At 32.2% G+C, this 141,907-nt stretch overlaps 7 protein-coding genes across 10 annotated transcripts; 5 read left to right on the top strand and 2 right to left on the bottom strand.

Annotated features, from left to right (window-relative positions):
* Positions 1-5,324: 5,324 nt before the first annotated feature.
* Positions 5,325-11,912, top strand: LOC134710557 (uncharacterized). Its single transcript, XM_063570928.1, has 4 exons — positions 5,325-5,340; positions 6,453-6,581; positions 7,955-8,068; positions 11,796-11,912. The coding sequence occupies exons 1-4, from the start codon at positions 5,325-5,327 to the stop codon at positions 11,846-11,848; spliced, it is 312 nt and encodes a 103-aa protein (XP_063426998.1). The 3' UTR covers positions 11,849-11,912.
* A 35,709-nt stretch (positions 11,913-47,621) lies between these two features.
* On the top strand, positions 47,622-50,472 carry LOC134710556 (E3 ubiquitin/ISG15 ligase TRIM25-like). Its single transcript, XM_063570927.1, has 2 exons — positions 47,622-47,679; positions 49,154-50,472. Exon 2 carries the CDS (start codon positions 49,189-49,191, stop codon positions 50,470-50,472), a length of 1,284 nt encoding a protein of 427 aa, XP_063426997.1. The 5' UTR covers positions 47,622-47,679; positions 49,154-49,188.
* Positions 50,473-55,486: 5,014 nt separating this feature from the next.
* Positions 55,487-57,160, top strand: LOC134710555 (uncharacterized). Its single transcript, XM_063570926.1, has one exon. It carries the CDS (start codon positions 55,487-55,489, stop codon positions 57,158-57,160), a length of 1,674 nt encoding a protein of 557 aa, XP_063426996.1.
* A 6,258-nt stretch (positions 57,161-63,418) lies between these two features.
* Positions 63,419-69,375, bottom strand: LOC134709303 (proton-coupled folate transporter-like). The gene is made up of 3 exons (XM_063569467.1): positions 68,220-69,375; positions 65,483-65,566; positions 63,419-63,594 (listed from the first exon to the last, which is right to left on the bottom strand). Exons 1-3 carry the CDS (start codon positions 69,340-69,342, stop codon positions 63,434-63,436), a joined length of 1,368 nt encoding a protein of 455 aa, XP_063425537.1. The 5' UTR covers positions 69,343-69,375; the 3' UTR covers positions 63,419-63,433.
* Positions 69,376-85,375: 16,000 nt separating this feature from the next.
* On the bottom strand, positions 85,376-92,254 carry LOC134710747 (proton-coupled folate transporter-like). The gene is made up of 5 exons (XM_063571143.1): positions 92,141-92,254; positions 89,827-90,950; positions 87,961-88,044; positions 87,321-87,477; positions 85,376-85,497 (listed from the first exon to the last, which is right to left on the bottom strand). The coding sequence occupies exons 2-5, from the start codon at positions 90,947-90,949 to the stop codon at positions 85,431-85,433; spliced, it is 1,431 nt and encodes a 476-aa protein (XP_063427213.1). The 5' UTR covers position 90,950; positions 92,141-92,254; the 3' UTR covers positions 85,376-85,430.
* A 3,644-nt stretch (positions 92,255-95,898) lies between these two features.
* Positions 95,899-100,669, top strand: LOC134710745 (proton-coupled folate transporter-like). Of its 4 annotated transcripts, none has more exons than XM_063571140.1 (5): positions 95,899-96,020; positions 96,383-97,506; positions 98,431-98,514; positions 98,938-99,094; positions 100,182-100,669. In XM_063571140.1, the coding sequence occupies exons 2-5, from the start codon at positions 96,384-96,386 to the stop codon at positions 100,237-100,239; spliced, it is 1,422 nt and encodes a 473-aa protein (XP_063427210.1). In that variant the 5' UTR covers positions 95,899-96,020; position 96,383; the 3' UTR covers positions 100,240-100,669. The 4 variants fall into 4 exon arrangements, with proteins under 4 accessions (XP_063427210.1, XP_063427211.1, XP_063427209.1 ...); XM_063571141.1 differs by having other exon boundaries at positions 95,917-96,020; positions 96,371-97,506; XM_063571139.1 differs by having other exon boundaries at positions 95,934-96,028.
* A 19,359-nt stretch (positions 100,670-120,028) lies between these two features.
* Positions 120,029-122,075, top strand: LOC134709302 (paired box protein Pax-1-like). The gene is made up of 2 exons (XM_063569466.1): positions 120,029-120,327; positions 121,202-122,075. The coding sequence occupies exons 1-2, from the start codon at positions 120,294-120,296 to the stop codon at positions 122,023-122,025; spliced, it is 858 nt and encodes a 285-aa protein (XP_063425536.1). The 5' UTR covers positions 120,029-120,293; the 3' UTR covers positions 122,026-122,075.
* Positions 122,076-141,907: the final 19,832 nt, after the last annotated feature.

Raw genomic sequence — 141,907 nt, 5'->3', positions numbered from 1 at the left:
GAGTGCGTCTAAGATCAGGGCATTCTGATTGAATATTAATCCAGGCCGACCTGGTGGTGAAAGGTAAGCGAAATTCGTCATTGAGAACGTCTTGAATGCTTACGGCTCGAACGACAGAATCTTCGGTACGCGATATAAAGCAACAAACCTGACAATTAGGCTCTGTACAAACGGGTGCGTTTCTGCTTGCAAAGTCGGATGGAATATTTGCACGACCGGATAAATGGTTGACGCTGACCTGATATCGGCTAACAACAGAAAGAAACGATGTGACACGCGGACTGGCCGAAAATTCACCGCGACATAGTTTTTCAAATCCCTGTACGCATGGTTTACTATCTGTCAACACATTAGCTTGAAGTTTTGACTGAATAATAAAGGGACTGAAATGTTTGACACTAGCGGCAATGGAAAGCGCTTCTATTTCACATGGTAGCCACAACACTTGATGTTTACGCAACTTAGCACTGAAAAATCCTGCTAAGGACACTTTACCGTCACGATTTATGTATAGGGTCGCTCCGATACCGCGTTTAGTGACGGAACCGTCTGTGACTATCCACAGTTGATCACTGCATTTAGGTAGCGTGATGGCTTTACGGGAGCTCAGAGACTTTTGGGCAAACTCGAAATGTTCTCTTAGCGTGTCGGACCAAATAATTTTGTCAGCTGATTTCATACCACTTATTTTCTCTTCTAATGGTGCAATTAAGTTGGAACAATTCGGAATGACGCGGCTTAGCATCTTGTACGCACCGATAAATGATCGAAGACCCCGCACAGTGTCTGGTACGGGACACGAGGCTAGTGTTGCTACTCTGTGTGTGCTAGCGGAAATCGAACCCTGTGACCAAATCCAACCTAGGATTGTTATCGATTTTGGGCAAATAACAGTTTTGCTAGGCGATAGGCAAATTCCTGATTTTTGTAGTGACTGAAGAACGCACTCCCAATTGTATAAAAGCTCCTCCGGGGTATTACCGCCACAAAATAAGTCATCTGCCAACTTAGCTACGCAACCTTTTTGTAAGAAATCCCCCACTATACGACACATTAGTTCTTCAAGAGCCGTTTCAGAACCAGGCATTCCCATCGCACAACGTGTATATACGCGAACTCCACGGTAAGGGGTCGCGACTCCGCAATACTTCATCGAATCTTTTGCCAATGGGATTTGGTAAAATGCGCTCGTAAGATCAGACTTGATTATATATTTCCACTGTGCGATCGTACGGAGTGTGGAATCCACGTCAGGCATAAGAGAGGGTTGCGGCTTACTATATCTGCCAACATCGGCAAATGCTGTTACAAGTCGGAAACCACCAGAAGCTTTTTTGACAAGAAATGAAGGATTAATATACTCGACTGAAATTCCGACGTCTTCGGGTTTACGGAACACTCCTTTACATTCCAATTCGTCAAATTTGTTTTGGAGTTCTACCAAATTATTTTTTGAATACTGTGGCATTCTACCTTTACGTTGGGGAGGCTGGACAGGACCCATATTAACAGATGCTTCAAAAGGACCTATTTCCCCATTATAACCTTCAAAGTTGGGACTAAAAACTTCACTGAACTTTCGAAGAAGTTCATTGAACTGGGTTTGGAGATCTGGACTAAGTAAATTATCTGGGTCTACAGAGACTTGTTTGAAAAATTGGGAAGTATGTTTGGAGTCTATGTAGTTTGCTGTTTTTATGTCACGGATATTGTCCGGAGCCTCTGGTGCGTTGTCTATGGTAGTCGTAAGTCGTACTCGACAGAAATGTTCATTTCGTTGTATGAACTGCGGTACCGACGTGTTATTCACGATGCGTATTTTGCCTGCGACGGACTGAGCAATTTGGGGACTGGGCCAATCTTTCGTACGAGAAGCGTCAGTGTGAGGCTCGACCGCGAGAATGCAATCCGATTCTATTTCCGATGGGATGTCGTATTCGCCGTAACATCCTGGCCAAACTACTGAACTTGCTGATGGAGCCCGGATAAGAAAGGCCTGTGTTCTACGTACACGAGTATTACTAGAGTTAAGTTCCTCGTTTGGGCTACCATACATAACAGTTACCTTGTCGCGTATTACGATTTTATGTTTGCTAGGGAAAATCGCGATATCGTTCGATGACATGAAAGGAATACCGGCGAGTATATCAACGTCCAAGTCGTTCACTACTAGGGCCTCTAACTGTAACTCGATTCCGTCTCTCGAAAGTGTGAAATGACATTCACCAACTATATTTAACGGGGTAACACCGTCAGCTTGTAAAGCGGAATGGTTGCTCTTCTTGATTGTTACGCCGATGTAATCCGCGGAAGAAGCTTTTATCATACTCACCTCAGCGCCCGTATCTAGTGTTAGCTCAAGCGGGAAATGTTTATAAAATGCCTTAAAGTAAGGGGACTGTTTAGTGCTCACCCGTCTTAAAGCAGATACAACTCTAAGCTTACTAGGACCTACATTATCATTTAAAAATGAGACTTGTTCATTATCAACATTGTCCTCAGACTCACTATCACCTACTTCTGTACAATAAGATTGCCTTACTCTGGACATATATTGTTTGTCTTCATCAGGTAAATATTTACAAGTACTTAAAAAATGTTGGGATGGACGACCTGCTTGCTTACATAAAATACAACACTTTATTTGACGACCAGTTCTTATACTACCTGTCTTTTTTGCACTTCTGTCAAAATGTTTGTCTTTTATTGACGCCCGTAAAACCTTGGCATCAGTGGCTGAATGAATTTCGTCAAGTAAACTATCAAGTGCCTGTGAAATTTCAGGTTTCAAAGAAGCTAATGTTTTTGACCGTAACTCAGTTCCATATCGCTGCTTCACTAGGTTGGGCAAGTCACGATTAATAAGTCTTAACCAAGTTAGTACAATCAGGTTTTCCAAAGAAGGCGATAGTTCTTCGTCGGCTTCAGGTACTTCTCCGTGGTGATGAATATTGCCACCGGCACGAAGCATATTGTCTTCAATAAAACTAGCCAATCGCTGAAATAAGTCCTCAGGACGCTCGTCTGGTTCCAAAAAGATGCTATTAAAGTCAAGAAAGTGTCCACCAGTAGACTGAAATCCGTAGTGTAGACGAATTGACTGCCAAATAGAATTAATGGCTGTCGAATTTTTAATTATAGTGTTTCTTGAAATAATCGGACAGTAATTTGCTATTTGCCCAAGCATAAGGTCCAAATGTGTGCACTTTTGGGCTGCTGTTCGTCGGTTAGCTTCGGCAACCGCCTCGCCATCGTCAACAATGCCACGTAAAGGATTGGCGTTGGTTTTCTTCAGCCATGTAAATCCATCTACAAGGAACGCTGCGAAGTTTTGATCAAGGGACAAGGTATACTGTAAGTTTTGTCTCCATGCTTCAAACGATGTTATTGTTTCAAGTTTTGAGAGTGACCATTGTTTTGGAGCACGTGTGCCGGCCATTTTGTAAAGATCAGTTAAGTCCAACAATAGAAAATGTTGTCGTGTTAGTCAGAATAAATGACAAATTTTCCTGCTCACCTTTTACTTTTAGAGTGGAATAATGTTCAAATTGTTGAGTTATTTGAGATGTGGGTTTCTTAAACCGCTGCCGCCACGCCAGTAAGCAGAGAAAACATAACACATGTGATCGTTATAAAGGCACATTTAATAATGAACATGAGGCGGTAAACAGCAAAGGGAAATAACCCATCAATCATACATGTATAATCATGACACATGGAGTAAGGGAGATAATACAGATTAATACATGTGACAATGAATACAATACATTGGCGCAGCAGACAAACACGTGGTAGATTGTTTATGTTTGACAGTTTGTTTACCTAAATTGCACGTTGATGTTACTTTATACTTACCAATAACCTTTATTGTGTTATACGTTCAAGAGTGATATAATACATCTTACCCAAGAAATACTTCTAGGTAGGTGCAGGGCCTTCCTTTACTTGGTTCTTAACTAATGAGGGTGTAATGATACATTACACCATTTTTTGCATTTGATATATTTCATGTACATGTAAATTTTATGTACACAAAGAACAATAAAGTAAAAGAATGTACATGTGTTTAATTCTCACCCTAGGTATACATTTTGACTCTCATAACAGGTTGGAACAAATAGAGCAGATAGCAATTGACAATAATGTAACGCTAAAATGCTGATTGATGGGGTCAAATCATCAACATCATTTTTTCTAGTATACAGCAGTTCCTCTAAAGATTAGTAAGGGCATACTTTACTAAAATTCCAGTCGCTAAGTCCTGTCTTTTTTGCCTCTGATATATACTTATATACATTATGATTTCTAATATTCTCTTGTGCATGTAGTTAGGCAAAAGCTATTGTTACTCTTATGTTCCTCATTTGCCTTAAAACAATGGAATGTATTGATTGTTGATGTATGTAAAGTGACTTGTAATTTAACTGTCACTGATAACAGAGACTTGGACTCTGGTGATAAGTTTCTAGACTGTTATCTCATCATTGACAACTATACCATAAATGTCAGTATCCCCTTTATAAGTTTTTAAGAAAAGAATTTAATGATAATATAATAAGTTGGCAAAATTTGAAAAGTTAAGCACAAGTGCCAAACCTAACTGGCTTTTCATTCAAGAAAACCTAGAGGCATTTAACAGTGTTGCAATTTAAAATAAATGTTTTGAATTCAGAAAACTATCAATATATAGAGTACAGATATTGTTTTAATTTGGCCTTTGGGAATATTTGCCTGTTAATTGAAGATATAATTGTTATATGCCTTTTCAAATATATGTGTTGCTCTGGTCTGGCTATGGTTTTAAATCTAAGAATGAAGTTGGTTATCTCCATAGCTATATGATTTATATCAACATCATTGTTCCATCAGATATACATATATATAAATCATTGTAATACATGTACATTACTTTGCTCTTCATATGCTCTTTAATTGGAATAAAATATCTTGTCTCATACCACATTTCTTTATTTTAGTACTGACAGGTTAACTTTTAAAAGCATTTAAAGTAAGTGAGTTGATGACAAGCTTTGTCAATGATTGTAAATCAAGATAATATTATGAGGTTTTTTTTATTAGGTAAATAATTTTATTAAACTGGTTATCTCAATTAAAAGAACTGACATTCTGCTGTGATACTATGAGATTATGTCTGATATCAGAAAATAAATTTCTTTTTGTTGTCCTTTTTCAAAAAAAAAAATTTGAACATACTGTATTTAAGTAATTTTTGTTTTTGTCTGAGACTACTATAGCATGGGAGGTGACCACAATCTCTATATTATACATTGAAGTAGTCTCAGGTTTTTGTAGTCCAATTGACTATGCATTTTAGAGCAGGTAAATGTGAATTTGGATTAAATTTGAAGTTGATTCAGTATATTTAATGACATATTACCACTATTTTATTTCATCAAAGCATTTTCAAGTTTTATTTACTGGTCAGCTTAGGTTATTATCCAATCAATAATTTAATTGAAAGGACTTAACAGTTGGTTGCAGGACATTTGAATTTAAATTTAAGAAAGAAGAAAAAAATATAAAGCAAAACTTGAATATCATATATATTAGGATTTATGATAACTGTAGGATATCAGATTGCAATACAGCTTTTGTTCAGTTATCTTTGTGTTGATTATTATGTTTTAAATCCCTTTCTGGTTCTTTGGATTTTCAGATGTTTTTCTCTTGATTAAGGCAAGTAACAGAACACAACTTATGCAGTTTCTTATCTCAGGGTGAATCCCGACAATTTTAAACATAAGTGGTGGTTTTCTCAACCAAGGATAAAAAGGAGGATTCCAACTATATGATCCCATTCAAATGCATTAATCTTCCATAAAAAGAGGAGGTTCCAATCACCAGACTCCCTTAGATCTGCAACTGTACATGTATCTTAAAGCAGCTATAATAATACAAAAATTGTACATGTACTTCTGGCCACTGCAGATTGATTTTATTTTCAATCTATGGTAATGCTCACAATTTTGAAGACTATTTCCTTTTTTTCTCCATATTTTTGTTTACATGCAACCTTCTGCTACTGCTTCTATTGTAACACAGGTTCTTCTGACAAATGACTGATAAACCCATCTTGTATCCTTTAAACTTGCTAGTTGATGTAAGAAATTTTACTTGTGTTTCTTAGTATTTAAATACAAATGATTCTAATTTTTATAAAATTAAAAAAAAAACTATCTTGAGTATTAAAAACTTATGTTTTATAACGTTCAAATGAGGTTCAAAATACTATTTTCAAGTGAATTAAGAAATCCAACTTAAGTTATCAATTATGTTCTCGTACAATTTCAGCACATTCCTGAACATCAATTATCAATTAATGAAGTTTCTCATAATGCAACATAAAAATCTCTAAAAATTTATTGTCATTATCTGAGGCAGAAGAAATCATTTTTATCTGAAGTATAAAGTCATGCTTATGTTTTATATAGCACAATCTACGACACAACCAAATCCGTTGACCCAGTGTATTGATTCTACATATATCAAATGCAGTGACAGCCATGTCTGTAAAGATACTTACTTACGAAGATTATGTCCAGTTACATGTAAACTATGTGGTAAGTGTTTTGGGACCGGAATGCCCTCAAAGAAAACCACACAGACAGGTACACGCGTCGGGAGTTATAACTAGTGGCTCACCATCATATATATAGATATAAGACAATGTGGAATGAGTGCCAATGAGACGACTCTCCATCAAGGGTCGCAATTTGTAAAAGTAAACCTTAATGGTCACAATAGAGTCTTTAACACGAACGAACAAAAGTAATAAAGGGTTTTAAAAATACTAGTTTAAAACCATTCTAACGGGAAATCCAACGGTCAAGTCTATAGAACAGAGAGAAAAAACCATGAACATCAGGTTTCTTACTTAGGACAGGTTCAACCAAATGCAACGGGTTAAAACGATCCAATAGGAATCAACTTTACCCTTACCTGAAATAATATTGTAACATCACAACAAAAAAAGACACACTTTTGAATATTGATTAAAATTGCTCAACTAAATAAAAAAAAATTAACACAAACAAGTGAATATACACTGACCACACTCATTTGATCTATGACAAATGTAAATACAAAATCAATTAAATAATAATATTATTCAGTTCAGTAGTTGTCGTTTATTTATGTGGTTCATAAGTGTTTCTCGTTTCTTACCGGTTTTTTTTTCTCATATAGATGTCACCGTTGTTTTTTCCCCGTTTGATTGAATTTACACTTGTAATTTTTGTAGCCCTTTATAGCTTGCTGTTTGGGTAATGGTTAATCTTATGACATGTGACCTGGATGAAGAGTTGACTCATTGGCACTCATACCACATATTTATATGTCTATTTAGGGAATAACTTTCTTCTTATATTGAGCGAGCAGTTTAAAAAATATGATTTATTTCACGACTTAAATTTTATTATTGATTACCAGCACTGCTGCCTTTAGGATATTATGATTAAGTACCTACGGAACATTCAGTATTTCTAGATTTTAACCTGCATAATGACGATCACAAAGACACTTGATGAACTTTAATAGTGCAAGGACATATATTTAAAGTGGTCTATTCCCGTCAAAGTCATTCGATGTTTCAAGAAAATAATGAGTTTTTATCTCATTAAACTCCGTCAAAGTTGTCTTTGACTACTGTTCATCGACTTTAAATGATCATTCCAAATTGTTTACCTAGTTTTCTTGAACAAAAAATTCTCGTGAAAGTGTCCACGGTCCTTTATTCAATTGTAACCATAACGGTGTTGTAGTTCATAGACAATATTTGATTTCAACAATTAATCGGTCAATTAATCGTTAATTTTTTTGCGTTTCGTGTACAGAAAGATGTTTGGACATTGCACATTGTACTAAACGATGGTCATAGCAATGATATTTCAAATATGAACATGCATGTATGTATTTTACTTAAAACTTTTTGCAGTTCAAACTACGACTCCGCCGTGTGTCGATGTTACTTACATAGATTGCGATGACAGTCATGTTTGTAGCAATGCATATCTTCGACAAAAATGTCCAATGACATGTGGCATATGTGGTAAGTATGTTGCCTTTTTGCTTCTAGGATAAGCAATAGTGGTGTCAAAACTTATGAGACTAATTTAACTTTGATATTATGCTAAGGACGTAGTTCCTAACAAACTTCATATGAATTCACAATTTAGGAGGTACGGACAAAAGTAGAAAACCACTTAGCACAAGTACTAAAGGTATGCTGATATATAAACAGCAAAAGCGTCTGAAGTTCATTAGTTTTAGAATTTAATTCTGCAGATAAGAAATACAGTATTGATTTTCATTCAGTAGATTAGATGTGAATTTTCTTCAAGCGGCTACGTCTATAATTTATGTAATAGTATGGAAATTTAAACCGACTACCACTAACAATAATTTATTTGCTAATATTACACTCATGCCATAGTATATATATTTTAACATTTTGTAATTACTGTAAAATCTCTTAAATATAAGTTCATTCCTAATAAGCTTGTTATCTATAACGAGATTTGACAAATTCAAAAACGCTTTTCTGTGTCATTTTGATCTCTTGTTGAGAGATGTTTCATTGGCAATCGTACCACAACAACTTTTTTTTGTTATTTATCAAAATTTGAAAAATTATTCCATTGGATTTTTCGATATCATGAACTAGTCAAAACATTTACAAAATTTTATCATCGGCACACGGACATCATTCGTAAATATAAATCAACATACGAATATCTTTTAAGTTCAGGTATTCACATCCAGTATTTTAAGGTAATCGTCTATACAAAGCCAAAATGTCGTCATTTACTTAAAAATCCAACTCAAACTTTACACAGACTTATTCAAAGTCGTTATATAGTTATGATACTGTTGTCATCAAGACACAAGTATCCGGCCATGTCCACTCTGTGTAATATTTGTATTTGTATCCATCTGACGAATTAAGCCTTTTACCAATGCTTTTTATGCCCCACCTACGATAGTAAAGGGCATTATGTTTTCTGGTCTGTGCGTCCGTTCGTTCGTCTGTTGGTTCGTCTGTCCGTCCGTTCGTCCCACTCCGGTTTAAAGTGTTTGATCAAGGTAGTTTAGACTTTTGACCCCAATTTCACGGTCCATTGAACATAGAAAATGAAAGTGCGAGTTTCAGGTTTAAGTTTTTGGTCAAGGTAGTTTTTGATGAGGTTAAAGTCCAATCAACTTGAAACTTAGTACACATGTTCCCTACTTTTGATGCCAAATTAGAATTTTTACTCAATTTCACGGTCCATTGAACATGGAAAATGATAATGCGAGCGGGGCATTCGTGTTCTTTGGACACATTCTTGTTATAATTCGTTCTTATGCTGTACAGTTACACCACTGTTCCAATCGCGTTAACATTTTTAACCCCTCAATAATCTGTATGTATGTGCCTGTCCAAAATCATGAGCATGTAATTCAGTGGTTGTCGTTTATTTACGTGTTAAATGACGTATTTGTTTTCGTTCATTTTATATTTCTTGTACATAAATTAGGCCGTTAGTTTTCAAATTTTATAGTCCCTAGTGTTGACAGTGGAATACTTGCCATTAATTTTTATACCCCTTTTAAATTTATTTCTCCATGTTCAATGCCTCAAATTGCAAGTAGGGGGATGAAATTACACTGTAAAAAAATTGTGGGTCCAGAATTTTAAAGGAAAGTAGTGATTTGGTCCAGCTGAAAAAGGTTGAAAATGAGCACTTCGGAAGCTGTCAAAAGATTTCAAGACGCCCTAAAGATAAAATTGTCCATATTTTGAGTTAGAGACGATGAAGTTTTCTATAATTTTGATATAATTTGTCCCAAAAGTAGTACAACACACTGTAAAAGTTTCATTGAGAAAGCGCAGGTGGGATTTTTTTAATTTTCATTTATGTTCTAAAAGAAATGCACTACGAATTAATTGTGTTCTCGGACCATTTCGGCCCTTTTATAGCTGACTATGCGGTATGGGCTTTGTTCATCGTTGTTAATTTCTGTGTTATTTGGTCTCTTGTGGAGAGTTGTCTCATTAGAAATCATACCACATCTTCTTTATATATATATATATATTTGATTAACTCACAGAGTATTTGCATCAGAATTTAACACATTTATTCTAAAATCAGATTTTGGTATGCTACGGTTTATGTTCTTTTCATATTAATGGATGGTATGATACTGCATCCCTAACGGGAGGGATTGTGCTTCATTTACATATGATGAAGACATAATCTTTTAATCAGTTTAATTGAGGTCTGGAGCTGGCATGTCAGTAACTGCTAGTAGTAGTTTTTTTTCAATTATTTATCATTGTCATTTTGCTTTGCTTCTTGTATTCTGATATCGAACTCGGTGAGGTTTACAATAAGTTTTACTGTGCAAGCTTTTCCCAAGTGAGGAAACTTTGTCTTTGTTAGTCTTATATGTCTTTTTAAATTTTATTTGATTCATATATTTTGGAGTCTAGTGTGTCGTCCACTTTTACTAACATTTTTGGTTTGGGGCAAGCTGAAGCCCGCCTCCGGTTACGAGATTTTCTTGCTGTGTTGAAGACTCATAGGTGGCTTTGGGCACATTTCCCTTTACCATTCTAAATTTTATTAAATTTCAAATTTTCAAATGAAAAAAAACGATAATTTATATTAATCATATACATATAAACAAAGACCGTTTTTGTTGATAGAAACATACTCAACTGGTGCTCGACTAAAATACTGTTGCATTACTACTACCTATCAACAGCAATTGTAGTGCCATTAAAAAAAATGTTAAAAATTATAGAAATAGTGCCATATAAATTATTTCAATTTGGAATCTAGATATGTGTTCAATCGTCACAACTCGGCCGATTCCGTACCTCATTTAAGGGCATACGATACAGTTACAGGGAAGGTAATGACGTTGCTAACGTAATTTGCTATTTTCGCGACGTCAAACTGTGACTTATCGGGAAAAGATGCATTTTTCGACTGATTTTTATCATTCAAACTGATTTAATTTGAAAACGTGGACCCCTATTTTTCAAAACGGCATTTTGTTTCATTTTGCAGGGAGATTATGTCACCCAAATTTTATAAAACTGTAAATAGAGGATTTTTTTTAATTTTGATAAACATGCAGTAAAAAAAACGTTTTTTCCTCAATTCATGAACATTTGATAAATATGAGTTATTTTTTAATAAAAAATTGCATATTTTTTTAAGATATTTATAAAATACAGAAATTACCGATTATTTAACAACAAAAAAATTGTGTTTATCTTTTATAACAAAAAAAGTTATGTCTTTCTTTCGAAAAAGAAATTACGGCCACAAATCTGAATTTAGAGCAATTATACAAAATTTCGACCTCATTTTACTCAAAAAGTAGCACATGAAGGTATATTTTTTTTATTACATATTTGATTTGACCAGGTGAAAAATAGCCTATATGCAAATTTTCATGAATTTGTAAATACAGGATCAGAACTGTATCGTATGCCCTTAAGGATAGAAGGAGAGAAGCGGAGTCACCCGAGGGTTGCCGATTATATATGTGTTTTATACCAGGTCCCAGTTACAATAAAACCTTTTATAATTCCAAAGACAATGTTTGACCGTTCATAAAATGTGGTTATTGATGAATAACACAACTTAAACGCATTAAAGCTTTGTATTTTTGACCTTCGAACACACAACGCTATATGTTGATTATGTTCATAATAACTGTTATGTCTTTCAATTTCTGATTATTATTTTTACACTTAAACACATGTTTATTTTCTGTTACAGCCGGATCATTGAAAATTACAACTCCTAGATGGATCCACATCATTGGAAAATGAAATATAGGTTCCTTGCAAATCTTATTGCATTGACTGGATATTTTTCGAAAAGAGGAAAGAGGGGGTTCTTGATTTTGATACGATCTTTTTCTATGTTTTTGGAAGCTTAGCTTGAAATTCCATGCAGATAAATAGCAAAAGTTTTAGTTTTTGTTATTCTTTTTTTTTCAATAGTGAACATTTGGTAAGAAAACTTGATTGTTTTTTTTTAATGTACACTATCAAACTATTACATGCACATTAAGTTCGACAAGTATTTGAATACGATATGAGTTTAGATAGTTTTGTAATAGCTGACACACTGAGTTGGATTAGTTTTTTTGAGGGGTGGGGGAATAAAGTGTTAAAGTCAGTAATTACTTGAAATAAAAAGAAAATCGACATTTAATATGATTTTCGGTATTGAAATACAGCCGCAATGTAAAAACACTTGTAATGCAATAACATATATTGAGAATGGAAATGGGGAATGTGTCAAAGAGACAACAACCCGACAATAGAACAGACAACACCAGAAGGTCAACAATAGGTCTTTAATGCAGCGAGAAACTCCCGCGTACTGTATGTTTGTTTAAAAAAAAAAAAAAAAAAAAAAAAATCATCAAAATGAAACTTAAAATCTGTAAAAGCAACCACCGTTAAATAGGCTATTTAACAATTCCTTTCTCAATCTTATTTAACAAACATTGGTAATTTAATGAACCAATTGTTTTACTGTAACACTGTCTTTCAGTTTTAAAAGAGAATTCGTGCGTGTGGGAAAAAAAGTCATATGTCTGACGATATTAAATGCATCCCGGTTATTATAAGGGTTCTTGTTGGTCAGTCTTTAGTTTTCTATTTTGTGTTTTGTATAATTTTGTTTAGTTCTTGTTTGGATCAATTTTCGTTTTTACCAGTGCCTTATTAGTTACTTTTCTACTTTACATCACTTTGACCATCCCTTTCGGATCTTCCGCCTCTCTTTTGTAAACATCTTTACTCTATGCGATACTTATGTTTAACACGTGGTACATTTGATCTCTCTCAATCCTAATTATATATAACTGTTTTGCACATTTTGTCCGTGAATGCCAATGGAAACTACGCCTCTGACTTATGAGAAGTCAATGAAATTATTAGAACCAAATAAGTACATGCTTTTTATTAAATTTTTAAGGTCCTTTATATAAAACTTTGAGTAAATCCAGTAATTAGGATAGAAATTAGAAGCACTGAGATCTTAATCACAAATGAACTCCACACAATTTTAGTGGTCCTGTCACAACTCGGGCCCTTTTTTGTGGATGCCTGTTGTCATAAATCAATGTATGCTTGTCATTGATGGAATGTGGGCTTTATTTCGGGGCTTTTTACAGCTGCCTATGCGGTATGGGCTTTGCTCATTGTGGAATGCCGTGCGGTGAACTATAGTTGTTATTCTTGTGTTACGTGTGAAGAGTTATGTCACTGGCAATCATAACACATCTTCTTTTTAGCTCACCTGGCCCGAAGGTCCAAGTGAGCTTTTCCCATCTCTTTGCGTCCGTCGTCCGTCGTCCGTCGTCGTCGTCGTCGTCGTCGTTAGCTTTTACAAAAATCTTCTCCTCTGAAACTACTAAGTCTGGGCCAAATTTAACCAAACTTGGCCACAATCATCATTGGGGTATCTAGTTTAGAAAATGTGTGGCGTGACCCGGCCAACCAACCAAGATGACCGCTATGGCTAAAAATAGAACATAGGGGTAAAATGCAGTTTTTGGCTTATTACTCGAAAACATAGCATTTAGAGCAAATCTGACAGGTTAAAATTGTTTATCAGGTCAAAATCTATCTGTCCTAAAATTTTCAGATGAATCGGACAACCTGTTGTTGGGTTGCTGCCCCTAAAGTGGTAATTTTAAGGAAATTTTACTGTTTTTGGTTATTATCTTGAATATTATTATAGATAGAGATAAACTGTAAACAACAATAATGTTCAGCAAAGTAAGATTTACAAATTAGTCAACATGACCGAAATGGTCAGTTGACCCCTTTCGGAGTTATTGCATTTTATAGTCAATTTTTAACAATTTTTCGTAAATCTTAGTATTCTTTAAAAAAAATCTTCTCCTCTGAAACTACTGGGCCAAATTTAACCAAACTTGGCCACAATCATCATTTGGGTATCTAGTTTAAAAAATGTGTGGCGTGACCCTGTCAACCAACCAAGATGGCCGCCATGGCTAAAAATAGTACATAGGGCCGAAATGTAGATTTTGGCTTATATCTCTGAAACCAAAGCATTTAGAGCAAATCTGACAGGGGATAAATTGTTTATCAGGTGCCCTGAAATTTTCAGACAAAACAGACAACCTGTTGTTGGGTTGCTGCCCCAGAATTAGTAATTTTAAGAAAATTTTGCAGTTTTTGGTTATTATCTTGAATATTATTATAATAGATAGAGATGAACTGTAAACAGCAATAATGTTCAGCAAAGTAAGATCTACAAATAAGTCAAATGACCAAAATTGTCAGTTTACCCCTGAAGGAGTTATTGCCCTTTATAGTCATTTTTTTTTTTACAATTTTCATAAATTTTTGTAAATTTCGGTAAATTTTTAGAATATATTTTCCACTGTAATTACTGGGCCAAGTTCATTATAGATAGAGATAATTGTAGCAACAAGAATGTACAGTAAAGTAAGATCTACAAACACATCACGATCACCAAAACACAATTTCGTCATGAATTTATCTGTGTCCATTGTTTAATATGCATCTGATGTACAGTAGTTGTCGTTTGTTTATGTAATATATACGTGTTTCTCGTTTCTCGTTTTGTTTATATAGATTAGACCGTTGGTTTTCCCGTTTGAATGGTTTTACACTAGTAATTTTGGGGCCCTTCATAGCTTGTTGTTCGGTGTGAGCCAAGGCTCCGTGTTGAAGGCCGTACTTTAACCTATAATGGTTTAATTTTTAAATTGTTATTTGGATGGAGAGTTGTCTCATTGGCACTCACACCACATCTTCCTATATCTACCAAGGTGAGCGACACAGGCTCTAGAGAGCCTCTAGTTTATATTGAATGTCAGATACTTGTTCGTTTCTATTTAACTAACTATATGTTTAAATGAATTATTCACCCTGTCCCACAACGGCACATTCAATATGGTAAATTTCACGCTTACATGTTTAACCCCGCCACATTATTTATGTATGTGCCTGTCCCAAGTCAGAAGCCTGTAATTCAGTGGTTGTCGTTTGTTTATGTGTTACATATTTGTTTTTCGTTCATTTTGTCATATAAATAAGGCCGTTAGTTTTCATGTTTGAATTGTTTTACATTGTTATATTGGGGCCTTTTATAGCTGACTATGCGGTATGGGATTTGCTCATTGTTGAAGGCCGTACGTTGACCTATAGTTGTTAATGTCTGAGTCATTTTGGTCTCTTGTGGATAGTAGTCTCATTGGCAATCATACAACATCTCCATTTTAATATTTATTTAGTTTTATATATATATATTAATTACTTACTGCAGATTTTTTCTACCAATGTACAAAGAACCTTTTAATTCAAACAAATAAAGGTTATAGGTTCACAACAACGACGTTATTATAGGATTTAACGCCTTTTTGAAGGTATTTATTATAGGATTAAACGCCTTTTTTAAAGGAATTTATTGGTGTATAAACTCGACCAATTCACTCACAAACAAATAAAAGTCTGAAAATGTTTGTGGGTGACTTGGTCCAGTTTATACACCAATAAATTCCTTTAAAAAGTCGTGTAATCCTTATAATTCTTTAAATTGGAGACTAGGGAAATATTTTCCCACACTCGTTATATATCGCACGTAAATTGTATATTTGTGTCATTGAATAGGCCTGGCGCATGAATTTATATGTTGGCTTACGCAAAAATATTTACTCCATGAAATTTCCAATCTGATAAAAAATAAACTACAAAAACTCTTATCATTAAAACGAATGTTTTTGTTTTTGTTATTATATTTAAAGATTAACGATTAACGTGCAGTAACGTCGGTGTTATTATCGCCGCCATCTTGTTTACATTGGTAACGAAAAGAAGTTCGGTCAACGTCTTATTTTATTTTTAACGATTAACGTGCAGTAAAAATAAACTTGGTAACGTCGGTGTTATTATCGCCGTCATCTTGATTACATTGGTAACGAAAAGAAGTTCGGTCAACGTCGTCTATCGAAAAATAGCCAACGTCAATATCAACTACCGAAAGTTCTCTCGACCAATCATATCAACATATTCCCTTATATGCAAATCATATGAGAATAATTATTTCAAATAATCTTTTCACAAAAATCTGACAGATACTACGCATAGCGCTACGTACATTTTAGAATGTACCGGGTTGAAAAATGTGGAGAAGATACCAAACAGCACCCTAAAACCATAAGATAAAAAAAGATAGAATTAGTAAATGAAAGATATGATTAGATAAAGAGCAGGAAACAATGAAAATAACAAGATTTTAAACGAAAAATTGGTGGGTTTAATTTGTTATTAAAGTTTGTTGGATATTTATCAGGTAATGTTAGAGTAACGAATAGTTTTTAAATGGATGCGCTCAAACTATTTTTAAACTTAAAAATAACTTTCAATGATTTAACGGGAGAATTTGACAAATAACGTAATTTGAGTATGAATAAGCGGTTTTATTCTAAAACGCAGATCTTAATTATATTTCCTTTTCTATTTTTAATTCGAGAGATGTACATTATCAACCAATCTTTAGACTGACTATAAAGGGTCACATCATTTGAAAAAAGCAAGATTATATAATGGTTTAATTTTTAAATTGTTATTTGGAAGAAGAGTTGTCTCATTGGCACTCACACCACATCTTCCTATATATATAAACAATATATAAAAAAATCAGATGGAACATTCATATTCAGTTTCACCTATTGTTAGTACGGAATACTATTTCCTACATTGTTCTGAAATCATTTTGGTTGTCTGCGTCAGTAATGAGAAAATTAATGAATTTTTAGTTATTACCAAGTTGGTTATTGACAAATTTAATTTAAAAAAAAGAAGGTAGAGACTGCCATAGTTCCCCATGGTTCAAAACTCTCAGAGCCATTTGTATTCTAGAAATAAAGATTATATATTTTTAAAACAAGGAAGAACACAGAAAAAGATACTTTTGATACATCAGTAACGTGCTTTAGATAAAGGCAACAGTAGAATACAGCTGTTCAAAAGTCATCAATCGATTTAGAAAAAAATCACATCCGGGTTACAAACTAAAGCCGAGGGAAGCACAACAAATATAAGACGAAAACAACAGAATAACAGAAACACTGTACTGCAACAAAAACAAAAAACAAAAACGCAAACATACATAGAAACGGACTATTTGATAACAACTGCCATATTCCTGAGCACATACAGGCATTTCAAGAGAAATGGTGGGGTGAACATGGCTTATGGCTAGCTTAACGTTCTGCTTATACGACAATGTTGAAAAAAATATCGCTAAAATTAAAATACTACGTGACAGGAAAACAGTCCAAACAAACGCAAGAGTCATCAATGAGAAATTTATCAATAAATAGTGCAGATGCATTCAGTGAGATGAGATCCAAAAGAAATCTTGAAGTCATACTATTCTAACCGTTGCGCGCAATTATATTTGTTTGATCACCAAAAACCTGTATAAGTTGTAAAGTTATAATGATGACCAACAAGTAACACAAGAGGCGCTGTGCATCGTTTGATTGTTTGTCTATTGAAGTATTTACGAAATATATGTCATATAATAGTAAACTCCTGTAAAACACTCTTGCTTTTCTCTCTAATGTTTAAATTACTAGTCAAACCAGGGAATACATGAAATAAAAGGTCTTATACCTTTTGTATGCGTAACATGAAGCTGCATTCTACTAAATAGAAAAAAAGAAACCGATATATGCTTCTTTTGCTACCACAAAACACTTAAAGCAAATTTGAAATCAGGATATTTTTCAGGGTTTACTACATTTTCGTGCTTTTGAAGGGTGTCATTCGAAGAAAGAGGCAAACAATGGTAGCGTCAATTGAAACATGACCTTTTTTAAGGTGGGCATCCTTCTGAGGGTCAATCTACACCATATTTAGATAAAATAAAAGTGCATTTCCGAACAATTTTAAAATGAGCTCGGTACAACACGAATGGTTATCTTAAAAAATAGTTTATATAATAAAAACAGGAGCTAGCTCCCTCCATCCCAAGTCCCATGCTATACTTCAACCCTTTAACCTTCCCCAAAATTATATTCAAACCATATTTTCATCTTCGTACGTACAAGATAATGGGATGCAACTATCTTTTATTAATATAAATATATTTTTCACATTTTTTTTTACCTATTATGTATAAAAATAAAACTGAGAAAGGAAATGGGGAATGTGTCAAAGCGACAACAACCCGACCATAGAGCAGTCAACAGCCGAAGGCCACCCAATGGGTCTTAAATGTAGCGAGAAACTCCCGTTTTGTTCACACATCGTTGTCAATATAATGGAACTTTATGCAACTGTTGTGTGAAAATCTTAATCACTATACAAACAAATATATCAACAAAGAAGCACAAAAAGGCAAATAGGCAAGAACACTAATAATAATAAAACACAAAAATACACAACTCTACCATAGCGTAATAAAGAATACGAATACGAATTTGTGTTTATTGTGACATTGTGTATATTTACAATATAATAATAATATTTGTCAATGTAATATTTGTACATCTGGCCCATGGGACCCAGAAGACACGTAACATATAAATCTTAAAACATAATAACACAATGATGGGATGCATAAGTACGGACCAACGTCCAATGGATATTACCACAAAACGATTACACAGTAAAAGTAATATTCACAAAACCAACATAGCTTCTTTTATTGTCTAAAAGGGTAGAATTTCACAGCTTGTCAAGTTTGGAAATTACTAGATGAGTCTTGTTGCATAAAAAAAATCATACTAGGTTCTTATAATCAAGAATCAATGATAAGAACAAAAGTTTTAAAAAGTAAAATGTATTTGAATTAGTTAAACAGTTTAAGTATACAATGCATTGGTACTTTATTTAATTGAATATTTGAAAGACACAACTGATTGTCAGAAATATGTGTTTTCGTTTGCAGACATGTTGAAAAGAAGGTTGCAACCAACTCTTAAGATGTTCTATTTTTGTAATTGTTTTTTATTAACCACACAGATCAATGTCATGCTTAAAATTTATTGCGCAAGGATATTTAGAAAAGTCATGATAAACCTTTGCATACAAGACTCAAACATGTACAAAGCATATTTGATGTATGCATCTTACTTATAAGACAGACATGGGGTATCTTGTTTTACTTTTTATTCTACACCAAGAAGACAAACTGATCGTGCATGGCATCGGTAAGTGATTTATGAAATATTATATTATTCCTGATGATCGACATGGCTACTTCTAATGATTTACGACCATTCTGGCATTGTTAGCTCCATTTTATTTTGGCTTTATTTCGAAATTGATATCTTTTTAACCTTTCTACCAAACGAACTAAACAAACATTTTTTTCTGATTTTCATTAAAAGATTTTCGGAATTGTTTTCATACACTTTCTTCATTATATAAATTTTTCGCCATACCAATTTTTGGGAAAATTCCAGAAACATTATAATAAAATAAACGGTACCACTGTTCTTGCACCAGATGCGCATTTCGACAATACATGTCTCTTCAGTGATGCGGCTGGCCAAAATTTTTGAAATCCAAAGCTTATAAAAAAGATTAAACTGCACGTTTTGATTACTGTGTGCATTTTAACTCATGTAATTGTGAAAAAAAGGCTAAAGTGATCTATCTTCTCTTCTCTTCTCCTTTTTTTTTTTTTTTTTTTTTTTTTTATTAATGACGATACTATTCTAACAAATAACGTGCTTTGGAATATTTCTATTTATAAACTCATTTTGATAACAGTTGATTATTTTTATTCCGCAAAACACAAGTCACCTTTTACGAATTAGAATGCATAGAAACATAGAAACATGTGTATCCCAGTCTTCAAATGATTGTGATGCACAGTTATCCTCATTTGTATAGGCATCTTTATTTTTATATAAAAAATACTAATAACGGGTAACATGTACAAAGTACTGAATAGTAAAAAGGAGCACATCAAATACAAAGACTGTTTTCTCTAAACAAAATACACAAACAGACATACACGAACGCACAGCGTATGGTCTAGATTACCTGACTTGGTACAGACAACGTGTTCTTGTTAATTTTGAACGCATAACCCCTTCACAGATTTGCTATTAATCACAGAATCCATTTTTAGGCAAAAACATAACAAACAAATAACTAATGTGGAAATAACGGCCACAGTTCACTTAGAATGACGAGGTCTGACATGATTACAGAATGCCGACATGCTAGTTTTAACTGACAAATCTGTGCACCATTGGTAGCAATGGATGCTCAAGTTCCTCCAGGTTAAATTCTAAAGAGAACGAGGGTTATGATCCCCAAATACGTCGGGTCTTATTCGCATCACCCCCTGGTTTCAGGGGAGTAAAGATTAACATTTTTTATATTATAAAACACTGAGAGCCGTGGTGTAGTGGTTAGTGCATCGGACTACTATCACAAAGGTTCCTGGTTCGATTCCCATTTGGGATGAAAATTTCAGGAACTAAATTTTCGGCTCTCCCTTGACACCATTTGCGAGTATGGTCTTGAGGAAACGATGACAGTCCGTCGGACGGGGACGATAAATGGCTGACCCGTGTTAAGAGAGAGCCATATCTCTTGCACGTTAAAGACACCCTTGTAGATTTCGAAAAAGAGTAGGCTAATGCCGCTACAAGGCAGCACTCGCACCCGCAAAGTGGAAAGGGATTAATATAAGTTGCAAAACTTGTTTCCCAATCCACTATAAATAAATATGTTTAAACTAACTGAATACATAGGCCATACTATGTATCATTAACAGTCAAGCTCGAACTGGTACCAATTCAGAACCGGCCACTCAGGGTAGACATGAGATGGTCTCAACAGAACTTCCTGCGGTACCGCAGGAAAGTAAAAACCTAATATGATCCGACGTACAATTACGGGAAACGATCATAACCCCTTAATCTTGCCAGATCCCGACATCCTTTTTGACTGTGACGAATGATTTTATTACAAAACAATGAACAATTAGAATCGAGTAATTAAAATAAATGCTGCATGATTTTTATCCAAATAAAGTCAAAAGTTAAATGCATCTAGGCGAAGAACTAATACCAGGTATTGGTAATTCCATTTTCACACTGAATGTGTCTAAATATTTAGATAAAGGTGGTAGCCATTCATGAAAATTAGCATTGACATAATAATTATAGGTCTCGAACGTATGATTCAGCTAGCAAATCCATCGGCTTGATTGTCTCCTCTTTTTTGTCCAAAAAGTTATGGATCCGGCATGTTCTGGTCATTCTGAAAAGATAAATAAAACAGCAGCAGACACAAGAATTGTTATTAGATGGCAGATTGCAAGGGGAGGTGGGTGGGTTTTTGAAACTTTTACATATCTACAAGATTGGCTAGTGCAATGTAATGCTGACGAGTCATGTGACGTTGATTGGCGGGAAACAAGAACCGGATCCGAATGAGGCAATGATCATTTCTCTTTAATTAAATTGGTTTATCTTATAAAAGCGATAAACCGTATTAATCACAGAATCCATTTTTAGGCAAAAACATAACAAACAAATAACTAATGTGGAAATAACGGCCACAGTTCACTTAGAATGACGAGGTCTGACATGATTACAGAATGCCGACATGCTAGTTTTAACTGACAAATCTGTGCACCATTGGTAGCAATGGATGCTCAAGTTCCTCCAGGTTAAATTCTAAAGAGAACGAGGGTTATGATCCCCAAATACGTCGGGTCTTATTCGCATCACCCCCTGGTTTCAGGGGAGTAAAGATTAACATTTTTTATATAATAAAACACTGAATACATAGGCCATACTATGTATCATTAACAGTCAAGCTCGAACTGGTACCAATTCAGAACCGGCCACTCAGGGTAGACATGAGATGGTCTCAACAGAACTTCCTGCGGTACCGCAGGAAAGTAAAAACCTAATATGATCCGACGTACAATTACGGGAAACGATCATAACCCCTTAATCTTGCCACTTGAGTGTGTCTATACACACTCACCAGATCCCCCCCCCCCCCCCCCCCTCCTTTTCCTACAACCTAAAGGTCCATTTAGGTGAACTAGCTAAGAAGGCATTATTCTTTGTTAATATGTTTGAATCTTAGACAATCATATTTTTCCTTTTGTAATAGCTTTGTTATAAAGGTGCTGTTTTTGAAGATATCACTTCTTTCGTTGTATTATCCATGTTATATATATATATATATATATATATATATTTATCATCATAAAACGCATTATTTTAGCAGTAATACATCCACTGATAAACCGATCATGAATCGTCAATGGGTTTACTAAAAGAGTTATCTCGCCTTAACCGGCTTAGTTGAACAAAATGTATTCTAAAGCACATATGTTTGGAACTTCTTAAATATTTCTAAGAGATATAATGCGATAAATCAGGAAGTTTCTTCATAAAAATAAACAGTATAATCAATAAAACTGAACATCTGTGTACACATTCGGAGATTTGGGTAATAACTAGACTGATTGGTCACTGCAAAAGTACAATGCAAGATGGTGGTATGCCATGAATCTACTCAATTGCTTTGTTAATCTGTAATATGCACTAATATTAGTTTTCCATTTTCAATTTTATTATCCTCTACAAAGTTTACGAAAATACATTACCTGTATATATAATAAGTGCTATCCTAGGCACTCCTTCAAAGTCGTGTACATTTGTATAGGCTAATCTATATATTAATTTTAAACAAGTAACTTGACCAATATTTTAGAAACCAAGGGAGTAGAACGTACACACAAAAAAAAATAAAAAAAAATCATATCAATCAATACATAGAAAGTACCACATATCCTGTACTAACATAACTAAATAGGCAATCACATGCATTCAGGCCTAGTAGTACTTAAAATTCGGATACAGCTAAGAAGTATGTGCCGCTTTTTTGGAAAGTTCAAACTTGAATAGTTATTTGGTGACCTAAAAGAACTAGGCGTTTCCTGTACTAAATTGGCTACCCCATGCATTCCTAGTTGTACTTAAAAATTCGAATACATGTATTTGGAAAGTTCTATCTTGAAAAGTTTTGCGTCGAATATATTTGTGACCTAAAAGAACGAGGTGCTAGAGTAAAATTCCATGGTATTACTTTAAGTAATGGATAGTTGATTTATTCCGACTAGAATTAAAAAGATTGTGTCCTTCAGCTTTGTAAATAGATAAGAATGCTATATGTTCCTTTTGATAGAAGGAAATAGATCAAGAGTATTTGAAATAAATTTAAAAATTCAGGAGTTTCCCATCTGGATAATATGCGTGTTCGTTTGTAAAAGTCCTTAACAGTAACTTATATACCGCATATATTTGTTTTGTTTCTAAAAATAGATGTGGGGAAGCCCATAGTTCGTGCCGACATGTAAAATAAATATGATAGTAAAATACAAACGTATTAAAACATCAATGTTCACATATCTGAGTTAGATAAGACAATCAAAAATAATCTAAACATTGAATACATGTACATGTATCATGTGTATATATACAATAACATTATCGCACTTCAAAGTATAGAGAATGACCATGTTGTGTACCATGCTCTGTCTGCTGCTTCGTGAGTTATAAAGTAATTTGATAATTGTGTGAATAGTGCACATAATTCTCTTATTTGCTCTAAGTTGACTTTTTGGTAAACTAATTGTCCTTTCCATGAGCATAAGTAAGCTATTTGAAACCTATACAGACTATTGCTTGTATAACTATATTTACTTGTATCACTATATGAACTATTTTTACGCAAGTCAGAAAATTTAGGGTCGGGCTTGGTATGTAGGATCCAACAACGTAAACATGAGCTCTGCAAATCTCTCACAAGTTCAACTGACGTGATATTTCATATCAAAATCAAATATCAAATTTAATATAAGCATATTTTACAACAGGAACACATGCATAATGTAAATAGCTAGGCAAACATGCAACAATTAAAACAAGCAAGCTAACAAGAAAATAAACGCAAATTGAAAAGAATAAATATATACATGTAACTGAGAAGCTCACTCGTGTAAATAGAATTGGTATGATTCTATTAGACAACTCTTCACAGTAGAACAAACGGCAAATAAAAAAAAATAACAAAAAGTCGTTTTACTGTCTTCAACAATGAGCAGAGCCCATGCCACATAACTATAATTATTAGTAGTAACTTTTCTGCCTTCATTTATGAGCAGAGCCCATGCCACATTAACTATAATTAGTACTTTTCTGCCTTCATTTTTTAGCAGGGCCCATACTGCATTAATATCAATAAGTCAGTGTACTGCCGTCAACAATGAGCAGAGCCCAAGTCGCATTAATAACATTTAGTCAGTTTTCTGCCTACAACAATGAGCAGTGCCCATACTGCATTTAACGAAGTCATTGTACTGCATTCGACAATGAGCAGAGCCCATGATACTGCATTAAAGAGTAATAAAAAACCAAACAGAAAAATGTTAAACAAGTCAAACGAGAAAACAGTAGGCATAATTTATGTACATTTTTTTTTTTTATATAGTAAAGCCGATTTAAGTGTATCAAACAGTTTAGGAAATATTTAAGACTGTACATGTTCAAAGGATTTCCACTTGTAAATATTTTGATCTAAGCCATCGACTGTACATGTTCAAAGGATTTCCACTTGTAAATATTTTAATCTAAGCCATCGACTCTGATGGATTTAATCTAAAGCTATCGCGTCATCCGCCACAAAATTTGTCTTCTAACTCTCATATGTATAGTGTATTTCATCTATTACACGTCAGCTGAGCCATCTAACACATAGTGTAAAATTGTGTATAATAGTGGTAGAATCTATAACGTAAATAAAGATGAGGAATTTGCACTTATTGCCCTCGTGTGTATCTTGTGTGTAATATAGCGCTAGGTGCGTCTTCAAAACCACTGCATGGTTATATAATTTATGTACATTAAAGCAGACATGTTAAAAAGGCCACGAATTACATATATATAATCAAATTATAATAATAAATAATCCAATCAGTAATCTTATCTTATCACCATCAGATTATCTTATTCCTAATGAGATAAATATCAATTAGAATAATTATACACCACAAAACATCCACTTTAAACTTTTTTCTTATATATATAAATCCAACATACCGAGGTTAAAGCTTGACGAAATCTGCAAACCGCTGGAAACAGGTAGTGAATTCTTTGGATCAGTAGTTTTCCTTCTTTTAAATCGTGTTTTCCTTACAAGTGCATCTTGTGCTGTGTGGAATTCTAAACGGGGGCTCCTGGTGTGAAGATTTTGTTCTGCCATTAAATTGATCACCGGTCAATGAGCCACTGACAAATTGGAAGCTGTCCCTGTCATTCGAGCATTGTATAACTTTTATGGCTAAGATACATTATTAAATTGTTCTAATTATCTCACAAACATAAACATGTCGAAAGAAGCTGGATGTGTTCCTCGTGTTGATGGCATCGGATCGTGTGGTGACAGTTCGGTTTACCTTTTAATATCGTCGTTTGCTGACCCTTGCAAATGAAAATCCTTTCTTGGAGAATTGTCTTTTCTCTACGATAGTTTCATTTCAAAATATTAGAATATGATATGCGGATGTCAAAGATTTTTTACGATTGCATTTTTTGAAACTTTTACATATCTACAAGATTGGCTAGTGCAATGTAATGCTGACGAGTCATGTGACGTTGATTGGCGGGAAACAAGAACCGGATCCGAATGAGGCAATGATCATTTCTCTTTAATTAAATTGGTTTATCTTATAAAAGCGATAAACCGTATTATCGAAACGCACATTTAAAATAAGTAAACATTGCAGGTACCAACAGCATAGCCGTGGTGTAGTGGTTAGTGCATCGGACTACTAACACAAAGGTTCCTGGTTCGATTCCCGTTTGGGATGAAAATTTCAGGAACTCAATTTTCGGTTCTCCCTTGACACCATCTGCGAGTATGGTCTTGAGGAAACGATGATAGTCCGTCGGAAAGGGACGATAAATGGGTGACCCGTGTTAAGAGAGAGCCACATATCTTGCACGTTAAAGACACCCTTGTAGATTTCGAAAAAGAGTAGGCTAATGCCGCTACAAGGCAGCACTCGCACCCGCAAAGTGGAAAGGGATTAATATAAGTTGCAAAACTTGTTTCCCAATCCACTATAAATAAATATGTTTAAACTAATGCGTTGAACAAGAAAAGAAAGTGAAAATGCACATGCAGACATGTTAGCATCAGCAGTGTTTGATGGATATCACTGCTTAAGAAAACGAGAAAATTCATAGAAACAACATATTTTAAATTTTATCATAAAATTTAATGGAAATTTGCACGTACTGGCGACAGAAAAGTATAAAAAAAATGGTCAAATCATTTGGAGAGGAAAATCATTTTGACCCTTTAGCTGCAATAAATTCTATATTAAAAACTCATCATAGATACCAGGACTACGTTTTATAAAATTCAAATTTGAAATGAGGAATATTTCAAAGAAACAATGACCTGACCAAAGCGCAGAAACCAGCTGAAGACCGCTAATGGGTCTTAAATGCAGCGAGAAAATCCCACGCCAGGAGCTGATTCTCGACTGTCCACTATTAAGAATTAATATGTACTAGTTCAGTGAAAATGGTCGTCACACAAAACTAAAAAAAATGATGAACTGAAATGAAAAAGAATATACAAAACTAACAAAGGCTTATTACTTGGGAGAGGCGTAAAAACTGGAGTTAACATATTTTGTGAGATTTTAACTCTCCCCTATACATCTAGTCAATGTAGAAAAAAGAAACACATAGCAAAGTGCACAGTAAAACAGTTCAAAAGAAGTCCGAGTCCGATGTCAGGTTAAGAAACACACGCCCAACAATGACCTCAATCGATAAATGACGACACGTTCTAATAAATTATTTTTTAACATCGAGGACCACGTTTCCATCTTTGGTATGTTATTTTAAAGGGACACAACAATTAAACTTATTGACATATGCGTCCCTGTGGCTGAAACATGCTTTGATAACATAGTTTATGATTATTTTGCACATGATACCCTTGTTAATATTGAATATCAATTTGTTGTCATTTTTATAAATTGCTGTTGTTGTTGTTTACAAAACTTTGTATTTATCGAGAAAAACTAAGGATTTTCTTATCGCAGGCATCGATAACATTAGCCGGTACATACCATATTTGGTACAATATTTTGGAATTTTTGGATCCTCAATACTTTTCAAGTTTGTACTTGTTTGGCTTTCTAAATATTTTGATATGAGCGTCACTGATGAGTCTTGTGTAGACGAAACGCGCGTCTGGCGTACTAAATTATAATCCTGGTACCTTTGATAACTATTGTAAAAAGATGTAAGACATTTTTCGAGATTTTAAGTGTTTTTGGTTGTATAAAAGGCATATCATTTTTACGAAAAACTTACAATTACTATAACCATGAATAAGATGCATAGATGATGGATTAAAACGATGATAAAAGTGTGTTATACTCTAACCAAAGTATTAAGTTCCACATGGCTTAATCATTATTTTAATGATAATAATTTGTCTTAAAAAAGAGACAATTCGTGGTTTGAATAGCATGATATATAAAACTTTGTGTGAAACTCATTACAAACACTTAAGTTCGAAGGTTTTTCATTCGTTTGATGTGTTTTAGCTTTCAATATTTCCGTTTGAGTTAGGTATTTTTGTTATTTTACTTTTTTCTTTAGTGCGGCACACAAAGTGTTAAAATATAATTAAGCTTTGGACGTAACATGTCTTCTGATTGGCTGACGTCGGGTTCTTTCACAAGTTTTGTTTCTCAGCTCATTGACATAATTTTGTCATGTGAAATCAAATGATTAAAAATGACTGTAACCTTTTTCGGCCTATTCGAAAAAATATAAATTGAACAAAAACTTTCAGTATCATTTACCAAAAAAAAACACAAAAATATTTAACAGCAATCGACACAAATAATGCTTCACATAACCAAACCTACTGATAAGCCACACGAACATGAATAACTTTTCCGACTGGCAATGTTGCTAATGCACGTAGCAATCTGTATATTAGTGTCATTCGACAATACCAAAATCAAATAAATTGGAATAAATTTTAATTATGATAAAGATATATGTTGTCATTTCAGATATTCCATAAAGGCGTCCGTAAGAAGTACTAAGAGATGATTTTATCTCTATCATTTGAAAATCTGGTTTCAATAACATGACAGGATACACCTGCTCTGTATTGTGTTTACAATTAAATTATTCTGTTTTGATTTGTACGAATTTTTCAAAATTCGCAGATTTAATATTGAATCAAAAGGGCTTAGTACAGTGTCAAATGAAATAGTTTCGCACGCGAAAAATAGTCAAGACATATTTTTTTGTCAGAAATTATTTCTGTCATCCAAAATATAGGATATCGTAACAAACTATTCAATACCACATGCAAGTCCGACCGTTATGAAGTTTAAGAGAAAGCTCGATTCATAGAAACCAGTCGATATAGATAAATTAAGTCATACAGGTAGAAAAAATAATTTATGTTATTGCATCTCAACTTTAGTTAAATCAAAGTTGAAATTTGAGTTGTATTGCATGTTTCATTCCTGCTTTGTTTTGATTAATTTCATCGTATTCATATATGTAATTGTAAGATGTATGGTAAGTTATAATTGTTAATATGTCCTAGCTATAAACCAAGAATCTGAGATAGATGGAAGACAAACTGCGTTAAAAAAAAAGAAATAAGTTAAGAAACATGCCCGAATATTGTTATTTATAATAAAGTATAAATTTACCAGTATCCGGAACAAGTATTTGTTCAGTTGATTTAAATGGGATATATATATAAAACGATGCCGGGTTCTTTCACAAATTATCAATAATGAAAACTGAAGTGGTTAACAACTTAGCAGGCTACGTATTGTTATGAATCTTCAAATTAAAATGAGTAGTTCCATCTATCTAAATGAATATTTACATAAACATTTAAGAAAACAGATTTATATATAAACAAGTGTTTTTCTTTGGAAACACGGTTAGATGTAATAAGTTTGCACTAAATGTTCACCCACTTACACTTATTAGTTCTACATATTTGTTTATTACACCAACAATTAAATGTATTGTGGTTGCATATTCTACTGTTCATATTACCCATGCAAAGATTCGTATACGAGCCTTGTTTGAAAGAGTATATATATATTATATTTATACTAAATAATTTAATAGAATAAAACCGTTATATTTTGTATTTAAGTGACAATCTGCCTACGAATCAGGCAGTACTGATAACATGATAAGAAAACATTAATTTAATTTCCGAATGTATAGCTGGTACACTTATAAATCATTCGTTTCTTTTTCCTGTAATGGTATTTTAAGATATATTGCACTATAAGTAAACCATTCAGTGGAAATAAGTTATCCAAAAATTTCTTGAACTACCAGATATGCACAAAACAAAGACCTGCTATTTCTAACTAATGATACGGGTTCTTCAAACTATGATGGTTAGATTGGCGTTTTTTTTGGGGGCAAATTATTGAAACTTCTTCTAAATGGCATGATTCTTACACAGACTGTCACTTAATTGGTTAATCCAAACAAAAAAATCTCAACCGAGCAATACAGATTCCATCACTTCAACACCATGTGTTATGATATTTCTAAACTCTAAAATAATAATGTTTAAAGCGAGAGTTTGCCGAGTTTTTAAATAATTAGAATTTAACTGTTGTGGAGAAATATTGTAATACGCGTGTTAAAGTAAAGGAGGGGATCTATTTCTCTTCAGTTATGATTTTTATTATTCCGTTTCAAAGATTTTCAGAAAGATGTGTTCTTTTTATGAGACGTTATCAGTCATGGTCGCCTTTTTTCATGACGTCACAATAGGAAATTCATAAGAAATCGAGAAAATTTTACTTTGTTATCAAATTTTGACCAATCATTTGCTGAGAACTGATATTTCAGTAGTGAGGAGAAAAGTTTTTCTCACACCGCTCATGGAATGTGAAAGTAACACAAAATTTACAGAAGCCAATATTTCAATGCGTGGTTTTTAGTCAATTTGCTTTACTTCATGTCATTGAGACTATTCCGAAATTTTCAGAAAATCAATATCAGGTGGCATATCATTATCATTATCTGTGTTATAGATATTTGTCAATATAAGATATTTTTAACTATTATGTCTGTTTGTTTTGTTCACGCATCGTTGACAATATAATGGAATTTGATGCGACTGTCATACAAGTGTGCGGTTTACCTAGCTAAAAACCAGGTTCAACCCACCATTTTCTTCACACAAATGCTGTTACCAAGTTAGGAATATGAAAGTTGTTACCAATTCGTCTTTTATATTTGAGCTTTTGATTTTGTCATTGGATTATGGACTTTCCGTTTTGAATTTTCCTCCGAATTCAGTACTTTTGTGATTTTACCTTTTTCTTATAATAAAGAAGATATGGTATGATTGCCATGAGACAACTATCCACAAGCGACCAAAATGACACAGACATTAAAAATTATAGGTCACCGTACGACCTTCAACAATGAGCAAAGCCCATACCGCATAGTCAGCTTTAAAAGGCCCCGATATGACAATGTAAAACAGTTCAAACGAGAAAACTAACGGCCTTATTTGTATAAAAAAAGAAGAAGGAAAACAAATATGTAACACATATGAAAATAAAATTGAGAATGGAAATGGGGAATGTGTCAAAGAGACAACAACCCGACCATAGAAGAACAGACAACAGCTGAAAGTCACCAACAGGTCATCAATGCAGCGAAAAATTCCCGCAACCGGATGCGTCCTTCAGCTGGCCCCTAAACAATATATATACTAGTTTAGTAATAATAAACGCCATACTAAACTCCAAATTGTACACAAGAAACTAAAATTAAAAATAATGAGACTAACAAATGTCAGAGGCTCTTGACTTGGGACAGGCGCAATAATGCGGCGGGGTTAAACATGTTTATGAGATCTTAACCCTCCCCCTATTCCTCTAGCCAATGTAGAAAAGTAAACACATAACAATACACACATTAAAATTCAGTTCAAGAGAAGTCCGACTGATTGAAATATTATGTCTTCATCATATGAATTTCAGATACAATCCTTCCCGTTAGGCGTTTAGTATCATACCATCATAACATATCTGAGAAGAACATAACCCCTTTTTTCAATTCCTTACACATTCATTCATATGGAGCAAGTTGTTTGTTGTTTTATAAGAACTAAATGCTCTTTAGATCCTATATAGAACCCCTTGATTTTTGTTATATTATTATTTTAACTAACAGCCTGGATTTCTTTATTTTGGGCAACTGCAAATTATTTCATCGAAGGCTTTTCCCCAGAATAATATACATAAGTTGCATACTAAATAAAGTTGAATTTTGAAATTACATAAAAAAACACCATACATTTAATTGATTTTTTAGCAAAGAGATATCGATCCTCTAAGATTTTTTAGTAGGACTTGATTTGCAGTTTCGAGAAATATCGCACAACTGCTAGTAACCTCTTATTTTTTTTTTGATTTGGAATGACTGTATTATGTTCTTAAAGGCTCATATAATCTTTGTGGGGAAATTTCATCGTGAAAGAAATAGAAAATGACAATACTTATTCTTTACCTTTGATTTTGATGAAACTAGAGTTGCACTAACGATTCGTTTACGACCGGACAAAAAAAAAGAACACAAAATAAGCCTTTGATGGTATATCATAACGCTATGTGTTAGGTTGGTGCATTTATTTCCTTACCTAAGAGGCGTTTTGAAAAACGTCACTCGCCTTATTGTGACAATTTAATTGAGGATGGATATTTCTGCATAGCTTGAGGCGCTTACTGTGCGGACACCTGTTTTTGCTCCTTTTTGGAGCTGATACAATTTCCTCCTTTATGTTCGTTTCCATATTATATCAATTCTTTATCGATTTACTTTATTTGTACGACGTAAAAATTAAGAGTGAATGACGAATGTGACAAAGAGACAACTACTCGACCAAAGGGTAAAAATCAACCGAAGGCCACCAATTGGTTTTCATCACAGCGAGAAAATACCGTACCCGGATTGTCTCCTGAACATAAATTTGTACCAGTTCAGTGATAATGGATTTTAGTTTACTATTGCTATAATACTTGCAGGAAAACAGTACATAGGATGTTATCTTGACCAACCGACAAGAACATTGCCGTACGGAAAACTTGTTGACAACACTATGACCAATGATAAGTGTGTGTCACATTGCTGTTCATACTTGGATGACGCTACTTACATGGGAACTCAGGTACATATTGAAAAATAGACAATGAGTGTAAATACTCATGAATTTGCATGATGACTATTTCTAGTTTGTCATTTATCAGTTTGAATTGACCTATTCATAAAATTGTCCCGAGATATATATACCTAATTGTATTTTTGGTGTTAAAAAACAATTTTCATCATCTGAAAGTCAGCAACAGGTCTTCAATGTAGCGAGAAATTCCCGCACCCGGAGGCGTCCTTCAGGATCAAAATTGTAAGCAAATCCTGTTTTGCACTTGACACCAGTGTGTAACTCATGGTAAATTCAAAATGCCACAATAAACAAAATAAAATGTTGACAAGCAAAGCAAAGCAAGTTTTGAAGTTTTGTGATAAAATACTGCATGTGTTAGATTTATTTCCAGAAATGTCTGAATGTTTATAAATTATCATTTTTATTTCATACCGTTGTATATGTATTTTTTTTTATTTGTATGACATTGAAATTTTACATTCGGTATAAGGGAAAGTAAAAGCACAAAAATACAAGTTCAACATTAAATTATACAAATGTCTAATCTTTCAGAGTGTTTAATCGACACAACGGCAGCTACTTATTCGCCAACTACAAGCTACATACCCTCAGTGACAACATACATTACTACGGAATCAAATACCGGCGTGGTAAAATCAACTCGAACACCAACAGTTACTGTAACAGATAGATGTTCCGAGTGCCCATGTGTCAGCTGTTTGCAGATAAATAGCACTATCTGGACAACGGAAGAATTATCTGAAAAACTTGAGTTGTTGAAGAATGCAATTTCTATAAACAAGAAGGAAACAAATTCGTACAAAGCCACTAAAAAATCTGCATATGATCCTCGAAAGTCTTCGAGAAATATTGGCATAGTCGGCGTCATCGTACTGGTTGTTCCTGTTATATTTATGGTAGTTATGGATATTCAAAGGATCTTTAAATGAGGATGTTGATTTTGAACGATATTCAAAAACCAATTAGTTGGGAAAAGAGTTTTTGTTTGTTTAGTAACAGCATCTATATTTTTAAGACTTGAAGGATATTCTAGAATAAATGAAATAAGAACCTTTATATTCCATGTGTATATATTTCTTGTAGAATTAAATTGTAAATGAAAGTGATGCCTTTAATAGGCTATTTGCCAATTCCCGTAATTGATCCTGTAATTAAAGATCCCTTCTTAAGTTGTCTCCTTTATGAGGGAAACTATTTAAGTTATCCCGTTAAAATAGGGGATAGTTCTCCCTTTCATTAGAATCTATGGAAAGATACTAGAGTACGGGTTCATAAGCTAACGTCTCACCATAGGCTAGATACCTCCTTCGCTTCCATTATTATCAAATTGAAGAATCGTGACAATAGTTTCGTAAAGTATGGACAGGGCTGTATACCTAAATATAAAGCCCGGAAATTAATATGTTTGGTGATTTGTTATTCTCTCCTTCATACCACCCTGCTCAGTCGCTCTTTTAATGTTCGTAGTCCAGGACTTTGAGATGTAAGCAAATCTTCAGCGACGTCACAATGCCTGTTAGAGGAATATTTATTATCGACGCCACAATATCTGAAGAGACGTAATCAAAATGAATAAAAAGGGATGGAGTTTTTGCCATTGAGACAACTATCCATTGAAGGTACAATGAATAAAAAAAGTTAGCAAGTATTGAAAGAACGGTCTCCAACACGTAGTCTAGGCTCACACCGAACAATAAGGTATTACAGGCCACACAATGACAACTGTTAAAAAAAATCAAACAGGAAATTCAACGTTCTAATCTATATTAAACACAAAAACGAACCACACCATCAAACATCAATTACTGATTAACTGGCTCCTGACTCAGGACGAGTTTATAAGAATACAGCGGGTTCAAACCTTTAACAGACACCGACTTTCATCCTAACCCGAGATAGAGGTTTAACTTTCTAACATAAAAAGACTATAAAATATCAATTGAAAAGACTTAACTCAATCAGAAAGACATTCAATAAAAATAGGTTTGATCTATCACACACTATAGATACAATATAAGAAATAAGGAGCCTTTATACTATAGATGTTACAGACAGTAATACAAAAAAATGTAGGAAGAATGTCAAAAAGACAACTCTTTCATTGAACAAACCGGCTTTGAATAAAACAACTTACCCTGGTAAATTTAAATATAATAAGACTACGGAAATAAAAATTTTTCACAACATTGATAAGTTTGTTGTTCAGAGAAATTTCGTCAATGGTATTACTGTCTAAGGAAGTGGAATGTAGTTACAAGAAATAGCACGTCAACGATTAGAAATAAGATATGTAGGTGTCCAATGCATGTTATGAATAAGAAAATAGATAGTCAGAAAAACTTTTTGATATTTAATTAATATGTGTCATTTAATTTCAGATAGAATGTACGAAAAGAAGTTAATACGGCACAGCCTTTTAGAATCTATCCAAGTCGTCTTATAAATTCTCTTTTCAGCATGTTCAATTTTTCGATAAAAAAAATTGGCTTTTGATTCGTTTAGATTTTGTCGTTAATTCATTACACATGCTATAAAATCAAATAAAACAGACCGAAAAGATAATTCAGTACAGATATTCTTTCAACAAAGTATTGTTCTCATATTAAAGATTAAAAACATTACAGCCCCTTTATTTGTCATCAAAAACCTCAAACCAATCCACATTAAACTATATCGTATTCAACTTTTTAATAATAGAAATTACAGAAAGCGATAACTTTATTGATTTATCACTGCATACGTTAGTGCCCATTGCATTTGAAAACAAATATAAAATCATTATCTTTTTTGCAATTGTTTCAAATAACTTGATAAATATTTCCTACTCAATGCAAACAGGAAAGAGGCATTTGATAGGTGAAGTAAGTATAATTAAACTACTATAAACGAAAACATGATATACAGTTAACAATTTGCTTTTTTTAGTTAAGATAGAAATTATAATGTCTATGCTTTATATTATTCTTTTTTACCTCTTTGACCGCGATAATAATAACGTAAGCAAGCAAGTCATGCATATTATGAATAAGAAAGCACGGTAAAAAGAGAATATTTCCCAGCCTTTTGGAAACAATCCAAGTTGAAAAAAAGTATCTTAAATAATAAATTAACACCGTCCAATAACTATAAATTCTCTTTTCAACATATTCTTTTTGTTGTTAGAAAAAAATATGGCTTTTGCTTCGTTTAAGTTTTGTTATCAATCATACCACATTTTTTTTATTTCTATAACTTAAATTCATTCACATATTTCATTTTACTTATCTTCAAACGCACTTTCTTATAACCAGGTTATATAAGATCAAATACAAATGACAAGAGACAAAAAATATCAAATTACAGTATTAGGCGAAGATATACTTCCAACAGAGCAATTGTCTGATACTAAAAACAATAAAAAAAAAATCCTCCTCCTTACACCCCCTTTTTTTCAACATAAACCCCAAATAAATCCACATGAAAAAGTATCATATTCTACTTTCTAATAATAGATATTACAGATAGCGATAACTTCATTTATTTGTCACTGCATACCATAGTGTCCTATTGCATCTAATATAAAAGCAAATATAAAGTTGTTATCTTTGCATTTGTTTCAAATAACTTGATAAGTAAAGCATGTATAGGGCATACGTACTGCAAACAGGAAACATAAGATTTGATAGGCAAAGTAAGTATGATAAAACTGCTATAAACAAGAACATAGTATACATTAAACGCTTTTGCTTTATTTTAATTAAGATAGAAATGTCTATCATTTATATAGTTATATCTTCATTTGACCGCGATAAAAACACCGTCAGGCAAGCAAGGTTTTCAAAAAGTATAAAAAAATAAATACAAATTAGTATTTTGGACTAAAGTTTTATAACTAATATTCGAGGACTATTTCAATTCAACGAATAAACGTTAAAGTTTCTCATCAACCAATGTAATATGTCTAACGTTAATAATATGCAGTTAACTATGCTTTGTTTTTTGTACAATAATCTGATAGACACCGCAGATGACGCATCGCTTATATAGAAACCTGCTAAATGCCACAGGAAAAATTATTTCCCTAACATAAAATACAACATTTTTCACCATTGTCCTGCATTTTATGGACAGAAAATTAATTTGAATCCTGCCTATTATGACAAAGATATTTATTTTCAGTTTTAACTTAAATTCACAATGACATACCTAAATCAAACAAATGCTCCTTTTGTTAATAAGAAAAACGCATCCATAATATATACTGTCGGATCAATTTATTTATACCAAAGTAAAAAAACAAAAAGAGACGTTGGATGCAACTATTAGGACACGAATGTTTGATATTCATTGAGGGAAGAAGCAGGAAGATTTTGCGAATGGACATTTTATCTTTTTTGAAGCTTTGCCTGCTTATTTTTTTCGTTTTTTGTTCACAAATAATTTTAATGCAGTTTGTTGTGACGAATTTAGATAATTGTATACTGTTTTCAGGCAAAGTTATATTCATTTTCAGCTCTTTCTATCTCAGGAAATTCATTTTCAAAATCCTCTTGTCCTTCTAATAACTGAATATCAAATGGACGTCCCCTTAAATACTCTTGAATCAAAAAGACTCAATGAGTGAGTTTTAATTTTCCATACGTTATAATACCAACCTAACCCATTGCAATAACATTTTCCAAAATTGTATATTTTCCTCCGATTTACAAGCATAAATGACGCTAGTGTGCCTTCCTTTTTGTCGAAATTCAAAACGGGAAGTAATTCAAAAACAGGAAGTTAAGTACTAGTAGATCAAACCCACATTGCTCGGTATTTTGAAAGGTTAAGTAAATTTAATTTGTCATTGATAAGAGTGAAATATGAGGAAGAATTTCAATAACAATTGTTGATGACTAAACACTGATAAAGAACATTAGATACGTCCGAAATCTTTAATATTGGTCGCTTTATCCGGGTCGGTCGAAGCAAAATCTTGTATGTATTAGTACGGAAAATGTTTGATATACAAAAAAAAATGGTAGGATTGGCAATGAGACAGCTTTTCGCAAGAGACCAATTGACACAGAAATTGAAGTAATTCAATAAAAAAGGAAAAAAATACAATAAAAGGCAAATTTATTTTTGCCTGAGGGAGTTGAAACCTTAGTTTCGTAGACTTTTAAAAATTAAGGTAATAAATCATCAGTAGCAAGAAAAAATTATGGCCGAGTTACACTACACAATTATCTATCAGTACAGATAAACATCTGCACCTGGGAAAAAACTAGAAAAGTTAAAGGACATGAAAGGGCCTAACTATGTAACAATGATATGCACTGTGTGTTTCAGAAGAAAGTAACTTTCTTTGAATTACTAGTATAAAATTCCTGTTTTAATCAGAGGAAGATGGTAAGGTTAAAAAAAGGAGCCTGTAATTCAGTGGTTGTCGTTTGTTGTTGTATTACATTTTTGTTTTTCGTTAATTTTTTTGTACATAAATTAGGCCGTTTGATTTCTCTAATTTAATTATTTTACATTGTTCATTTTGGGAACTATCGTATCGTATAGGAGGTTATTTTCGCAGGATGTCAATTTTCGCGGATAGAGATCAAAATCACCAAAATAAATTCTGCCAATTTAAACATGTACATGCAAAGGTGTTAGTAAAATTTTTGAATCTGCCAAAATATTTCATATACCTTATTCAATAAATTTTTAAAAAAAAACCCCGCTTTACGGTATGTGGTATGGGCTTTGCTTATTGTTCCATGACGTACGGTCACCAATAGTTTATAATTTCTGTGTCATTGTATCTCTTATTGAGAGTTATCTCATAGGCAAACATGCCTCATCTAATTTTTTTTTATATTAAACATGTATTTAATTTGATACGATCCATTCTGTAAATTTCTAATGTTTGTATTTATACGAAAAGACGATTTGTCTTTTGTACCAGATATTGTCAAACACATTAATAGGAGAGGACTCTGTACAAATGAAAATAAAGAACAATGCTAGACACTACGGACATTCACATACGACTTATCAACAACAACTAGGTCAGATAATGTTGGTGCTAACTTAAATCAAATTATCACATGTAAAGGGAATAATTATGTACCGAAAACATTTATAAAACCATACACATGTACTATGTTTAATATCTTTAAACAAACTTCCATCTCGATGACCTACCAGGGTTATTCAAATGTTTTAATTGTTTGTAAGAAAATATGAAAGCAGGATGGATTGTGATTCTGTTTTTATTTATGTATCCTTTATTAATCTTTAATTCTTTGTATAAACTTTCTCTTCACCTCGGGTGACAGTAAACATTTTAAGTAAGAGGAAAAATAACTTTATAGTACAACACCCAAATAAAACATAAACTGTGGGAAAAGTATGAAGTTCAAATATAACGATATCGATGCCATCGCTAGGATGAATGTCTCCTGTTACCTCACTAAAACTCTCGACCGAAGTACAAACTTAATAGTATATGCATAAGCCAATAAACTAAATTTACTTTTCTCACTTTTAGAAGAAATGTTTGTAGATTGATACACCTCCAACCAAAATGTCAGAACCTTCAATCACAGTTTGTCCAGGACTGTACAGACTCAATCTGAACTTGATGCATATTGGAGACGCACGTGAAATCAAAAACAGAAGAGAAATTTTAGAAGATGCCAAAGTTAAGGAAAATGAGATTGTACAACAAGCCATCACTCTCATGGAAATTCTAATTGACAATCGTTTGTCACGTCGCAGTTGTTTGAAAAAAAATATACAAAAGCTAAAACACAGTTTAGCAATTAATCCAAAGCACCTGAATTCTCTGGCAGACCTTGAAGAAATGCATAGGAAAATCCGTTTAGATGAAGAAGCGAACAAGTACGATGATGATATCAAAACAATTCTAACAAGCAATACCTTTGATGACAATAAGGAAATTGCTTATTGTTTATTAGAGCAAGGCTATGCATACATGTTTGAATATTTTGATAACTACGAAAAGGAAGCGCGGTTTAGTTTAAACGACGCTTCTAAACAGTTAATTGTAGAATTAAGCAATGCCAGAGGCGAAAGAAAAAAACGTCTTCAAAATGTAGCGCAGCATACATTTAATGCCCAGTGTCTACTCAATCCAAATTATGAACAGCTTTTAAATGAGAATTTGCTCGAAAAGCGTCAAAAAGGCGTTGCTTTTCTAAAAGAAGGAATCGAGAGGCTAACACACTTGTCTGTAGCTAAATCGGAGATAACTGTTTGGAAATTTTATCACGCTATGGCTTGTAACAGACTCTACAGTTCCTATCGACAATGTACAGACGCAGATACGACAAATGAATTAACTAGACTGACTAATGATGCCTGTTGTCTATTCCTAGAAGTTTTTATAGATTTACCAGAAGATATAAAAGGGTATGCCTTTTACAGAGCTCGATCGTCCGTCTATATTGGACATATCTTGATATCAAGAATGGAAAACTCACATGATGGTATGAAGATTGACATAAGAGGCATTGAAAATGGAAGAAGTGAATTTGAAGCGATGCAGAAGGATCCGAAACAAGGGTTCATAAATGCTGTAAGTATCTACCCAAACGACGAAATTGTTTTACATCGATATGGCGATGCATTATGGATGTTGTCAAAACGTACACACAATATACAAGATAAATTGTGCATGTTAGAAAAGGCAAAAACTGTGCTCACAACTGCTATTGACTTACAACAAACAACACATTTGGCTGTGTATAAAACAAGGAACAATGTTTACATTTCAATGTTTGATTCACTTGAAATCTCGGAAGATGAGGAAAAATGTAAGACATTACTACTAAACGCCAGGAAAGATGGCCTTTTACTTATGAAAGAGCACTTCATCACATCAGATTATTGCGATATAGCCACGGTTTGCCAGTACCTTGCAAAATTTCCTGAGTGTAAAAATTTTGGGGAACAATTTGTTAAAGATGTGGAATACGCCAACGAAGCTTTAGATCATGTCAATACATCTCTTCATCTTAAAGGACAAACATTCGCCATCGCTAATAGATTTGGGAGCGTTTTGTTTGATTTAGGAGAATACGAAACGGCAGCTGCTTGGGCAACGAGGGCTCTTTTATTGACAAAGAAAGAAAATGCAAAAAATATCACAAATATTTGTTGGTATATGTTGCAAGGAAAGCCAGAATATAGAGACATATTTCCTATTTTTGCATACGCAGTCAAGAAGTATAAAAATATAGGGTTGATAAGGAAAGCTTTAACATCTGGTCTAGTGAAGTATAACTTGACAAAACTTTGTTCTTTCATAACTTATCTGCAGAACACTCCTCTCAACGAACATCAGAGATGGGTTGCTCAAGCCCTGCTAGAAAGTATCGATAGGAGGAAACCATCGAATACACTACTTGATCCGAGAATCCAGAGATATAAGTTTGAACGAACAGAAGATGTTCCTTTGTTATATACCCAAGCAGATATTGACAACGCCTTAAAAGAGAGAGAACAATATGCCAATGAAAACGTAGTACGATTTCAAGCACCAACTTCCTTTGAGTACGACTTTTCATCCATTACAGGAAAAGATGATGTTGGATGGGTCAAAAGTGTTATACTTAATCAGCTGTCTTTAAAGTTGTTTGATGACGATATTGCTTTAAGGGGTAAATATTTAGTAACACATGATTGTATTGTCATCTTGTTTAATATATAACGTAAAAGTCTTAGAGATTACAACAGTTATAAAGTCATTGCAACATATAACACCAAAGTACACTAAAACACATGAAAGTTGGTAGGCAGGAAATAACTTATAATCTTATAGAATGTTGTTTTACTTTCCATATTCATTTGGTTAAAGTTTCTTATTTTTGTTAGAAAAAATAACCATTCAGAATTTTGAGTTTTTGAACGTCTATTTAATTTGTTCATTTCTGGCTAAAGTATACAAGTTTAGATTTTTGGTGTAAAAGTTCAATATCTAATTGAATTTTTAGTTTGAGATCAAAATAGAGTCCTAGTTTACGCTGATCTCTAATTTTGTTCGATTGAAAGGTAGGATGCATAATTTCTTTTTCATTTGTTTATAAATTTGTAAAAAGTTAGTTAACATAAAAAAATACCGAACTCCAGGAAAATTCAACACAAAAAGTCACTTTACAAATGGCAAAATGAAAAGCTCAAACACTTCAAACGATTAAATAACAACTGACACACCTTTTTAGAATTTTGGGTCCTCAACGCTATTCAAATTTGTACTTGTTTGGCTTTATAACTAATTTGATATGAGCGTCACTGATGAGTCTTATGCAGACGAAACGCGCGTGTGGCGTTTTAATTTATAATCCTGGTACCTTTGATAACTATTAACACCACTGGGTCGATGCCACTGTTGGTGAACGTTTCGTCCCCCATGGTATCACCAGCCCAGAAGTCAGCACTTCTGTGTTGATATGAAAATCAATTATATAGTATTTTTTATAAATTTCCTGTTACAAACCTTTTAATTTTCAAAAAAACTATGGATTTTCTTATCCCAGGAATAGATTACCTCAGCTATATTTGGCACACCTTTTTAGAATTTTGGGTCTTCAATGCTCTTTAACTTTGTACTTGTTTTGCTTTACAACTAATTTGATCTGAGCGTCACTGATGAGTCTTATGTACACGAAACGCACGTCTGGGGTATTAAACTATAATCCTGATACCTTTAATAAATATATATAGTCTACTACTTTTGATTGTATTAACGTTTGATAATATATATTTTCACAGGAAGGCCTTTGTGTGTGGATCATGACTTGTACCGCTCCATCATTCTGGATGCACTTGATGCCGTTCATACTAGTCGCAGTACACTGATGTTTCTAAGTGATTCCTTCTTGGAGCGTGAATGGCCATTGTTGAAGACATCTATGTTGGATATTTTGCAGAAAAGACCAGACTTTCTGACTTTATGTGTTCTTGATAGCTGCGAAATTCCAACTGAACTGGAACAATTGTCTACCCTTAATCTAGCAAATGACAGGCGAATTCCATTTGAGATTGACAATTTGAAATTGAAACTGTTTACCTCACAGTTGTTTTTAAAAGAAGTGGAATAACCTTGTAGGTATGATAAGACAATGAAGTTAACTATATAAGGAAGACAAGCTGTAGCTGTCCCTTAAAAAACAAATCATAAAAAAATTGTGAATTCCTTCTGCCTACTCCTGCATAATCGACCCTTCTACATTTTTTTGTATTCCAAAGATGCTTCTCCACTTGTCGTACCAGGTTTTTTTTAACGAAGAAGGGTCATGTTTTGAATAATACTTTTTGCTAGTTATGCATCAATTTATAATTCTCCTATCAAGATTCGGGCTAAACTACCCTAGGAAAATACGTTTTCAATAGAATCTTATACACTGTACGGGGACGAACAATGACGAGACAGAGAAATGGTTCGATTTATATTTTTTATTTTTGTTCTTATGATATTGAAGTATTGATATTGAACTATTTTGAATTTGACATGTAATATTTTCTACAACTGTTCTAGATTAATGGAGAAAAAGGTAATAGAAAAGTTTGCCCCCTGTGGATTTTTTAAACATGAAAGCTAGTGAGCAATAAAGATATTTTTATGAATTAAAATAGCCTTTATAATGGGTTTATAGGAATATCAAAATTGTTGAATGTAAGTTTTAATAGCTGTTTTCTGTATGACAGTCCATATATTCATAGAATTTGTTTAATAGAATGCACTGCATAATAAAAAAATGGAACTTTATTTTTAATGAAGCCAAAATCCCAGGTAAAAACTTCCCTTTATATTCCAAAGTATGAACAAATTGTTTGGTTGATGTCATGTGAGTCTGAAAATGTTTATACGTCAGGGATTTATAAGTACTTGTTTTGAAATAAGAGAAAATTTGCATTCCAGAAACAAAATATACATGTAGTAGCAACGAATTTTTTGCGTTTTTTTTTTATGTATTATGATATATTAGAGAGGGTTAATATTCTACTTTATTTATTTTCAAATACCGTATAGAATGGAGTATAGTTATTTAATCGAATATTTTAAATGTAATATATTATTAGAATTGCTTTGTAATCAATTTTACTATTCTAGTATGTATATTTATGTATATGCTCGGAACGGGCTATGTATATTTATGTATATGCTCGGAACGGGCTATTTAATTGGTTTCAATAAATATTCACTTGTAAATATTCTTATCCTTTCTACTCTTTATCCATACCAGACATTGGCATGGAATTGTTGTATTTTTTGTGATTGAATTTTACGAAAAACTGAGAAAAAGAAAGACACCCAATTTTCATTTGCTCGTTTTGGTAGATTAGTGTCAGTAGATTTAGAAAAAATATCACTCTAGGAAATTACAATTCTAGTCTAAATAATTTATCAAGAGAAGATATGTCATTTTCACTCCATTTTTTCGATAATTTCTGGTATAAATGGAGAATGTAGCCATGTTTATATATATATATAAAACATATTTCACCATTTACTGACGATACTGATTACATATTAGTACATATGAATATGTGTGACACAAACAGTTGACTTAATGTATTAGAAAGCCAGGAACAGACCATGATTAAACATTATGTTGATTAATTTTAATTTATTTTCAAAATGTTGTTAGCATTTTTTAAGAACAAAATGCATAAATGTGTAAATTCAAATCTGGGGTACAACTTGAGCTTTATACGTGTGACTTTTTTGTGTTTCTTTGTTCATATGACGTGGCCTGTACTTTTAAACATCCCGCCATAATGTTAGTGTCCTATTATAATGACATAGTGTTATTGTTCTGTTATAATGCCATTATGTTATTGTTCTATTTTAATGTCATTTTGTTATTGTTCTATTATAATGCCATTATGTTATTGTTCTATTATAATGCCATTATGTTATTGTTCTATTATAATGACATAATGTTATTGTTCTATTATAATGACATAATGTTATTGTTCTATTATAATGTCATTTTGGTATTGTTCGATTATAATGCCATTATGTTATTGCTCTATTATAATGCCATTATGTTATTGTTCTGTTATAATGCCATTATGTTATTGTTCTATTATAATGACATAATGTTATTGTTCTATTATAATGACATAATATTATTGTTCTGTTATAATGCCATTATGTCATTGTTCTATTATAATGTCATTTTGTTATTGTTCTATTATAATGCCATTATGTTATTGTTCTGTTATAATGCCATTATGTTATTGTTCTATTATAATGCCATAATGTTATTGTTCTATTATAATGTCATTATGTTATTGTTCTATTATAATGACATAATTTTATTATTCTATTATAATGTCATTATGTTATTGCTCTATTATAATGCCATAATGCCATTATGTTATGGTTCTATTATAATGACATAATGTTATTGTTCTATTATAATGACATAATGTTATTGTTCTGTTATAATGCCATTATGTTATTGTTCTATTATAATGTCATTATGTTATTGTTCTATTATAATGCCATTATGTTATTGTTCTGTTATAATGCCATTATGTTATTGTTCTATTATAATGACATAATGTTATTGTTATATTATATTGTCATTATGGTATTGTTCTATTATAATGACATAATGTTATTGTTCTGTTATTATGCCATTATGTTATTGTTCTATTAAAATGTCATTATGTTGTTGTTCTATTATAATGTCATTATGTTATAGTTCTATTACAATGCCATTATGTTATTGTTCTAATATTATTTCAAAATACTTTGAACAAAATCATTTTATATCTCTACCTGTGTTACGTTTACAATTTGACGTCAGCAATAAACGATTCTACATCAGAGTTGATATGAACATAGCCATTTAGTGACAGGACATCAAATATTTTAATCCTTTATGTGTTGATTTAAAATACAAAAATGAGTAAGCAATTAATATGGTTGTTAAATAGAAATATGTATGCGTTTTTGAGTGTCTTTAAATATTTTTTTGTTTTTTGTTCTGAATGAAATTGTGACACGGTGATGACTGTTGTACCAGGATTATAATTAAGTACGCCAGACGCGCGTTTCGTCTACACAAGACTCATCAGTGACGCCCAGATCAAAATCGTGATAAAGCCAAACAAGTAGAAAGTTGAAGAGCATTGAGGACCAAAAATTTATAAAAAAAAAAGTTAAGAGAATAAAACAAAAATTAAAATGCGCTAAAATCTCTTACATCTCTTTGTAACTATTATACTAAGTATAGATAAGTATGATAGTGTCATCCATCTAGAAATAGAAATTTTGATTATTTTGTTAAATTTTTTACAAGAAAAAGGCTTTTTCATCCCTCAATTCTGTATGGTTATAGTATATTGACAAATGTTCTACCTTTTATGACTGTCAATTTGCAAAGGCGAATTGTAGATTTTTAAGAGGACCATAATTTCATAAAATAGAATTTATACCATCGAACCTTTCGAGGGGAATTTCTTTTTTAAACGAAAGTGAGTTGAAAGTATTCATACATAGATCATGACAAACATGATATAAAAGATATTTCTTGCCATCTTAAAAAGGGGTGTTATTCTATCTAAACTCATTTTATCCGAAACTGCTATGATAAATAGTATATAGCATCATAAAATTTAATAAGAAACGAGTAAACAGAGACAACCGTAAACTTTGAGTGTAACTTGCTCAAGTATTATACAGCTTGCAGGCTCTTTCGCCCTTTTCAACTGATTTTTAAAGTTTGATCTTTTGTGCTGTTCTACAAAATGTTTTTGGAGGAACACTAACACGTTGACACAATACTTCTGTATGTACCTGTCCAGAATCCAGGAGCCTGTAATTCATTGTGTGTATTGTCGCCATTTACAACTCAGAAAAATAGACATAAAATAAACGAAACAATCAGTTGTAAACACGTTTTGATCTTTAAATTGATATTTCGATCTAAACAGTTCTTAAAAGACTGAACGACGAATTATCAAGTCACTATTATAAGTCTTTCAATACATTTTGAGACTAATCTACTGTGGTTTATTCATACTGAAAATGACTAAGTATGATTTTTTTGTTGAGTGTTTAAAGAAATGATAAAATCAAAATTACCGTTTAACAAAAATTCATTTACTCGAACACTAAATGCTCAGACAAACTGTAAACACTGACAACAGTCAACAAACAAATTAATGGGTTACGAAAACAGCAGGCATTACAATGACAAAAAAATTAAGACAAACACATATATATTATTTTGACACATCTGTTTTCATAATTGTGAAGAAAAAGACTAGATAGAAAGTAACCGATGCAACTTGCGGTTTAAGAAAGTTATTACAATTTTAAAAACTTTAAACACAGAGTAAATATCTGTGGACGACGCCGACCCCGACAACGACGACAAGGTTGACGAAACCGAAGGCATGTAGGATCGCTATGTCTCGCTTTTTCGACTACAGTCGAAGGTTTAACAATAAATCATCGGAAAACAGGTAATACTTTCAATTTCATTAGTAATAATTTCACTAAAGCAAGTTTACAAATATACAGATAATGGTTAAAATCTAGACAAAGTGATGCTCACGCCCTACAATCAGAAATTACAGTATTATAGCAGAGTCAATGTAGGACTTTCTTATTGTGTCAGGGAGTTTCAAATGATGACCCTGTAGATGCAGTGTTATTTCACCATACACAAAGTTGGGCATGGGAGCACAAAAGTATATGGTTCACTGTACGGGGAGTTATTCGGAAACGTCCTCATCTCTTATGCAGGTATATACTACAAAAGTAACAAAGTTCAACTATCACCCAAAAGAGCAAATATCAATAAAAGTCGAAACCCTGACCATACCCACAGCTTCAATATATGTACAAAATTATTTTCTTTCTCCTTAAATACTGTTCCGGCACTTTTACATGAAGAACACGAAGTCTTATCGAGCACTAATTGTATAGTTTTATTGTTGATTTTAATCCCACATGTACCAAGATTTAGATTAGTTTTATTGACTTACAAGAAATTTCTTGGTATTCCCAAACGGAAGATTATATAGACAGAAGAAGTAGTATACTTAACAACTTAATAATTTTCATTGAATATGACGTATTTTTTTTCATAGTTGATGTTTTTCTAAAATTGTTTAACATTTCACAGCGGTTTTATTTTGCATGTTTCTATTATTCTGAGTGCATACTTTGAAGTGAAATCAGTCAGTTAAAATATTTTCAAATTTCCCCGCAACATAACATTTGTATGACTCTAAAAAGGTAAATACGTCGTGGCTTGCATTATGCAAGGCCGACAACTTTTGATAGCAACGATTACTGACAGACCAGATAGGTATGAATTTATTTTCGGAACTTTTTCAATGTAACAATAAATAATGAAAACTTTACAAATATTAAAATAGTTTATACATGAAACTGTAAAATATCAATAAAAAGACTGTGATACAAAGTACGTTAATCTGTAATAAGCTTCCTTGTTATAATAAATTATTTGTTTATCATAGTTACTCGGTCATATTGATCGATGATTTTTAAATATTTTTATGAGGGTCCAGATGAGGTCTAAATAATAGAGGATATTGGGGAAATTGTACAGAAAGAATGGCAAGAAAAATAAAGAATACAAAAAAAATAGGTTAAAAATTTAGATAAGAGAATAATGGAAAGTGTGCAAAATGAATTACCACAAAATAAAAAAGGGGAAAATAGGGTAAAAACTAGAGAAAAACGGAAAAAAATGTTCGAAAATAAAAGAATAAAGAAATGAATGGCCCCAAATCCAGCCCCTTATATACATAAACATCGTATTTCTGACAAACATTATACAACGTTCAGCCAGGTAATATAACCAACAAATAAGGCCGAGAAATATTTGTTTGTAATATAATGATAATCATGAAATCATAAAAATATCCACAGACTCTCAGACCATAATATTTTAGGACAAAGTAGAAACTGACAACAAAGTAACATGCCCGTGTGACAATATTAAAAACAATTAGAAACGTTTGAAATAAATTGTACAAGGCAAACATGAGTTAATTGTTGAGTTTTTCAAAAGTTATTTTAAATCTACCTAACTCTAGCAATACAAAAGTGAAAATCGTTAAAATAAACAGATCTCAAATATGACAATCATTATAAAAAGTAAAATCACAAAATACTGAACTTAAAGGAAAATCAAATTGGAAAGTCCCTTATCACATGGCAAAATCAAATGACAAAACACATCAAAAACGAATTGACAAGAACTGTCGTATTCCTGACTTGGTACAGGCATTTTCAAATGTAGAAAATGGTGGATTAAACCTGGTTTTATAGCGCTAAACCTCTCTTTTTGTTGCCAGTCTCATCAAATTCCGTTATAATCACAATGATGCGTAAACTAAACAGACATAATAGATAAAATAGTCAAAATATGGGTACAGCAGTCATCATCGTGTAACAATTTTAAAGTAAATTTAACAAAACGGAAACACATCCATCTACAAACAGATTTATTTCTTCGCGTGCCTGACGTCAGAAAATTTTATTTTTTTGTCGTTCAATGTTTATAAAAACTTAAATTTAAAATTTCACTTGGGCAATGTTAGCATACAGTGTTACAAAATCAAAAGTATGTAAGAATTAATTACGTTACAGAAATAGACCAAGATGTATGCAGCCTATACTCAGACTATGATTCTAATAACAAGATTTTTTTTAATGTAATCAGTCAAGGCGTAATTAAATTACCAAGTTTGCAAAAGACGGACGGAAAACGGTATTTTTCTTCATTGACTGACATATATTTTTTTCAATTTCAGAAAGAACAAAAAATCTTCCGTTTTTATTGACTGTCATGGAATCAAATAAAGTAATGCATTGTGGTCCATGTGGATATGAAGGCATTACAAAGGATGCAAAGAAGTGGTGCACCAACTGTGATGAGGGGTGTTGTGGAGACTGTGAGAAAAGCCATAGATCTTCAAGACAAACCAAAGATCATAAAATCATTGCCATTGATGATTTCTTGAAAATTGATGATTTTTCTATTAGCCTTACCTGCCCGACTCATGGAAAAAAACTTGATCTTTATTGCAAATATCATAGTGGTGCATTATGTGCGGTCTGTGTTAAATCTGCGCATAAAACTTGCCGAGCGGATGATATCATTTCAATAGACAATGTATCTAAAAATGCAAAAGGTTCGACAGCACTTTTAGATTTAAAAGAGAAAATTACTAAAACGTTAGAAAACGTGAAGCAGTGTATAAGCGATCAGATGTCAGCCTCTGCAAAAATCGATATTGATGAACAAACGATTAAAAACATGGTTTTAGAAACCAAACTTCAGCTAAACAGACGTTTAGATGAACTTGAAGAACATCTTCTAAACGATCTCAAAATGAAACATAAAAAGTTTAAGACAATATACAGCACATTATTACAAAAGTTAGAACACAGAGAAAAGGAGTTCAAAAACTTTAGGGAACAAACACAACGAATGAAACTGCATGCATCTGACCTTGAACTGTTCCTAGGGACATGTCAAATGAACAAAACCACTATGGACAAAATTGAATTACTCAAAGTTGAAATAGGTAAGGAAAAGAATTATGCCATGGATATGAAATTACATCGTGTGATCAATTCACTAATGAAGAACGTCAAGCAGTTTGGCGAAATACACATCACTGAAACATGTGCCGATTTTCAATTACAAGACGCAAATGTTGACCAAGCTCAAATGCAAGTGCGAGGGTCAAAGCAAGATGATACCCATTATGTTGAGCTTCAATTAAAACGGAAATTTAATATAAAACTGCAGCACCAAAGCCCAGGATGCGTCTTATTGTCTGATGGAAGAACTCTGATTGCAGATTTCTGGGGTTCAGGAAAATTGCTTGAGTACAACGAGAAAGGAAAATATATCCGTGACGTCAATGTGTCAGATAAGCCATATGATCTAACAGAAATAGATACAGACCGCATCGCTGTAACATATCCAGATGTGAAACGTTTAGAGATAATGAGTATCAAAAAAGGCACTGATGATAGGAAGACATTATGTGAAAAAAAGTGCTTCGGAATATCTCACTGTAATGGAAAAATAGTCACTGTAGTACAAGAATACTGTTACTAATCATATCCGGAAAAATCTTAAATAAAATTAAGATCAACACTTCTGATGTGTTTCATGTAGCAGCTACCGAGGACAAGATATACTACACTGACTGTAACTTGAATACAGTAAACTGTTGTAATCACAAAGGACAAACAATTTGGAAATTCAAAAATAAATCTGTAATGTGCCCGTCAGGTATAACTGTAGATATTTCTCAAAATGTTTATGTTTCAGGTAGTCTTTCAAATAATCTGACACTTATACTTCAAAACGGAACAGACAGTAATGAGATTTTAAATGCTAGCGACAACGTCAGTGTACCGTTAACTGTATGCTACAACATGAATAAGAACGAACTTCTCTTTGGCCACAAGATAGGAAGTATGGCATTGTATAATATGTTGTAAGAACAAACACGAGTTCATGCAACTCTTATAAATGTTGTTGATTACTTATTTGAATTTCATCGATGATTTGTTATTTATTGTATTCATTTCAAAAAATGTTACAAAAATTGAAATGATTAAGATTATGTAACATTTTATTCTCAACAAAGTATATTGTAAAAATATCAAGGAAAATATTTTTTTTAAGTAAAATGTTACATCTTTCATAACAGCTGGTTTTGAAAACTAGTTTCTTCTCAAATCTATGAAATGTATCGTAGAGTAAATAAATTATTCTTTCAACTATAGTTTGAATTTAGTTTTTCTCGTTAGTCTTCATGGTTTGTGAAACTAAAGTGTGCATCTAAAGTAGTTGAGTGCATGTTTTCCTTATATCAATAATATACGTTAATAAAATATAGTAAGAAGATCTTTACTGCGCTTTATATCTTTTTCTTTGGGTATATTTATAATCTAGAATGCCACTCAATCTAAAATTAACCGTTGATGCATGCATAGCAGGAGATTTTTACCCTGTCGACGGCAATGGGTTTGCTCCTTTTTTGGTTTCTTACGATATCTTCCGTTTTTGTCTGTTACGTTGATTGCCTTTTTCTTATCGATTTACCAGATTTAAAAAAAGGAAAATCCAAAAATACTGAACTCCAAGGAAAATTCAAAACGGAGAGTCCTTGAATAAATGGCAAAATTAAATGACAAAACACATAAAACGAATGGACAACAACTGTCATATTTCTGACTTGGTACAGGCATTTTCAAATGAAGAAAATGGTGAATAAAACATTGTTTTATATCGCTAAACCTCTCACTTGTATGACAATTGAATCAAATTCCAGTATTAAGAGTAGTAAACTACTGTCGCCTTTCTTTTGTTCCAGTAATTTAAGTCCAAGTAAAAAAAAAGTCATTTATAATGTTGCTGAAATCAAGTCAGTTTGTCTTTATTTGCAATTTGTCTCATGATTGGAATTCATGTCGCATCTCCTTATTTAATATTTATCGTATTAAAAGAAATTTATTTCAAATAAACAATCTTATCTGCATAGAGTAATGCCTGTACCAAGTCAAGAATGAGACAGTTGTTCGTTTGAGATGTTTGAAACTTTTGATTTTTCGATTTGATTACGGATTTTTTGTTTTGAATTTTCAGCGGAGATCAGTATTTTTGTGACCCGTCGACCTGGAACTTATCAAATTCAATTATTGGTAATATTAATTATTTGGAAAACAAAAAGTCCTGGAATGGAGTATTTTTTAATCAACATCATTGTCCTATATTAGTTATAAATAAAGTTGAAATCTTTGATTCGCTGTTCTGCGTCATGCCCGCTAACAAATTGAAAACTGTACCTTTACGCCTTATTTCAAGTCCAAATTTTTAGTATTCTTAGTGTTATCTTAGAAAATCTTGCTGATTAAAATACTACACAATAGGGAACAATTTGACCCCGTGATTATGACCCGTGTATATAGCAAAATCCTATAAAATACACCGTTTGGTGGTGCACATTGAAATCTGTACCTATACGCCTTATTATAAGTCCAGATTTTTAGTATTCGTAATATTGTTATCTTAGAAAGTCTTACTGATTAAAATACTACACAATAGGAAACAATCTGACCCTGTGATTATGACCCGTGTATATAGCAAAATCCTATAAAATACACCGTTTGGTGGTGCGCCTGTCAGATGCGGAACGTACAGATAAGGTAACACACCCCAGCGTGATATCGCGGGTCCGTGACTGAATTAAAGTATATAACTATGCCAAGCCTTATTTTAGTATTAGTATTGTCATCTGATAAAGTCATGCCGATTATAAGATACACAGTTTTTTCTGCTTTCAAATCTTTCTGTTTGAACCCGTTGAACTGGAACTTATGAATTATTGGTAATATTAATTATTTGGAAAACAAAAGGTCCTGGAATGGAGTATTTTTTTAATCAACAGCATTGTCCTATATTAGTTATAAATAAAGTTGAATTCTTTGATTCGCTGTTTTACGTCATGCCCGCTAACAAATTGAAAACTGTACCTATATGCCTTATTTTTGTCCAGATTTTTAGTATTCCTATGTTATCTTAGAAAGTCTTACTGATTAAAATACTACAATAGTGTCAACCCTGTGATTATGACCCGTGAATATAGCATATTAATCCTGAATACACCGTTTGTTGGTGCGCCTGTCAGATGCGGAACGTACAGAATAGGTAACAGGTGAATATACTATTGGTATCGGTATCGGACTCAACCCGGAACTTCTGAATTATTGGCAATATTAATAACGTGGAAAACAAAAGGGCCTGGAGTGGTGTAATTTTTAATCTACACCTTTGTTCTTTATTAGTTATATATAAAGTTGAATTCTTTGATTCGTCGTTTTTACGTGATGACGGCTGACAAATTGGACCTCGTAATTTTAGTATTATAGACGCTTGCATAAAGTCATTTGCAACGAGTTCCTTGAAATTATAAATTGGGAGAAAATATTGAACAAATGCATGTATATATACTATTAAAGTGTAGTCCTATAAGAAGGATTGTTTTATGTGTAATGGGTTATAATCATGAAAACTGTGCCAGCTGATTAACATTTGGGTTTAATTACTAAAGTGTACCGATTGAGACCTTGACAAAACACCAACGAACCGTGGGGCACGGAAAATCAAGCGAGACATGCAAGAGAGCAATTTTATGATTGTGCACATATATCAAATCAATTGTTTAATTATACAATAACAGATATCGACTTACATTCGAAATTATTGTTCTATCAAAATCGAAATTAAATAATTTGTAAAGCTAGTATACAATCTTATCTGATTATAAACGACTGACCTGTGTAAAGAATAAGAGATTTGTACACTGCACATGTAATACAAGTTTCTATCCGTTTCGCTGCATGCTCATCAGATATAAAATGGTTTTAAAAAATGATATATTTCGTAAGAATTGAAGCATTTACTGTTTATTTTAACCTTGGTCCTTACTATTGATTTGCAGTGTATCTTTTAAGGGTAAGTAGTCATCTTATCTTTGAAAAAATCTTTAATTCGTGCAAAATTCTAGAATGAGTTGAATTATTTTTCCTGCATAATTATTAAAACAGGAAAGTTTTGTTTAAAATTTAGACTAATGAATATTTTACAGCTGAATAAAGAAGTGAATGGAGGATATTTATTCATTTTCTTTGCACAACAATTTTGATGAAATATTTCTTTTGACCTTATTTTTTCAATATATGACATGGCATATGACTACAATTTTAGAACTGTTAACATTTGTGCACATTTTTATTTTTAATTTGGTAAAGTTGATTAATAGCACAACTGATAATCACACAATTATTTTAGCTGTAATGTACCATGTGTACATATCACCTCCAAAACAAAATTAACCATCAGTTGAAAATCATGTAAGTAGGAATTTGCGATATGTGTCTCGTGTGTTTTCAGTGGACTTAGCTTATAAAAAAAATACAGGGCAAATGTATTCAATCACTATAGTTTTCTAGTTTTGTTATCATTACTTTGATTAGATATAGTACATAAACTATCTAACATTTTCAGTTTTAAAAAAGTAAACCCTCTCCACCTCTTCAAAAGAAGAACAACATTATGATCGAATGATATACGAGATTAAAGTTGTCTTTTTCTGTTTTATGTGTATTTTTGTTCTTTAAATAATCATAACTAATGACATTTGTTAAGGTTTAAGGACCGACACAAACTATATTTACATCGTTGGAAGAAGCAGATACATGATTTATCACTGTAAGGAGTAATGCTAGGTATATATTATAAAGCTTTGCATGAAACATGCATACAACAAACAAACCATTACTTTGATTCATAATGAGCCCATTGAATGGCACTTTGTTCCTCTCAGTTGTAAATTATCAATTATTTTACGTTAAAGGCAGTAAACAAGGTAACCAAAATAACTATTTTACTTATTCACCCAAGTCTGGCCACAGTAAGGAATATTCGTAGGGTTGTTTGTTGGCTATCCTGAAATTGTTAATGAAACCGTCCTACTTCCAAGATAGCCTTAAATAAAGGAAACAGTATAATATCTCTGTTCAAAATTCATAAATCCATTAAGAGAAAACAAATTCGGGTTTCATACTAAAATTGAGGGATCAGGTTTCCCTTTAAGAGTAAAACAATAGCATTGACCTGCATCAAAACCAAACGCCAACATACATAAAATGGACTGCCCTATGCCTGACTTGGTACCGAACATTTAAAGTTTTGTAACCCGGTGTCATGGTATCAGCAAAAAGAAATATATAAATGAATAATATAATAGTGTATAACAACATTTGAACCGTATAATTAAGTTGCTACCGAATGGTTTACATACTGTCTAAAATAGTTCCATGAACGGCACACTTAACAGAATAGTATTACACCTTTTAAAGTGCAGACTTCCAAAATTATGAATAAAACTAATAGTAAAATAACAACATTACCATATTAAAAGCAAAACTCCAAACGAAAAGTTTCTTATCGAATATTAAATTATTATTTGACGTTTTAATGATTGAATTAAAGATATGAAAAACCGTCTATGCTTTTGAAAAATATCAATTTCATATATTGTATGTTTTAGTTCTATATAATGACATCTACTCCACCAGTATGTTGCGGTCCGTGTAAATTTGAAGGCATTACAAAAGGTGGTGAGAAATGGTGCACCATCTGCGATGAGGGATTCTGTGCAGACTGTGAAAAAAACCATAGATCTTTAAAACTAACAAGAAATCACAAAATGATCGCCATCGAAGACTTCCTGAAAATAAAAGATTTTTCTGTTAATTTGACATGCGAGACTCATGACGAAAAGCTTGATCTTTATTGTAAATGTCATCATGTAGCAGTATGTGCAATGTGCATTCACTCAGCGCACAATAATTGTCCAGAGGATGATATTATTTCAATACACGATGCAGCTATAAATGCAAAGAGTTCAACTGCACTTTCTGATTTAGAGGAAACGATTTCTAGATCTCTTGAAAGCGTAAGACAGTGTATTCGAGACCGAGCTTCGGACGCGGCGAATATCGATACTGAAAAACAAACAATTCAGAAAAAGATTCTAGAAACAAGGCAGAGGCTGAGCAAACACTTAGATGAGCTTGAACAACAACTTCTCCAGGAACTCCAAATCAAACATGAAAACTGCAGGTTAAGATACAGTAAAATGCTGAAACAATTACAACAGTCAGAAAACGAGCTTGAGAAACTTAAAGAACAGACAGACCAAATGAAATTGCTCGCATCCGACCTTCAAGTCTTCCTTGGAACATCTAAAATGAACATTACTATCAGTGAAAAACTTAGATCCCTTAAAGTCGAAATAGGCAAAGAAAAGAGCTTTACGATTGACTTGAAAATACACCCTGTGGTCATTTCGTTCATAAATAACGTCAAAAAGTTTGGCGAAATATATATCACTGAAAAAAATCTCGATCTGCAGTTGAAGGACGCAAAGATCGACCAGGCTCAAACACAAATACGTGGGTCAAACCAAAATGTCCTTGACATTGACCTTCAATTTTCATTAAAATTTCCTGTTAAACCGCAGCTTCAAATATCTGGATGCCTTATATTATGTGATGGTAGAATTTTAATTGCCGATTTTTATACTACAGGAAAACTAATGGAATATGATTTCACTGGAAATTATGTGAGTGACATAGATGTAGAAGGTAGACCATTCGATCTAACAGAAATAGATAATGACCGCTTTGCTGTGACATACCCAGACATCAAATGTTTAAAAATTATAAGCAGTAAGATAAGTTTTGTTGAAAAGAAAATAGATTTCAAAAACAGCTGCTTTGGAATATCTTGCCATGATGAGAACATCTTTACGTTAGTACAAAAACATGGAATAATGAAAATTGACATTACTGGAACTATCTTGCTCATAATAAAGTTTAATACTAGTTCCATGGTATATATTGCAGCTTCTGAAGATAAGATTTACTATACAGACGAGAATAATGACACAGTGAACTGTTGTGATTTTAAAGGAAAGAAAATATGGACATTCAAAAATGAATCTACTAGGTGTCCACGAGGTATAACCGTGAATAATGATCAGAATGTATATGTTGTCAGTAGCAATTCTAACAATCTAACTCTTATACAGCATGACGGGAAAAGGAGTATAGAGGTTCTTACTTCTAGTGACGATTTGTTTTCGCCGGTCGCTGTATGTTGTAACAAGAATTCGTTACTGTTAGGATATAAGAAAGGGAACATGGCATTGTATCATGTATCGGAATGATATATACATTAAACCCTTGCAAAATGTATAGTATTCTTGTTATAATTATAATAGACATGGACTTTTTTTTCATTCCAACTACAAAAGATGTATAAAACAAAAATTCGAAATCCGATGAATAATGAACCTCCGAGAAATAACGTTAGACATTTAGTTCTTCGTACCATGCAATCTTGAACATCATGATCAATTGGCGTACCTTCTTCTGATTGGTTAACTTAATAGTAAACCAAATACTTTTTTCTCTGTTTTCGATTTTTAATCATGATAATTCAGTACAGATTCTTCAGATAATGAGTAATGTACAAACAAATACTCTAATAATATAAAAGAACAAACAAACAAAAAGAAAAACACAAAGAAATTGAAACAAACAATATAACACTTTTAACCACTAAAATGCACTTCTAAAATACTACCATTATCTTTCTGTATTTTTTATAATTTAAATGTTTTAATGCAGGTTTTTCACAAAATAATTGCACGTATAAACAAATACTCAATTGATATTAAGAAAAAACAAAAACAAAAACGAACAAATTTGAAAAAAAACAATATAAAAAAACTAATAACCACTTATATCCCTTTCTGCATTATTTATGCTAACTATTGAACTCTTCACATTTTTTCTGAGTTTCTCGGATACTGTGGTGCCTTATCTTATTAGTAAAGTTATTAAATAAAACATTTTATTACATGCTAAAAAACAAAATACATTGACATAACATAATTTAAAAAAATCGTTTTATTATTGCATTCATTCTTTAGCTCAAGCAGAAAAAAAATATTACTTGAATAATACTATGATAAAATGCCAATTTTAGATGTGGTCTCCGATCATTTTATAAAATAAAAATACTATATCAGTTGTTAACTTTAAATGTGATAAAGTATTTGGGGAAAATCATGAAGTGAGTCAGACCATTCTATAACAGACATTGGCTTTATAACAATGCAGCTGCAGACTACACCTACACTGCAAATTAAGGGACTAATACAATTGAGCTAAGGGTAAAAAAATCATAATCGTGCATTTATCATTACAAATGGAGAGTTTTAGAATGGGTATATAAAATGAAAACTTCAATTGAGAAAGTCTCACTGGTATCAAAACATATTAACTGCATCTAGTAGAGGTAGGCACTGATTCTATCTTATATTGTTTTATAAATATTGTTTCATTTAAAAAGTTTTGTATTAAGATTTTCAAATATTCATCAATAATAATTTGGTTTATATTTTCGATGTAAATTAAAAACAAAAATTTTGGTATAAGTAAACAATTATATTGTTCTCAAACATTTTATCATTTAGAATCCAATATCAGACCATTTTCAAAACTTTTGAATATCTTTGCAACCGACTGTTCATTTGCATGGTAACATTTTGAATACTTTTTTATCTTTATATCTTTTTTTTTTAAATTCCACAGCAATAACGTTTATAAAAAAAAAAGTAAGAGTTAACAATGAATTGATGTATGGTAATTGTATCTGGTGTTGGACTCCTATATTTGTATTGTTTTTATAAAAAAAAACTGGTAATCGAAGTCAGTATTTTGTCATTTGAATAAATATGTTTAATATCATAGTAACTTTCAAAGGAACATGAAAATATGTAACCTTTTATATAATCAGCAGTATTTATAATAAACATAAGACTCCTTGTATGTTAAAATATCAAAGACATTGTACAACAAAAAAAAACAGATCTAAAAACAACAGTGAACATATAAGTTACAGTTAAAACAGAAATCATACAACAAGCACTCTATATAATTATAAATTAACATGAATAAAGAAAACCAACAAAGTGAATATAATTGCACAATTGATAAAAAAAAATACATATATAACTTATAAATAATAATATTTTGACAGTGTTAATTAAACGCATGAACAAGATAATTATCTTTGAAAAACTTCAAATTTGGGCAAGATTGACCATTTTCTAGTAACCCTGACTTTGGTGATTTTTTTTTCTGGCAGTGTCGACTCTACGCAACAAACATTGTAAACATTTTAAGAGCAAGTTCCAAGGGATATTGAAGATATTCGTACAACTCACATACTCTGTAAAAATCCAGGGCAATATCTTTGGTATACATGAAGTAAACGTTAACAATGATAAATATATGGTAAGTTTATCTCATGCTTGAACCCTTTTCTATTTTCTGTATTTTCTTTTTAAATTTTCTCTTGGTAATCAAAGTCAGTATTTTGTAATTGGACGAAATATGTGTTATATCATAGAAACTATTCAAAGTAACATCATTATAATAAGAAACATTGTATATCAACAGCAGCATTTCCCATAAATATAATACAAAAAATACATTGTACAATAAACAAGCACAGATCTATAAAATTGAGTATGGAAATGGGGAATGTGTCAAAGAGACAACAACCCGACCATAGATCTATGAACACTTCAGAAATTATTTTTTTGTGATATTTAAAAAAATATATAAAAGCACCCTATTTAATAATAATAATAGATTAAAACGTACATACACATCATCAATGAAACTAAACAGACGCAAATAAAAGACATATAAATAATGTCAAGTGTTGATTTAATGCAGGACAAAATTAGTTTTCTAAAAAAAAAAAAAATTGGGCAAGATTTACCATTTTTGTCTTTCTCACCTTCATGGCAGTGTCTTCTCTATACATCAAAGATTCGCAAGAACAACTTTCAAATAATAAGTGCAAATCGTGCAATCTAAAGAACCAAAATTTTTCATCAGATTGCAGCTATTTATTTTCGAGATTGTTCCAAGCTAAACAAAAATAATGAATTTTTAATATAAAGGAAACTAGATTGATTGAGAAAAAAATACTTTGGAAAAACCAACAACAATCTCAACATGGCAGTATATCATTTCAGTTTTCAGTTTTCACAAATTAAAAGAGTGGACAGTCACCGGATATTCAATCTCATCAGCAGAAAAAAAATTATGAGAAAAAACTAACAATGCCATGGCAAAAAATGAAAAAAAAATACCACAACACAAAAAGTTTACAAAACCATTTTTTGAAAACACAACACGGATACAACAGACTTATCCCACCAATATATATAAGGGTGATATAAGATGCCCCAGAAAGGTAAGTATTAGCCTGCTCCACATGTGTCACCATTCGTGTTACACATGTTCACAAGGGTATTGTGATGTTGGTTCGAAAAATTTGATGGACACAATGAGTTATAATGTATGAACATTTAGGTCTAAGTAATTCCAACTGCTTTTTTTTTTAAAGAATATAGTAGTTTATAACTCCTTATTTAAAGTTACAAACATTTCAAAAAACAAATTTCATGAATGGAATTTTTCGTCATAAAAAATAGATTTTCAAAAATGCCATTTTGGACTCATCAACCAATTTCGTCATACTTTAGCTGGGAAAATATATAAATGTTTTATATACGGATCTTTTAGCACTGAGCAGTATATTTAAAAGCACTGAATTGTAAACATACCCTGACGGTAACAGAGTTGTGATAAAAACAAATCTCCCTGTGACTAGGATAAACAAATATTTTAATATTTCTGCTTAAAAACGTTTAAATTCACAGTCTCATAGTAGATATAACAAAATAGACAACTGGGAATCGACAACAAAACAAAAATTCTACTTGTATCTGAATATTTGTAAAAAAAAAATTGAAATAGCCCACAACTATTAATACGTAAAACTCAAAAAGCCATGCCCTTTTTGTAACCACAATCTAGTTACAATCTAAATATACAGACAATGGTTTCTTGTTGTAGCAAAAGTACGAATATTAACTCGGATTTGTTTATGTAACCTCGTGAGGTAAAGCTGACTCCTCCTTTTTCATTAGTTTATAACTTGCCACGTCTGTATATCCAAGTTTTCTTTTCTCATCCACCTTAACAGTATTCTACAAAAAATCATATAAACATTGCATATGAATATAGGTGGTTATAAATAGCTATTCAAGTGCAGCATAGTAAACTAGAGTTAATGGGCAAAGTGTGTCGAGAATAGAATTTTAAACTTTAGTTTCGAGTACTCGTGGGTCTTTGTTAGTTGGTGGGGGTTTTTTTTGTTGTTTTTTTGTTATTGTTGTGTACCGGTCTGACGAGTTAAGCTTTCCAACTAATTTCTATAGTTATATATTAGTTATATATAGTTATAGAAATATTTTGTCACTGTTACATTGCTGTTCAAGATATTGGGCGGGGTCGGCGCAAATGTAAGCAACCCCGCCTCATCCTGTGCGAGCCTGTCCTAAATCAGGGAAGGCTTTAATTCATAAAGAGTAACTGAAATATTCAGGATTTGCGAGAAAGTGCTCGTAATACTTATTTGCGGAAAGAGCCGCTTGATCACTACAATAACCAGATGCTTCGCAGGGCGTAGCTTTATACGACCGCAGAGGTTGAACCCTGAACGGTTGGGGCAAGTATGGACACAACATTCAAGCTGGATTCAGCTCTAAATTTGAATTGTGATTAAATAGTTGACACAGCATAGGTTTCTGACACAGAATGAATGTGTTCTAATGAACTTAAAATTTTTGTTTTCTCTTAGAGCAATTCACTATGCTGTTCAATATTAATCCTCTCAAAATAATGTTTGAAGAAATTTTCATTTTATTTATGAAATTTCAAATGAGAAAAATTGAACCCAATTTTTTAATCACATCCCCCTTTCCCTTATTCCAAAACTAATCTCAATTAAAATATTCTAATGGAGTTTGCAACAATAACTACTCATTTAAATACATCAAAAAATAAACTGTAAATAAAATGTAAAAAAACTGCTTGTTATCACTGAATGGTAAAGATTATTTAAATTTATCAGTTGGTAGTAAAAAGTGAATATACATTGTATATTGTATATAACAAAGATTTAAGTTGATTCTGGACAAAGGAAGATAACTCCAATTAAAAAAAATTCTTGCAATAAGATATTTCTTGCTTACTATTTTGGACAAAGAAAGATAACTCTAATTAAAAAAAAATTTGCTATTTCACAATATTGTGAAATTAGATATTTCTTGCCATTGCACAATACTGTGCAATTAAAAAGACTTGCTATTCCACAATACTTAATATAATAATTTTAGATCCTGATTTGGACCAACTTGAAAACTGGGCCCATAATCAAAAATCTAAGTACATGTTTAGATTTAGCATATCAAAGAGGCCCAAGAATTTAATTTTTGTTAAAATCAAACTTAGTTTAATTTTGGACTCTTTGGACCTTAATGTAGGCCAATTTGAAAACGGGACCAAAAATGAAGAATCTACATACACAGTTAGATTTGGCATATCAAAGAACCCCATTTATTCAATTTTTGATGAAATCAAAAAAGTTTCATTTTGGACCCCGATTTGGGCCAACTTGAAAACTGGGCCAAAAAAAAAATCTAAGTTCATTTTTAGATTCAGCATATCAAAGAACCCCAAGGATTCATTTTTTGTTAAAATCAAACTAAGTTTAATTTTGGACCCTTTGGACCTTAATGTAGACCAATTTGAAAACGGGACCAAAAGTTAAGAATCTACATACACAGTTAGATTCGGCATATCAAAGAACCCCAATTATTCAATTTTGATGAAATCAAACAAAGTTTAATTTTGGACCCTTTGGGCCCCTTTTTCCTAAACTGTTGGGACCAAAACTCCCAAAATTAATACCAACTTTCCTTTTATGGTCATTAACCTTGTGTTTAAATTTCATAGATTTCTATTTACTTATACTAACGTTATGGTGCGAAAACCAAGAAAAATGCTTATTTGGGTCCCTTTTTGGCCCCTAATTCCTAAACTGTTGGGACCTAAACTCCCAAAATCAATACAAATCTTCCTTTTGAGGTCATAAACATTATGTTTAAGTTTCAATGATTTCTATTTACTTAAACTAAAGTTATTGTGCGAAAACCCAGAATAATGCTTATTTGGGCCCTTTTTTGGCCCCTAATTCCTAAAATGTTGGGACCAAAACTCCCAAAATCAATACCAACCTTCCTTTTATGGTCATAAACCTTGTGTTAAAATTTAATAGATTTCTATTCACTTTTACTAAAGTTAAAGTGCGAAAACTAAAAGTATTCGGACGACGACGACGACGACGACGACGACGACGACGCCAACGTGATAGCAATATACGACGAAATTTTTTTCAAAATTTGCGGTCGTATAAAAATAGCTCGGTACGACATACAAACATATCGTTATCATAAAACTCGTTAGGGCTACGATTACAAATATGACAAATATAACTGGTTTAGCAATACTTACAAAGAGATGATTAAAACTATGAATAGAACTCCTCCCATTATAAGGAACACCAACCCAGGATAAAATGATACCGACGCTTTGTAAACTCCGCCATACGTTAATTGTGCAAAGGCTGTGAACAGTAACTCTACACTAGCAACACTGGCAAATAACGACCCTGCAATTAAAAAAAAGTATTCTCGGGTTTATTATTCATTTTTCGCACATTTTACTAGCAACTTACAATGAAAAATACAATATAATTCAAACTGTATTATCATTATTTTTGTTTGTTATAATAAAAGTTGCTGCCAAAAATTCTCAATATACTGGATTGCGCAAAAACAAATGCTGGTTACGGTTATCTGTTGAAAGCCTCGTGGTCTATGGTCTATTCAACACATTTTTTTCTGTGTAGCTCTACGCAGTTTTGTAAGAAGAAAGACAACTGCATGCTGCTTGTATTTAGATGTTTTATCTTAGTTTTAAACTCCAAAGGAAGTACCAAATCTTTGTAAAGCATTACGTATATTATTCAGATATTAGTATTGGTTTTTATTTAAAACAATTATTGATGCTTTTAATCATAGAATTCTTGATATCGCATGTTCTTCGATTAACCGCTGGTGTTAAACTGATCATGGTAATTGCAGTTACCACGATTCTAACATGGCGGAGCCAAAAATAAGTTAAATCGTCTTCTTCTAATTTCTCCCGGTGCACGCGTTGCTTTCAAGAATTACTCAGCTGCTAGGTTGATATGTATGATATTTTTCTGTGTGTGTATTCTTATATAATATCATATTTGGCATTGTTTCCAAAATAATAGCCATCGAAGTTTTATGTAAGATCATAGTAACTTCAAAACGTTTACTGTTCTAGAGTTCATGCTCCTTTACAAATGCAAAAAATGTTGATTTTTTTCGTTTCATTTTTTTTTTTTTTTTTGTCTCGACTAAATGCAATGAAAATTAAACACAATGCTTATTACTTTTCATAGCACAGATCAAGTTTTGAATGATTTTGGAGACATCATTTATACCGTTCTAGATTTATGTTCCTTTGCAAATGGAAACACTTGCATTTTTTCCGTTCTCTCACTTAAGTTTGCCTCAATCAGATATTGTGAAACCAAAAAAAAAAGCTCATTAGCACAAATTCAAATCAGGAACGAATTTGGGTAGTATAACCTTCACTGATATTGGTTTATGTTCATTTAAAACGTGTTATGCAAGCGGGGGCATCATCTATGGACACAGTCCCACTTTATCTTTTAATATTCCGTTAGCAGAGAGTACTTATGAGATCAGTTACTATATTTTCTTATTTTATACGGTTACGAGTATCTTTCAAGTGGTTTTGATCACTTCTTTTGGAATTGCGATGATCTTCTGTAAATTTTATATTGCTATTATTTCGGTAACAAGGCCACGTATAATACAAAGAAAACACACACAATAACACCTCAAATACCAACCTAGCGGCTGTGTATTTCTTAAAAACAACGCTTGTACACGGAGAAATTAGAAAAAGTCAATGTTTTGTGTTTGGGCCCGCCAGGTAACTGCAATTACCATAATCAGTTTAAATCCAGTGATTACCAGATTTGTCAAATATTTATCATCATTTAATAATATTAAAATAATTGTTCTGTTCATTAAAAGGACGGCTCTTTCTTTATATGTGCAAGTATTTAAATCAAATTGAATCAAATTTAATCAGGAGTACTTTCTCGTTTCCAAACCTTTTGATATGAGGTCTTTTCACTTCGCACTTATTTTGGCCTTTTAATATTTGTATTCGAGAATCACTGACAAGTGTTTTCGTGACATGTATATTGTAACGGGCATCTGGTGTACAAAATTATAAGCCATATAAATATTTGATGAGTGTTGTATTTATTATGTGATTTTCTACGTTTATTTTGTTAATATGCTATCAACTTCTAGGGGTATTAGTATGCTTTTATCAATAAATAATCTCTTAGTGTCTGTTTTCACTTATTATTCAACACACTTGAATATTTTGATTATTTTCTCATTTGAGCTTTATCAGATTTTCCTTACCTTGTTCGGCTGCTGTACACTGTCGTGACATCATAGCTCTGACCGTCGGAAATACGGCTGCTGAACATATACCAACAATAACAACTGTGTAAAAATATATAAACATACATGTACATTGACATTAAAAAAAAAAATATGTAAGCGATTTGATTGATTAATTGATTGATTGATTGGTTGAATGGTGATTGCTTTAAGTGGCATCAGCACAAAGAGAATATATCGCTGCGAGAGCTATTTTCAACTATTATACATGTACCAAGACTTTTTTGGGTGTTTTTTCTTAAATCAGACAAAAAGACTTTCAATTTACTCAAGCTTTAGTTTACAGCGAAAATACTTATATACGAATAAAAATTCATCATACATGTAACATGAAAAAAGTTAAAACCAAATCATATTTTGGAATATATTCCTACGAGAGTTAGTCTGTGCTTTAACGTACTATACTTCAGGCTCAATATTAGGGGTACTTTTTTTTATCTAACAGTAATTATATTCGAGGTGCATTCTAACAAAGAATGACTATATTGGAATTATATCCATTCCCAATTTCCGCAGCGCCTGTCATATACCCCCTCCCTCCTCATCCCCCTCGATTTTTCTGTTAAGCATTGTGTACACTTATTTTCATCTGCTTGTAATTTTGTCTTCGACTTCAGCCTTTGATATCTTTTAAATATTTAGTGAATGACCAGAAACTCGTGTCTTAAATCTGTTTTTAAAAAAAAATCAGGCTTGTTTCAAAGATTGATAAAATTGTAACAGTAACGGTACATTGTACATTTACTTAAAAACTTGAACTTTAATCCCAAAAATAAGGTTATTATATTGTTATAAAGTTTATATAACACGGAAACTTCTTATATTTTCCGACACTTCATTTAAACAATCTTATCTTTATCTTATTAAAGCTGAAACATCATAAACGTTTGTGCATCAAAATTACAATATCAATACATACATTTTCAGTTACAACTTTTTACATAAATACATGTAAGGCCGTTAGTTTACTCGTTTCAATTGTTTTACATTGCCATTTCGGGGCCTTTTATATATAGCTGACTATGCGGTGTGGGCTTTGTTCATTGTTAAAGGCCGTACGGTGACTTAAAGATGTTAATTTCTGTGTCATTTTGGTCCCTTGTGGAGAATTGTCTCTCATTGGCAATCATGCCAAATCTTCTTTTTTATAAATGTCCATCATTTTACATCAATTTAAACAATTGGCAATTCTTTTAAAGAAAATTCAAAATATAATTCGTTTGAAAAAGGTTAATAATTTATATTTTTCAAATAAAATTTCAAATATGTAGTTCTTAAATAATTATAAAAAAAAAACGCCAAAACAACAGACATGATAGAGTTTCTTCTGTAACTAGACTAAGGCATCATGATAAAAATTAAGTTAGAAAACCCATAATAAAACCTTTTAGCGCTTCTAGTCTTCATATTGAAGAAAATAAGTTGAATAATGTTGTGTCACTACATTTTTGTACAATTACATTCAATGGCAAAAGAAAAGTAAGAATATAAAAAAGAAGATGTGGTATGATTGCCACTGAGACAACTCTCCACAAGAGACCAAAATGACACAGAAACTAACAACTATAGGTCACCGTACGGTCTTCAACAATGAGCAACGCCTATACCGCATAGTCAGCTATAAAAGGCCCCAAAATGACAATGTAAAACAATTCAATCGAGAAAACTAGCAGCCTCGTTTAAGTACAAACTATGAACGAAACACAAATTTAAATATGTAACACATACATGCAAACAAACAACAACCACTGAATTACTGGCTCTTAAATTGGGACAGGTACAAACCTACAGAATGTGGCAGGGTTAAACATGTTAGCGGGATCCCAACCCACCCTCTAACCTGGGACAGTGGTGTAACAGTACAACATAAAAACGAACTGTGAAAATCAGTTGAAAAAGATCATCAGATGGACAAAAATACAACTTGACGTGGCCGGGTACTTATACATCCCGACACAAAAAAAAACACAATGAACAGATCTGAGAGTACTCGCAGTTATCTGATAGCTAGTTCAAAGCCACTAAACATTAATAAAAAAAATCATGCATCTTAGACTAAACTATCAATCCGTACAAGAAGTCTATACAGAACCGAAACATATGCTTAAGTTCGATGTAAATTGGTAAAAACATATTCAACTGTTTGGGTTCTTATAGTGATCCTCGGCTTTCGGATATTCGACCTTGGGCTTTTTGATGAATGTAAAACCAAAAACTGCGCTTCGACTTAGATAAAGGGAGGGAATCTTGACTGCAACATATAATTGACAGTATATATGCGGGCAAGGGACAAAATTATATCTTGCAACAGGTCTTCTTTAATTATACGGACCCAACAGAAAGTTGTTGCCACGGTTTCTAACACAGTCACTTGTCTCAGAAAAATATAATCTTATATAATAACTTAACATAGCACATTTCAGTATATAGGGAAAACATTTATGGGTTATGGGGCAAGTGCCTGTGGTTCTTTAACTTGATTGAAAACGTGGCACACACCCGCATCAAGGCATCGTACTATAAGACTCTTTTTCAACCAGAAGTACCACTTTAGCTAGCTACATATATATATATATATACATTTATATAGGATTTAAGTAACGGTCTATATACAATAGCTTGGTGTAGTATATTTTGCCAATTCTTGTATTGCTTGGATGTATGTAAATTATAAACTACTAGTAGATGTACTTACACAAATAAACAAGCGAATCTTTAGTCGCAAATGCAAGGAGGAGACTGGCGGATGCTGCGGAGAGAGCTCCAATCACTAAAATTACATAATCTTGAGTGAATACGTGTAAAATACGAACTACAACCATAGCTGCAACCCAGTTCGCGAATGTCTGAACTGACGTAAAGATTTGAACTTTCACCTCATTCCAACATATTGGTGATTTAAGTAGATATAGTGTTAGCGTACTAGATCTCCCCAATATAGCAGCACCGGAGAGGGCCAGGATAAATAATGAAGCTGTTAACTTCCAACGTCTTCCTTCCGGACTAGGTAAAACATAAAAACGGAAGCATTTGAAGAAATATACAAGACTGAAGGTTTCATTGCGACCCTGCATCGGTGACGTTTCTGGAATAAATAAAACACAAAATACTATGGTTAGTATAGTCATAACACTAATGAATATCATTGGAAAGTAGAAATCTCCGTATTTTATCCAGTATCCCATTCCAAGAGTTGCGAGTGAATATGTGATTGATGCAGTACCTTCTACGACAGACAACCTAAATGCCCTATTTTTACCAGGTTCCGTGACATCGGCAGTCATTCCAAAAAGAGCCATCATCATGCCTCCAAAGCCACCAGTTAGGCCTTCAATCCCTTGTGCGAGATACAAAATGTATAAAGATAAATGAAAATGTATTACTACAAGGTAAACTATCTCTTTTAGTAATAAACCACCTAAACAGAAGCACAATACGAATTTTCTCCCTAGTCGATCCGAAATCGATCCTAAACATAGAATTGGAATTACCGATAAAATAGTACCACAAAATCCAATGTACATTAAAAATTGCGAAGATTCCTCTTCTATTTTATCAACTACAATTTTCTGATTATTTGACGAATTAGAACTAGGACTGTGACAACTTTTCTCTTCGTGGTTTATAAAATTGGAAACATTATGTTTTTCAGCTATCACTGTTATAGCATAATATTGCTGCACTGGCAAAAGACAACTTGAGGCAAAAAAATATAGCACGACTAAGATTTCAATCGGCGTCCATTTTGAAATCTTGAAACGATTTGCTCCTCTAGCTGAAGGGTTTAACAAAGGAGTGGTGGTGTCGTCTGTTGCCATCTTTACTTATCTGAAATAAAAAGTGATAACACTTTAAAACTTTGTCAACTATAGCTACATATACAAGCAATAAATCGAGTACTCCGCGAATAAAAAAAGTGTCTACACCGTTATTGTAGAACCAGTTGCTCCGCAGGGTGCAGCTTTATAAGAACGCAGAAGTTGAACCTAAATAGGACACAACATTCAAGCTTGATACAGCTCTGAAATTGGATTGTGATCAAATTTTTGGCATAATATGAGTTTCTGACACAAAATAAATGTCAAGATCTTAAAAATCTATTGCGCAATAGTGTGCTATGAAAGATCTTTTCTTCAAACTTTTCTCAAATTAGTGTTATTGAGATAAATCAGAACATACCTAACATTGTATGTTAAATATTTTTAAATTACCTCCCTCCGTTAGACTGCTTTCAAATTGCCTTAATTGTCCATTGACCAGAAAAAAATAATTTTCCCCCTTTTTTGGCCCTTTTGTCCCTAATTCTAAAAAAAAATGGAGCCATAACATCCAAAGTCAATACTAACCATCCTGTCATGATATGGAAACTTGTGGTATAATTTCAAAGAGATTCGTACATTTAAACACAGTTATTGTTTGAAAACTACAAAAATGCTTATTGGTGCCCTCTTTTTGACCCCTCATTCCTAAACTATTAGAACCAAACCATAACCCCCAAAATCAATCACAACCTTCCTTTAGTAATATTGTATCTTCTGGTAAAAACTTATAGAGATCCATTCACTAAAACAAAAGTTATTGTCCGGAAACAAATTGCGTATTCGGACGACGACGACGCAGACGACATGATACCATTAAATGACGCAAAAAAAATAATTTTGCGGTCGTGTAAAAACACTATTCAACGAGTATGATGTGGGTATTGCGTAGCAATACAATTCAATTCAATTCACAATTCAATGTTTTATTAAAGTATCATCTCTCAACAAGTACAATTAATCTTTATACATTGTAAAATCGCACTAAATAAAATGAGAGCCATTCTATACAGAATTATAAGAGACTATTAAAATGCATAGATATATTACACAATATGAAATAAAATAGTATACTATTTACAATATGTAAAATTTCTACGCCTTTTTAAAATCAAATGACAGGTTTTGGCACACGCACGTATCATATTTACATCTGAGAATAAAAACACTAACTTTTGATTATCATCTAAAGTAGTTGTCGTTTGTTTATGTAATATATACGTGTTTCTCGTTTCTCGTTTTGTTTATATAGATTAGACCGTTGGTTTTCCCGTTTGAATGGTTTTACAAGTAATTTTGGGGCCCTTTATAGCTTGTTGTTCGGTATGAGCCAAGGCTCCGTGTTGAAGGCCGTACTTTAACCTATAATGGTTTAATTTTTAAATTGTTATTTGGATGGAGAGTTGTCTCATTGGCACTCACACCACATCTTCCTATATATATTAAAATTATCATTAAAAGTTTCAGCAACATAATATAAATTGTTTCTAACATCGTTATTAAACATGCGCTTCATCTTCAATAAAAACGTCACATACATGGCACACTCTGTTTTCTAAAACAATATTTTCATATCTCCGTTTCAATCCTTATGGGGGGGGGGGGGGCAACACTACATCTAAATTTGGCGGAAAGCACTATTTTTCAGTATTCCTCCGGTTCAAAATTTTCTTTAAACAGTCTGTACATTGTACGTTCGTAGCTTATTGTCACCTCTACCGGATATAGATTTACCAGAATGTTAAACAACATGCCAATTATCAACATGTTTTTCGTGTAATTTTGACATCCAAATTTTAACATCATTATGAGTGTCCAAATTTTCAGGACACGATAAATGACTTAAGTTCGCAGAAGGTTTTCTGACTAAAAAAAATCAGTTTTTAACACACGTATGCTTAATACTCATACTATATATCATCCACTTGTGAACTTTTGCATTAAACCGATTTTAGCTCATGATATTAAATCTACACCACAAATGAATAATACCTTTCCACTGCTAATCAAAAACAGGTGTTATACCGAAGTCTCCATGCAGTAACTGCAGCATTTGGTGCATATTTTCCTACTCCGAGAAAAAATCTACAAGCCCTGTTATGTATGGAGTTAATACAAGAACATGTTTTTACACCCCATATACCTGCTCAATATTCTACTGATTATATACTAAATTCTTCAAACAACTTACTAACGAAAAGGAAAAAAAATCCGAAATGTCATTTATCTTAATACAATGTATTTTACATATCTTTTAAAAAAAAATGAGTTATTTCCGTTTGAACAGAAATCTATTAAATAAAAAGTATATATACGTAGTTCATCAAAAATTTAATTCTATAAGTTGAGAAAGTTAGAAAATTACTTATTTCCCTTTGAACAGAAATCTAGTAATTATAAAGTATTTCATCAAAAATTTAATTCTAGGGAAAGGGCTTTTACTGAACAAGGAGAAAAACTAAAATCGTTAAAATCGAACTTGACCTGTAACTTGTCATTCTAAAACAAAACACAAAATATCAAATCAATATCTTTAAGCATGGAGAAAAAAGTCTGGAAAACTGATTTGCTGGATCCTTCGACTTCGTCAGTAGGGGACTCAAAAGTAAATAAACATCGAAGTCAGAAACTGTTGGTAAGGCTAAAATATATTCTGGTATTCAAACGTGCATGAAGCGAAACTTGTTTGTGTTTTAACGGTGCATTTCCAAAAAATCGTCAGCGTAGGCAAGAACATTCAGAATATATATGAACATGTACATTGTGTACGTTCGAGCTTTAATCAAATACATTCAAGGATTCTTTGATAAAGTATCGTTTATAATTGTTGTTTTTATTGTAGCTATATCTCTTTGTCATTTGTATTACAGATTGAAGAATTATCTAATTAGCACTTTTTCTGTGTATATCAAAATTGCTTTTATAGAGTACCAAGTTTAGTAACAAAGAAGATTCAATGGGGTGTCTGGGTTATATGTTATATGTGGACTACACTCTGGCGTCCCACAGTCGTAACAAGTCATAGAAAAGGCCGCGTCAGACATCAGAGCAATTACGGCATTTAGTTACACATGTTGACAGTTATGACGATTTTTTTAATTAGCAATCTGAAGCCGAATATTAAATCCTTCAAATTTTACAGGATAAAAAAAATACTGCTCATTCCGACGACACATTTATATTACAAAAAGTTTTAGACTCTGTGGAAACAATTAATTTTGAATATGTACATGTACATGTATAAGCGTATTAGCGCCACACATTTTTCCCCCTATGTTTGCGTTACAACGCAAACCTTTGCGTTATAACGCAAACCTTGAATGTTAAACTAAAAACTGCGCTTCGATTAAGATAAAGGGCGGGAATCTTGACTGCAACATATAATTGACAGTATATATGCGGGGAAGGGACATAATTATATCTTGCAACAGGTCTTTTTTAATTATACGGACCCAACAGAAAGTTGTTGTCAAGGTTTCTAACAGTTACTTGTCTCAGAAAAAAAACTTATAACGCAAACCTTTGCTTTGCGTTATAACGCAAACATTACCCTTGCGTTATAACGCAAACCTTTGCAAAGGTTTGCGTTATAACGCAAACATAGGGAAAAAAAATGTGTGGCGCTAATACGCTTCCGTACATGTACACCAAATAAAAAACAATTTTAGTTTTAACATTATATAGATGTTCTGATCATGACTCATCGGTACAGACTGGGTCTAGTGGGAGGTACATGTACATGTATATATAATAAGATCACGTGTAGTCACGTTCAATTTATTACATTTCAGATGATTAATTTCATTTCTTTTCAATTATTTCATTTTATCGAAACATACATAATTTTTATGATTACTTCCAATACTTAATAGTATATTGCTTAAAAACGAATTACACTTTTTGTTTATGTACTTTATATATGTCTTTTATAGTTTTCGATATAAAAGCCGTAAACGAAAAACAAAAGCAAAATGTTCACTCCCATAACTACAAATGTATATATAAGAAGTCGCCGGACGATTTCGGCCATTTTTGAATTATTTGAAAATCTTGTCTTGCAGATCTTTTTTGCAAATTAAAGTTGCTCTTGATCTGTTTTTTAAAAAAAGACAATCAGCATGATTGTAGCAAGGTTTCGTTCCAAAAGTCTCAGCAGTTTCAGGGAAGTTTTTTCGCCAAACTACCAGAAGCCCTCAATTGGCCATTCGCAATCGTGTACCATAAGTCATGTAATTGAGCTTAAAATGAATAATAATTATTGTAAAGGTGACAAGCTTTTATAAAATTTAAACTTTTGACTTCTTAAAATCGAATGAAAGTTTTTAAAAGAGGGACGAAAGACACCAAAGGGACAGTCAAACTCGTAAATCTAAATCAAACTGACAACGCCATGGCTAAAAATGAAAAAGACAAACAGAAAAACAATAGTACACATGACACAACATAGAAAACTAAAGAATAAACAACACGAACCCCACCAAAAACTAGGGGTGATCTCAGGTGCTCCGGAAGGGTAAGCAGATCCTGCTCCACATGCGGCACCCGTCGTGTTGCTTATGTGATTACAAATCCGGTAAATAGTCTAATTCGGTAGGTCAAATTCATGAAAGGGAAGGGGATTGTAGTTACGACGTAAGGAACATATCCGATATCATTTGTGAAACGGTTATTCCATAACGGTCAACCAACTCGTGATGGCGTCCGTAAAATTTACGAAGGGATGATTTCAACTTCATCATTTGGAACTCTTGGTTTAATAGCTTCCTTGTGAGCAGTAACCCTCTATTAAGAAAATCATGATAGGAAATGCAAGCACGGGAATATCGTATCAATTGGGAGATATATACCCCGTATGCAGGTGCTGCTGGAATGTTGCTACTTAGAAATGGAAAGTTCACAATTGGAAAGCTGAAATCATCTCTTTTGTCGTAAAGTTTTGTCTTCAACCGACCCTCATTGTCAATTTCTAGATGTAAGTCAAGATATGAAGCCGACTTAACTGTATCTGTAGTATCCTTTATCTCCAATTCGATGGGATAGATGCGATCCACATAGTCACCAAATTTTGAATTGTTTAGTGAAAGAACGTCATCTATATAGCGGAAAGTAGAGTTAAAGGATATTGCTAACTTCTTATCTTTCTTCCTAAGAAGTTCCTGCATGAAGTCAGCCTCATAATAATAAAGAAACAAGTCAGCAAGTAGAGGGGCACAGTTTGTTCCCATTGGGATGCCGACAGTCTGTTGAAAAACACGTCCTCCGAACGTAACAAGTAGTTTTGATGTACATTTTAATGTTTTCATATTGTAACATGTTTAATGGAGCTTTACGTATTTATATTTTACAATTATTCACTAACAAGAATTATGTGAACATGAAGGCCGTACATTGACCTATAATGGTTTACTTTTTTTAATTTGTTATTTGGATGGAGCGTTGTCTAATTACGGAACTCACACCACATCTTCCTATATCTATATGTGAACATTTTAAGTCAGTGCATTTCATGAGATGAATTATTTCATTGATATGGATGTTGAATAGTGTGTGAATGCATTAAATAAACTTATTTTAATGTATAAACAACATCACTAATTCTTACTTGATCTACCATTTTAAATGCGTAACATCCCCCTCGTAAGCCAGTTTAAACTTGATCTTTGAAAAGAGGAGCCAGGCGCGGATGAAGCTGCTAATTTTGAAAAGTGGTGATTGGGTCGTGGTAGGGAGGGGAGTTACACCCCCGGAACCCCATGAAACGTTACCATTGTAATTTAATACATCGAGTCGTATATATCTTCATGGTCTGTTCAGTGGCGGATTCAGAACTTTTCCTAAGGGGGCCCGGTCCAGCCATGCTTTAGTGATTCCCTGTTTAACCAACCAAATTTTTCCCACAAAAGGAGGGTCCCTTCCCACTGGATTCGCCTATGTTATTCAGGTCCACGTTCAGGTCTTTAGAGTACCCCTCCCCCCCCCCCCCCCCCCCAAATCACACACACATCCTTTTTGGATCCGCCTCTGGAAATTAGGGGAACTCAGTCCTGTAGGGTTTGTTACTAACTTTTGTGTTGTCTCTTCCAGCTCATTGAAAGTTCAAAAATATATATATTCTAACAAGGATTTGTATAGTAAGTATACATCCTTGATTCTAATTATCCAACATACATTGTAAGACTTGACGCAGAAATACTAGACAGTATAATTTTTTTTTTAAAATACTTAAACAGAGACTAGTCGCATAACTACATTGTACAAGAATAAGAGTATAATACATGTATTTTTATATAGCTTACCTTTTAAATGTAAATTAGTGGGTAAGAGCGCTAGCTCGAGTGTTACTATGAACATGATGAATGTAAATCCTTAGTCAGTTTAATATGATCCACGTATATAGATATCATTAATAAGAATTCAATAGACATTATAGTAGGAAGGATTTGTAACTATAGTTTAACTATACAAATCCTTAAAAATAAGGTATACTAATTAGAAAGTTCGTTTCGTAAATATTGACATAATAGTCTTTGTTAACCTGTTGACGGGGTTAAGTTGCGGTCAACGGGTCTCTTATTTATTATTACGTAACTCCATTACATTCTTGCTATCGGTATTCATATTAAAAAAATCAGTAGTTTGTTAATATACATGCATAGCTTACACACTTCTTACCTGTTTATCTTGAATCCGGGTCCGTTCGCGCCCATTCACGTTCGCACCCACCCATGTTCGCCCCCTTTCACTTTCGCACCCTACATGTTCGCGCCCAATTTTATTCGGTTTTGTGTTTAATAACTTTGTAATCAAGTTTTGGCAAGTGTATTTTTATCAGTATATATGTTGTCATTATCTCAAATTAAAGTGAGACAGCATTTTTTTTGTGTTGAATAAATCTTTATCATGTTTTGGATAGTGTATTGTTAAAAAAAATCCTTCTAAATAAAGTGAGATTCTGTTAACGTTTTATTTTGTGTTGAGTAACTCTTCGTCATGTTTTGGTTAGTGTATTGCTATAACTTTGTTTCATTGACTTGTTTCAAAATAAATTGAATTTCTGACTACGTTTTTTTTTTTTGGGGGGGGGGGGTGATTTTTTTTAATCATGTTTTGATTATAATAGTGTATTGTTATATTTTATTGTTTCATTGTTTCAGATCAAAGGGATCAAGCTGTTAAACACAATTATCTTTTAAAATCTTCAATATTTTACTCATAACAAGCCAAATACATTCAATTAAAGCAATTTAAAACAACAATCATGATTTTCCAATTATTCTACTGGAATTTGATTAAAATTGGTCTCAAACGTGTAGAGTGCGAACGGACCTTGGGTGCGAACGTGCGAGGTGCGAACGTGTAGGGTGCGAAAGTGTATTGGGCGCGAACGGACCTGATACCGTTTATCTTTAGTAAAGTAAAATACTTCCGCGAGAAAGGCATATCCACTTGGTGGAGGAAGTTCCGCGTGACAATGTTATTATTATTGTTTACATGCATTCGGAACACCTCGGTTCAAATTTTTCGTCGTTATCTCCCCTGATTTTCCCGCCATATTCAGAAGTGTGATTTTCACTAAAAATTAAGGATTTAGTGTATCCTTGACTAAATTAATGACTTTGACAAAACAAATGAATTTAAATATAAGAAGATTGGTGTCATTTTGACATATAAAGATGACAGATTCATAAAAGAAAACAGACACCAAATCTATCATAAAAAACACGACTCTCGGAAAGAGTTCGGTCCAGTCAAGGAATAATCAATATAGTTACAGTATAATAGATAACACTTATTTTTTTTGCAAATTTAAAGTTTAAATACTTTTGTAAACAAATATTGTTATGTCTTTATATTTTTGGAAATTTACTTACGTCAACAAAAAGATTAGAACGTGATATAATTGTTTTATAATTATTTTATCAAGTTTATTTGAGGTGACTTATAGGTCCATTAGGTCGGGTGTATTAATATTTATCATATATTATATATCTATAATCTGTACATAATTAACACGTTATTATTAAAATAAATAATTAACTTACTTGAATTGTTTTACATTATCTTATTGGGGCCTTTTATATATAGCTGACTGTATGCGGTATGAGCTTTGCTCATTGTTGAAGGCCGTACGGTGACCTACAATTGTTAATGTTTGTATCATTTTGGTGTTTTGTGGATAGTTGTCTCATTGGCAATCATACCACATCTTCTTTTTTATATAACTTGTACAATTCCTTGGTCCAGTTTAGTAAATTGACATATTTCTTGAATCTGAAGTCCATTATAGTTACAAGATTTTTCTGATGAACAGATTAAAAAATATTTTTTTGCAATAAAATTAAATGTTTATATTTTGTCTCACTCTACTATATATAAACTAATAGACATCTCCTATTAAAACTTTTTTTAAACCTTTAAATAAGCTTCCTCTTGAATCATCTGAATAAAAAAACAAAAAACTATTGATTTCTTTTTCTTTTGGTAGCTATATATAGTCAACTAATAAATTGTATTATGATACTGTGGTAGTTCTGAACTAACCTTTTTTTACTTGTTTTAATGGCATAGTCTAGAATATCAAAGATAATACCTGTCATCTTGCATAAATCAATTTTATTCAAATAATTAACAACCAGAAATTACAATTGCATAGTTTAAACATATTGCATATTCTTATAATTTCTGTGTCTGCCATTTCAATATGGGAATTATTTTCATGTCGTGTGGGCAGTATATATTAACACAAATTATTCAATATATTTCGGGCAAGATATATTAATTATTTCTCATTTTTAAAATGAAGTAAAAAAATAGTTTATTACCAAGAAAATTGCCTAATCTAAGTTATCATGACAATCCTCTATATATTCAAGAAAGAGTTAAAAACAAACAGAAACTCATAAAAACTTTAAATACAACAACTGAGAATAAAAACACGATGCATCAACAATACAACTACACCAAAAAAATGTAGTTTAAAGATTTAAACATAAACAATAAAGGTAGAAAGAGAGTTTGAACTAAAAAAAGGGTAGATTTTTTTCAAACTTTGTCAAAATGAAGTATCTATTGTGATACAGTTAAAATATAATAGAAATGATAAGTCATCAAGCATTGTATAAGCTTTGTGAAAAATAACACATTTTGTAAACTATAATAGTAAATAGAAGGTAAACCAAATGACAGAAATTTGTAATAAAATATAAAAAGATAGCTCCTGAACAATGCTTTCAAAATATGAAACTAGGGTCTGTATCAATAGATTTTGTTTGTGCTGTAACATAAAATAGAAGGAAAAAACCAAGTGGATTCTTTTATGTTCAATGCAATTACTGAGTTAGCTACATGAAAACAAATTAGATCCATCAAAAATTCTGGAGAGTCTTAATATTAAAATCATTGATCATTTCTAAAATAGGGTTCGAAATCGAAATGCGAGGTATACCTGAAAAATATAACTAGAGGCTCTAAAGAGCCTGTGTCGCTCACCTTTGTATATGTGAATATTAAACAAAGGAAGCAGATGAATTCATGACAAAATTGTGTTTTATTGATGGTGATGTGTTTTTAAATCTTACTTTACTAAACAGTCTTGCTGCTTACAATTATCTCTATCTATAATGAACTTGGCCCAGAAGTATCAGTGGAAATGTTAATTAAAAATTGACTATAAAGGACAATAACTCCTTAGGGGGTCAATCGACCATTTCGGTCATGTTGACTTATTTATAGATCCTACTTTGCTGAACATTATTGCTGTTTACAGTTTATCTTTATCTATAATAATATTTAAGATAATAACCAAAAACAGCAAAATTTCCTTAAAATTTCCGATTCACGGGCAGCAACCCAACAACAGGTTGTCAGATTCATCTGACAATTACAGGGCAGATAGATATTGATCTGATAAGCAATTTCACCCCAAGTCAGATTGCTCTAAATGCTTTGGTTTTTGAGTTATAAGCCAAAAACTGCATTTTACCCCTATGTTCTATTTTTAGCCTTTGTGACCATCTTGGTTGGTTGACCTGGTCACGCCACACATTTTTTAAACTAGATACCCCAAAGATGATTGTTGCCAAGTTTGGATTAATTTGGCCCAGTAGTTTCAGAGAAGAAGATTTTTATAAAGATAACTAAGATTTACGAAAAAATGGTTAAAAATTGACTATAAAGGGCAATAACTCCTAAACAGGTCAAGTGACCATTTCGGTCATGTTGACTTATTTGTAGATCTTACTTTGTTGAACATTATTGCTGTTTACAGTTTATCTCTATCTATAATAATATTCAAGATAAAAACCAAAAACAGCAAAATTTCCTTAAAATTACCAATTCAGGAGCAGCAACCCAACAACCGATTGACCGATTCATCTGAAAATTTTAGGGCAGATAGATCTTGACCTGATAAACATTTTTATCCCATGTCAGATTTCCTCAAAATGTTTTGGTTTTTGAGTTATAAGCCAAAAACTGCATTTTACCCCTATGTTCTATTTTTAGCCGTGGCGGCCATCTTGGTTGGTTGACCAGGTCACGCCACACATTTTTTAAACTAGATACCCCAAAGATGATTGTGGCCAAGTTTGGATTAATTTTGCTCAGTAGTTTCAGAGGAGAAGATTTTTGTAAAAGATTACTTTAATTTACGAAAAATGGTTAAAAATTTACTATAAAGGGCAATAACTCCTAAACGGGTCAACTGACCATTTCGGTCAAGTTGACTTATTTATAAATCCTACTTTGCTGAAAATTATTGCTGTTTACAGTTTATCTTTATCTATAATAATATTCAAGATAATAACCAAAAACAGCAAAATTTCCTTAAAATTTCCGATTCACGGGCAGCAACCCAACAACAGGTTGTCAGATTCATCTGACAATAACAGGGCAGATAGATATTGATCTGATAAGCAATATCACCCCAAGTCAGATTGCTCTAAATGCTTTGGTTTTTGAGTTATAAGCCAAAAACTGCATTTTACCCCTATGTTCTATTTTTAGCCTTTGTGGCCATCTTGGTTGGTTGACCTGGTCACGCCACACATTTTTTAAACTAGATACCCCAAAGATGATTGTTGCCAAGTTTGGATTAATTTGGCCCAGTAGTTTCAGAGGAGAAGATTTTTGTAAAGATAACTAAGATTTACGAAAAAATGGTTAAAAATTGACTATAAAGGGCAATAACTCCTAAACGGGTCAACTGACCATTTTGGTCATGTTGACTTATTTGTAGATCTTACTTTGCTGAACATTATTGCTGTTTACAGTTTATCTCTATCTATAATACTATTCAAGATAATAACCAAAAACAGCAAAATTTCATCAAAATTACCAATTCAGGGGCAGCAACCCAAAAACCGATTGACTGATTCATCTGAAAATTTCAGGGCAGATAGATCTTGACCTGATAAACATTTTTACCCCTTTTCAGATTTGCTCTAAATGCTTTGGTTTTTGAGTTATAAGCCAAAAACTGCATTTTACCCCTATGTTCTATTTTTAGCTGTGGCGGCCATCTTGGTTGGTTGACCGGGTCATGCCACACATTTTTTAAACTAGATACCCCAATGATGAGTGTGGCCAAGTTTGGTTTGATTTGGCCCAGTAGTTTCAGAGGAGAAGATTTTTGTAAAAGTTAACAACGACGACGGACGCCGGACGACGGACGACGACGGACGCCGGACGCAAAGTGATGGGAAAAGCTCACTTGGCCCTTCGGGCCAGGTGAGCTAAAAAAGAAATAAACAATGTCATGTGGAATTTTATATGGGAGGGGAAAGTAAATTTAATTAAAAGGGACGTGTGTTGCTTACCGTTAGAAGAAGGGGGGATTGGTATGATCAATATAGATTCGTTCATTAAATCCAAACAAATCAAAAGTATGCAAAAGATTTTAAGATCAAAAACCGATAACTGGAACACAATAGCCAAATGGTGGCTACAGAAGTTTGATATCAAATATAATTGTAATAATTTTTTAGCAAAGTGTTCGGACTTACGAGGATTGCAAATGGAAAATTTTCCAAAATACTATCTTGAGTTAATTAAAACGTGGTCAAAATTTTTAAGTATACAAAGTCCAATAAATAAAAACGATATATCCTAAACCAACAACTTTTTGGAAACATAAAAATTCAATACAATAAAAAACCTATTTTTTTCCCTAACTTCGGAAAAAGTGGAATTCATACAATAAAAGATATTTGGGATGAAGAAACGAAAAACATCAAAAGCGACAACTTTATATACAATACTCTTAAAGATAAGAGAAACTGGATCTCGGAATGGGCAAGGCTGAAATTAGCTATTCCTAAATTGTTCAAGGACAGACTAAAAAACGTCCACCTTGATCCAGAACCCCCCAAAAATGGTTATTATATTAAAAATACATTTGAATTTTACGATAAACAGAATAAAGTAGTAATCCCAAGTGAGATATCTTTGAAATTAATCCAATATTCGTTAAATTTAGATATAGTTCCAAACTGTCAAATAAAATGGAATATTCAGTATAATTCGGAATTACCGTGGAAAAAGATTTGGATAAATTTAAATAAAAGTATGTCCTCTAGGAAAGCAAATCAAATTAGCTGGAAAATTGTTCATAACATTATCTATACGGAGCAAAAACTATTTAGAATGGGCAAATCAAATAATGGCAAATGCCATTTTTGTAAAACAGAAAACGAAACTCTCACACACCTTTTTCACAACTGTAACATTATAATGGTTGTTTGGGAACACATTTTTGATGCGCTTAAAACATATAATGTACTAAATAACACAGTATATATTCCATTGAGCGAAGAACTTATCATGCTAGGAATGTACGATTACAAAAAAAAGTACAATGTCATAACTAATACGATTATGAATACAGTTAAATGGATTATTTGGAAATGTAGGAATATAATCAAATATCAGTCTAAAAGTTTTACTTCCAGCCAATTGATAGCATATACAAAACGGGAACTGGGAAGTTTAATTGAATCTATGGACAAATCATTATCATCCAAAAAAGAAAATTTTGCAGCTGAAATAAAACTTATAATAAATCTTATACATTAGTAAGTGACGAAATAATTTGTACTTACTTTCTTTTCCTTTTTAGAACATAATACATCCAACGATAGAAATATACAATACACGCATTTACAAGGTCGAGCATGTGACCTATAAAACCACTGACCGACACATAACAATGTAATCCAGGTGTTAAAAGTACAAAAAATTAAATGCCAATTATATAAGTAAAGATAAATTATTGTGTAGATTGTAGTGTGTTTTGGGGGACTTTTATTAATGTATTTTATTTACTGTAGAATATTGTGAATATTTTATACGCAAACTCAATCTGTGTAATTAATATGAATGTATAACTTATGTATGGAAAAAAATATTAAATAGATTTTTTTTTTATGATAGAGTCCACCGTTTATCCCTGGACGTTGGATCATTGTAAACACAGGGCCCCTTGTGTATTCTTCCCTGAGTTATACAAGGAAAATGTAATCAGGTGATTTTCAATAAATGTATTTCAAGTCTTAAAAAAAAATAAAAAAATCTGGAAATTTGTTAAAATATAAATGATTTGAAGATGTATTCACCTTAATGTGTTCATTAATAAATGAAAGTTCTTTAAAATTGTAAACTACATCATGGTATCTTAATACCCAAGTTTAAAAAAAAGGGAAACTTTGGATTTTTTTTTCAGACGGCATTAAAAACCAAGTTTTCAAAAAGGGATACATTGGATTTTTTTTCAGATAGTATATCCTTGTAATGAATGATATGAATAAGTTATTTCACAAATAAAAAAAAAACAATAAGATGTGTACTTTATTTACCTTGCTTACATGTATGTTTGAAGTAAAATTTGGATTTTGAAATGTATGGTGTCCTTGTGTATATTACTCTGTGATATTTAACCCTTACAGTGGCTGATCCAGGACTACTGGATCCGCCCCAATCTTGGGAGTTCATTGTTGTAATATTTTATTGTCGGTTGCTATATCATTGACATAACCCCTGGCCTTTTTTTTCTTTTAATCAAATGAAGCAAGTTTCTATAAAGCTCTGGTTGATAATTGTCTCATTGATAATCATAGCACATCTACTAATTTTTATATTGTCCAAACATGTACACAATATACATGTTAATATATTTCGCTGTATATTTTCTTCTAATATACCAGTAATATTATACATGAATACAGAACAAAACTTCATGATGATAGTCATCCAACAAGAAAATGCAATATTTACAACAACATTACCTTTTTAATAACACAGATCTCAAAAGTATCACTCAAAATAAAAAACATTTTAAAGCACAGAATTGAACAAAATAACAAATATTTAAAACACAGAATGTAAAAAAAATAACAACTCAAAATAACACATAATACCTTATAGCAGGATATTTCCGCGGGGTATAAATTTTCGCTTATTTTGGCAGATAGAACAAAATCACCAAAATAAATTCGGCCAATTTAAATTTTACATGTCAAGGTATTGATAAAAATTTTGAAGCCGATAAAATAATAACAGCCAAAATATTAACCGCCAAAATATTTCTTATATTTTATTCAATAAAAATCGCGGAAATAGCCCGCTATATGGTGTTTCAATAAAAAAAAAAAAAAAAAGATCAAGTGTATCATTGCAATCAAATGAACGCAACACTTTTTTTAAAAGAACCTTCAGATCTGATCTGATGAAACAATTCTCTCTTATAAATGCCTATTACTTACTTACGTTAAATTAAAATATAAGGAAGGTGCTTGATGTACAATATCCCCTTACGGCTTTCGTACAATATTATATGTCTAAAAAAAATTAAGTTAAGTTGTAAAAAATTATTTTGATGAAAAAACCATGAGACGAAGTCCAGCAAAAAAAAAGGAAGGAATCCCAAAATATTATGTACTAAAGATTATTATGAATGGCATATCTTTATAAATATTAATGCTTGAAAATGTAAAAGTAGGTCATGATTTCCAACGTAATGCTGAATTGTGCAGTATCCTTGAGGTAGATTAGAAGGTAATGTTGATATGTACTTACTACAAAAATGTACGTGCACACCGCCAATTGTCTTTGAAAATAAATTAAAATGAAAAACTAATCACAAAAATCATTTGAACATGAGATTAAGGGAGCTACCATTTGATTTTTATGGGGGGGGGGGGGATGAAAAATTTTGTCCTGCATTTTTATTTAGTTGTAATCTCTGTCCTGCCTTTTTATTTTTCACTCTATCTTGTCCTGCTTTTTTTTTTAGTTTATCCTGACTTTTTTTACATAAATGTCATCCCCCCCCCCCCCCCCCCCCCCCCATAAAAATCAAATGGTTGCTCCCTAAGCTTTCAGTCGCTCAAATGCCTTGGGAATGTGTTTTACTATTCAGCTATGTTTCACTTCTATATAGCACAATGGAAATCAGATATAATATGAACACATAACTGAACCAAGTTACTCAATTATGTTTAAATATGGCAAAAATAGACTGTGATTTAATTGTAGTAGCACTATAAATAAGAAAGTACACGGAGTTTTGCATAAGTAACTTTTACTAAAAGCATAATATATGGTCAATCAATAAGACACCAGATTTCAACTAGTGCTTTAGTATTCAATCTATACAAACTTCAATTCCAGTTCCGGATAAATACATACAAATCCAAAATAAAGGAGATTCAATAATATAGATCTATGTTTGACAAAAAAAAAAAGACACATACAGACAGATCTTAAATTAAGGGATTCTAATTACTGGTTGTCTAAACTATTAGAGATTTCAACCACTGTTTCTACTATAAATCAAAAGATTACAAATTTAAATTACCAGCATAAGGGAGACAATTTTTTCAAGTTTATGAGATTTCATGCATTAGGGAAACATGCCTTAATTAAATAACATTTCAATATTTGTTTCTAACATATACAGCTCTCAAATACAGGATATATTACAATTGTTTTTACTTTTAAAGAATCACAGATCTTTAAAAAAATATTGGAGATTTCAGTTACATGTACTATCTTAGATACATATAATCCAGAGACTTCCAACAATGCTTCTAACACTAGGAGACCTTAATAACTGTTTCTGTTACAGACACTGGTTCTGAGGACATAATACTATATAGCACTCTGAAAATAAAATGAAATTTATCATGTGTCAGATAAGTGTATATATACGTATGTAATGTGCTCTTAATTGATTTTGATAATCTTATTGCCTTAGAATTAGCTCTTATTTAAATAATTTTATGATTATTTTTGGTGCTCTGATGGTAATGCTCCCAATCCATGAGTTTTTTGTATAAATAGATAAAGTATTCAAGATGTAAAGAAATCTGGAGAAGATGTTAAAAATTCAAACAGTACTTGGTGTCTTTTTTTCGATCTGACCAGTGAGTAAGTTATTACTAATAACCTTTTATAATTAAATTGATATGAAGATGTGTGCCTATTAGCTTGTTGTTCTGTGCGAGCCAAGGCTCTGTGTTCAAGACCTACAATCGTTTACTTTTTTATAAATTGTTAATTAGATGGAGAGCTGTCTTATTGACACTCATACATGTACCCCATCTTCTACTATATAATTATTAGCAGAGACATATATACACGTATATATGTCTCTGTTATTAGTTTTATGTCGTACACTTTGCTTGTATGAATAAAAAATTCTTTCAAACTGTAATTTCGATGTCAGATTAAGGTTTCAGCCAAAACTCCCCCTTAGATAAGGAGAGATGTACGTATTTTTCGGAAAATTGTAATATTAAAAAAATTGTAGAAAGTGTTTTGACTTGAAAAGTTGTGTGTCGATAGGGACTGCCGCTGTCACGGTAAAAGTATTATGTTTATCGCCTTAAACCACAAGTCCATCGGACTTCTAACACAAAGGTTCCTGGTTCGATTCCCGTCTGGGATGAAAATTTTACACCATTTGCGAGTGTGGTCTTGAGGAAACGATGATAGTCCGTCGGAAGGGGCGATAAATGGCTGACCCTTGTTGAGAGAGAGCCATATCTCTTGAACATTAAAGACACTCTTGTAGATTTCAAAAAAGAGCAGGCTAATGCCGCTACAAGGCAGAACTCGCACACGCAAAGTGGAAAAGGATTAATATAAGTTGCAAAACTAGTTTCCCAATCAACTAAAATAAATATGTTTAAACAAAACCACAAGTCCATTTATCAGTAAAATACAGAGAAATCTCAGTAACTGTGGTGGTTGGCACATATATATGTCTTGCCGGTACGTGTATTTGATAGTAAATGCAAAATTTCAAACTAAAACTGCAATACTTTTAACATGTAAAATATGCAAATCATTCAGTCAATTTACCATGATCGATGACCCAGGGCAAAATTCTCTCAGTAGAAATGAAACATGCCAATGCAAATACAACTGCATACCAAATATCATTGACTTATCATATTGGTCCTATCATAATTGGTTTCCCTTAAACTAACCTAAACACAGTTCTTATCATTTAATCTAAACAAATTAAAGTTCCAAAGCCAACCAGGGTTGGGGGGTCATACTACCTTCATGGAAATGATAGTGCAAATGATAATACAACTTCATACCAAATATAATTGACTTTTAAATGGTTCAATTTAAACATGATATATAAACTGTTTACTATGCAAAAGTTGTGTTTGAGATATAATCCAAAAACTGCTTTCGACCACTATGTTCTATTTTTAGTCGTGGCGTCCATGTCTGTTAATTGATCAAACTTTGGATATAATTTCTAAACAAGATACCATAAGTAACATTTAGTTAAAGTTTGAACGTATTTGGTCCAATTGTGTTAGAGGTGAGGATTCTTGAAATATTTCACGATCATGACAACAGACTACGGACGATGACGGACGCCAAGTGATGGCATAAGCTCACATGGCACTGCGGGCAAGGTGAACTAATGAAAAGTAAATAATTACATTAAAGGTTATACTTACAAAGATAAACAGAATTCTATGACTAGAATTCCAGCCGTTATCAAGAACACCAACCCTGGAAGATAACTAACAGACTCTTTGTAAATGAAACCATAAAACAGCTGCGCAAGTGATGTCAGCAATAATTCAGAACTACCAATACAAGCAAACAGGCTTCCTAAAAATAGAATGTTATGACGATTCAAGTAAGGGTGAAATCGAAACATGAACCTTTAGTGATATACTGGAAAAAAATACTGCTATAGCTTTGGGGTTTTTTATTGCATCTTCTCGCCCTTTTTAATGGTGCATCTGTTTTACCTACCATTTTCCAAGGCCTTCCATTTTAGCCTTCGTTGATTGATAAAAGACTGGATAAAAACACAACTCTGTTTCTCAGGAGATTCTTACTTAAGCAAAACATTACTCTGTTTATCGAGTTAAAAGAGCATACTAAGTAGTTACCAAAAGTATCAGGATTATAATTTTATACGCCAGACGCGCGTTTCGTCTACTTAAGACTCATCAGTGACGCTCAGATCAAAATAGTTATAAAGCCAAACAAGTACAAAGTTGAAGTGATCTGACATTTACATTAAATGACACGAACATTGTCTTTTCATCACGTGACATGATCTGACAAGTCTGAACAAAATATTACCTTGTTCATCTGGTGATACCAGCCTTGAAAGAACCGATCGTAGTAAAGGTGAAACCGAGACTGCCATTATACCAATCACTGCATCTGTAATATAGTAGTACACTCAAATAGAGACCAAAAGTTTTGAGCCACGGAGAAGACGAGCTTCCCCTCTAAATAAGTCACACTTCTTCATTTCCCGCATATCACGGTCTACTCAAGTTGCGTGTGTTAGTGTAGTGCCGGTGTCCCAAACGAACACGTATAACGGTGTGATTTAGGTAGTAGGGTGGTATCAGAGTAAAGATTCAAATCTGCCATCGAAACAAATTGGAAAGTCTTGCTACAGTCTCGTTAGTTGCAAAACTGTCTTAGTTTACTAACATAAAATGATCAACAATCAGGAACTTTCAGTTGTTTGAAAACAAACCAATCAGATTAAAATAAAGATCTTGTTTTCAAGCGGTAAGTAAAGCTTGTACATACGATCTGCATTTATATGATTTTAAATACAAGCATAGGCTCCGTTTTGAAGGCTGTACTTTGACCTATATTTTTTTTTACTAATTGTGACTTTGATGAAGAGTTCTCTTTCTGGCACTAACATAGGCGGATCCAGGAGGCTGGGAGACCGAGCCCCCTTTTGAGGGAAAAATTAGGTTATTATATAGGGAATCACTGAAGCGTGACTGGATCCCCTTAGGTCAATCAACCCCCCCCCCCCCTCCCTTACAAAAAGTTCGGGATTGCGCCACTGACTCATACCACATCTTCTTATATCTATTTAATGTAATTTCAGTAACATATTAATAGAATCTGTGAATAACACCAAATACACATTCTTGTCGTTCACTTTTGATAACGAGGTAAAAAAAAAAAATTAGATCGTTCGAAGGGCTTAGCAAAATTTTCCGATTTGTTTCTTTATATTGAAATATAAATGTGATATGATTGTCATTGAGTAAACTTACAACTAGAGACCAGATGCCGAAGATGAAACAACACTTAAGTCTATATAAAACCATGGTACTGCTTTCAACAACGAGTAACCCATTTTCTAAATATCTTTTATAACTGATTATGAGGTATGGGCTTTGCTCATTGTTGAAGACCGTACGGAGACCTATAGTTGTTAATTTTTGTGTCATTTTGGTCTCTTGTGGAGAGTTGTCTCATTTGCGATCATACCACATTCTCTTTTTTATATCTATATCTATAAAAGACAACGGCATGCTAAAGGGATAAACAACTGAAAAAAAAGAAAACCAATTGTGCTTAAATTGGTTAACTCATTAGATCGCCACGTTGCTAAAACTAAATAACAAAATCAAAAACAAATACAAACTATCGACCGAAGAGTATTCGTATTTCTGCCATGGAAGCTCGTCAAGTCCAAGCCGTAAATCGTAAATCGCATCTTCTCAGACAAAACTCTTAGTTTTTTTCTCTCTGGCAGACCGTTTTAATAAAGGATGATAAAGTTTTAAACAAATCAAGAATTTATTATTTACTGTATTATCTTCAGATTTGAAGGCTAAATGCATACTTTGATGAAACAGAAATAAGTCTGTATCAGAAAGACGATGTCAAATTTATGAAATTTGCCATTTCACTAATAAATAAATTAGAAGGATGAACAGATTTTAACCGGCCAGGTGTTGAAGACTGTGTCTTGTCAGTAGTTCTCGTAATGCTTTTAGCAAACTCAATGTGGACAGCTGAACGATATTCTATACTTCATTTTCTATTTGATCCGAGCAAGAGCTTGTTATACTCTTCAATTGAAGACGACATGTTTACTTCTAGTCGTCTTTGTATTTTTCTGTGTAGTAAGGTTGGTGTTTTACTTTTATTTCTTCTGAATTGTTTAGCTATATAACTACTTACATAAATAAACTATCCAGTCTTCTGAACTAAAAGCCAAAGTAACGGAACTTGCAATGGCCGACACTGTTCCTACTATTATAATGGTATAATCTGCAAGGTATTTGTGTAAAATTCTGATCCCAAGTAATATTGAACCCCAGTTCACCAACAGTTGAAAACATGTGAACACTTGAACGTGAAGCTCACTCCAACATAACGGCTTGTGGAGGAGAAATAAAGTAACAACGTTAGATTTTCCCAATACTGCCCCAACATTGATACAAAATATTATTTGTCCGACCAACATTTTTTTATTTCTATTCCTGTTGCCATTTCTGTACACATCGAAACATGCGCACAAAACTGATTTCGTGCATATCCTGTTGTCCTTCTTTTTGTTTGTCTTAGCCGTCTCGGACAGTAATGTTAATGTTAATATTAGAGACAAAACAGTACATGCGATGCACATAATCAAGGGGTGTCTATAATTCCCGTCTTTTATCCAAAAACCAATACCTAATATCGAAAATGCTACGGCAATGGCTAAAGTCCCTTCCATTATTGTTATCTTTATTGCTCTGTCTTTACCAGGAGTTGTAATATCGGCAATCATCCCCATCATTGCAGCTAAAAATAGACCAAAATGTCCCGTGATGCCTAGGAAAAAATCTCCCAAAGCGAAAAACCAGAGTGACAACCCTTTGTAAACGGTAACAGTCATTACTATTTCTTTGAGTAAAATTCCAACCATTGAAAGATACAATGGAAATTTTCTTCCGTATCTGTCCGTGAGTGAACCAAATACCAAAATAGGAATTACAGCGATAAACGTACCCACGAATCCCAGATACATCAGTATGTTTGCGGATTCTGCTTGTACGATATTACTTGTACTGTTGGAAAATACAGGGCCTTTTGGGCAATAGTCTACGTTTGATTTTTCGCCATGTTCTCCATATTTCTTTGCAATTTCGTCTATAACATAAAACTGTTGGATTGGAAACATTGCCATCAATGCTCCAAAATGAAGAATGCCAATTATTTCTAGCATAATGAACTGGTACATAGGACGAACAATGACTGGTTTTTCAGTGGCTTCATCTGGTACTGGCAAAAGTGGTTTATCTTCCTCGATGGCATCCATTCTATAATATAAACCAACAAAGTGAGAGAAAAAAAAAATGCAGATATTCTAGAGTGAATCTTGTGAAAACGTCAAACTAACGTCTAAAGAAATAATCCCAATTTCTAGTGCTACATATTTTTTTCTTAAGCATAACTTTTAAATCAAAGCTTTTTAAAACTACATCTTTTATCAAACAACCATGAACACCTATGATCTATTATCTGTGCCAGTCTGATAAAAACCCAGCCCCAACTTTTCACTTGCATTATAGTGTGGAAAGTGGGGACTGGTTTAAAATAGACTGTGATATGTGTATGAATACGTCGGACGCACGTTTCGTAAATACACAAGACTCGTCAGTACTGCAGTTTACTTTTTAATACTTAGGGTAAACAGAAATTGAACTTTTCTCCCCCGACGCTTTTAAAATGGTCCACTCTACATCTCGTTTTGTATTATCTTTGTTATAGTTATCTCTCAGTCATAAAATGTATAAAATGATCTCTTTCTTAATATTTATTTAAAGTTTCCACTGGACACTCAACAGTCATTATCATCATCATAATGTTCACATATGATTGTCACACACTTATCTTCTATTTTCTACCCGGTGGGAAACAAGAAGCCGTAAGAATATACTGCATCTAGCTGGCATCAGGTTGATATGGGTAGTACATATTAACTTAAACCACTTTAGTTTACAATTGTTTTGGTCTCAACGACAATTTAAAGAAGATATTATAATGATAATTATAATAAAAAAGGGGAGTCTAAGCCCGATTACCTTTGTTTACGAATCCTACCTTCTCTGATGTGGTTTATTTTGTACAGTGTTCATATATAATACACTTTATACGCTGTGGTGTCCAATTTGAAAGTTTGTCAGTATCACAAGACTTTCTCAAGTTTTGTTCTGATGACTCATTATTTATTGCCATCGCCTGATCAACTTATTTTTTATTTCGTTGCACGCTTCATTTTTGATTTAAATCTGATCATATGTATACTGTAATGCTTTTTAAAATAATCATTATATGTCGGCTTCATCAAGAGTTATTTTATATGACCAGTATCACAAAATTAGCAAACGCTCGAAATTTAAGTAGATTTCCGTTTATTCTTTTAATATTTTTTGTAAAACAAGATAAAAGGGTTTGAACAAGTGAAATATGTATAATAATTTTCAAATACTTCATAAATAAAACTCACAGTGATTACATAAAGTCGATGTTTTGTTTACTTCCTATGGTAGGCCTATGTAGAACGGGTTAATAACTAGAACGTTAAACAGGTGAACAATTAAAATTCGGACTTCCTCGTCCTATATCTTCGATCGTGGTTCTAAAATACACTTATCTCCCTTTTCTCGCAAATAGCTATTTAAAACTATACTAACTCACATTAAAACGCAACACTCATTTTGTTGATTTTTTTTTATCAAATTATGTTCACTTTGATCCTTTTCTCTCTATTTACAAAAAATCAACATCTGACTTTATTAAGGATGTTTGCTCCTCCATTTTTTTTGCCAGATTTTCTGAACTTATCCTCTGTTTTTTTTTTTATCCATGTATTGTCATTAAAATATTTTGCTCACTTACCCCTACTTTTCTTTTCATAACTAAATTGCATAAAGTTTAAAATTCTTATTAAAGTTCTTGCAAGTAATCTATGTAAAATAGAAGCTTAGAATATATTTATGAAAATGGTTGACACAAACGAACTGATGATTTTAAGAGTTATTTCACTTAACCCAAGTCTACCTCCTTAAACAATATTGCATCTCCATATATATTCAAGACTGAAGAATAAAAAAAATTGAAACAGCCCATAGGAATACTGCAAAAAGGAAAACGTGAGCGTGCTGCAACCACAATATTTTGTAATAGAAACTCGTCTCACTGTCGTCCAACAAAGATACAAGTAAACGGGATTTGTTGATGACCATGATCAATGACTAGATCAATATGTGTAGTGACAGTGCAACGTCAATACGCAGTAGAATACATTTGATAAGGCAGCGTCATTTGCGATCGCAACGTCAACTGCTCATTAAATTGCCGAATGCCATTGCGCACAGATTTATGCCATACATTTTCCCATTAAAACTGGACTACTAAAGAACAGACTGTAGAAAAACGTTTAAAGACCTAAAGTTTTACCTGCTAAAATGCCAAAACACACTGTAATGGGTGGAACAAAGGCAAAACAGAACCCAAAACATGGCGAACAGAATTTGTTGCCCATTCTGACAATCATTCTGACGTTTGTTACAGACAGTAAATGGTTTTGACGGTTACATATTCATTGGTTAAGAGGAAAACCAGGATTTGGACATAAAAAATGACGTAATCAAAACAACTTTCGAATTGCCATTTTTTTTGTAAAAACAATGTGGTAATGAAAGAAATGTCTATTCATATTTTGGTATAACAAGAAATGCATATTTGAAAATGGGAATTAAAAAAGATATATCTAGTGTTGCGTTCAGTCAGAATATACTAATAATTGAATTGCGAATTTTGACCCCCCTAATGATTTAAAACTTTTTCAAAATAAAGCTTTCGGTGGCCGTGTGTAACTGTTACCTTTCCTCGTCAGTTTTAACCTAGCGTCGTACTACAGTACATGATATATAAGGCATGGAGATGTTATTTTTACAGGTCAGCTAAATTATCTATAGTAAAGGATCCTACAAATTAATGTAAGATACAGTCACAGAAAATAAAGATATTTATAAGTACGTCTGAGTCAGTGACAACTCTACAACATAATTAACCATATATATACAACTCGTCTAAACATCAACCCAACAATGTATGATCTGTAAATTTGCTTTAGACAAGTTTTGAGTAATTATGTATATACATGTATATTGTTTAAGACGGCTTCTACGACTTCTTGAATGATGTTTTTTTTTATTATTGTTCACTAAAATATCACAATATGATCCAGATCTTACAAAAACTAGTTTATTCCAATAAATATTTGAGTTGTTCAGATTCATTGAAGTAAGCTTGTGTTTGGTTGTCATGGTTTACTCATTTGTTCTCTTTCAGGAATTTGTGTTGTATAAATGCCATCTCTGTTAAATTTACTCAGAACTTGTCTTAAGGTGGCTCCTGGGTACAAAAATTTTAGCAAAAAATTAAACCTTTATGTTTTCATTACAAATTTTATTTATTACACTATTAGTAGTTACTTTATGATATGGTACAAAAAATAACCCCAAAAAATGATTTGGTTTGGCCCCAGATGACTTTAAAAATTGAAAAAGCTCCAAATTATCTCCCTTTGGTGCAAAAATGCCATTTTTTGGCCTAAAATTTGAAATATCTTTTTAAACTCATCGGTGACCTATATTTTTTATTATTGTTTTCAAATAAGCTGTACATAAACTAAATAATTGTAAAATTTAAGCGATTTCTTATATTAGGTTATTTTTTTATTTCGATATTTCCTCTTTTTCTCCTATTAGTTCAACAGAAAAAAAGGACATTAACAAAAATGTATGCTTCTTCCAGAGGTAGATTTTAGCTTAAATGAACGGTGACCCCATTTTTTTATTTCATTTTTCTTTTAAATATATGATAAAGTTCATTTATGAAAAAATATAGCGAAATCCTATATTAGGAAAAAAAAATCATTTATACCAAGGAGCCCCCTTAAATCAATCTTCCCTTAGAAGAATGTGTTTGAATGAAAGCAGATGTCGATTTAGTCATCAATGAAACAGCAACCCAAGACAATCAAAATCCAAAAGACATCTCAATATCTTTCAACACTGTTTGTGTCTGTTCAAATTTTATTCAAACATCATATCTTTATATATCATCCGCATCCCCTGTCCCCTCCAAAAAAACACCAATTAAATGACGAATAATACCGAAATACTGATAGCAATGTCTTAGTCATTTACCTGATGCTTAACGTTTAAGAAATCATTCCGTCATGTACATTTCATTATAAGCCTAATACTTTCGGTGATTTCTTTTTCAAATTTCGGTTTCTGTACTTCACACAAGACTACAGCAACGTCACAAATAGAACAGGAAATAACTATCTCGTGCAATGCCAGAATTAAACTGTTTATAAAGAAAACACCATAATCATGCTTTAAACCATAAATAAGCGAATGAGTGTGTCCCTATAAGTCTCTGAATTCCTAGTTTGAGATTTTTCTGACGCCCTAGCCTAAAACAGGCTGTCATGATCAGTTGTCAAATCAATCTTAGAATTTAGAATCATGTTCATGTAGACAACCGTAAAACTGTTGTTGGTTATGAATGCTTAGTCCGTTTCTATGTTTGTTACATTTTAATGTTGTGTCTTTTTTCTCTTCTTATATTTAATGCGTTTCCTTAAGTTTTGGTTTGTTACCCCAATTTTGTTTTTTTTCCATAGATTTACGAGTTTTGAACATGGTATACTACTGTTACCTTTATTTATAGTACTGAATAATTCACCTGTAGTCATATGAAAAATAAGTCAGGAATCTGGTGACATTTACATGTAACTGTGTTCAATAATTGATTGTGCCTGTTTATGACCTTGATAATTAGTTTTGATAAATCCTGATGGATGAGAATGAAACATCGTCTATGCAAATATCTGAGCAAATGTTTAGTGGTACGAACTTGGCGGACATGCAAGTGACAACTTCTTTATACTTTTAAGACTCAATTAAAAAAAGAAAGTCGGTCATATTGCGATAATTGGTGAAAAATAGTTAAAAACATTATACGGAATATGAGAAGCAGTCTAACACAATATCTATAGAAGCCTAATTCATATGTTGATAAAATGTATCAAGACTTCTTTCACTTACATCACATTGTTGAAAGAGAGTTAAAAAACAACAATTATCTCTTGTTATTTTTAAACCTTTACACTCATAAGGCTTCCTTTCCTAAAGTACAGACATTCCTGTTTCCTTTTTGACTCGATAAAAAACTTCAGATTCAACTTATTTCCTGACTTACAATAGGACATTGTTTTAGAAGGAGCAAACATGCGACTACATTTATAATTCTTTCTAAAGCAGGGTGTATATTTGAAAATATTCAAAATGGAACAAGACTTGCATCAAGTAAGAAAGTAAGCTTAATTTGGTACTTACTGCCATGTTTCTTTGCTTATAAAATTGAGAATAGAAATTGGGAATATGTCAAAGAGACAACAACCTGACCAAAGATTTAAAAAAACCAGCCGAAGGCCACCAATTGGTCAACCAGAAAATGTCTATTATGTCTATTTGTAATCTTTATATGTAACATTTCTTTATGTATTGATGATTGGTTTAATTATGTATGTGTATTGTTAAATTCGTATAGCAACGCACACTCGAAACACAGAAACATGTAAGTACACATCGTACAGAACACAACCCTTGTGTAAAATTTACTATACAACTACTAAAATGATTTCTCACTTTCTTAGTTTATATTATAGAATGGATTCCATCGAGAAAGATAAATCACTTTTGATCATACCAGATTGGCCCACCGAAAAACCAGCCATTTTTCGTCCAGTATACCAGTTCATTGCGATAGAAATTATTACCATTCTGTATTTTGGAGCTTTGGTGGCAATGCTTCCAATCCAACAGTTTTATGTTATAGACGAAGTTGCAAAGAAATATGGAGAAGACGGCGAAAAGTCAAACGTTGACCACTGCCCAAAAGGCCTTGTATTTTCCAACAATACAAGTAATATGGTACAAGCCGAATCCGCAAACATACTGATGTATCTGGGATTCGTTGGCACGTTAATCGCTGTAGTTCCTATTTTGGTATTTGGTTCACTCACGGACAGATACGGAAGAAAATTTCCAATCTATCTATCATTGGTTGGGATTTTACTAAAAGAAATTGTAATGACTGTAACCGTTTACAAAGGGTTGTCACTCTGGTTTTTAGCTTTGGGAGAATTTTTCCTCGGCATCACAGGACATTTTGGTCTATTTCAAACTGCTACGATGGGGATGATTGCCGATATTACAACTCCTGGTAAAAACAGGGCGATAAAGATAACCATATTGGAAGGAACTGCAGCCGTTGCCGTTGCGTTTTCGGTTTTATGTATTGGTTTTTGGATAAAAGACGGGAATTATAGACACCCATTGATAATGTGCATCGCATGTACCGTTTTGTCTCTAATATTAACATTAACATTACTGTCCGAGACGGCTAAAACAAACAAAAAGAAGAATACCAGGATATGCACGAAATCAGTTATGTGCGCATGTTTCGATGTGTACAGAAATGGAAAAAGGAAAAGAAATATAAAAATATTGATAGGACAAATGATATTGTGTATCAATGCTGGGGCACTTTTGGGGAAATCTAACGTTGTTACTTTATTCCTGCTACACAAGCCGTTGTGTTGGAGCGGGGTTCACATTCAGGTTTTCACATGCATCCAATTCTTAGTGAACTGGGGTTCAATATTAGTTTTCATTAAAATTTTACACAAATACCTTGCAGATTACACCATTGTAATAGCAGGAACAGTGTCGGCCATAGCAAGCTCTGTCACTTTGGCTATTAGTACAAAAGAATGGATAGTTTATTTATGTAAGTATATTTACGGTTAACAAATAAAGAGAAATAAAGAGTATGCGCCAGTAAAAGAACAATCTTACAGCACAGAAAAATCTAAAGACCACTGGGGGTAATCATTTTCTTTAACAGTAGAGTGTATAACAAGCTGTATATCGTCTTGAATAAAAAAGATGTTGCATGCATCTAAGTTCGATCTGCCGTCCGCATTAAAAAGTTATCAAAGGTACCAGGATTATAAATTAATACGCCAGACGCGCGTTTCGTCTACATAAGACTCATCAGTGAAGCTCAGATCAAAATTGTCATATAGCCAAACAAGTACAAAGTTGAAGAGCATGGAGTTCATCTAAAGCATAAAGACATGCCCTGACTAAGGCTTATAGACGTAGGACAGGTCACACGAACATCGCAAATGTCGATCTCATCAAGATATGCAGGTAAAACACCATTAAATCAGAAGATAATACAGCAAACATATACTTTATAAGATTTCTGCACCTTGCACTTGTTATATAATTTTTATTTTGTAACTTCAATATCTGAACATATATTTCATTGAAAAAATTTCTGGAAATCTTCATGGTTAAGAAATTTAGAATCTTAGATCAATGCACTATATTTGGTGTATCGCAAAGTTATTGACATTTGAAGATTTAAATTTCAAGTCAGTACCATAGGGTTTTTATTACATGCAATCTTTATCAAAAAAATCTATTTTATAAAAAAGAAAAATAAATCTACGATATGTCCCTGTTTGTGAGTACGACATTTGTTTCTGGACTAAACGTCATCAGATACTTTCGAGATCAGTCTGGTACACACAAGGCATAAATCATCAGTATCAACACTAAAAATGCCTTAGTATGAAAACCAAAAACATATCATAGAATAAGTGTTACTGAATAGTTTTTATCTCTTTTTAATACTATATTACAGATGCAGTGATTGGTATAATGGCAGTCTCGATTTCCCCCTTACTAAGATCGGTTCTTTCAAGGCTGGTGTCACCAGTTGAACAAGGTAATATTTTGTACAAACTTTTGTTAGATCATGTCAAAAGTATGATTCTGTGTTTTTATCCAATCTATTGTGTCATTCAATGAACATTTCAAATGATGAAAGATAGACTGATTTTAGTAGCCTCTTGTCAATTTTTAAATATAGTAATGTTTGGATTAGGATATCCTGATGAACATGTTTGAGTTCAGGCTTATGACACTAAAAGAAGTTTTTATCAAGACTAGATGAAAAAAAAACGGTTTAGCCAAGGCTCTGGTCACCGGACGAAATAAGTCGTGCGTTCACTAAATTAAAATGTGGTAGGTAACATATCTGTACCATTAAAACGAATATACAAAGAATCAATGAAATCAAGCAGACATTTACTCAGTATGTCGCTAAAAGAATGTTCTTGTTATAATCACCATTACAATTTATTTTTAGGAAGCCTTTTTGCTTGTATTGGTAGTTCTGAATTATTGCTGACGTCTCTTGCACAACTGTTTTATGGTATTGTTTACAAAGAGACTGTTAGCTATCTTCCAGGGTTGGTGTTTTTGATAACGGCTGGAATTCTAGTCATAGAATTATGTTTATCTATGTAAGTATAATCTTTAATACAATTTTTACTTTTTATAATTTTTGTATTCAAGCACGAAATGCATGGAAAAAAATCTGATAAGATAAAAGTTTTTAAAACTGAAACTTTTTCCGAACGTGTTCCTTCTAAGTCTTACAACTGTATTTCTTTGCCTTATTGGAGGTTTGTTTCCATCAGTCATGGTCTATTGACTTTGAAACTGTTGCATAATTACAAGATTATGTCAGTTTCTGATGAATGAATTTAAATGGTAAGTCAATGATATTTGGTATGCAGTTGTATTTTCATTTGTGCTATCAATTTCATGGAGGTTATATGACCTCATTCCCTCAGTCATGGTCGACAGTAAAACATCTGTTTAGGTAACATGTTAAGATTGTGTTTATGTTCGTTTAAAGGGATCCATTCATGATAAAACATTTATGAGCAATGGTATTTGTTGTTCAGTTGTATTAGAATTGGCAAATCTCTACTGAGGTTATTTTGCCCTACATAATCAATCATGGTAAACTGACCATGTGTTTTGCATAGTTTACATGTTCAAAGTATTGCAATTTTTGTTTTAAAATTTGAATTGACTAGTAATCAAAGTTACGTACAGGCAAGTCATGTGTGAACAGTTTATTCTGTATACACATTTTTAAATCAAATAATTTTTCAAACTTTTCTGCAATTATGTACATATATTCATTATAGGAGGGAGTTTTATCGGACAGTGAAAATATAATTTTTGTAATCCTTTTGAATCCTAAAAGCAAAATGTACAACAAAATTATATATGCATCTTCATATCTATTCAATAATAAAGGTTATGACTTATCAGATCGAGAGAAGAACTCTCACAAAACAAGACACACAACACAGTATCGTTTCGGATCTTCTCCATATCTCTTTGTATCTTTGTCTATTTTAATTGCAAAAAACTGTTGGATTGGAAGCATTACCATCAGAGCACCAAAAGTAATCACATTTACTGAAAGCTAGTTCGTGGATTGTTATAATATTATCAAAATGAGGTAAAAGACCACAATATATGCATATATACATTTTTGTAAAATTCAACATACTATTAATATTTTATTTTCAGATTTTTACGCAGTATTATGTCCAAAGAACCAATAATTGTTACCGAAACAGAAAAATGAAGGTCTCCTTAATTTAAGAGCGGTCTGTATCAGGAAAATATAAATCATGATTTTATATCAAATATGGAAGCTGAAATCTCCAATATTTAAGATATGTGAGCGTAGTTTATCAAAAACAATTGTAAAATATCTTGTATTTGAGAGCTGTATATGTAAGAAACAATGAATATATCTGATTAGTTTTAATACATGTCTCCTTAATGTATGAAATCTCAGAAATTGTAAAAGTTGTCTCCATTATGCTGTTCATCTAAATTTTGAGATCTTTCTATTTATAAAAGAAACAGTGGTTGAACTTTCTAATATTTGAGGCAAACAGTGCTTAGAAACCCTTGATATAAAGATCTGTCTCTAGTTGTTTTTTACCAGACATTTAATTAAAGCATACAGTGTTCATTTGATTTATTACAATTATACAACTGACTTTTTATTGAATTTTTATGTGTTATTTTGTTACATTCTGGTTTTTTTAGATATTTGTTATCTAGAGTTACTTTTTGTAAGATCTGGTTTTTTTTCAAAAGTAATGTTATTATAAATATTGTATTTCCTTATCTGGATGAGTGTCTCATCCTTATTTATGGAAAGGTTGTGACTTTTGTTGTTATATCTTCAAACGTTAAATATGTTGAAAGAATTGATCTAGACGACAAGCGTATAACAGAAATAGAAATTTACACCTCTAACTCCGAAAGTATATATAATAGTTCGTCGTATACTTACTTGCATTGTCAAAACCATTCGAACATTTAAGAATTTACGATCAGTGGCTGTATGACATATTCATGATATACTCTTAGCTAGGAACGGTCATCTTCCTTGGAGATATACACACCAAAGTAAATGGTCGGCGATCATTTAGTTATGTTCGAGATAAACGATCGGAAACATTTGCAAAGGTTTGGACGAATTTAGAGCATTTCTTGGTCGAAGCCACTGCTGGTGGACGTCTGGTCCCCGAGGGTTTTGACCAGTCCAGTAGTCAACATTTCGGTGTTGACATGAATATCAATAATGTACCACTGGGTCGATGCCACTGCTGGTGGACGTTTCGTCCCCGAGGGTATCACCCGTCCAGTAGTCAACATTTCGGTGTTAATAATGTAATCATTTTTTTTAAATTTCCTGTTTACAAATTTTGAATTTTTCGAAAAACTAAGGATTTTCTTATCCCAGGCCTTAGCCGTATTTCGCCCAACTTTTAGAAATTTTGGATCATCAATGCTCTTTAACTTTGTACATGTTTGGCTTTATAAATATTTTTATTTGAGCGTCACTGATGGGTCTTATGTAGACGAAACGCCCGCGTCTGACGTACTAAATTATAATCCTGGTACCTTTAATAACTTTTTACACCACTAAGTCGATGCCACTGCTGGTGGACGTTTCGTCCCCGAGGGTATCACCAGCCCAGTAGTCAACATTTCGATGTTGACATGAATATCAATAATGTAATCCTTTTTTTTAAATTTCCTGTTTACAAATTTTGAATTTTTGAAAAACTAAGGATTTTCTTATTCCAGGCATAGATTACCTTAGTCGTATTTAGCCCAACTTTTAGAAATTTTGGATCATCAATGCTCTTCAACTTTGTACTTGTTTGGTTTTATAAATATTTTGATTTGAGCGTCACTGATGGGTCTTATGTAGACGAAATAGATATAGGTCCAATCATATTCAGAACTTAACAACATAGTTTAACTTACCAAAACTGTCTGGCATGCATCTTATCATGTCATACAGACTTCGATCCGGACGAAGATAAACGGACTATGTTTCAAACGGCCTGCATCACAAACATTTATTGGATCTGTGCTGAAGTGGACGAATTTATCAATGTCTACATATTGGACAATAATTTGTATAAAAGATTCTACTGTGTGAACATTGCTTCTTTCATAAGTTTTTTACGCATTTTTCACGTTTATAAATTTATGTAACGGTTACGTAATTTGGATACGTTGCTTGTAAATATACTGTCCCATCTTCCAACTTAGGTTAATATATATAATTAAAATAAATTCTAAGAATTGGCGCAAATAAGCTGTGGCGCAAATTAGTTCATTTTGGTGCAAAAAGATACCGCCCAAATTTACCTCGCTTTGCATTTGAAAGAGTTTTTAATTGTTTTATAGAAGTACACTGAAATTATCACTTGCATGTCCACCAAGTTCGTACCACTGAATATTTTCTCAGATATTTGTATTGACGATGTCAAATTCTCACGCATCACATAACAACGAATGTATCTAAAATTAACACCAAGGTCATGAACAGAAACAATTGAACAAAGATACATGTACATGTAACCGGATTCCTGACTTATTGTTACTTCATGAGATTTGTGAGATTATTTTTCATATAATGCTAACAATAAAACTACAGTAAATACTACTTATAAACTCTGACTTTTTTTTAATTAGAATAAACTCTTGCAATAAAAAAAAGATGTTGAGGCTTATAACTATTTACACCACTGGGTCGATGCCACTGCTGGTGGACGTTTCGTCCTCGAGGGTATCACCAGCCCAGAAGTCAACACTTCGGTGTTGACATGAATATCAATAATGTGGTCATTTTTATAAATTTCCTGTTTATAAAACTTTGAATTTTTCGAAAAACTAAGGATTTTCTTATCCCAGGCATAGACTACCTTAGACGTATTTTGCACAACATTTAGAATTTTTGGATTTCAAATGCTCTTCAACTTTGTTCTAGTTTGGTTTTATAAAATATTTCGATATGAGCGTCACTGATGAGTCTTATGTAGACGAAACGCTCGTCTGGCGTACTGAATTATTATTCTGGTACCTTTGATAACTATTATCATATATATGGCTTTGGTATTAATGTAAAGTGGGATCTCAATGTTTCTATTTTCAGTCTGACAATTTCTTTTTCCGACGTAGTCGGTATAGTTTCGGTTTGTGCCCTTTGAACTTAAGGACGCTTAACTATGGCAACAAAATACGCATGCTCGAAAATACTTTCTGTGATTGGGCAAAATGCTGTCATATTGGGTGATTTGGTTGTGTTTGAAAAAACGTCTCGTTAATTATATCGTTATGGAAAGCAAGTGAAAAACTACAAGTATTTGAACTAGATCTTACATAGATTTATATTTTTATTAAAATAATTGTTTCTCCAATAGCTCTTTGCATCCATGACAGTTGTTTATTTAGGACAATCATATAATTTTTAATTTAAACTTTCTTGTATGAACGTACATGACTTTTAGAACTCACCTACGCATTTGAGATTTTCGCAGGCTTTAATTAAAGAGGTTCGCATCATTGTGCTTCTGAAGGGTATCGAAATGATAGTTTTAAACATATACTCAAATTTAAATACGTCGGATATCTTTTTTAAAGATAGCTCTTGTTTCCCTTTAGTTTACATCTCGTTTATAATAAGCTGTATAATTTTACTCGTCGTCCATATTTTTTTTTGCTTTTATGCGTCTCTCCCCTGTATAGGAAACATTTTTCGTTGTCCCTATTTTTATTGTCAATCAACTGTCATTTTGGTCTCTTGTGGAGAGTTGTCTTATTGGTAGGCATACCACATCTTTTTTATATTAGCTTTATACATGTCCTTATTTTTGATAAATTGGAAATATATATTGTATATATAAAAAGGCATGTAAGATCAAGTTCTGCATGCAGACCAAAATATATTTTTAATAAGATATAGACAGGAACTAGATGCACTATTGCGAAAATGTAAAAAGAGGGACAACTCTAAAACAACTTGAAAACAGTTGAGTCAAGTTGCTTAGTCCAAATGTACACATCATTCAGTTTCGCTGAACAGTACATTATTGTTTTGGGGCCCGCTGAAGCCCGTCTTCGGGGACAGTATTTCTCGCTGTTTTGAAGTACCATTTCTGGTCTAGTGCTGTTTTTGATGCTCTTTGGTTGGCTTAACATTGTTGTCTCTTTGACGCATTATCACTTTCCATTCTTAATTTTACATCAAATTGCCGGCTTTCGGAACTGCATATACAATATAGGTAACACAAATTAAAATATACTGTACACCAATTGCAAATCCACCGATTGCAAAATCAAATGCATTGCAGTCGCAATACCACACGATAGCTAAAAAAATATTGTTTTGAACAGATTCCATTGTTTCGACTAATTTTTTCTTTGTTTTGTGTTCAATAATTTTTTTTTAATACCATCCACCTTTGAAATTAATCGCACACACTTAAAAAAAAACACGTTAATACTTTCGTTAACTTGCATACAGTTCAAACGGCTTCTTCCAAGCCTATCTTTTCTATTTCAAAAATATTTTCTTTTTTCACAGTGTATGTTTGTATCATGCTCGTATCATGTCAAGTTTTTCTCTTTGCATCCTTTGGGGAAGCAGCAGATGTGATTCAGCTGCGAGTCCACTTAGTTATTTATAAATCAGTCGTGTTAAATTTTCATCGATTTTAATTATAAGATGTGTTTGAGATTTTGATTTTGCCAATTGATAAGGGACTTTTTGTTTTGAATATTCCTTGGAGTTTGTCGGTAATTGTTTTCTTTTTATTGACTATTTTAGAGTTATTGTAACAGTTCTAGATAGTTATACATGCTCTTTTTTATGTTCCTTTAAGTTATGTTTTGACTAAAGCTGTAACTGCTTCAGGCAAAGTTGACCTTGGTCTGTACAGGCCCTTTTGGTTACTAGTATTATGGTGTCAACCTTTTTTTTCAAACTTTGACTTTCCATACAATTGGTTAAAGCTATCTTTCCAAAATATGTGTCTGTCAATTTTGAGCTCATATGTTCGTATTATTATATTATTATACTTTTAAATATTCATGTATGGTTGCAACTTATCCAAGTTGACCTTTGGTGTCTCCTGTTCTATTTAGACTTTTTTTCATTCTTATGTTCTCCAAAGATAGAATTCTAATATGATTTGTTCAATTTTTTTTACAAGACATAGAATACTAATTTTAATCTGAATTTGGTAAATGTTATTCTCGTGGTTAGAGACGTCAATAGCTTTTCGAAAAAAAATATCCAGATCATCGGTCAAATTTTTTGTGGTGTTGTTGTAATATTTCTTTGTTTGTTGCGTGTATATGCTTGTTTTTGTTATTGTTTGCATTGACCCATGTGAATATAGCTGTATTAAAACAAATGTGCTCAAATTTTGGCTTACATTTTGGTTCCTTTTTATTATTACCATTATGTTTTTCGGGAACTAAATGATAGAATTTGTAGGTGAGATCTTTCCAGGTTACAATGCAAATTATTAAATACAATTACATGTTTCCTTTCGATATAAACATGAATTCAGTGGTAATGGATGAAAAAGTCTTATTTTCCTTTTTTAATTTCTTCTTATTCTAGCAGGAAGACATTTTACCGCAATATGTTTCCATTCAAAAATGATGTTAGATAAATTTCTTGTGGGTAATCGGCTCACATTCAGTTTAACCAAGCCGTGATATTCAATTCTAAACGTACAGTATTATGAATCTATCAAAAAGAAATTAAAGAGCCATATTAGAAATGAATACACTTACCAACTTCGTCAAATAGAAGTTGAGGGATCTTCTGTTGGGATAAAAAAAACTTTCAAATTCTCATACTCTCTGAATCCAAAAGAGACTTCGGCACACATGTATGTATATTTTGTTTTACATGTCTATAAAAGTTTAGTTTGTTGTTGTCTCTTATGTGTATATTTGTTTATTTTATATAAGAAAATTTCGAAAAATGTTTTTAGATTTATTCGAAGTTTAATAGAAAATTTCTGAAAAAGAATATTGTTTAAATGCATCGAAATCCAGAACTATTTCCTTTCCTTAAAAATATTGTGTTTCCCCTTGAACAATTGATACTTTTGCAAATTAACACACAACAGTAAATTCCTTAATAGTCAATGATTTTAGACGATACAAATGATTCTTTAACAAGAGAAATATAATCTTTGTAATAACAATAAAAGCTCTTAGCATACATCTAAATGTGAGAACGCCTTTCTAGAACTTTAGGTATAAACCTTTAAATTGAGAAAGGAAATGGGGAATGTGTCAAAAAGGCAACAACCCGACCATAGAAAAAACAACAGCAGAAGGTCACCAACAGGTCTTCAATGTAGCGAGAATGCCCGCACCCGGAGTCGTCCTTCAGCTTGCCCCATAACAAATATATACTAGTTCAGTGATAATGAACGCCATACTAATTTCCAAATTGTATACATGAAACTAAGATTAAAATAATACAAGACTAACAAAAGCCAGAGGCTCCTGACGTGGGAAAGGCGCAAAATTGCGGCGGGGTTAAAACATGTTTATGAGCTGTGTGAACATGGCTACTTTCATAGGCTGATACACATTTTAATTTTACCTTTTTACGCGTTTTTCACGTTTATAAATTTTTATACTGTTCCATCTTCCAACTTTAATAAATATACATAATTAAAAATGAATTCACAGAAATGGCACAATTACATGATTCTAATTTTGAAACATGTAATTTCAACCGTTTGAAGGAACTGAATTAGATTGAAATTATTTCTTCTAGTTGTCTGTCGATAGAATTATTTGTATTCCCGCGCTTAATGGGACGTAACCATTCTGTAACAGGGTCGACTGGACTAGACGTTTTTCTCAGTTAAAAATGTTATCTTGCTTATGTGAATTTATTTGATTTATATATGAAATGTTTTGATTTCAGTAGTAATCATAAATTACTTGACTATATTTTGTCGACATGAAATTACGTTTCATAATGTGCAATGCCAATTAAAATCAGCACATGGGTCTGTCGTGTGGGTATTCAATTTCAACTGTAGTTTGGATTTTATTAGTCTTATTTTATAAGAGATGGGTAGTTTACATTTTTGGCGCAAAATTGACCAAACCCCAGTCGCTTTGTATTTAAAAGGATTGTTTAATTGTTTTATAAAAGTAAATTGAAATTGTCACTTGCATGTCCACTAAGTTCATACTACTGAATATTTTCTCAGATATTTGCAAAGACTATGTCACATTCTCAGGCACTACATACCAACGAATGTATCTAAAATTAACACCAAGGTCATGAACAGACACAATTGAACAAAGATGTAACCGGATTCCTGACTTATTGTTACTATTTGAGATTTGTGAGAAACTACAGTAAATACTACTTATAACCTCTGACTTTTTTTTAATTAGAATAAACTCTTGTCATAAAAAAAGACGTTGACAGAGGCTTATCATATACGGCTTTGATATTGACGTTAAGTTGGATCTCAATGTTTCTATTTTCATTCTGACAATTTCTTTTTTTCCTTCAGTTTACATCTCGTTTATAATAAGCTGTACAATTTTAGTCGTCGTCCATATGTTTTTGCTTTTATGCTTCTCTCCCCTGTATGGGAAACATTTTTCGTTGTCCCGATTTTTATTTACCTCTTTTTTTTTTAGGGGTTTTGTTTTTGCATGGATAAGCCACTTCAAAAAAATCAATTGTTTGCATCATTGTATATCTGGTCTTTATACTTAGTCAGTTATATTTCGCATAGGTCAGTAAATAGTATGTAATCTTGTGTTATATTCAAATTCTATAATATAAACTATTAGTGAGTCACTGTCACATGCAGTTGGATTTTTTGAAAAACTAAACTAAAAGGCTTTTCTACCTCAGGCATAGATTACCTTAGCTGTATTTGGCAAAACTTTTAGTAATTTCGGTCCTCAATGCTCTTCAACTTCGTACCTTATTTGGCCTTTTTAACTTTCTTGGATTCTCGAGTCACTGATGAGTCTTTTGTAGACGAAACGCGCGTCTGGCGTATACTAAATTTAGTCCTTGTACAATGTATCTATGATGAGTTTATTATTAGACAATTTTGTTAGATAATAAAAACATATCAATTATGAATTAACTGTTAGCGTGTTTTAACTTTAATGTTCGTATTTTTTTCAATCTCAATAAAAAAAATAACGAACATTAAAGTAAAAACACGCTAACAGTTAATTCCACACACTTTTTTTTGTATGTAAAATAGACAATGTCGATAAATATATGTATAATTCCTTAAAGGGGTATCAGCTGTCAATTAATGTTCACCAATTTGACTCAAATTCTCATAGTTGATTAATAGCATACACAAAAGTAAATCCAACTAACAAAAAGTCTAGAAAAAAAAACAAAAAACAATGCAGTGACACGATAATATGTTGCAGCATTTCGTGTGTCCAGACGTCATCCAATAACCATCTAGTAAGAAACCTTCGAAGACTGACGAAGGTAATGTTGCCCGATATAAACATAGATATGAATATAGTAGATAGTGGCCACGTGCAATTGGATTTTTTAAGGTCTGTTTGGTTTTATATTGTTGGTTCAACAGTTTGATTATTATCATGTTTACCTGTATAAAAAAAATGATTGTGTGGATTGAATCAGTCAACCAAAAGGTTAATCTTTGTTTCACTTTCAATGTTGACATTCTTTTTCTTGTAATAGCTGAATATATTCGTATCTCCATCTAAGGGGTTAAATTGAAGGTCAATATGAATACGGATTCAATAAGGTCGAATTGTTCACCTATTATATTGAAGCAACTGTCCTAAGTCAGATATCTGATGTTCAGTGGTTGTCGTTTGTTTGGGTGGTTCCTAAGTGTTTCTCGTTTTACTTTTTTGTATAGATCAGACCGTTGGTTTTCCCGTTTGAATGGTTTTTCATTAGTAATTTTGGAGGCACTTTATAGCTTGCTGTTCGGTGTAAGCCTATGGTCCGTGTTGAAGACTGTATCTTGACATATAATTATTTATTTTTTATAAATGGTGACTTGGATGTGGAGTTGTCACATTGGCACTCATACCACGTCTCCCTATATCCATTCACAAGCAATGTGTTTCGGCTTTTTTTTTCTAAAACAAAATTGTTTAATCCTTAATGTTTCTATATTACATCGAAAAATGTTGTGACACCTATCTGTTATACACATCCATAGTTGTTTACTGTCAAAAGATATACTGCAGTTACAACGCTCCTGTATTTAACAACCTTTTTGTCTTTTGACTGTTTGGTTCTGTACTGGAATGTGATACAATAAGCTTTAGATATAGGAAGATGTGATGTGAGTGCCAATGAGACAACTCTTCATCCAAATAACAATTTAAAAAGTAAACCATTATAGGTTAAAGTACGGCCTTTAACACGGAGCCTTGGCTCGTTTAATGACAATTACAAAATCAAATATATCTTAAAGAACTTAAGCTGTCTATACGGTATGTGCTTTGCTCATTACTAAAGGCCGTACGGTGACCTATAGATGATAAATTCTGTGTCATGTTGGTCTCTTGTGGAGAGTTGTCTCATTGGCAACTTCAAGCATACCACATCTTCTTTTTTATATTAGCTTTATACGTGTCCTTATAAATGATAAATTGGAAATATATTTATAAAAAAGGCATGTAAATTTGATCAAGTTCTGCATGCAGACCAAAATATATTTCTAATAAAATATAAATAGGAACTAGGTGCACTATTGCGAAAATGTAAAAAGAGGGACAACTCTAAAACAACTTGAAAACAGTTGAGTAAAGAAGTTGTTAAGTCCAAATGTACACATCATTCAGTTTCGCTGAACTGTACATTACTGTTTTGAGGCTAGCTGAAGCCCGTCTTCGGGGACAGTATTTCTCGCTGTTTTGAAGTACCATTTATGGTATAGTGCTGTTTTTGACAGTCTTTGGTTGGCTTAACATTGTTGTCTCTTTGACGCATTATCACTTTCCATTCTTAATTTTACATCATATTGCCAGCTGTCGGAACTGCATATACAATAGGTAACACAAAGTAAAATCTGCTGTACACCAATTGCAAAATCCACCGATTGCAAAATCAAATGCATTGCAGTCGCAATCCCACACGAAAGCTAAAAAAATATTGTTTTGAACAGATTCCATTGTTTCGACTGTTTTTTTTTTTGTTTTGTGTTCAACTCTTTTTTTCCGTACCACCCAATTAGGTAGATAATCACACACACTTCAAAAAAAAGTTTTTACTTAACCTAACATTCATACAGTTTTAACGACCTCTTCGGATCCTATCTTTATTATTTCCCAAATGTTTTCTGTGTTTTTTTCAGTGTTATTCCATGATGATTGTATCATGCTCGTATCCCGTCAAGTTTTTCTCTTTGCATCCTATTTGGAAGCAGCAGATGTGCTTCAGTTGCGTGTCCACTTTGTTATTTATAAATCAGTCGTGTTAGGAGGAATCTAGCCTTATTTTCATCGATTTTAATAATAAGATGTGTTTGAGATTTCGATTTTGCCAATTAATAAGGGACAGTGACTTTTCGTTTTGAATATTCCTTTGGGTTTGTTGGTAATTTCTTTTTTTCTTTTTTTTTTACCATTTTAGAGTTATTGTAACAGCTCTAGATAATTATTCATGCTCTTCTTTATGTTTCTTTAAGTTATGGTTAGATTAAGGCTGTACCTGCTTCAAGCAAAGTTGACCTTGTTCTGTGCAGGCCCTTTTAGTTATTATACTATCAACCTGTTTTAAACTTTGACTTTCCATACCTTTGGGTACAAGCGAACCTGTTAAGCCTATCTTTCCAAAATATGTGTCTGTCAATTTTGAGCTCATATGTTCGTATTATTATACTTTTAACTATTTATATATATATGGTTGCTACTCATCCAAGTTAACCCTTGGTATCTTCTGTTCTATTTAGACTTTTTTATTCTTATGTTCTCCAAAGAAAAAGAATTTTGATATGATTTGTTCAAATTTTCCTTTACAAGAAATAGAAATTTAATGTAAATCTGAATTTGGTTAAACTTATTTTCGTGGTTTTTCGTTAGTATCTTTTCGAAAAAAAAGATTCAAGTCTTCGGTTTAATTATTTTTTTTTTTTTTTGCTGTTGTTGTAATATTTCTTTGTTGTGTATATGCTTGATTTTAGTATTGTTTGCATTGACACATGTGAATATAACTGTATTAAAAAAAATGTGCTCAAATTTTGGCTTACATTTTGGTTCCTTGTTAATATTACCATTACGTCGTTTTTCGGGTACTAAATGATAGAATTTGTAGGAAGATTTTTCCAGTTTACAATGCAAATTATTAAATACAATTACATACTTTCCTTCAATACAAACATGAATTCAGTGGTAATGGGTGAAAATGTTTTCATTTCCTTTTTTTCAATTCTTTTTATTCTAGCAGGAAGACATTTTACCGCAATACGTTTTCATTCAAAGATGTTGTTAGATACATTTCTTGTTGGTAATAGGGCTATAGCTCACATTCAGTTTTACCAAGCTGTGACATTCAATTCTATATGTACAGTATTGTGCATCTATCAAAAAGGGGGAAAAAGACAAATTAGAAATGAATACACTCACCAACTTCGTCAAATAGATGTTGAGGGATCTTCTGTTGGGATAAAATCAGTCGAATTGCTTTACTCTCTGGATCCAAAAAAGAGACTACGGCACACATGATTGTATATATTTTTTACATGTCTATAAATATTTAGTTTGTTGTTGTCTTCTATGTGAGTTTGTTTATTATATAATAACATTTCGTAAAATGTTTTTAGATTTATTCGTACTCTTATAGTTTAAGATATTTGCTGTAGGGAATATTGTTCAACTGCATCGAAATCCAGACCGATTTTCCCTTCAACAATATTTTGCAAATAAACACACAACAGTAAATTCCTAAAAAGTCGATGTTTTGAGAATATATGTAAAGGATTTCTCAACCAGAGAAATATAATATTTGTAAGTTACAATAAAAGCTCTTGCATCTAAATGTGAGGAGGTTTTTCTAGAACGTAATGTATAAACCTTGTATGTGTGTTTAACTATGTAATGAAAGGGGTCTAAATATTTTCCTGAATTACTTTTGACTCTAATATACGTGATAATAGTATCCAAAAGTTATTTCTAAGTTTTATAAAGCTACATGCTGAAATAATGATTAATTCTATATGTTTCATGGCAAAAAGAACTTCTTTAGCTTTTTCATAGTGTTGTGATAAAAAAAATATCAATATTGCTTCAAATGTATACTCGTTTGAATCTGGTATTGAAATGTCTTTGTTTCGTTACAAATGGAGAATTCATTTTAAAACTAAATTGCTTAATAACTATAGATTTAGTTTTATTTAGCCAAATGAATTATAACAATTTGTTATGTGTTTGTAAAACCTCATTAGTTTTAAATAATAAAAGTAAAAAGCATCTATAAAATCAGAAGAGTGTTTATATTTGAGAAAAAATCTAGTGTCACTGGAATTTCTATAATCCTAGTTTTTGTAAAATTACATCATTCATACATATATAAAATAATGTAGGACTAAATTATTCCCTTTGTTTTGTCCTTCTCCAAATATTAGAATATTGTAACAATTTTTAAATATCTTTTGTATTGTTCTTACATACAATTGAAAAAAAAAATCTTAAGCATCCAATTTTTACAGATTTTAATACAAGTCTGCAATCAGAAATTCTCTGTAACCGATTTTAACTGGGTTTTTTTATTGCATTAAATATTTAGAAGATTTGGAAAGATTTGATAGCTAAGATGACACTTACAAATATAATATATTCTGTGGTAAACGAATAAAACTCCAAAAACAAATTTAGTCTTGAATGCATTTTTCACTGAAAGAGTAATATAGTTTTACCAATAAGATATTTCCAGTTTGTCCTTACAGTTGACATTTTTGAAATTGTTTTCTTGTGGATTAAAAGAGCTGTTTGGTAAAGGTCAGTGATACACCAACGACGCAAAAACTAATACAACACCTAGTTTTCTTACAACACAGGCTTTTATGGGATATAGACAACACCCGATCCAATAACAAGTGTATATTATTATACCTCAGTATGTTTTTTCAGTATGTTATTGAAAAACATATAATAAATTTAACTGGTTTTTAATGTTGTTTGGTATATTATAAAACACTTAGTGGGTGTGTTGTTCAGTATAATAAAACACCTAATGACTGGTTGTGCGATTAATAGCAAGTTTGTTGTCCCTTCGCATACCAACTATTGCTCTCGGCTTTGCCTCGATCAATAGTTGGTACCTCAGGGACAACAAACTTGCTATTACCCTCACACCCAGTCAATAGGTGTATACTATTAAGTAAGTTAATGGTATACAGGTGGATTTGGCAGTCTTCTCTGTTATTAACTATTCTGTATGAATTTGGTTGCTGGCATTGTCCGATGCAAATGTGTATCTGGGCACAGACTTCTATATTGTTCAAGTATACTTCTGGAATATCTCTATGGTTTTATGTAAATAGGAGAAAGGGTTAAGATTTTAAATAGCTAGTTCAATCGCCCAGCATGTTCATGTGTCTGTCCCAAATAAGATCTTTTTTTCAGCTCTCAATGTTTTTGTCGCTTTGAGTATTTGGTGTTGTTGGTCGATCCCTGATAGTCTTTTGACGATTTTGAGATTCACACTAGTATTGTCTAATGTGTCTGTTTGTTTTGTTCACGCATCGTTGACAATATAATGGAATTTGATGCGACTTTCATACAAGTGAAAGGTTTAGCTAGCTATAAAACCAGGTTCAATCCACCATTTTCTAGATTAGAAAATGCCTGTACCAAGCCAGGAATATGACAGTCGACTTGTTATCCATTCGTTTGATGTGTTTGAACTTTTGATTTTGCCATTTGATTTGGGACTTTTCTTTTGGAATTTTCCTCAGAGTTCAGTATTTTTGTGTTTTTACTTTATACAAAGAAGTAATGTTACACCTTTTAGTTAGCTCTTTGGGATTCCAATATATAAATGTCCTTCTATTTCTAGGCATTTATAAAAAGGAATATATTGTCGAAATTCAAAATATCTTTTAAAAATGTTTTAATCATTGTCAATATATTAGCTGTATAATAATAAAAATAATAATCATCCTTTGATTTTGTTTTCGGAATGTTCATGTGAAATATTTTTCTCTTACTATAATAAGTTTATCTTTTTATATTATTTCGATCTCATTTTTATTTTTGAAGAACAACTCTACCAGTTTGTTGCCTCAATGGTCAGTATAAGTAAAATAAAACCCTTTAAAATTTAAACTTTAATTCTGAACATATGATATAGGTGTGGTATTATGTACAAAATTATACAAAGATTATATAGTTGAAGGTATGCTTTGAACAGTTTGTTCAGGCTAAGACGAGTTTACAGTTTTATCATTTTTTTTAAATTTTAGTTTAAATACTTTCTATCGAAGCTACATGTATCTGAGCCGGTTTTGCTTAAAATTGAAAAATATGGCTTCTAAAATTTCAGCTCGTTCATTATAGACCGTGCTTTACTGGTCCAAGTTTCTAAAAAAAAAAAAGATAAGCAGTGAACGGATTTCAGTGAAACGGTGTTTTAGAAGACTCAAAGAAAGATTTTGAATTGTTTGCTTCTCCAAAATGAGTAAAATGTTTCAATAAAACCGTAAGAAAATCATTTGTTGGAGGCCGTACGGTGGCTTATATTAATGGTTGTTAATGTCTGTGTCATTTTTATCTCTCGTGGAGGGTTGTATCATTGGCCATCATACCATATGATTTCGGAATGATTTCTCGTAGGGTTCCCCATGGAAAAGCTTAAACGGAGAGTTTCTATTTTCATAAACACGGACTAGTGATCATGATACAACCTGATTAAAAACACAAAAAATCAGTTCAATTCCAAATTCTGAATTATTATAAAAATATAAAAAGTTTATTTAAGGTGGTACCCAACACTTTCACTAAAATTAATTAGGCTCGTTTAATTTTCATAAAATTTTGTCAAAGTATTTACTTTGACCCTTTAACAACAGTATAAAAATTTCAAAAATTTTGAACCAACCGTTTCGTTAGAAAAATTACACTGCTTATATAGCAGTTTGACAAATACCATTTTTTTTCATTGAGAAGCTTAAAACTCCCTTTACAACACAACGTAAGTAAAACATTTGGATGACTTTACGGAGTTATCTCCCTGTAGTGTTAGGTACCACCTTAAGGAATTTTCGAAAACGATAATAACCTCAAACTTCTTGTGTATGAAACATTAAAACAAATTGTTTTAAAAAGGCACAATTTAAAACTCAAGTTTAGCTGAAAGTAGGCATTATATATCACCAAACTTGAAACAACTCGACCATTATGTCAGCTTTTGTACAAATAAATATCACAAAAAAATCTACAGGATACTTAAAGCAGTTATAACTATCAAAAAATGAAATATGCTCTAACTATGAAAACAACAACAGAGTGAAATCATTCAGTATCCAACATAAAACATTCTGGGTAATTTTAAGAGTAAAGGACTAGATCCTAATTGAATTTGAAACAAAAAATATATATATAAATGAGGAAATATGGTACGATTTCCAATTATGAGACATCTATCCATAAAATTCCAAATTACGCGGATGTACATGTAAGTACAAGTAACTTTTCTTTCTAGTTAGTGTATTCATACATGCATTTTCTTGTCATATATCACCACACATCTTTTATTATAAGAAAGGGAAAATATAAGCTATTGTTTTATTTTTACGAAAATAAAGAGGATCTATCTGCACCAAACAAGTTATTATAAGAAAAAGAAATATAAGCTACAGGTTTTTTTTTATGAAAAGAAAGAGCCTCCTGCGCCAACTAATAATTTCTTAAGGCAAACGCTTCCAAATTTCTTCCATGGACATTTAGTTAAAGGATGAGGACATTCTAAATTAACAACTTCTAAATTACTGAAATTCTTAGAATTTTCCGCACGTCTTAGATGTAGTGCACCTCCTATTGCATCTGTTAAGTATAAATGTTTTTAGAATTTTAACTTTTTATTTGCTTACTGTTGGGAGTGAATATCCACAAACGCTACCTAAAAACATTTACTGAATCAATGTCAGAGTCATTTGAGTGCTTTTTGTCATCATGCTTTTTTCATTGTGCTTTTTTGTTGTTGATTTTTTGTTGTGGTTTTTCGGTGTTATCTTTGAGGAAACCCATATAAAACCGATTTTTAAACAAAATTAATATGTTTTTTGTTTTGTTTTGGTCTTTGAATATATCTATAGGGTATACAGAAATGTCATCAAATATACCAGTCATATAATTTCGTACGCAAGATAGGCGGTTCTTCTACAAAAAAACTTACGAGTGGTGCTAGAATTAAAACATTTAAAAGTCAAAATTAAATACGAAGTTGAATAGCTTAGTCAAACTTTCCGATTTTTATTCCGATTTTATTTTTCCAAGGTGGTTTTCGATTAAAAAAAATCACACATTTTTCATTTTCAGAAGAATGCATCTACTCCGATTGCCAACTAGTTTACTAATTTTTGTTGTTTTGTTTTTGCACATAATATTTATACTGAAAATTTGGTCGATCATTAATTTCTAATATCAACTACAATTTTGCGTTCCCACAAGTTTTGGCTATCCTACGGTATTTATTTGGTTCAAAGGAAATACAGCGTCATCATCATGAAAAAGAAGTGCGGGAATCGGTGTCGTACCAGGATGAACTGTAATCTATCCGTTATTCCTGCCAGCGGTAGTTCCTAACGCTATAACCATCTGGTTGCACAAGCATTTTGTACTCGGTATTCAAACCCTGCCTGTCAATAAGATATCTTCGTTATCAAACTCACAGATATTTTTTGGTAATTAAATTGTTCAAATGATTTTTGAAGATGTGAAAGTTGCACGTTATAGCTAATCTTGTATATGATATTATATAAACTCACAGATAAAGATTTTCTAAAATTGAAAAGTATATTATACATAGATATAGTAAGATGTGGTCTGAGTGCCAATGAGGCAACTTTCGGGCCATCCAAATCACAATTTATAAAAGTAAACCATTATAGGTCAAGGTACGGTCTTCAACACACCGTCTTCAAAACGGAGCATTGGCTCACATATTCATATTCCCAAAAAGTAACATATTCTTGATTTTGACATTAATATAGCATGCACTGCCATGACCATAACGTTCCCTTTTTTTTATAGTTTTAATTTTAATTAATACCATTATTTCTTCTCACATTTTTTATTTGAATTTGTATACCGAATTAAAATGACGAATTTTGTCACAATTTTTTTTAAATGTTAAATATGCATTAGATGCACCTTTCTCCTTATAGAAGGAAACATTAATAGCAACAATTTAATTCTCCCCTTTTGATAAAAACGTCATGTTTTGCTTTTATGATCTTATTGTTGTATTTAAATATGCAATAGATGCACCTTTCTCCTTATAGAAGGAAACATTAATAGCAACAATTTAATTCTCCCCTTTTGATAAAAACGTCATGTTTTGCTTTTAAGATCTTATTGCTATATTTACCAAGTACTCCGATCAAAGACTGGTTAACATTTGTTTACCCTTGGACATTTGGCAATGCTCAAAGGAACAAATGAAAATTATAGATTTGTGAATACATTTATCCACAAACTTTGAAAATATTTCAAATGACCCGTTTTATTATAAGCGGGGGAAGAAAGGAAAAATTAGGATGACAAGCGTAACTTATTTATATTGGGTTATTTGTTAGTACGAACATATATTTATAATGTATGGACCTAATAAAAATTCATGAAGGAGTTGATTGGGGTTATCTCATAATTTTAAGGTTAAATGCAGTTTAATTACATTTAAACATGTAGGCCTCAGTAAATATATGGTTGCAAAGAAAACCGTTACTGTTCATCTCAAACTTGTGTATATAATTATTTTCTGAATAACTTACTGAATATACCAACATTTTTCAAATTATATGAACATTGAAGGTTATTTTTGTCAACAAAATTGTCATACCAAACATTGTAAAGAACAACAGAAGCAAAATAAAGTTTATTTAATATGTAAATACAATTTTTGTTTAGTATATTATTGTTTTGTCTTATGTTGTGTTTATTTTATTGTTATCCTGTCTGTCTTATCAAAATGTTTCATACTAATATTTAAATAATGTGTTTTATTTATACTTATAAATTATACAAATTATGGTTAAAATCAAAGTATGGCATATTGGAGTTTTATGCGAGAAAAAAATAAAGAAATGGAGGGAAAGTAAACTAATAATAATTATTTTCTTTAACAAATATGTTGTTTAGTTTCAAACAAACATTTTCAGTTTGATTCTCCGTTTTGCTGTAAGGTAGTTAAACAAATTCGTATCTTCCCCAAACTTGCATGTACTGTTTTTTTTTTATTATTGTTGTACGTCTCCAGAATGGCTTGTCGGCTGGTGTTTTTTTTTTTATTGTTTAACTTAAAATTACCTTATCATGTTATTTTCAAAAAGATGCAATATCTAATTTTGAAATCAGATTGACAATGTGGACTTGTATGTAGATCATTTAATCCTAAATAACTAATGTAGATGCTAGATTTTTTTTTATTTTACTTGTCAAAAAAAACCTTCTTAGAGTCTGCATGACTGTGTATGATATTTAAGTACTAAATAATGCGACTTCGGCTAAAAAAAAATCAAAAAAATCAGTCCAAATCAGAATAAAAAGATATGAAATGAAATTAAACCGTCCGCCAAAAAACCACGAATACATGTAACTTTCTAATATTTTATTTCGAATGTTGTATTGAACAAAAAAGGATGAAATTACTCCCAACTATTTTCATTTACTTTGATATCATTTACATGTATGCATATACTAACTAATTACAATTTTTTTTCTTAGTTTACCACAAAATTATATCTTAAATAAGAAACAGCAATTCCCTTTATAGTCTTCTACATTTTATGCTTTTGTGAATTGACAAAATTTCCGTTGAATAAAATAAACAAATCGGGAACGTCTTACCTTCGTTGACAATCCGTTGTCCATGTCTTATTTTGATTTTGAAAAACAGCACAGAATGGTAAAACAGATCCGGGAAAAAATAGTTTCCCGTGCATTGCAAACATTGAAATTTTAGATAGCACGTGTATTAAAAATATTGAAAATTCGGAAACAGCTACAACATGTATTACGTCAAAATTATTTTCCTTTCCACTTATTTAAAACACTGCAATTCTTTTGAAAAAATAAAACACACACAACAGAGAAATGATTTAAATTTGTCCGTTTTTTCTTCAAAAATATGTACACATGCAGGTAAAAATTATAAATGTTATTGTATTGGATCATGGGCACGCCATTAGCTGCGTAAGATTCAAATTGCACGACGCGTCAATTAGAGGAATCCAAGTGTGCTGTTCCAGAACCTTCCCGAGTCAATTACCATACCAGGGCTTAATTCTGATGCTTTTCTCTTCATTTAGTTATTTGAAATTTAATTATCATTATTTTCATATTGGTTATTTTGAATAACATGTAGATTTTTCGGGTATGCTTTATTTCTCATATTGTCACGCAAACAAATGACAATATTTCATGGCGGTAAATTTTGACTTTTGGAATTATTTTTAAAATTCGTTTTCCATCATTCCATTGAATGTAATTAATCTGAAAAGCCTATAATATGACTTTCAATCAAAACTTCACTTGATTTTTAATTGTTTTAATATAGCAAGTTAAAAGGGGGAATCCATGATTTATTAATAATGAAAGTGTAAAATGTTACTATTGACTTGAAATCATTTGGGATGGAATTCTGACAATCCATAAAATAATTAATTTGTACCATTTTATTCATTTGAACGTAAATATATTAATATATGAACGAGAGCAAAGACCTGCTGTTATTCGCTGGTAAAGCTGTAGTAGATTTTCATTAGCTCGGAACTATTTTCAGTGATCCGTAGGAGGAACTTAAGATTACCATGATTGACACTAAAACAAGTAGCAACCAATCACCGTAAACTTATGATGTTATTTGAAGTTTGCGCCGGCCCATGGCCAATTTTCAACAGACCTAAAAGTCACAGTAATGCAACTAGTGACATACAAAACTGCAGACACTTGATTTACTGTGAGACGCTTTAAACTTTAAAAAATGAACTTTTTAAGTCGATAAATTTCGAGATTACCTTGTTCTATTAGCCCTTGAGAAGTTCTGGACAAGAAAAGACTTTTAACGAAAGATTAAAGCGAGCAGTTTTGATGCTTGAGTTATTGTCGCATCCATTAAATATGGGTAAGTTTATTGTTTAATATTTGGGTTATTCAACTTTATTAATATATGTTAAATTGGATACCTTACTAATTATTTAATTAGTTCAAGTGTAAGCTGTTTCTATTTGGTTCAGAAATACACATAGAAAGATGATAAAGTTGCATCGTTTACAACTCGTGTAAAAGGAAAATAAACAAATCAAATGTCAAATAACTTTCAAACGTGGAAATTTTATAGTTTGATTAATAACGATTGAAGATCAAATGTAAAATCATTCGCTTAACAATTGAAAATTCATTAAGGATAAAAGAATGATTTGATTGTTTTTTGGTTCAAATGGATGTGTAAATGTGCCGTGAAAGAAAAGTTATGGTGATCAGACAGATTATCAACTCCATATTGATGGGAACAAGTGGCCTCAAATCTTGTATCTAGTTTTCAATGCTTGACCAAAGGCTATTGAAGATTCTTATGAGGTCTTGGTATCCCCTCTGGGGCTACAAAATCAAGATACTGAGGACTTTAATTGTATGTGACGGGAAATGTATCCTTCATCACGTCCAGTTATTTTGATGGCGATATCATTTGCCATTTCTCTTAGCTTTATCAAAGATATTACATATCAGAATTACATACTTTGGGGGTGAAATACACGATTGCTCGCACTGATAGCGGTTATTTATTTGACATTCAGAATTGTTAAAACAAGTACATAATTTGAAATAGATATCCAAAAAAATCCAGTAAACAGAGTTGGGCAGAATTTTCTGACAGATATATTTCAAGCAATTTGTTAAAATGTATTTTGATTATTTTGTGCATTTGTAATGAAGATTAACTTTTGTTTTTTTTTTGAAATTGATAAAAAAAAAATAATATCCTATTTTGATTTCAGAGCAGTCATCTACTTTTGGTGAGGTAAACCAATTAGGCGGAGTATTTGTCAACGGTAGACCTCTCCCAAATGCAATAAGACTAAGAATCGTGGAGCTTGCTCAACTTGGAGTCCGTCCGTGTGATATAAGTAGACAACTGCGTGTTTCTCATGGATGTGTCAGTAAAATACTAGCTAGATATAACGAAACTGGTTCCATACTTCCGGGAGCAATAGGAGGGAGTAAACCAAGGGTGACAACTCCAAATGTAGTAAAACATATCAAAATCTATAAAGAAAGAGACCCTGGAATATTTGCTTGGGAAATACGAGACAAATTATTAGCAGATGGAGTTTGTGACAAATATAACGTTCCATCTGTAAGTTCCATAAGTAGAATATTAAGGAATAAAATTGGAAATCCTTCTGGTAGTCCCGGACAACCGCAGCAATATGAAAATAAACCACCACAACCGGTGGCATGCTCAGCTCCGGCTCCAATATACAATCAATTTTATCCGTATTCGTGTCCAGCACCCTCCATGACACAAGTTCCACCGCCACAAATGCAAAATCAGCCACATACGATTGGACATTTTGCAACAAATAAACAACAACAAAATGCCGCTAATTGTGTAACGCCGTGTATGATGCGGGCTTGGGCCGCATCTTCACATTCCGTCAATGACATTTTAGCATTCAGACCACCAGTTCCGCAACAAATGCCACAAGTAATGCCACCTGATAATCAAATGATGACATCATTAGGACAAAATTATAATATGAATATGAATTATTATGGAATGAAACCAACAACCATGTCACCGATGTATTTACAAAGTTAACAATTTATGAGATATGAAAAAAGTGTAAGTTTGTTGATTTTAGATAGTAAAATAATGTGCCATATAAACTTCTTTTGTTTCTGGTTATTTTATTTTGAGGAATTTGAATTGTAGTGTCCTCCTTAAACTACTTTTCAAAATATAAATATATTTTCATTTCTCGTCTGCAAATCAACGTTTTAGTTTAGAGATTATTGTTTATCAACTTAATGTATTAAAATGATAACCTGACGAGAAAAAGTTTCAAATTTCGTGATAACATTTGCACTTATTTTGTAACAAGAATATCATTTATTATATAAAAATAAGTTATTTTAGATAAATTTTCCCTTTCGTTGTATCAATTTGAAGAGAAAAAAAATAGAATATTAACTAGCAGAGGAATTTATTTGTATAAATCATCACACGTACACAAATGAAAAGTCAAAAAATTATCCGGTTTGAATATAAACAAGTTTCTAGGGTTTTTTCCATAGTAGATTTGTTAATTAAACAAAGTGAAAAATATTGAATTTTTATTGCATCAATGATTGTACAAGACATTTTCAAGTTAAATAAATAAGAGCGTTTGTAAAGAAACAGAAATTATTATTATTTTTGAATGTTCTAACACGAATTTTGCTACTTAGTTTTTTACCCAAATATATACTGCAATTTTTTGGTACAAGATTAAACTTCTTATACTTTATTTAGAAAATTCAAATTTGTAAAAATCAATTATATTAATTGATATAAGGAGTTGTGCAAGTACCTTTTTTTAATTTGTGAATTTCAAATGTTTTTCAACACAAATTTTAAATAATTTGCATACGCAGGAAGCCTGGGCCCAGTTTCACGAAGCTGTCTTAGGACTAAGACATGTCTTATGATGGTCTTACGACATATCTTAGTCCTAAGTGGGTTTCACAAAGTGGTCCTAAATTATGACATCTCTTAAAGTTGGTCATAAAGTTAGGACAACGCGAGAGGTGTCTTATGATGGTCTTAGGATAGTTATACGTTTATTTATACAAATTACACTTATTTTTTATATTAATTTTGAAAAAAATATCTTATTATCATCTAATTATCTGTTCTCCTGTTCCTGCTTTTAACGTAATTTTTCAAGCTTGACGGATTATCATGATTTGTCAACAATGTAAATTCGATGTATAATTGATATATCAAGATTGCACGATTTTATCCCTTAACCTTTTATAACCAATAAAGTCGAAATTGAATTCAACTCACTTGTACCAAAAAAATAATCATTTTACATTCTTGTTTTCTTCATTTTTCATTACAAATTTCCTATTTATATTGATGTATTGTTTGAAGATAATTTATAAATAAATGACTTTTACTTTTTTTATATTTATTTTGCAAATTATGTCATTTATATTGATCAATACGTTTAAAATAATTTATGGTAAGCCATACTACATTTACATTATTTTTTTTCCGTAAATCATATTTATATTTGAAAATTTAAAGAACTTGAGACAGGTTTAGGATGTCTTAGCTAAGATCATCCTAAGACAGCTTCGAGACGAGGTCTGAGATATGTCCTAGGATAGTCATAAGAGGATCATAAGACATGTCCTAATATATGTCTTATGACATGTCTTAGGATAGCTTCGTGAAACCGGCCCCTGGCATTATCTTTAGAAACAATTACACTTATAATAAGACACGGAAGGCAGATATGTATATTTTTTTTTACAACATTTAATTTATACTATTATATGTCTTTGCTGAAAATAAGTACAATAAATTAATCAAATGCTTTGGAAAAAGAAATTTCATGTTTCGAAAATTAATCCACAATGGAATAATATATGATTAATTATTAAGATACATATAACCAATCAGTTAAAAAAATATAGAATTGTAAGATTTTTAATGTAAATGCTGCTAGTGTTATGCTAAATTCTATATTTTTATTTATTAGTTTTTAATTTGTCATCAATTTCACGCAACTAAAATTTGTAAACGTCAACAGATAAGAATAGATATAGTTAGCGAAATTTTGTCATGGTAGTAAATTCATGCAGTTTTTAAAATGCTAAAATAAGTCAAATAAAATACATGAATTATGAATACTTTTAATTTTAGCATAATTCTTAAAATGTTAGTGTTCTCTGTCCTGTTCTCTAGTTTCCAATCATTCAATCTCAACCAAACAGAAATGGAATAAATTTATTAAATAAAACATATGATGTAGCAGTATTTATGAAATTTATTTTGAAAAAAGCTTTGGCCATTTTTTTGCTCTGTTTATTTCATTTGCAGTGTTTTTGAAAATTAATGAAATCTCTTTTTTATAATTTTAATAAAAAAAAAAAGGTCTAGATGAAATATTAACAGTTTTACAGATATGCATTCAAAATGTTCCAATTTTGCAAATACAGCTTGACAATTAATGCTGATTCGTGCAGACTTAACATAAGAGGTTTGAGTGGGGTTAACTGAATATAGAATAATGAACAAAACAGCAGAATAATGGGCTTAAAACAAAAAGAGAATAATATGGCTTTTTTAGTATAAAGAATATAGAAAAATAGACACAATATATAAAGAATAGAAATCACTTGTCTTTATAAAAACTAAAATATAAAGAGTAGGTAGGTCCCCCATATAGACCCTCACATATATAAATGATTATCATTTTCAACAAAGATTGTAAATTTTTGTATTAAATGACATTCAGAACCAACATGAATTAATTTGTTTTTGATAGTTCATGGATGTACTTTTAACAGATAATTGATTTTGGTTTAACTGTCATTCCTGATAATTTTGGAAATACTATCTACAATTTGCCAAAGTGATCAGTTTTTTGCCAACTTTTAGCATCTAGTATTGTTCTGAGCTATGGCTTTATGATGTTTACACTCACGAACTTGTATCACTATGAATTCAATTATAGATACAAAGTCTATAGAATTACTTCGGTTTTGAAATAAGTACCGAGAAACAGTGGTCTATCCACTGTTGAAGCCATTTTCATGGATCATAATTATCTTTCCTTTTGAGACTTATCTTTCGCTTTGAATATTAGCTAGGTACTTCTGAAAAGATTTCACACAGAATCCTCTCTATAGTACTCTGCACAACAACATGACTGTGTACAGTGCCCGGTAAAACTCTAATGTATAAAATAAACTTCATGATGTTTTAAATGACCAGAAGAATAACACATGATGTTTATAATATTGCTTGTATTTTTGTCACAGAGGCTTTTTTCTAGTGAAGGAGTCTTGTTTTTTGTTAAGTATCTACTCCAAGACGAATTTTATCTATTATGTGTATGTTTTGATATGGAACCATATGAAAATTAATCAATGGATAACTTAATAACTAAACTATAATGATATATATACACATAAGAGTGAAAATAAAAGTCAAAACGAATCAGCATGATCAATACAAGTATACGTGCGGGGTTAATGCATATTGATGTAAGAACATGTGGTATAAGTATCAATGAGACAACTCTCCATCCAAGTCACAATATCTAAAAGTAAAACCATTATAGGTCAAAGTACAGTCTTCAACACGGAGCTTTGGCTCACACCGAACAACAAGCTATAAAGGCCCAAAATATGACTAGTATAAAACCATTGAAACGGGAAAAAAACAACGGTCTAATCTATGTATAAAAATGAGAAACAACAAACACTTATGAACCATATCAACAATTGACAACTGCTGAACATCACGTTCATATGCAAGAAAATTGCCTTCATCTTGCTTCATTGCGTTGAAATTTTTAGAATGTCCATTCAATTGTATCCATTGAATCATTTTGTCCTCGATTTTGTCAGCTTTGTACAAAACAGCAACTCCCATTTCAAACAGCACATCAGTATCAATGACTAATAGATGTCTCTACAGCGACGCCTTTGCCTTGTAAAATGTAACATAAAGATATTAGATACAATATGCATGTATTAAAATTAAAATACAAAATATGAAAAAGCAGCTTTTGAAAGCGTCAGTTGGTTATTTCAAATACATAAAGACATGCATAGAAAGATATTATTTAGCGAACTGTGTAGCTGCCAAATTGGGCAGTCACCCACTGAGGATCAATTGAAAAAGTAAATCAGTACAGCAATGCAGCCGATGAGTAGATTAAATAGATATTAAAGCGCTATATACCTTGTGAAAGGTTATATTAGAGAGTCATAGTATATGTAGAGAATGTTTCTTTATTTTTGCACAATATATAATTTGTGGCTATAGTAGAAAGTATTTGCATATGCTTTATAGTATGCTTCTTTATTTTTGTCAGTTTTGAATGTATTGATACAATAGAATGTTTACTCCATGCATGAGGTGTAAGCTCCTTTATTTTTAGCTTAATAGATTTTTAAGATGATTTTCAAAAATAGATGACGATTGCAGAAATTTGATAGTTCCTGTTCACAAATTTTGTTTTGATTCGGTGCAATTCAGTATTGCATATATATCATTTGTCTATTGTTGAACGCTTAAATAGTCTTTGCGGCGCATTTTTGTGTTTTTTATTTGCTTTCTTATTAATGGCGTCTAGCCCACCTTTTTCTGTTTCCTCATACCAAGTTGGTTTACTCGAATCTTAATGAAGGACTTACATGATCAACCCTACGGGTGCCACGTTTAGAGTGGGATTTGCTAACACTGCCGGAGCACTTGAGATCACTCCCTGTTTTTTGGTGGGTTCGTGCTGTTCAGTCTATAGTATTCTATTTGTTAATTTATGTGCTACTGTTGGTCTTTATGTTTTTTGAAAATGGCTTCAGTTTATTTTCGACTGATGAGTTTTAATGTCCCTATAGATATAGTATCCATGTATCCAGAATTTATACATGCACCAAATGTCATGTTGTTTAACCAGTTTCCCACTACTCTGTTGTGTCTGTTTAGACTTAATTCGTGATTTAAAACACACAAAAACCCTGCATATTGTAGCTCCGAACAGATATTACCTCTATTTATCTTGAACAAGGAGAAAACGATACTTAATTTTGAAAGCAGGGTCAAAATGTGCTCGCTACTAGATAATAGCCAATAAACTACATCTAGTGTTTGGATACTGCTGCTCAAGAAACGAATTCATTAACAATACGAGTAAGAGGTTTTATGCAGTCTCTATTTAGATATTTACAAGAAGAAATCTCCCTGACATGTAATTTGTCAAAACTACTATAGATACCTGATATGTGATATAACAAGGTAATGATATAATTTTAAATATCAACCAACACATGAATTCTTTCTGGTTTAGAAAATACTAGTAATACAGATCGTACAAAGAAGAAAGGAAAAAATACAAGTCTTACAAAACGATTAAATCCGAAAAGAAAGAAAAGGACCAATATTGAGGATGAGAATATTATTATGTTTCCAAGCATGCTTGCAACATGTAGCCCTCTTGCGATCAAATGTCGATTCATTAGCATCAGAATAAAAAAAAAGAATAGGGAAGGTAGACAAAAAAAGCTAAAGCATAATTTTTTTCTGTGTTTTCAATGCGACTTAATGGTAGTTTTTCGGCTGTGGATACTTTATATGTACGCGGTTTCTTTTACTTTACAACATATGGTATATATTTGCAAAGTAGGATTTTTGCACGTAACCCTGGTTAACCCCTACATACTTTGTCCCTGTACCAAATAAAGGAGTAGTAGTATACCGCTGTTCAAATGTCATAAATTGATTGGGAGAAAACAAATCCGGGTTACAAACTAATACCGAGGGAAACACATCAACTATAGGAGGAAAACAACGAAACAACAGAATACTGAAGTCTAGCAAAAACAAACGACAATGCAAATACTTAGTCAGACTGTCTGCATGGATAATGTTGGTCATTGTTGTTCTTTTTCAGGTGTTTGTCTATTTTCTCGTAAAGAAGTGTTGGAAGTTTGGAGGTCGGTGGTCTGTTGAACTGTCTTATATGTTTTGGTTATTTTTGTTATCTTTTTTTGTGTACCATTTTAAATATTCGTGCCTAAAACATGTAGTATACGTCTCTGCTAAAAACAAGGTAAATAGAAATTGCAAAGCCATCGTATCCAATCATTGTTTTCCCATTTTCCCCATTCAATAGATATAGGAAGATGTGGTGTGAGTGCCAATGAGACAACTCTCCATCCAAATAACAATTTAAAAATTAAACCATTATAGGTTAAAGTACGGCCTTCAAATAGTATACTTTCTATCAAAAATTTACTGCAATAATTGTTCATTGCATATAACTAATGTGATAAAGTGACCAAAATGGTTTATGATAATCATACAGCTTAGCAGATGTATATAAAAAATAACCACGTGACGATAACAAACATCCGATTCAGCGAGAGGCTTCATTGACAGGAAGAGTCTTACTTAATAATATATCTGTTTAGAAAATTCAAGACAAGGAAAATGGTATGATGCAATTTTTACACCTGCAAGTATCGCATTATCTTGTCTTAATTATGGATTAAAGCCATCTCCAGAAAAACTACATCTGTTTATGTTTTTTTCAAAAGTACTTTTTCTCATCATCGTAAAAAACTTGTAACAACATCATTGGGCTAATTTGTTGCAGTTAAAGAGAAGCGAAAGATACCAAAGTGTTATTCAAACTCATAAATCGAAAGCAAACTTGCCATAGCAAAAAACGATCAAAAGACACAAAAAAGGATACAACTACAATATAAAAATGAAAGAAAGCATGAGCAACATGAACCCAACAAAAACGATATGTTATAGAAGGGTTATCAGATCCTACTCATTATGTGCATCCGTCATGTTTTTTGCTAAAGCGTGTAAAGTTTATTTTCAAAGATGTTTGCTGCTCATTTTTACAACTTTTACTCTCTATTTTGTAATCCATTCAGCCTTCTCCAAAAAACAATCCCCCAAAAAGCATAACCATTTCTTATTAATCTAAATAAGAAACAGTAAAGATTTAATGTTCATGTCATAAATGAAGAGCATGATCTGCTTCTCTCTTAAAGCACCTGAGTTTTCCGCCATTTTCGATGTGTTGGTGTTGCTCATTCTTTGAGTGTTGTGTTTTGTAGACTGTGTTTTTCTTTTTATAATTTTTCACTTTTTGTTGTGTCAGTTTGTTTTCGACATATGAGTTTGAATATCCCTTTGCATTTTGTTTGATATTTCATGATGAGGGCCTCAAGGGAGGTAATTTATATGGCTAACTCTGTAACCCTCTTAAAATAAAGTATTGTTGTTGTTGTTGTTGTTGTTGTTATTTGGTATCATCCGTTGGTCATGGAAAAGATAGGAGTGCAATACTAAGCTTTTTTCAGAATGCATTATTGAATTATTGCTTTTTCAAAATACATCATTAGGCATTTGCCATATTATTTTCGACTGAATGACTCTCTCGTTCTTATTACGAGGAATGTTTTCGAATTTTTATTTGTAAATATAAAATTACAGGTTAACCGAAATTATTGTTTTGGTACATATGTTACGAAAACATCTTAAAACAAACTTATTGAACTTGAGCATTTGATAACTTTTATCTGACAAATTACAAGCAATTTCGTAGTGTCCATTTCACGTTCAATAGCTCACAGCTTTTTGAATGCAGTTCATATAAGCGATGATAAATGGTAGTAACTGCCAACATAGTATACCAATATGCAACCCAATATCATGTAGATAACTTGTGTGGGCTTATGGTATATAGTTAGAGATATGTGTCTCCACCAGATGGCCTTAGTTTTACGTCCGGAAGCTACGAAACTCATTGAAAAGGTGCGATGTAAACCGATAAAATAATGAAGAATAAGTGATGCTACCAAGTACTGAACATAAATTTGTATTAGCAGCCATCAATCACTGCTTTAACAATGCCAAAACAAGACCAGATGTGTTTGAAAACTTTTTAAGTGGTCGTCACTCTTCAAGAAGTGTTTAAGATTGTATGAAAGCATACTTTCAATATCAACAGATTCAGAAGTACAGATCTTGTTTTCGGTAAACCATGAGCATTATTTGACGCTCATATATGTTTTCAGTAATGTGCACATGCAGCTGTGCTTTGTTCATATGTATTTGCTCTTTGAACTGATGATTATTATGCTTTTTATTAGTAACTTTTTACGCTGAACAAATTCAAAAATATGAATGGGCAGTGAGCCGCCAGACTTCGTTCTAGGGTAAGGGGTGCATGATTATAAAAAAAAACACTAGTGTAACTCTTGCACAAGTTAAGGGGGAAAAAGAATAAAACAAAAAGGCTGGTTTCTCACAAAATTATAAGAAACCTTTCACATGATTGGACAAAAACTTATTTGGAAGTTAAAAAAACAAACTGCAAATAAAAGGAACGCTACTTGAAATCATATAGATATATCAGAAATAAAAATCATGCATACTTTCAAATGTTAAAGCAATTGACTTTACTCTTTGTACCTTTAGTTTTGGCATATCGAATCATTTTTTGCAAGGACACATTTTATAATAATATTGTAAATTAGACGCTAATTAAGTGCAGAAAATAACAAAACGAATTTACCATTACAATTAGCTGAAACGAAGTATTGATTTCTGATATGCAATATATTTTGGTATTTTTACGGTATACGCAAACGTCGACATACCGTATCCTAATTACAAATTAATTAGAAACAAAAGATAGTTTACTATTTCAACTGAAGTCGTTATTTTTGTTTATTTACCTTCAAGTAGAGGCAAAGGTCAATTTATTTACACGATAGATGTAAAATATACAGAAAAATGTGTTTACCGACAAAGACAAAAACATTAATAATGTCATTAAAAGACAAGACGTAGTAAACACTGCAGAAAGATAATTATTACAGGTCATTGGAAAGGTCACTCTTCCAGATATAAAAATAAATTGGTATTATATATACATTATATTTTCTGTTCTTGGAGTATTCTCATCCAAACTTGTCAAAGAGCCATGTCGAGAAACTACTGTTGAATGAACTTTGACAATTCTTTGAAATGGCAAATGAAGAGAAAATGACGCGAACACGCAACTCGTGCAAAACTACTAGCGCCTGCAACTTGGTAAAATAGTCATCTGTTTACCCAGCTCATCATGGTTTCTTGTTATGTTAGTACAACAATCTTAAAATTCGTATACTTCCTCTATGACGGTCATATCCCATGCCGCTTACGCGGATCAGAATCAACAAGGCCCGAACTGATAATATACAAGGAACCAATCTAAAACTTCCTCATACCTAAAAGGCCTGCTTTGGCTGTTCTGCTGGAATTGTTTAGTCACTAAATATATTCTTTGAATTGCTTGCCCTATCTTTTAGCATCTGCACACCTAATGTTCGTCAATACAGAAACAAGTATCGTGCAAACTCAAAATTATTTCCCAAAAAATCAGGACGGTGATATGATTGCCAGTGAGCAAACTCTCTACCAGAGACCAAATGGCATTGACAGTTAATAAGTTAAGGTCACTGAATGGCATCTATAATGAGCAAAAGCTCTACCTCATAGAGAAAGCATTAGAAGGCCCAAAATGAAAAATTTTAAAGAAAAAAAAACAAGAAAACTTATGAAAAAGACAAAAACGACAAACACGTATGATATACAGCATCGAACAACCAATGGCTTACTTCTGACTTGTATATTGAAACAGACCTACATTCGTATTGTTACTACGAATCGATCGGTGCCACTTTTAATTAATTGCGTACCCATCTGTACTACCGGTATCTGCCCAGAAGACAATGCTTAGGTACTGGTATATTTTTGAGTACACAGCAGTTTGATTCAAATGTATGCAAATAAACTAAACTAAGTTCGTACCTATGTTGTACGGTTACACCACTGTCCAAGGTTAAGGCGGATCCCACTTACATGATTTACCCCGCCAAATTATGTATGCATGTGCCTGTTCCAAGTCAGGAGTCTGTAATTCAATGGTTGTCGTTTGCTAATGTGTTACTTATTTGGTTTCCGTTCATTTTTGCTGGACATAAATTAGGCCGTTAGTTTTCTCTTTTGAATTGTTTTACATTTGTCATTTCGGGGCCTTTTATAGCCGACTATGCGGCATGTGCTTTTTCATAGTTGAAAACCGTACGGTGACCTATATAGTTGTTAATTTTTGTGCCATTTGGTCTCTTGTGGAGAGTTGTCTCATTGGCAATAATACCACATCTTTTTTTTTATATAAACCCTGAAGTACATCAAATAAGGCGGTCCCAAATTCTTATGGGAGTACATTTCATTTTGCGAAACTCTTTGACTACAGGATACCTGATGAACTGTATTATATCACTGTCGAATTGATATGTTGGTCACCTCCACACAAATTATTGGTGAAATTGAAGTTTAAAGCCAAAATGTATAACAAGAACTTGGACATGATGTATACAAACAAAATTATAAAACATTGCATTACATAATTTATCCTTTTTCTAATCTTTGTTTGGGAGTTGACGGATCTGGTTCAAATGAAACATCGTTGTCAGCGAATTTTACAGTTAATTTGAAAATATTTAAATTTCGTTGATGGTCTGATTACAGATCAAAACGATTTACCAGTATACATAGCACAAGAACAACATTGCATTACACCATTTTTTTGTAGAATTTGTTGGGAGTTCGGATCTGGTTCTTATCTAACAATCTTGTCAGATTAGAGGCCAATCAATATGATCAAAACACAGATCCCCAGTCCACGCTTCGTTTACAAAAATCTGCAACACCCAGGTGTACAATACTTTCTGTTTTGGTGATAATTATACAACTAATGAAGCATCGTCCTTCTTTTTATACTCAACAAATTTGTTGTCAATAAACTGTTTGAAACACGTAAAATTATTATACTCCATGCATGACATAGTTGTCAAAACTATTCAGAATTTTTAATTCATTATTCCTTCGAACATCATATTTGATTTGGCATCCCAGAAATTTTGATTCTAGCGAAATCGTCTAACCAAAATATAAGCTTGGCATCTTTCATGAGTTCATTTTAATAAGTTCATTTCAAAATCCGAGAATCATGAAAGGTCTTCAGAGCGTTTTCCAAACCGTTTTATATGTACCATGACTGTCATGGAGTTTTAAACTGAACTTCAAAATACCATTGAAATTCCACTACTGACTACATACTATAGATCCGAACATATTGCACAAACCGCTATAATACATGAAGCTTGAGAGAATATCTATTGTGGCTTTCAAAATCCTTATTAAACCTCAACTTGAAAATAAGAAACCGTCGGAGAGTACAATCAACTTTTCTAATCTCAAAATCATAACTGACTTTCGAAAGCATTTTTAGAAATTGTATAATTTAAACTTATTTCAGCTAATCTTTGCGGAAAGAATGTCCTTGTAGCCGTGCTTGGATGTTTCAATAAATAAACTGACTGGAGCTTAATCTTGTTTCTATATTCAAACATATATACAAAATGACATAAAGGACTTCTCTGAAACAAATATAAAATCTGAGCAAAACAAAACAAAATTGTAAAGAATGCAAACAAACAAATATTTGCAAGCATTAAATGGGTTTGTTGACTCATATTAGTACATACATATGGATGTTTTCCAAAGGAAATGCAAAATAAGATGATACCTTGTCAATGACAGTAGATATCTTCGTATGTCAATGTGAAAACTGTCCCGCAATTCATTGTATCATGACAAAAGAGGTAAATCCTCTCCTATATTGGACTAAATATGAAGAATATAAAATCTGAGTAAAACAAACAAAATTGAAAACATACAAATATCTGCAAGCATCAATGGGGTTGTTGGCTAGTATAAGTACATTAATGTGGATCTTTTCCAAAGGACACTCAAAATAAGAAAATACATCTTAGTATCTTAGTATTGCAATGTGGTGAAAAACTATGCCACAACTTAAAAATATCAGAATACTAGAAGGTAAATCCTTTACTATTTTGGACTAAATATCAAAAATATAAATTAGAATTATGCGACAGCATATACTAGTTATCTCACTGATAAGACAAAATAGGGTATTAAAGTTCATGTCAGTCCTTTTAGTGTCATGGATGTTAACAAAAGTGCGAATACATAAATAACCTCAATTAGAAAATACCTTTAGTCCAAGATTCCCACTACAGTGATGACAAAACGAAAATTAGCATAATTGACAATGAAAGCAACAATACTAAAACAAAAGGCGTTGAAAAGTTTACCTGTCAAATTAAAGTGAAACTTTCGAGATGATATACTGAAACGGCGATATCGTCAGGTGTGAAAAGTGGGTTCCGAATGCTTTGATCATTTTGGTCACCCATGTCAGTTAATTAGTATTATCTGATCTATTACCTTTAAAATTTATCTCGAATAATTCATTTAAACAACAACACAATTCATCAAGTATTTGTTTTGTTTCGTGTCTTGACGGTGAAATTGTTAAAATGTTCAAACGTCTGTTATCTCTGAGAGTATGCTCTTTAACCTCCACTTATGGAAGTTAAGAGATGAAAACGGAATATCTTTAAAGGTTCGTGTGATTTGAAATTAATCTTTTACCTGCATAATTATCGAGTCAAAATATGAAAAAGCTAAATATGTAAATTGCCCTTCAACTCTCAAATGTATAGGGTTGACTAGTGGCACCTCCTTCTTACACTGCAGTGTTTGAACACCGCTGGATTACAAACACTTTTACAAAAATATTACCACAAAGGATGGACACACAATGAATACTTTTCAATAATTTGCGGGATTAGTGTTCAGTGCTTTTTCTTTAGTTTTCTATGTTGTGTTTTGTATACTGTTGAATTTTTTTGGTCACTTTTGATTTTTTGTCAGTTTGTTTTCGACTATGGTTTTGAATGAACGTCCCTATGGTATCTTTCATCTCTCTTACTCAACATGTGTCCCCATTTCCACATTCACACACATACACAAACACAGAAACACATCAGTCTATGAGTATAAAAATACACCATGCAGCAGAAAAGCTAATATGCTGCCGAAAACTATCAAGTTAATTTTACGAACTTAATAGTGTGTTATATACATAAACATTTTCATAGATCTACAATCTGTTCAGAACGCGGTAATGGTGACAGCATCTATTAATGTTGTTCTTCTTTTTGGTTTCTTTTGAGATTGCTTTACATTTTGTCATTTGGGGGTATTCTTATAGTTTAAGTAGTGGTTTTGCTCAATTTTGAAGGCCGTGCCACTGTGGTAACTTATATATTATATAAATAGCTGTCTTTTTAGCATTCAAACATATGTACTTTTTAAACTCATAGCCAGGAATACGGTAACAGACTAAGCACGAAATGCATAATGTCAAAATTGACTTCTGAAGAAAGATATACATATAACACATTAAGATCTATATTAATTTGTTTATCTGGAAATATATATACCTATCTCAACAATTAATTTCATATTGACTTCAAATATTGCTTATTTGTGAAATGACTTGTTTTATTGGAGTTATTCAGATCGTTCCCCGCCATCTAAGAAAGATCATAATTCCTAAGCACCCGAGACAAACAGTTTAGCGCTTAGCTGCGCCTCCATGATTTACACACATGATAATACATCACTACGCATGTGTTTTATACATTCAAAGGTTCCTGGGATACTATCATCGTTCCATAGTCGTCCATCTTCTTCATATCAAATTAAATTCGTAATAGAACACGGCGTTATTCACTTGCAGGAATCTTAATGGAAAAATATTTGTATGACAATATCATAGTTCTCTGCATCTATAGATCACGCGGACTTGTCAGAAGTTAGGACAGGTGCTTCGGCTTGTATTTATGGCACTTTAATTTAGTTTCAGTTACTTTGTGTTTGTCTGTCTGGAAAACTCGTTAGTCCATAAAAATTAGCTACCACGGATGAAGCTATATTCAATTTGGCAATTTGATAAGGAGGAAAAAAATGGCTTTCATTCAAATGCTTGCCCATTTTTTAATAAGTGTTGCAAATTTTCTTTATGTATGGTGGATAAAAGACATGTTTTAAAATGTAAAACAAATATATAACTTTTTTTTTCAGTTTTTGAATTTTAGTGTCGAAGAGATTAAGACATGACATATACATGTAAAATCTAGAATGAATTAGATGTGGTTGTAATTGCTGTTTTGTGTTTTTTTTTTTTTTTTTTTTTTTTTTTCTGTAGAGTTTGTTTACCCAGCATTTTTTTTTTTATTGTAAACAAAATCCACACTAATGCATTTTACTGGGAAATAGCTTTTAATTCAATAAGAAGAGAAAAAGAACACAAAACACAAAATACAAAACAAATTAAAAAAAATGAATTATGGCAAACATAATTGCACTGGAAATTGAAAAAAGGTGCCATTTATTGCCTACAAAAGGAAGAAAACGTAAGATTATTCAATTCCATTCAACTCAAATATTAATTGTCATATAAACTCTTTTAACAATAAGATAGTGACAAATTATATGAATGCAACTTAAAGTCATGCAACAAAATACACTTCACAAACAAAACAATTAAAAAAAAACAATTGAAATGGGCGTATGACATTTGCGCCGATTTTGAAAATTTTCATTCTTTCATTTGCGCCGATTTCATTTTTTCATTTGCGCCGATTGAGTTGATCAAGTAGATTATTTTAGTAGATTTTTTCTGTTGACAAAGTTCTTGTATAAAGCAAAGCAGTTAGTCAGAGGAATATAAATGAATACCAACAATAAATAAGTAATTTCTTTCAGTTAGAATAATGTCTTACTTCATAATTTGCTCTTCGAAATTCGATTTTTTTTACACCAACTAAGTTAAACAATTCTAATAACGTTCGACATTTTTAACAGAATTTTAGCAATTTTGAGCACCTGCTTTAAACATATTTAGAAATATTAAGACACACACACACCATTTCCTTGCTTCTACAGTATATAAATTTGGATGTATGCTTGTCGAGAAACATATTAACAAATAATTTTCAAGAGGAAAAATAAGACATATACCTAAATGTGATGGGTGATTTCATTTGTAATTTTTCTTGTGAGTTAGAAATCTGCAAAAAAGATTTTAGTTTTGTACAAAACAAAGGATCCTTTGAAGTTAAAAAGTAGTTAAAAGAATTTCTTTTTTTCAAGTAGTTTTCAGCCATTTATCATTATAGAAAACATGTTCAGATATATATGCCAAAACTATGATGGAGGCCAAGCTTGTATTATATATTAATGATTTTCTCCTTTTCAAAGAAAAAAAAGCAAAAAAGAAATAAAGATATAGTATGTTTGATGTGTGAACGAGCGATCTGGTGCATGGTTTTACCATCAACCGAAGAGAAAAAAATCACCAGGGCCACATAAATAGATACGTTGCTTCTATCAAATGGAGGTGCGAAATATTTGCTGTTAATACTCACTTCTGTGAGGAAAATGTCAGAATGTTGTAATAATTGCAAGATGGTTTTCTCATGAGTGAAATTGCTAAGATCTCTTGCATGCTGTGTTGTTTCCACGCTGAAGGATCGGTTTCAACCTCACAAACTGATCTAGAACACAGGGGACCAGAGCAAGATAAAAGAGCCGTGGGATGGAGACATTGTAATGGACACGCTTTCCGGGTTTTCTCAAAGAGATAAAGGGGTCAAGACTTTAATTTGAAAAAAAAATGAGATTGTTAATCTTAGAATTTTGAATGGTATATAGGTTTTTCCTTGAATATCGTTTTTGATAGCATTACTTTTCTAAAATATTGTGTTGTTTAATTCATTTTATTACAATACAACTTTAGTTCTATTTATGCAAACAGATAAAGAATAATCAACCATTGTTCAGAACCATTTCTTATTTTATTTTTTTCATCTTTTTACTAAGTTGGCAGATTTTACAGGCGAAACGAATACTTACTATAGTTTTCATGACAAACATTTTCATTGCGAGTTCATGGAGATGTTATTCATTTAATTTGGCGTGGGACATTTAAGCCAAAAAAATAAAACCTACTATAGAGACATTTACGCGCCGACATAAAAGCCAATTTGAGCGCCAAATAAATATTCAATGTAAAATGTGTGTACATTATCGGAAACTACCACTTCTCGTTCTGTTTTAAAGCTCGTACAGATACATTTTACATATCAGACATTGTACTTATATGCCGTTTTTATCCTGCCATTTACAACCGTCACTTGAAGAGGACACCAAATTGAACTCTAAAAGGAATATCTACATTACCGCTTGCTCAACACGGAAGCGATGAAACGGGAGACTCTATCTTGTACAAATATAACAAAACAATATCTGTGTTCTTTTTTTTTGGCACAATAGTTGGCTGATTGCAGGATAAATCCATCGAAGTGTTTTTTATCCAAACTTACAGAGTAGAACAATTTTGTGATGCTTAAGTTTGACTAGGAAATCACTGGTTTTGAAACTCTAAAAAGGGAAGAATGGACAATTCTTACTGCAATTATATGCATGGTCAATATTGGGATTATATGAGAGTATGGGTGAAGTTATCAAAACGAGAATAATGGATCCGAAAAGAAAAAAAAATAGAGAAATTAATTACGCCGAGTTAACACTTGACAAAAAATGATTTAGTATCTATAACTGTTACCAAGACTTTAAACACAAAAAAGGTTGCTTTTGACTAAAATTCGAAAACTACTGCATATTTTTTTTCAATTTCGTAGAACGCTTTGTACTATTAATTTTGCGATTTCATAAAAATTCAATGTTGCAAATATTTCGTTAAATCATAATATTTGCTGGCTTTAGTTGAACTCATTTAGTCATATATACCGAAATTTGGATTTGGATACATGCTTGCTGCATTGTAAATTGGTCCGCCATTCTATCTATAATAGCTTCTTTTTTAGTGTAGCGTTAAGTGATTGGTCCAGTTTAGCTGGGTCGTCCTTAAAATACTTTCGCATTAGCTAATATCCTTCACTGGTTTGACTTTATGATTTGTTATAGACCGTTTACTTAATATAATTGTGTTTCCTACATTGTAAGTTTCAGTTTTTAAAAAAAGACTATTTGCCTAGGTCATGGTACAAGATCATTAAAACAATATTTGACCAGTCATATGATCGCTAAACTTTTTTTTCTTAAAATACTGTTTTTACCATCCCCTTCTTAGATAATACAGAGATGATGGTTAGATGTATTTTACGCTATAATTTAGAGAAAAAAAAAATTTACAATCTAACGATGTTGTATATTTTAACACTGCATGCTGGGAAGCAAAATTCTAATAACAACAGTCTACAATAAATTTTGATGAAATAGATTTGTAACTTTTTTTTCTCGGAGGTTCAATGGCAGACATTGAGTGATGTCGTAACATGTTTGTTCAGACGAATATAAACTCTATTATATCAAACTGCCTTGTCACACTTATTTATCTGTAACAAACAATAACACTAATGTATTTAGATTACAAATGAGCATAAAGATGGTTGTCGTTAAGGCAACGTATCATATTTAACTGTTTTCCATGATTGGTGTCAATTTAGGCGAAAACAGCAGAAATACCAAACTTCAATGATCCGTAAAATATCAGTACAGCTATGAAGTGATATTAATGGTATATAGAACGGATGTTTTCATTTGCATTCAACGTTGGTATACAGTTTTGTAGGTTTTTTGTTTGTCTTTATATTGTGCAGGTTTCTTTGGGTTTTTTCCCCAATATTTCTAGGGTTGAGAAAGGCCTTTCTTAATTAAAGAAAAATTAAATACTAGTGTTCTAATATTTTTTTAAAGAAAGGATCCCGTTTGTTAGAAATCAGTGGATTGGTCACTGGTACCGTATGTTTGTCCTAAAAGTTTTGAATTCGACGCCCATGATCGGTTATATGTCGAGCTCAACATTTTGATGCCGATTATAACGTTGCTAACGCAATGCAAACCTGTCTTTAAAGCGACAATGCAGTTGACTCTAACTAACTTTTCAAAGCTAAATGGTTTTCTTTTTTTAAGCTCGTGTAATGATATTTTAGACAGAAATTGAAAATTCATGACATGACATATTTGAAAATTTATGACGATTGTCACATGCGGTGCAGAATCTGCTAACCCTTTTACAGTACAGCCCCTGTGATAGCCCTCGCTATTTGGTTTGGTTCGAGCTACTAATCCCTTCGGTTTTTTTATGTCACTATAAAAAGTAAAATCACAAAAATACTGAATTCAGAGGAAAATCAATTAGGAAAGTCCATAATCACATGGCAAAATCAAATAACAAAACACATAGAAATCAAATGGACAAGAACTGTCATAGTCCTGACTTGGTACAGGCTTTTCCAAATATAGATATTTTATAGCGCTAACCCTGTCACTTTGATGACAGTCTCTTCAAATTCCGTTATATTTACAATGATCGCAAAATATGGGTACAGCAGTCATCATCGTGTAACAATTTTAAAAGGAACAGTTTAACAGGACACAAAAACATCTATCTACAAACACATTCATTCATTCGCGTGTCTGACGTCATATCTGTATCTTTGTCGGTCTCTCTTTTGGTTCTCCTTTGCCTTTGATATTTCCCGCTTCTTCTATTCTAAGCATACGTCATTCATTGCTCAACATTTATTCAAAAGCATCATTAATATTGTCATTTCGGTTCATTTTAATGCTATAACGTATTTTGGTTTTCTTATTGTTGAAGACAGTATATTGATTTGTAATTGCTTTTATTCGCTTCATTTCGACATTCATGTATAGTCGATAGTTGAATGTCATATTTTCAATAAAAAAAACCATTTTCATTCAGCGAACTATATAATATCAAAGATACTTGATCATAAGAAGCGTATACAATTGACATGAATATAAAAAAAACGGAAATGTTATTTGATTCCAAATTAGACAAATATCCACTAGAGATCAAACAAGTTGATATCAGCAGTTATAGGTCATCGTAAGGCCTTCAACAATGAGGAAACATATTGGGTCCCGATTTTCAAAAATGTGATTCAATTCAACCGAAAACTGTTGCAGTGTTGTTTGATTTTTTTTATTTATATCCTACTTGATTTAAAAAACGCACTCATAAGTACATAATTTAGTACATTTAAGCTTCTGCCAGACGGGTTTCCGTCAAGAAATTTCAATTTGAAAATCCCATAATAATCAAATTTTGTGATTATAGTCGAAAACAATAGCTGAAAAATTGCTCTATGCCGTGTGATGTTGCAGAAACGCTCCGTGAATCGTCTGACATTAATGTTACAATAATGACGCCATCATCAACTACGGACGGTAGCCATTCATCAAAACATCAAAGAAGCCAATTCTCCGTAGTGCGTAGAATAAATTATCCCGGTCGCTCATAATTTAGAAATATTTTTGGGAAAAAAAATCTCTGAAATGATAGAAGTTAGCTTTATCTTTATTACAATAACAGATGACAAACAATTGTTTTCGTCAGAATTACCGTTATATTTTCTTTCATATTCATATTTGATATACAAGAACTTTTACACATGGGGAAAGCTATCATTGTTTATATCAGGATTCACTTGAAATGTTTTGTAGAAATCTTTATACCATTCCTGTCAATATTGAAGTGCGGTAGATATTTCTGTTTCCGAAGTGAAAAAAGAGAAGACATTTTGTTTAGTTGATTGTACAGATGACTGCCTTGCGCAATTTGCCGACTTTTTGTTTCAATAATTTGTTTTAATTTCCATTTTTTTCTGTCTACCATTTTAAAATTCACTGATGATATGCTTCTGTAGTACAGGATTCTATGACGCAAACTGCGTATGCTGATATATTTCCTTTTTATTTTTTATAATTTGAATTTTATAAACATATCAACATTGAAGGAAAGCAATCCTTGTAGTAAAGGGTTGTTTACTGGCTTTTCAAATTACATTTTTTTAAAGACTGCTGAAACATCGCAATAGATATTCGAACACACTTAACAATAAAAACATGTGAATGTCTGGCA

This window comes from Mytilus trossulus, chromosome 3 (genome assembly GCF_036588685.1).
Source record: "Mytilus trossulus isolate FHL-02 chromosome 3, PNRI_Mtr1.1.1.hap1, whole genome shotgun sequence".
Lineage (NCBI taxonomy): Eukaryota > Metazoa > Mollusca > Bivalvia > Mytilida > Mytilidae > Mytilus > Mytilus trossulus.
Note: the sequence above shows the minus strand (reverse complement) of the source record. Positions and strands in the feature narration are given on the sequence as shown.

Excerpts from the sequence above, each read along its gene's own strand:
- LOC134709303 (XM_063569467.1), bottom strand. The coding sequence starts at position 69,342 with ATGGCAACAGACGACACCACCACTCCTTTGTTAAACCCTTCAGCTAGA. Across the intron at positions 65,567-68,219 it reads AGATTCGCTTGTTTATTTGT|TTGTTATTGTTGGTATATGT; the intron begins GTAAGTACATCT and ends ATTTTTACACAG. Across the intron at positions 63,595-65,482 it reads GTGTACAGCAGCCGAACAAG|GGTCGTTATTTGCCAGTGTT; the intron begins GTAAGGAAAATC and ends TTTTAATTGCAG.
- LOC134710745 (XM_063571138.1), top strand. The coding sequence starts at position 96,000 with ATGGAACAAGACTTGCATCAAGTAAGAAA. Across the intron at positions 98,515-98,937 it reads GGTGTCACCAGTTGAACAAG|GAAGCCTTTTTGCTTGTATT; the intron begins GTAATATTTTGT and ends ATTTATTTTTAG. Across the intron at positions 99,095-100,181 it reads ATAGAATTATGTTTATCTAT|ATTTTTACGCAGTATTATGT; the intron begins GTAAGTATAATC and ends TTTTATTTTCAG.
- LOC134710747 (XM_063571143.1), bottom strand. The coding sequence starts at position 90,949 with ATGGATGCCATCGAGGAAGATAAACCACTTTTGCCAGTACCAGATGAA. Across the intron at positions 88,045-89,826 it reads AGACTGGATAGTTTATTTAT|ATGCAGTGATTGGTATAATG; the intron begins GTAAGTAGTTAT and ends ACTATATTACAG. Across the intron at positions 87,478-87,960 it reads GGTATCACCAGATGAACAAG|GAAGCCTGTTTGCTTGTATT; the intron begins GTAATATTTTGT and ends TTCTATTTTTAG.
- LOC134709302 (XM_063569466.1), top strand. The coding sequence starts at position 120,294 with ATGCTTGAGTTATTGTCGCATCCATTAAATATGG. Across the intron at positions 120,328-121,201 it reads GTCGCATCCATTAAATATGG|AGCAGTCATCTACTTTTGGT; the intron begins GTAAGTTTATTG and ends TTTTGATTTCAG.
- LOC134710555 (XM_063570926.1), top strand. The coding sequence starts at position 55,487 with ATGACATCTACTCCACCAGTATGTTGCGGTCCGTGTAAATTTGAAGGC.
- LOC134710557 (XM_063570928.1), top strand. Across the intron at positions 6,582-7,954 it reads AGTTACATGTAAACTATGTG|TTCAAACTACGACTCCGCCG; the intron begins GTAAGTGTTTTG and ends AACTTTTTGCAG. Across the intron at positions 8,069-11,795 it reads AATGACATGTGGCATATGTG|CCGGATCATTGAAAATTACA; the intron begins GTAAGTATGTTG and ends TTTCTGTTACAG.
- LOC134710556 (XM_063570927.1), top strand. The coding sequence starts at position 49,189 with ATGGAATCAAATAAAGTAATGCATTGTGGTCCATGTGGATATGAAGGC.